Below are 144,179 nucleotides of genomic sequence, written 5' to 3' on the forward strand. Positions count from 1 at the left end.
AATAATTAAATCCATTCCATATTTCTATATTTATCTTTCTCTGTTTCATATTTATCACCAGATGACTGCAGGAATATGTATTTAATCATAGATCCTCACATGCTGCAGTTTCTGCTTCTGGAAGATGCTTCAAAGTTTGGAGTAACATCCATAACCTAATGAAAACTGTTTGGAGTAGCCTAAAACACCTGCTTATTTAGATATTTTTTTTAAAATAGCTAGAAAACTCTCATTACATATAGAAACAATATGTAATGAATGAAAACCCAGAAGGACATTTCCCAGAACACCCATTTCATTCTACCAGAATATTCTTTTGCTTTAGGTTTAAGTATCCACAACTATGAATAAGTGACTTCCCCAACCTCCATGTTCTGTTCACGACAGAGTTCTAAAGTCAGGGATGAAGTCAACGTTGGCTCCCAAAGCAGGTAAACAGACTCATTGTGTGTGCAGACAGAGCTGTGAGTCACTGACCAATGGCCTCACTGTGTAAGTTTCCTTCACCCATCAGTGGAAAAGCACCACACGAGTGGCAGAGAGGAGTTACGGGAATGTAAAGGTGGAGTTCTGACGGGCTGTAAAAGAAGTCTCTGTCCAGACTTTGGCCTGCAGCCAGATAGTAGCAGCAGAGACATGCCAGTCCAGATACGAGGAGGAAGCAAGCTTCATAAGACTCTTTTAATTCTTCGACATTCTGCAGATGACTGAGTTGTAAATCACTAAAACTGTGGACTTTAAGCGTTAAGATAGAAGTTGGACTTTGATTCAAGACTCATCATATAAAGTCGAGGAGAGGGGAAAGAGTTCACCCCAGAGAGGGAGACAGAAGTGAGGAGGCCATGGCCATGTGGAGGACAGCCGTAGCGCTACTGCTGATAATACATGCTGGTATGAGTTGATTTAACATTGCCAACATAAAGTACTATAATTTGATATAAAATGTCACATTTTTCATTCATTTTGTTGATTTTTTAATGTGTTTTTAATGAAAATTTTTTTTAATGATGACCATGCTTTCATTATTATTTGGTGAAGTAGTTTTAAGATGAGTTCTCCTCCCTGTCAGTGATCGGCCAGAGAAGCATCAGGTGGTGCACCATCTCAGATGCTGAGCAGAGAAAATGTACCGACATGGCCGACGCTTTTGCCAAAGTCTCAATCCGCCCATCTCTCGGCTGCGTCAAAGCTGCCTCGGTTGAGGGTTGCGTTCAAAAACTACAGGTAAGACGGTAACAACATGAACTTTTATAAAGCATATTTACTTTATAGAGCAAACCAGGGTGAATGATGTCTCAGTACTTTAGTTTGACAGACGAATCTTAGTGGTCTAATCAGTGTTGAGTCACTTTGGAAACAAAACAAGTTATTAATTGTCATTAAAGGAGAGTTACAGAACATCCAATCAGGCATCAGATAAGGAGACAGAAGGAAAGTTGCAGTAAATGTTTTTACTGGTGATATTATGGTTATCATACCAGGAAGCTGTAAATGTTTGCCTTTCATAATCAGACAGTAAAATGTCCAGGTTAGCTGAAGATGAAAATGGGTCATACATTGTGAATTATGTGCTTTTCAATAAGGAAGTACCAGATATTCTTAAAAATGAATGCTCTTCATGTTCATTAATCTGCCCATATGATTGTTTCAAACATGCCATATGGGTTCTTATTTCTGGTATTTTAACAAGTTTTCTTTCTTTTTTGCTGTGTCTGCAGAAGAAAGAAGCAGACGCCTTGTCCATGTCCAGCTCTGACATCTACCGACAGGGGAAGACCGCTGCCTTCAAGATGGCAGCCGGCGAAACAAAACCTGATGGTAAGAATCGTAAATCCATAAATTGAAGGGGTTTTTTTTTCAGATTTTTTTCTTTACACACATTGACATGTAGAAGGAAAGAGATAAAGGCACAACAATAAAGATAGACATAAAGCAAAACGTTATTACATGAAGGTTGTTCTGCACTCAGTTCAGATGCCACTGTCATATTTTGAAAAATTATTATTATTATTATTATTATTATTATTATTATTATTATTATTATTATTATTATTATTATTATTTCAGATGGTCTTATTTAGCTTACCTAGGAATTAGACGAGAAAATGGAAAAATTGAACATTTCTTTGGCTATTAGCATGAGCACTGAACAAAAGTAAAGAAAAAAGCCCAAATATGTTGCTTAATCCAATTAATTCACACTCTTTCTTCGTACATGATTAAAAAGTTTTGGGGAAGTTTAATGCCAGAACCAGAGGGTGGCTGCTTTTCCCAGTGTCCAGTCTCTGTGCTAGGCCACGTTAACCTATAATTATCCATCAATGTTCGAGAGCAGCTTCATCTCGGCATAGAAATGAAGAAACATTTTTGCCAGCAGAAAAAATGCACATTATTTGGATAAGAACAAGCAATCAGTAGCTCAAGTGATGCAACATATAAAGAATTTACCATCAATCAGCTTGTAATGACTCTCCAGACAGATTAGAGTGGGACGAACCGGATAAATTCATACACTGTCACACCTGTGTATAAATTCTGTACTGCATGAGGGATAATTCTAAACAGGATTGTTAAACTGGTCGTTCATTTAAAAGATTTTATTATGGTGTTAGACTTCTTCGGGTTCATATCAAGTGTGTTAATATTAAGGCTGTTCTTGCTTCAGGTACTGGATCTTCCTACTATGCAGTTGTTGTGGTGAAGAAAGCAAAGAGTGGCATCAACATTAACAATTTGGAGGGAAAGAAGAGCTGCCACACCGGGAAAGGTAGAACAGCTGGTTGGAACATGCCAGTGGGATACCTAACAGACCAGGGCTACATGTCTGTGATGGACTGCGACTTTTCACAGGGTACGGAACATACTACTGTATATACAGTCTGTACCTACTCACATGCAATCATAAAGGCATATGGAGAGCTGGACATGTGTGTTTGCTTGTGTGGTCAGGTGTGGCAAATTTCTTCAGTGCGAGTTGTGTCCCTGGAGCAACTGCTCCCGAAGACCCGCCGTCTTTGTGTCAGCTGTGCGTAGGAAACGGGAACGGATCTCACAAATGTGAATTTAGCAGCAACGAGAATTACTTCAGCTATGCAGGAGCCTTCAGGTAATGTACATAAATATGCCATACTTGAGCTATGACATAATATGATATGATGTTGGGATATTATTTCTGCACCAAAAGTACAGGATATGGAAAAGCAATATTTCTATCCATAGAGAAGTTTTGCTCAATCCCAGCTCATTGGAAATCATGCACTTAATCTACGCCTACAATTTTCTGTAGGTGTCTGGCTGAAGATGCGGGAGACGTCGCCTTCATCAAACACACAACCGTCGAGGAGAACACCGATGGTAACATTTTATGTTCGCTTGGCGGACAGCCTGTAAATACTAGCACTGGTGGATTGACACACTTCAACCAGTTGTTGTTCTCACCAGGTAAAGGCCCAGTCTGGGCACAAAGTCTGAAGTCGTCTGATTATGAGCTCTTGTGTCGCGATGGCACCAGGGCTGCTATCTCTCAGTGGAAAACCTGCCATCTGGTTCGAATCCCCTTCCGTGGTGTCGTAGTGGGCAATGACATCAATCCCTCCGTGGTCTTTAACATGCTGAAGGATGGAAATGTACGTCCAGAGAGTTCACTGTGGTAACATTCACACTCATGACCGCATCAACATCCTCTCTGGGATTAAAATATGCCTTTGCACATTGCACTTTGGCACGCTGTCCTGACATCATCTCATTTTTCCCCTGTCACCTGAGTTGACAGGGTGAGAAGAACGTCACAGGGCCAATTATTTTTAATAGATAGTGCTATTAAGATAATTATCTGAAGGGACATAAGAAAAGACAAGGACTCGCTCAGAGATCACGTCTCCAGCAGCACCATTATAACCAGGCCACTGTTGCATCGTCATACTCTGGGTGTGACACAGACACACACACACACACACACACAGACACACACACACACACACACACACACACACACACACACACACACACACACACACACACACACACACACACTAAGTGATCTGCTTGCCTCTTGCTAAATTAAATAACAATAACTATTTCTGCAGAAAAAATAAAATAAATTGTTCTCATTTTAAATCTTTATCCAAACTTTGAGTTACTTGAGTGTAACTGGCTTTCTGCAGGACAAGGCAGCCTTCGACATGTTTTCATCTGCGGCTTATGGAGGAGGAACTGTCCTCTTCTCTGAGATGACGACCATGTTTCTGTGGGCGGAGTCAGAGGACCCCCAGAAGTGGATGGGCCCCTACTATTACAATACTATGAAAGCCATGGACTGCAAAGCTGAAGGTAACTTCTGTCAGTCAGTCTATCCATCCATCCATCCATCCATCCATCCATCCTTCCATTTAAATATTTATTTCTTTGTTTTCCAGCTTCCTTGCGGTGGTGTGTGTTGTCCAGTAATGAGCAGCGGAAGTGCGTTGACATGGCCACAGCTTTCCAAAGCAGAGGTCTGACTCCAGCCATCCAGTGTGTCCACGGGGAATCTGAGACTGACTGTATGAACAAAATAAAGGTACCCCAGCCGTTCATTGCAAATGAAAACCTGACAGTCCTGAGTTACATGCTAGCTACTCTGTGAGGCCACACTTAGGTGCACTGGTGCTGGATTCCAGCATCATCATATGAAGACGCTCACCATAACAGCTGACATGCTGTCATTAAGCAGTTACCAAGGTCATCATCTACTTAGATTGTTGCCATTCCAACATTTACTAATACTAATATATTTAAAAAACCAAACAGTTGAGGTTGACGACAGTATTATTCATTTTGCAAATACTAGATTGCAAATGGAAGTATTTACTCATTTGTTATTTGTTAGATGTTATGACGACACTAAAGGTCAGGAGATCGCCACGATTCCTACAAGGGGATCATGAATGTCTATGAGGAAATGTTGTTGCAGTCTGTAGTCAATGGTGAAATCCACTCAAAATCCACAAATATGAACATGGTGGTGGAAGAAAGTTCAAGACGTGATGATTTAAGTCAGTTTGTTTTCTTATCACACCTGTATAGAACAAAGAGGCGGATGCAATCACTCTGGATGGGGGTTACATCTACACTGCAGGAAAAGACTACGGCTTGGTCCCTGCCACCGGCGAGAGCTACACAGGTAAAAAAAAACAAAAAAAACGATTAAAGACACATACAATCATACAGTGTTGTTTCAGAGTCTAGATGCAGTTACCTTTTGTCTCCAGTGGACCGTGATGGCGCCATCTACTATGCGGTAGCTGTGGTGAGCAGGAACAGCCAAGACATCAGGAATCTTCATGACCTGCGTGGACGTCGCTCCTGTCACACCGGATTAGGTCGCACAGCCGGTTGGAATATTCCAGTATCGACGCTGATGGAGAAAGGCCTGATCACACCTGAGCAGTGTGAGATACCCCAAGGTGAGTGTGTGAGCTCAAGTAGTCAGGACCATGAGTGTGGTAATCGATCACAAAAATCAGATCTAAAGGGGACGTTTTCAGTTTAAGGTGCATTGCTACATATGATCCATGAATCAGAAAAATAATAATTCAGTATTAGATATACTGTAACTGCAAAATTTTGAATTAAACATTTTCTAAAAGCTACATTTTTTTCTTTCTTGAAGCCCAAACTGATGCCTCATTTCAGCTAAAGTTTTGCTGTAATTTTGCTTCAATTTAATGGATATTGTCAATATGTTTAATTAGTATTTTTAAGTTTGAACCCAATAAACTTTGTAATCTTTCTTGAAATTTATTTTAAGTTTAAATTTTCCTTACACACCTTCATTTTTTCCCCCCTGTTTCCCATGATGCTTAGCGGTTGGAAAGTTCTTCAAGCAGAGCTGTGTACCAGGTGCCAACCAACGTGGATTCCCAAGCAACCTCTGTGATCTGTGTATAGGAGACACTTCAGGAAAAAACAAGTGTGAGAAGGGAAAAGACCTGTATGACGGATACAACGGTGCCTTCAGGTACAGGAAACCACGACACCCCAAAACCCTGCTTTAATGTGACGTCTTTTATTTTATCCATCAGTTTGACATTACAGACTCCCTAAATGCTACCTGTTGCCATGGCGAAGTAGCAACTTAGAAGCATGAATTGAAAATGTAGAAGATTCAGATTAAATTAGGAACTTCCAAACGTGCTGATGAAAAGCTAGGTCACACGTCTTGGTCCATGAAATATAATGGAGGACAACTTCATACGGTTTTTACGGTGTAATCAATATTTATGAAATCCCAGGAATTCCATAATAATTAGAAGATGCTATTCACCGCATTTTGGAAGCGAACTTATCAAGTATCAAGTAACTTTAACAACGAAAAAAAGGCAATGGAAAACAACAAAAAACAATGAAAAATGATGTGGAAAAAATGCTGGCAAATAAAAAAAAGAAGAAAAAAAAGAACAATTATGGAAAAACAATAAAAAATGAAAAAATTATGGAAAACTATAGAAACATGGCAACAGGGTTGAAATAACTATTGTCTCCAAGTGAATGGTTTTCTTTGTCTTAACCCACAAGCTACTTCTCTTTTCAGGTGTTTGGCCGAAGGAAAGGGAGACGTAGCTTTCATCAAGCATACAACAGTCTTCCAAAACACTGATGGTAAGACACAAGGCACAGAACATCCACTCTGTGGCTTTGGTCATTTCAGGTGACCAGATTAACCCAACTACTTTTTGCCTCTGCTCAGGTAACTCGACCGAACAGTGGGCGATCAACCTCAAGTCTACAGATTTCCAGCTGCTGTGCTCTCAGGACACTAGAGCTGATGTCATTCAGTTCAGACACTGTAACCTAGCCAGAGTTCCCTCCCACGCTGTGATGGTACGGCCCGACACCAACATCCATGCTGTTTATGGACTCCTGGACAATGGACAGGTAAGATCATTCAGTTAACAGATTTTGTGAAATATCTATTTTGTATCTGTGATTTTGGCAACAATGAATCGCAAAGGTAATTAAAATCATGTCCCAGGTAAAGACCAAGCTGCAAAAGCACTTTCTTCTTCCTTGTTCCATAATCATTTGCTCTTTACCTGACCTACATCGCCTCCAACTGTTTCTGGTGGTATTGCTCCATTTCATCCTCCTCGTCTGGATGTTTGAGCTCCATGACAATGTGGCTAATTATTTTCAAATTTGGTCCGAATAAAATCCAAACTGAAACAGACAATAAAAAAAAGCAGAAGTACAAATTTTGCAATATTTCTTTTAAAAAATTTACAATAAAAATAATATGGGACACAAAATTCTTATGATCATAATGGACATATTCTTATTTCAACCTCATGTTGACTTTTTACAGTGAAATAAATGCCTAATTTCAAAGTTGCTTCATGTGTATTGAGTTTCTTTCCATCTGGGTTTCCTTGTAGGTTTATTTTGGCAGTGATACAGGAACTGGTTTCAAGATGTTTGACTCGCAGGCATACGCAGGCGCAGATCTCATCTTCAAGGACTCCACCGTTCGCCTCGTGGGTGTTGGTGACAAGAAGACCTTCGATACGTGGCTGGGACAGGGCTACATGGACTCACTGGTGAACTTGGACTGTAACTCCTCAAGTGCAGGTAAAAAAGAGAAAGACCAAAAATAATTCACCCACTAACCTATAATTAGGGAACTAAAGGATAGAAGGTGGGGCCACAGGGACACTGGCCACAGGGACACCATTTAAAATCTGACTGGCTCCTGAAGTGCCATCTCCTGATTTTATAACTTCCCATTAAAATTATTTTTTGGTAAATATACATTTTACTATATTAGGAAATATGGAAACTTGTTGTGCATACTATGTACTTGCACCCTAACTAGTTGATGCAGTCTGTTACTATGGCAACAATGGCTGATTTTTTACCTTGTGCTGAATAAACCTGTTCAGTTCAACCAGTCCAACCGCTGTGGACTGGTATAAATGTTGAACCATGCCCCATACTGCAGGCCAGATTGAGGCACTCCTTGCCAGCTGTGTTCTGTCCAATGTCCAGATTGAACAAATGAGATACGTGTTAATTATTTATCTTCAGAGGCTATTAGCTCCACTCAGATATGTTGGACAGTCAGGTTTGCTTCTCATTGGTCTTACTTATTTTTTTTTTCACTCAAAGGAGGATCTAAATATTCTTTCACATCTAGACAATGTGGAGGAACAGATGCTAGCTTCTATTGCAATATAAGTCACCAAAACTTCTCATCAAAAGATCTGCCTGAGATATGTTCTCATGTAAAACCTCTATAATATCCTTATTTCTCTTCCCCTAACAGTGCAGTCTTCTGTGTGGCTGCTGCTGACGACTCTGTTCGGCTTCGTGATGACCAGCCTCTGGATGTAAAGACCTCCTCCAACCTTCTCTTCACAGCGTCCAGCTCTACTGTCTTTACACCAATGTTAACGTAGGAAAATTCAAATTAGCCCCACTTTCCTGGAGACCCACTATTTCTATGTTTGAAGGTGTGTTTTTTTCCTCAAAATCTCACAATTTCTACCTGATTGCATGATATTTTGAGAATGGCATGTGTGGCCTGCGTTTTGATTGAAATGGCGCTCATATTGATGCAAATAAAGCGCAATGTTAATGTGTATAAAATCATACATATTCAAGATTGCAGTTGCTATGTGCTCCCACTTGCTTTCACACAGTTTAAGCTTTTTCTATTTTTATTTCTATTTCTCTATTCTATTCTTTTTCTATTACTTTTATTGTTAGATTACCTAGATTGCTTACTCTGTTTCTATTTTGCCCCATCTTCTGATCCAAGTCACCCCAGAAATGATTCCTGCCATATCTGCTGTGCTCCCTTCTACTTAATGCTCTTCAAAAGTTGTTTATTTTCTTACAGATTTATTTTTATATGACGTTGAGGTGCCATATCAGTGTATATGTACTTACGTGCTTTCAGAAACATCCTCTTCCTCTTGATAGAGATTTATTTCTGTGTGAAATGATGTAACGTGTGACTAATATTTAGTTGCCAGACCAGTGCGTCTGCATAAGTATTACTATATAATTGTCAGATTTCAATAAAACAAAGCCACGTGACAAAAGCAGTTGTTGAAAACCTATTTCTGGAGACTTTAGTGTACATTTCACTTTGTGCTTCAAACTATTTAATTAAGAAGTCATATTGGAACAATTTACACGCGCTAAAAACCTTTTGCTTGCATCATAAATTTAATTTCCTCAGTTTGATGCTTTTATTTTGAGCACAAACCCATATCGGTGATACTGCCCTCCTGTGGTCAATGGCCGTATTACATATATGAGCTTTACTCAGTTTTGGTGTCCGAACCAAGATGAACAATCATTTACTTTACCTTTAGGAAAATCTGACCAGAAGGAGAGACGGGGGCTACTGCTAGTTAGAATTTCAAGCAGTTTTATGTTTGTGTACATTTCAAATGGTAAGACATGTTAAAGTCCATTGCTGATAAAATATTCAGAAGACTCTCGATGGTAAATGCGTTTGAGGAACTACAAATGCTTCATTTTCATTTGATCACAGCATGACGGCAACACGTCTCGATGAAATATTCTAAATAAAATTTCAGATAATCAGTTTAATGTTGCTCTACATATCCTAACAACTCAAGTATTACTGTGTTTTTTTTTTTACTTGATAGAAGGTAAACTTTTGTTAAGATGAACGAAACGAATTAAAATATTTCCTTGAAAGTTGGGAGTGCATGAGACGCTTTTGGTTCGATGTAAATGGAGAATCATCATTTCAACGTGCAACATTCTTGATTGTTGGATAGGTTAAACCAACAAACTCACACTTACAAACCAAAAACAAAAAAAAATCACAAAGACAAAAAGACACAAAAAAAAGTTTTAAAAGAAAGAAAATACAAGCAAAATGAGACATGCATGCTGAATTCATATTTGAGCCCTGACCTCGGGTAAATGTACGCACACCACTTCCTGCTCAGTAAATACATTTCCTACCCTCTTGTGGCCATACTGAGTAACTACAACAGCAACAATACAGTAAAGTGTGGCGGGATAGTGCTACACTCCCCACCGTGAGGGGGTAGTGTGGCAGACAAATAGCGAGTGGTTCCATATAAGTAGACCTGGTCGGACCCTTCTCCATCCCTTTTCCGCTTCCTCTTCCTCCTTTACGGAGCCGACAGCTGGGCGTGGCAGCGTCTTGCGATGAGCAGTTTAAGTTGCAAAATAAGGTATAGGCATGCTCGCTCTCCTCGATTTATTCAGTGTATGGGCCCCGTGTTTACTCCGGTTTTGCCCCGTCCGGCTGTGTGGTGTTACTGGGACCTGGGCTGTCTCCCTTGGGCCGGTGTGCGTGCGGTGCGCTCCTCCTGCCGCATGCGACACCTCAATCCTGCTCTCCGGTAGGAGGTTTATTTGTAACTTTTGTTATTTTGTAATGTCTTATATTCATATTTTAATTAGGTTAATTGCTTTTTTTTTTTGCAGTGCGCGGCCGTCATTGCCGCTGAGAGCCTCATTGCTGTTTTGGTTCTTGGTTCCTCGTTCTTCCTACTTTTTCTTCCTGCATCTGTGTGTCTGCTCCGGGGTTTGGCTCATCTGGAGGCCCCCACCACCATAACCCGGCGCTGATTCGGCCCATATCGGGGCCAGACCCCATTATCGGTGGTCAAGGCCGTATAATACGGCGTCCTCCAAAGTCCTCAACGTGAGCCAAGAGAGGCCGTCCCGACCCTCTCATCGACGCTGAGCCACTACCCCCTGGAGGGTGGTTTTAATTGGAGGGGCAGACTCTCCCCATTTTTTCAGTTTATTCATTTGTTATTTCTTCCGTTGAATTATTATTGATCAGTTTGGTGGGTTATATTGGATTTATTTAGTCATCCCCCCCCCCCCTCTTTTTGGATAATTTTTTTGTTGGACAGTTGATTTTGGGTTTACTGCTATTTGGTTATAGTGTGTGAGGGTTGCCTTGCTTTATTCTAATTGTGTTCTTTTTTTCGTTGACAGGTGCTGAGGGCCCAGAGCGGCCGCGGTTCCCCTGGTGGTGGTTCCTTATTCACGTTTTTAGTTTGCTGTGTCACAGGTGTAGTGTAGTTTTTTTGGGATATCTCCCCTTTTTGTTACCGCTGTCGTGGTAAATCCCAGCCGTGTTTTAGGTAATCCCTCATAACACTCATTATAATCATACTCGTAGTATTCATTTAGTCTGTCCTCATTTTAAAATGTTTAATAAAGGTTTTTTTTATAATTGGAAATCACACTCTTGTCCTGTGGAATGTTCTCAAACCGTGTGCCTTGGATCGATTTGAAGCCTGTGAAGTACTGATATACTTGAAGTGCAACTTCACCAAAAGCCTTGAACCAACATAATAGTAACGTTGAATAGCTTTATATCTGTCAAAATATTCCGTGGAAAACCACACGACAAAGTTATTTCGGAAGACGTGTCAATAATGTTATTCCACGTTCTTGAAGAATCTGTAAACGTAATGCCCTCTTGTGGACATGGTGGGTAACTACAAAAACATTGAAATAAAGTTAGACGTTGTTAGATAGTCAATAACTTCCTGTTGTGACTATCAAAATAATTGTAATCGACGAACTGGCGTTCTCGTGGATTTTTATTTAGAAACTGTAGTTTTTCCACTTTCAAAGCTTTGAGCCGATTCTTTTTCTTAGATACGGTTTCCCCAGCTTTGAAGAACACCCCCTCAGGGCACAGAGGACGCTGGTGTTGCCAGGTACTGATTTGCGAGGTGGAAAAAGTTCGGATAGGAGCTTCTGTCATCTTCCCATGAACTCAAAGGATCCGAGGAGATTCCACATAAAGGTGCGGACAGATACCGCTGCACCTCCACGATGGCACTTCTGGAGGCTCTCGTCTCTTCAGCATTCCTGTCAAACAACCTCCACATGTCAGTGGCGGAAAATAAAACATAGAAAATATTCTTCTCCTTCGGCTTTTCCCTTCAGGGGTCGCCACAGCGAATCAGTGTCCTCCGTCTAACCCTGTCTTCTGCATCCTCTTCTCTCACACCAACTACCTTCATGTCCTCTTTCACTACATCCTTAAACCTATTCAGCCAAAGGATATTATTTTCCTACCTTGAGAAGATGCAGCTGGTTCTGGCTGAGCTTCAGTTGAAGCCGGCGGCTTCGCTTCTTGGGGTCGATTGCGCAAAAACGCCGCACATTCGGATTTCAAGCGACGCACAGCTGACTCGGCATTTGCAGGGCTCTGGATCAAGGAGTGAGGCCAACGAAAAGACGCTTGGGGTCTCTGTCCCACAGAGCCTCTCTGTATCGCATAGGTGTTCTGAATATAACTGAATTACAATTTAGTGTTTATCCTTTCTTGCTCTATTTTTAATATACATAATAAGAAATTGATTTATAACTATTGATTCTTGCAGGGTTCAATATAGCAATCAGAGTATACTATACACTATACCCATGCCTGACTAGGCCTGTTTATTATTTTATTTCTATGCCAATTAGGATTTTTCTATTTATATATTCTTGATGGGTTATTTATTAATATTTCTATTTGGTGTTGTACTACTTTCAATGTGCTGGTGCTTTCTGTGTGCCTTTTCTGTGTTTTGTATACTCACTGTGCTGTGTGCGAAGGAGAAATTAATTTCCCTGATGGAACCTCCTTAAGGGATAAATAAAGTTATACTCTACTCTCTACTTTATCATAAAGATGTAGATTACGACATGTTCATGCATGTATATGTAATATAAATATGAATTGATGAATGAATGAATGAACATATTTTTTGTGCATGATTTACACGAGAGAATTACGGCCACCGGAAAAAAAAACAAAAAGTCAAAATTCTGACTATCTCAGAACTGACTTGTTTTCCATTATTATTTGTATATTTATATTCTTATACAATTCACATGTTAATGAAATCAGAATTGACCTGATAGGGAACGAAAACCGGAAACTTGGTATTTTGGCAGGAACGAAAACGAAAACTTTATATTTTTTAATGTTCCGGAACTTTTAAATAAAGAAAAAAAATACATCGACATTATTTTTTAAATATGTTTTTATTTCTTTATTTTTTTGATAAATCTGTGCTCAATCCTTCGAAGTCCTCATCTTCGGTGTACATTGAATATCTCGGCAATTTCACTATTGCTGACCGTCACGTTTCCGGGTGTCTGAATTTCAAGACATTTGTTCTCAGAACATAACAGCGTATTCTTCACAGGCACATCCAAGTTTGTACAGGGTGATAGGCAGGGTACACCCGGTACTGATCACCATTCATTCACTCGCATGAATTAAGGGTGATTTACAGTCACAATTTATTCCACACTGCAAATTTTTTTGGACATATCTGCGGAAAACATGATGATGAGGGTGAATTGACATGCAAACACTGAAAGAACCCATGTCTAGATTCGAACATTAAACTCTCCTGCTGAGGAAACAGCGCTTCAATCAAACTATCGTTATTTTTATATGATTTAACCGGTGAGGAACTCTATTCACAACCACTGACTAATCAGTCAGTAGCTACGGTTGCAGGTTCTTATTCCCATTGTATAATTCTTAACAGGTGAATTATAAACCCTTGAGGACATATTCCCAGTATCCTACGGTCAGTCTGTTGTATTCATTTCTTGATCTTTCTAGAGCCGTCCCTCCATCCTTCCTTGACTTCATTCACAAACGTGTCTCTGACTTTTCCCAGCCGGCTGCCGACCTCTCCCAGGCTACCAGGGAATCTACCGGTTTCGTCCACCATCTGCTTCAGGGTATCGGACCGCAAGACGCGCTTCGACGTGTCCCGACCGGCGATCTGAGCCCTGGTTATGATGTAAGCTGTGATCTGGGCCGCCCTGCGGATCGGACGGGACTCTGCCAGCTTCTGGACGACGTGAGGATGATTGAGGAGACTGGATAACATACGAAACAGCATCTTGTTTCTTGTGGAGTGTTGCAGGAACTACACCGACACTTAGCTTAGCCGGCTAACGGTGAGGTCCCGTCGAACACCTGTGTATTCCTGTCCTGTAAGGAAACAAACGTTCACCGTCAGTCAGTTATAGATACTATTATTTATAATGTATTTGTTCAGTATGTTAAATATTAAGAGTAAAGCATAGAAAGGTAACTTACTTCCGATGACTCTTGGTGACCGCTGTGTCGAAGCGGATGACATAACAACCCGGAGTCAGTCGGAAGTTAGTTTCAGAGTCGACGTTCCCCGGAAGTGCGTTTCTTCTTCTACGTCTTCTGCAAAACAAAATCGGTGTGACGTCACCACCTGGTCGCATCTTGCAGTCTAGTTCTAGTTTTTTTTTAATCTAGTTTTTTCAACAGGAAAGTAAGTTACATTTGTCGTAATAATATGGACTTTAATATATAAAACAATTAAAGGAAAAGTAGTAATCGACCTTTGCCTTTTTGACATCAACAGGTTTCTGTTTTAGACCTGGTACCAACATATTGCCTCGAGTGAATTGTATACTTTAATTTCTTCCAACCTCAAAATCCTACAACAAATGAGTAGAAAACGTTTTGGAAATGAGCCTTAGCCGTCGAATCTCAAACCGACTTCAATTAGTCAGTCATGTCTTTCCGGACTTTTTTTCTGGTAACGCCACCAAACCAACTACTTCCGGGGTTGTCTCAAGCGCGTCTGCTGACGGTGCCTAGTTTCCTGACGGATTTCCTTTCTAGCTCCGCCGGATTCGCTCCGTAGACCTCTAGCTCAGATTTCCCCGTTTTCCGACAGAAGCCCGAACGCCGCGCGTACACTGCAGCCATGCGGGTGCTTCTTTTGTTCGCAGTAACGGTGCTGTCTCTGAGCCCGATGGCTGTGAGTGGAGCGGAGAAGAAGAAACTGCAGATCGGGGTCAAAAAGCGGGTGGACAACTGCCTGGTCAAGTCCCGCAAAGGAGACGTGTTGAACATGCATTACACGGGCAAGCTGGAGGACGGCTCCCAGTTTGACAGCAGCCTCACCCACAACAGACCTTTCACCTTCACTCTGGGAACCGGTCAGGTGATCAAGGGTTGGGACCAAGGCCTGCTGGGGATGTGCGAGGGGGAGAAGAGGAAGCTGGTCATCCCGTCCGAGCTGGGCTACGGAGACCGCGGAGCGCCTCCAAACATCCCTGGAGGAGCGACGCTCATATTCGAAGTGGAACTGCTCAGCATCGAGAGGAGAGCCGAACTTTGATGAAGACAAGATGACAAGGAAGGCAACTTTTAGAAACGTAACTATAACAGATCTTTCAGGCCACCGCCCATTAATAATTTAAAATGAAGAAAACACAGACATAGATTTGACAAAGATTGACATTTAATTTCGGCATTGCTCAGTTATACCTAACAACAATTGAGGTCTTACAGTATTAAAATTTATAGAAGCAAATGTGTAAAAAAGAAAAAAGAAAAAGTAATCACCGAGCTTTGCTGTTTAGTCTTTCCTAATGTGACCATGCAAATCACAACACATGATCAGGTTGAGTTATTTCGGGTACATTTGGCATTCCATTAATGCACTGATGTAAAACAGATTGGTTTTGAAGCAAAGAAAGTGATACGTGTGATGAGAAAATAAGACTCTTAAAACTATATTTGCCTTCAAAATAGTAGAGTTCTGTAAGAAAATTGTGTAGAATGTGTAAGAATCCTGTTATCTTGCTTTTTATTGATCTGACCTCCTGTTTTTAAAGATTTACTGTAAACAACAATTGAAAGATAATGAACCCCATTCTGTTACGTGTGAATTGATACATTTGCTGTATTTTGATGATGTAAATATTTATATCTGTCATTTTCTTCCAGGTTCCAGAACCTGCTGCATCACTAAGTGAGCGATCTGACATCTGATGAAGATTACATGACAAGTGTGCAAGTGGAGTTCACGACAGAGCCTTTCACTGGTTTATAAAGTGACTGAGTTTAATTGATTGTGTCACGTAATAGTAGAGCAACCTGGATGTCTTTGTTTAAAACAATAGTAGAACTGACGATGAAAAGCCAAGACCTGGTTTGGATTCTAGGCTGATAATAACGTTGCAATGTTTCAGCTCACATTTGGATTTCGTTTTTTGTGATTCTTAGAACTGTAAAAATATGAACACAGCTGTTTTTCCTCTCACCAATGTGTTTTGTAGTCAGTGTCAGGTGGTTGATGGATTAGGAAAAATGTTTATATTTGAGTTATGATAATAAAATGTTGACCTTACTGGAACTACTGCAGTCTGAATTTGTTTTTGCCAGACAAGTAAACAAGTTTATTCAGAGTTCCTTCGTATAAATTTGTACACTTCATACCTTTGTGTATCTCATGCATGTATAGTTCATACCCTGAAATATTATGGGTATAAAAATACATTAGTAGCAGGCAATGATTGTTGTTCGAAATGATTGTTGAAATGGTTCATTGTGGATTCATTGAAATGTCCAATATTTCATTGAGCACGAAAAAAATCACGCTCTAACTTACCCGGAAGCGGAAGTCTTTAGGGGACGTACACAAACCGGAAGTACATTACTTTCAGTAACACCACAGTGGATAGTCGTTGCTCGTCTCTATTTTCTTCATAATGGCTGCTAAATTAAACGCGTTAAGTAGTGATTCATATATTGATATGAGTCGTTACAGAGACCAGCATTTTGTGGTAAGTGGGAATGTATTCTAAGCGAAGTAAGTTGAAATGTAACAACAACTAACAAGTTAGTTGTTAGCTAACAAGTTTGTTGTTGTTAGCTAGCAACAACCATCTGTGAACAACAGAGGCCTGTTCTAACGAGAATTAATTGATAACGAGAGTTATTCGAGTCGCACTCAGTGCGTTTTGGTATTTTCGATGGGACGCAGGGTCTTTATAAAGACAGCAGCAATCTTTAAGCCGCCGAACCGAGACAAATGGTAGAAACATGGACATTGTAAACATTACAGCAAACACAAAGAGAGCCAGAGAAGACAACTGCCAAAATAACTGATTGATGAAGTCGCAGTCAGCAATGAAGTTGTGTTTACTGAGTTGAACTTCCTTTAGAATGTAACTGGAATACCCTAGATTTGATAAACAGAGGGTTTAGGTCACACGATGTATGATTGATCGTTTACCACGTGATTAAGTCCTCTCAGATGCTTTTTTGACTTGGCAAAGACATGCAATGTCCACGTTTTTCTTACAGGGTGAGCTCAGTGCTCAAGAGAAACTTCTGCAACAGAGCCACACTTTGTATGTTGGGAATCTCTCCTTCTACACCACTGAGGAACAGGTGGGATGCACATGTTTAATCCACTCATCGTGAATATAAAAATACTTCCATCAGTTTCCTTCAAAATGTAATGCATCACATTTAGTCTGATCTTCATATTGGAACTATGAAAGGTGTTCATGGGTTGCAAACATTTACAGGTCTTGACTGTGATCTCATTTTAGTTGTGTTTGTATGTGTTTTTTTCGTAAATAGGTACATGAGCTATTTTCTAAAAGTGGAGATATTAAGCGCATCATCATTGGTCTGGATAAAATCAAGAAGACTGCCTGTGGATTTTGTTTTGTGGAGTATCCTTTTACATGTGACAAATTTTAAGAATTGTTTCATTAGCAAGGAATTCTTTTATCAGTCACCAATGTGGTGGACACACCTGATAAGCTCAAGTTTTACCATCATAAAATGAGGGGCAGACCTTAACCCATGTTGTACCAGATACTACACGCGTACAGATGCAGAAAATGCCATGCGCTTCATTAATGGCACACGGCTGGACGACCGAATGATCAGAACAGATTGGGACGCTGGTTTCATCGAGGGACGGCAGTATGGCCGTGGCTTCTTTGGAGGACAGGTGAGGATTCTGATCATTTCTTTGTATTGGCTGAAAGTTACTTTTGTTTACCAGCAATTTTTTTCCTGATTGGAAAATAACACAGGCATCTCTCAGAAGCTAAGACGATGTACAAAAAAAAAATTTTTTACATCTGAGCAAAAAGTAGCATGTCCAGAATCTGTGTGGTCAGTGCTAATCATATTCCAACAACCATTTTTAACACCCGTTTGGCTCCTCAAAAGAACTCCCGAAAGAACTACTCAGCAGATTGAACAAGGTGAAGTAGCTCTGCTAATGACTGCCATTAGTATACAAAGGCTCAGTGAAACTCACATTTCAATGACCCCCTCTGATACCCCCTGGCATCCCTATCAACCATTGCTGAGGAGCCAGATGGGTCCCGACAATGGTCGTTGGAATATGAATAGCACTGACCACAGGGTTAATTAAGAAGTAAAAGACCACAACCAGAACTGAAGAAGCCTCTTTGATGAGAGGTGATACCTCTTCAAGAAAGTTTCCTAAAGTCCAGTGGTTTGATTTAAACAGCTTTGGACTTCATTGGTATTGCTACTCTTTCATCTTCAGCAATGAGTACCAACTCTTTCAGGTTGGAGGGTCTCCTTATAACTTGGACTCTAGCTGGGCCATTGCAAAACCTTTTTATCTGCTAACTATTTCTTCTCCACTTGCTGTGTTTTGAGATGGAAAGGTTTCTGCATTTTATTAACATCTTTGCAAATGGTTGTGTTTTTATTCCATCTGTAGGTAAGAGATGAGTACAGACGGGACTACGACCCAGCCAGAGGCGGCTACGGTAAATTGGCTCAGCAGACCCGAACTCAAGAAGGACAAAATACTTTTTAGAATCGACCCTGCTTCACAACAGACTATGAACTACACCGCACCCCTGCCTTCAGGCCTGGACCAGATTCATTCTCCAGCAGTGCCTCAACACCTGACGTGAAAGAACACGACAGCAGCTCTGCTGGATCATCAGAAATGAGGCTGATTTTGATTTTTATTGTACGTGTTTTGCTCTCTGTCTTACATGGACATGTAGTGAACTTAACTACAGGCTTTGATATCATGTAATAACACATGAGTTTCCATGTGAAGTAAATTATGGTTCCCATTCCCCTTCAGATGTCCTCGAATGAATCTTGGTCAAGTTCTGTATTCATTTTTTTAAAAATTTGTTTGACATTTTACTAAAGATTTTATTCAAAATCACAATGTCTGGTTTTGTAATCGCAGGTGTTTTCTGTTATTAGTAGAACTGTGACTTTCAAAGGTGGTAAAATTTTGCACATTTTCTTCCTGAGTATTTTTTGTAGAACAAATAAAGAAACAGCATAAATATGACCCTGATTGACAGATTTTAAGCTTACGATCCTTACCTTCAAGGTATGATCTGCTCTTTCCAGGAAAGTAGGAAAGTATCAGAGGAAAGTATCTGGCTGTGTGCCTACTTTTGCATGCTGGGCGAGAAGCGTGTAGCAGGTTTCCAGAGCTAATTACTAAAAATGGCTGCCTGCTGCTATGAAAAATAATGCTGATTAGAGTGAGCCAAGGTATTATGGTTCATGGCTCCAGTTGTGAGGAGATTCACATTACACACATTAGAGGTTATCAGATGGAGGTTGTAATTGATCCTTGGAGGAGAGATGCTTGTCTTTAAAATAGAGCTGCTCAGCATTAAATGAAGACCTTTTTTTTAGAACTGATGTTTTTTTAAACTGGCCTCTGAATACACTCTGGGTACATTTTAGAATTTTTTTCTTTCCTGGAGATCACATGGGAAGGTTCATGTGTATACACACTCACATTTCAACTAAAATGTGTCAGTTTCTCAAATTTGTGTCCTCAAGACTTCAATTGACAAAGTATAAAAACATCTCTTTAAGTATCAGAATATTTAATGTAAAGTTTGAGTATCAATATTCCTGTAGCATAAAGCGACAAATCTGTTTCTTCCCCATACTACCATTGTCATGGGGAAGGCCGATGACTTGGCCATTTTGTAGATGTCCAGGGATTCCTTTCACAAGGAGGGTATGCCACAGCAGATCACTGCCTAAAAGGGCAATACCAAAAGTAATTAAAACGTACGGACTGCTGCTTATTTTTCCACTGCCAATTACGTGCTATGGCTAGTAAACGTGAGGTATTGTCATGGCACAATGCGAATATAAATAATATTCATTAAAATGTTTCTCTCATGTGGCTTAAGAGAATAAAATTGCAGTTCGGATCATCATGACAATTAAAAAGTCCTTAATTGCCATAAAGGTATAGTATATGGTTGTTTCATGGTGATGGATGTAATAACGTTTTATTTGAGGCAATTTTTTTTTCATGTTTTAAGGAAACTATTGTTTCAACATTTCAATTATCATGAAACAAAATCACGAGAACACATGTACAGGGACCGTTACTCGATAGTCGTTTGAAAACAAGAGTTTATGATAGACCCGGAGCTCTTTAAGGGACGGACAAATGAACCGGAACAATAATATCAGAAATGGAACAGTCGTCCGTCCGTCAGTGTTTTCATCACAATAACTGCTAAACAAGACGCTTTGAACAGTGAATCAGATGTTAATGTTGGTCATTATAGACAACAACATTTATTGTACGTTGGAAAATATTCCTAAGGGGCTGACAAGTTTTTTTTTTGGCAATGAATTGAAACACAGCTAAGAGTTAGCTAAGAGTAGTTTGTTTGGCCGCGGTGCACTGGCGTCGTGCCCGGAGTGTCCCCCGCCTCACGCCCTATGCCGCCGAGATAGGCTCCGGCTCCCCGCTGCGGCGGATATAGCGGTGGTAATCTGAAGATGACTGACTGATAGTTTGTTTGGCCTGCTCTACTGAAGATGAAGACTCAAGTCCAACAGCTGATTCGAATTAATTGAACAAATCAGGCGTGGGATAATCCTGGTCATAAAGTTAAATTTTATGTCCTTCAAGATATTTTCAAGATGTAGTCAGCTAGTTGTGATGTTTTCGCACGATTGATTAAGCATCCTGAAAGAGCAAACATAGATGTAATCGAACCATTGTTCAGCAATTAAATCAAAATACTGTATAATGGATCGTGTGGCGTTAGAGACGGCGCCACGATGCATTCACATGTTGAAACTACGTTGACCAGCAGTGTAGTTGGCGTCTTTAGTTTGGTTTCCTCATTTTCACGATGAAATACGAAGACGTGTTGCAAAAAACACCATGTCTATGCTTATGTCCCGTAGCCTCAGTTTTATTATTCTATTTTAGGTGCATGGTTCTGAAACATTTTTAAGCATTTCATTTACGCATCACGAAAAATCGATATCATGATGTTCTGCCAGACCCGGAGGTCTTTGAAGGACGGACACGTACCGGAAATACAATTACGTTTACGAACGCCAATGACAGATTAGTTGCTCGGCTGGCCGTGTTTTCTTCACAATGGCTGCTAAATTAAATGCATTGAATAGTGATTCTTATATTGATATTAGTCGTTACAGAGACCAACGTTTTGTGGTAAGTGGGAAAATATTCAAACGGAAATTAATTGAAATACAACTAACAGCTTGTTGTTAGCTGTTAGCCAAACAACAAACTGATGTTAGCTAACAACAATAAGAACAACGAGGTTCGTCCTAATGAGAATGAAACGACCCAAGTTAGACACCTGCCTGGAATTAAACTGACAAATTAGGCTCTTACGGTTTAATTCTAAGTCCGGTAAATTCAAGAGGTACTCGACGAGATTGATATTTTTGAGGGTACACAGTGTCTGAAAGACACTAGCGATCTTAACGCCACTGAACCAAGTGTACAGAAGGAAACGCACATTTTTAAACACACAATTACAACAACCACAAAGAGATCCAGAGGAGGAGATATGCAAAAAAATTCTGATTTAACACACAGTTAGCAATTTAAATATAATAAACCATTTGGTGGCAGAGATGTTACTATTTTATTTATTTAATAAGGATATATTTAACAGCTTTAAGATGCTTTTTTTTGACTTGGTAAAGTGACAAGGAGATGGAATATCCATGTTTTTCTTACAGGGTCAGCTCAGTGCTCAAGAGAAGCTTCTGCAACAGAGCCACACTTTGTATGTTGGAAATCTCTCCTTTTACACCACTGAGGAACAGGTGGGATGCACATGTTTAATCCATTCGTCTTTCTTATAATATCTGTTAAATCCTTTTATCAGCTATTTCCAAAATGTAATGCATCACTTTTGGTTTGATCTTCATATTGAAACTAGAAAAAGTGTTCTGGGCTGCAAGCATTTACAGGTCCTGACTGCAGTCTCAGTCTCATTTTTCTGATTTTTTTTTTTTTTTTTTGTAAATAGGTGCATGAGCTGTTTTCTAAAAGTGGAGACATTAAGCGCATAATCATCGGTCTGGATAAAATCAAGAAGACTGCCTGCGGATTCTGTTTCGTGGAGTATCCTTTTACATGTGACCAAAATTTATTTAAAAAAATATTGTTTTAAATAGTGAGCACTTCTTTATCAATCACCAATCTGGTGATGAAAACACATTTGATGATAAGCTCAACTTTTACCATCCATAACAAGAGGGGGAGACCTTAACCACTGCTGTACCAGATACTACACACGAGCAGGTGCAGAAAATGCCATGCGCTTCATTAACGGCACACGGCTGGACGACCGAATGATCAGAACAGATTGGGATGCTGGTTTTGTGGAGGGACGGCAGTATGGCCGTGGCTTTTCTGGAGGACAGGTCAGGATACTTCTTTTCTGTGCAGTAATTGTCCCACTCTGGGTGCAAGCTGTTATTTATATTTACAAGTTTATATATATATATATATATAAAAAATTAAATATACTATTAGATATATAATAGATCTGTAGATCCCAGATGGCGCTGTAGCTTTAAGATACATAAATGCACGGTACACAATTATTAGCTTCTTAACCACTTCTTGCCTCAAACGTCCTCTGGCTGGTGGGTTGTGCTGCTCAGATTTCCTCCTGGTTTTGTTTGTCCCTCACACCGAAAAAGTTTAGACTGTTCTGCAGGCAAATCTTTAAAGCACAGTGTGCTATGTATGGCATTTGAAAAATGGCTTTCAGAAAAAATCAATACCGTATATCATGACATTTTAATACATCAACATGATATTTAGAAAGTGATATAGCTCCCAAAAATAAATTATGCATGATTAACCGTGGCCTTTGTGGAGACAGCACTGCTATAGCATGGCATTTGAGAAATGAAAGTGCATATTGTATCGTTAACAAACACAACATACATAATCATGTCCAAATGTGTTGTTGTGGCTCAGAGTGAGCCATCCAGAAATGTATAAATATTGAAACAAATACTGGATGAAGATCTTTTTATTGTGGGATGGAAAAGTTTTTGTTTTTAAATATCTGTGCCATATGGTTGTTTGTGTTCCGTGTGTAGATGAGAGATGAGTACAGGCGGGACTACGACCCAGCCAGAGGCGGCTATGGTAAATTGGCTCTGCAGACCCGAACCCAAGAAGGACAAAACACTTTTTAGAGTGGACCCTGCTTCACAACAGACTATGAACTACACCAACTACACTGCACCCTCATCCTCAGGCCTAGACCAGATTCATTCTCCAGCAGCGCTTCAACGCATGATGTGAAAGAACTTGACAGCAGTTCTGCTGGATCACCAGATATGAGGCTGATTTTTTTAAAAATTGTAGGCGTTTTGCTCTCTGTCCTACATGGATATGCAGTAAATGTCTCTACAGGCTTTGAATTCATGTAATAATTGGATTGACGTCAATACATTTTTGGTGAGTTTCCATGTGGGGTAAAATATTTGTTTTCATTCCTGTCCAGATGTCATGAAACTGAGTTTTTGTTTTTTTAAATAAAGTTGACATTTTATGTTAAAAAAAAAATGACAAAGTCAGATTGGGTAAATCCAGGTTTTGTCTTTTATTAGTAAAACACTGATTTTTAAGGGTAAAATATTTTCTTCCTAGGTTTTTTGTGTGTTGAGCAAATAAAGCAACAAAGAGCATAAATTTGCACTGACAGATTTTAAGTTTACTATCCTTACCTTTAAGGTCTGATCTTCTCTTTCCAAGTCTCAGCATGAAATTTCTGGCTGTGTTTGCCTACTTTTGCATGCTGGGCGAGAAGTGTGTCGCAGGTTTCCAGAGCTAATTACTGAAACCAGCTGCCTGCTGCTACAAAAAATAATGCTGATTAGAGTGAGCCAAAAACCTAAGGTCGAAAGCTCTTGAGATAGGAACTACAGCTTAGGGTGATGGGAGTTTATCATTACACAAGTCTCCTTTTATATTGCAGGCAGTCTTTTCATGTAATGTTAATGTAATATTGATTAAAGGGGCTTTAAAGGTAAAGTTGAACACTAAATCAATTGCAATCTTGAGTATTATTGATCCTGACATGTCTCCCCTGGTTGTACTTAGAGATATCTGTTAGGATTCTGGTTTGATGAGTTGAGAAAGCTCCAAATCTTTTTCTCCTCCCTTATTAAAGGATAATTTTCCAGCAGGACTTTTCCCACTAACTGACTTCTATAAAAATTAAATTACTGCAGACCTAGTAGCAGGAATTCACATCCAAACCAGCAGCTAATGTTTCTCCCAGAAGAATAACGGATAAACACATCAGAGGTTATCAGCTTCACGTTGTTCAAATATATTCATTCGGCATTATGTCAACGAAAGCTTCACCGGGATTTGAGGACCTCTAGCGGCCGAAACTTGAATGGCAGCCCGGCCCGCAATACTTAAAACGGACTCGCTGCATTACAGACATCACAGAAAATAAGGACAATTTGTTTTAGGTTACTTCTTCCAAATTTTCAGGCTTCTATGACTAAATTTTGACATTGGATCTATGTCACAAAGCTTGTTTATACTTTGATTTCCTATTTGCAGGTGATTTGACATTATGCAGATCAAAATACTGCTTCTGTAAAAGCTTTAGGTGTCCGGATGACCTGTGCCTTTTCTCTGCAGCCAAGCGATTACCCTGTTCTCAGAATAAAATTGGTAATTATTTTCCTTGGCAGCACTCCTCATTCCACTCGTATTAGAGAACGTGCCATCTGGTTCCATCTTATACTGACCTGGAGTACTGCACCACAAAGCAGTTCAAGTTGGCTTGGCTTCAACCTGCTGGGTTTTTGCTTCATATCTTCACCACTAATTCATCCAATCAGCTGCTGCATCTTCCGTTTCATGACGTCCCGTTAAGAAGATTCTAAAAATGAACACAAGATGGCAGAAGAGAAAGTTCCTTGCTATCATAATTAATGAGATGTGGTGATGCAACCAAGGTCTTTGACTTTCCAAGTGTTCTCCAAGTTCACACCATGAGGAAGAAAAGCCTCAAGTTCAAGTCTGGGCTCATCAGAACCATTAACGCTGAAGGAGGTCACCCTGGATATTAACTGCAGACACAGATGATTGAAAGGGATTACATTCCTTCAAAAGAAAATCCCACACATTCTGCTTTAACGTCCTTAACAATTTGGAACTTTGTCCTCCATATTTCAAAATGATTTCATCCTGCCCTCTAGACCGTAAGGAGTTCACCCCACGATCCATAAAGCTTTTAACATCCACCTGAACTGTTTTTGTCAGTTTGTCTGAACCTAGAGATTTATCTGTTTCCACACGTCAGCGGCAGAACAAGTGAAGCAACACTGGCTGTTTTCAATCGGGGTTCAGAAAGACGAGGTCAAGGGGGGTCGAGTGGAAATTAAACAGAAGCGAGACCAGATTAAGACGCTATGCTAAGAGTGAAAAGACAAAATCCAACATCTCTCATTTTGTCTTGTTCAGGGACTCCTCACTAAGGCAGCCAATTACTGCCTGGATCCTGATGGTTATGTAATAATTCAGTAATATAACACTCTAAATTTGTGCAGTCACAATCTTATTATTCATTCTAAAGGTTAAATAAAGGTCATATCTTCTGCATTTGGATTAAAAAAAACACGACCGGCCTGCGGGAAGCCTTGACTCCTCCGTTTTAAAGTGTTCTTTAACTCAGAGAGGAAACGATCATGTGATTGATGAGTCACTCTTAAACCAAGTCAGCTATTAAATGAATTAAAGTTTGAATACAGTAGCCCTTGGAGAACATAAAGCAGGTGAGACGCGCTGAAGAGAGATGGCATCCCATCGTCCCTCATCCGGAACTGTGGAAATGACTTCCATCGGAGGAAAGCAGATAAAGATCTGAACGCTTGTGTTGAATCAGAACCATGCAGTAAATAAAGATGATCAGGCAATTAGGAAACATCAGATAATCACAATATGAGAGGCTAATTAAAATGATAAGATATTTACTGAGCGCCACATGATCTTTATTTACTAGCTCACTAAACCTCAGTTTGGATTTTCTATCACATCATTTTAACTTTCTAAAGATTTTTTTCCATGTGGTTAACCTTGAACTATATTGATGCCAGATTTACCAATGACGCAGCAGGAAACAGAAATACAATTACCTGCATTACCCACAATGCAACGTGGCCCCTTTCAGATTAGTAGATGATTCGTGCTGCGTTCACCATACTGTTAAACTTCGTAAATGGCAGCAATTCGGAGTTAAATGAGCTTTACTTGTACAATCTGCCCCGATCAATTTGTTAACCATCAGAGGTAATTTCTAGTCTGTATGAGCAATCATGTGAAGGCAATTGTGTCTCCAAATAAAATGTGTAAAGTCTGAGATCATTAACTGGTAATTTGACAAAATAATCTTGACTCGACATCTACTTATGAGGTTTTTGTTTTTTTCTCTCCAGAGCCTGGAAGTGCATCTGAAACTTCAAATGTAAAGCATTTAAAACTTTTAGAAGTTTGGAGCAAGTGGTGAGAATGACAGGGTAATTTAACATCTTACGGCGGTTACACCAGCTCTCCTGGCATCCATGAGAAAAACATCTACAGGCAGAGCGTTACCTCTGCTAGAGAGTTGACTACTCTTCATTAACACTTGCCAGAGAGTGTAAATCACAAATGCAGAATAATTATACATAAGCAATTAAAAAAAAACAGGTTGTCATGTGGACATCAGCTCCAACTTTCCACCGTCTGTTGTTTGGTTCTGGCTGAGAAGCCCTGTCTCTCACAGCCGCTGGGCCGGTGATGCTGGCGGGTCGTTACGGCTCATGGACCTCTTGGCGGGAAGCGCCGGCCTAATATCACGCTCCACAAAGTTCTCAACACCCTGCAGCCTCTCGTGTGTCGCCTCCTCCTCGGCGCTCAAACCGCTCAGAGATACGCGTGTTCCTCATGTTCACACACTAAAGATCGGTGTCGCCGGCATGAAACTTTCATCAGACTGATATTTGAATTCTCGTACACCTCACCAGTTAAAAGTCTAGATTTTGCCGTCGGGTTTAAAGCCTCAAAATGTCTGCGCAGGTGTTTTTCCTTTTGTTTTTCTTGTCTCATCACTTTCTAGTTTTCTCCTTCTCTTATATTTTTCTGCCGGCCCATCATCCCTCTGGGACCCCCCCCCCTCTTTCTCCTGGCTGTCAGAGCCTCACGCCTCATCCTCATATTTGGATCTGGATCAGCATCCCCCAGGAGACTGAGGCTCTCCTCTTCTCCATCTCATCATACCTGTCCCTCCCTGTGTGTGTTTCATCTCTTCCTGCGCCACCTCCACGCTTCACAGGGAGTACTATCGTTCATGTCGAACCTGTGTGTTGGAACCCGAAGCTGCATCGGCATCTTTCTGGATCCAGTCTCTTCACATGTCCTGCATTCACACATGGATGTAGATTGGCAGGTGATGCTGGCTTGAAACTCTCGACAGCCCAGGTAAGACAAAAGAGTCCAGCAAAGATGGCAGAATAAAATACACAATACGTTACAGCTGTGATGTCATAAAGTCACGATGAAGAGCCGGAGGGAAAGTTTTCCTTTTACCAGTCAATCCATGTCCTGGTCCTCTAAAGGTAACCAAAAGAATAAAATTGTGGTTGAAAGTGGCCATTTATGTTTGCATCCTGCTTTCTTTTCATATATATTTGAACATTTTTCAGAGACCTCATGGATATGGATGAGATGGATGAGATGGTTGAAACAGTTCAATACCACTGTGATGTTTGGGGAGGGAGCTCAGCTGCAATTTAAGAACTGCACAAGAAATTGCACAACGAAGAAGAAAAAAAGCAAAAGAAAGTCTCCATCCTGAAGTTTTGATGCACCTATCGGTCTCACAGATCACCGCTGAATGCAGGTGGTTGAAAATGCTTGACTCTTTAATGCCCTCTTGTGCATCCGGGCTGACATAAATAATGCATGAAAGGATGTGGAGGTTGAGGAACACTCGTTTGAAACAAATCTAATTTCCTCCATTTAGCCTTTAGAAGCTGGATGGAACTCAGAGTTCAACCTCTGATCTTATGTGTCAAAAGGAGCCATAAGTACCTGGGACTGCAGCTAGACAGCAGACTGGACTGGTCACTCAACTCGAACTGTGTGTACAAGAAGGGGCAGAGCAGGATGTACTTCCTGAGGAGGCTGGACTCCTTCAACATCTGTCCTAAGCTCCTTCTCATGTTCTATCAGTCCGTAGTCTCCAGTGTGCTGTCATACGCCATTGTGTGTTGGGGTGGGGGGGCCAGGAAGAGAGATATGGACCGTCTGAACAGACTCATCCGCAGAGCGGGCTCAGTGGTCGGGCTGAGCCTGGACTCTGTGGATACGCTTCTGGAGAGCAGGACCATGTCTAAAGTTAAGGCTATCATGAACAACACCAGGCACCCCCTACACACCGCCTTCTCCCAGCAGAGAATCACCTTCAGCGGCAGACTGCTGTCACACAGCGCCTCCACAGAGAGGCTGAGGTCCTCCTTCGTGCCCCGTGCCATCAGGGGGTACAATGACTCTCTCAGGAGGAGCGGGGGGGAGGTGGCGAGGTCAGCACCCGGTTGAATGGACTTAATTTAATTTTATACTGTTTGTATTTTAATTTTATACTGTTTATATTTTAATTTAATACTGTCAGTCAGTCATCTTCAGATTACCACTGCTATATCCGCCGCAGCGGGTCACGGGGAGCCGGAGCCTTTCTCGGCGGCATAGGGCGTGAGGTGGGGGACACTCCAGGGTAATTTAATACTGTTATATTTTAAATGTTATACTGTTTATATTTTAATTTTACACTGTTTATATTTTAGTTATAGTTTAGTATATGTATAAGTCCTGTTAGTGCTGCATGTGTCTGTTAGTGTATGTCTTGTGGTATGTCCTGTGATGTCAGTGTTTCTTTTTCTCCTGGTGTTTAATCCAGTATTTATCCGTGATGTAATGGCTGAGCAGTGGATATATACAATTTCCTCCGGGATAAATAAAGTATCGATCTATCCATCTATCTGAGTGGGACCCCTGGATGCACCCCTTTGGGAATCTTTCTGACACATCCTACTGGGAGGACAGGCCAGGGTAGAGTCACAAGTCACTGGAAGTCACCTCAGGGGCCTCCCAGAAGCTGCTGGACAGAGGAATATTTGGAATACCCTTCTTGGCTAGGATGGAAATGGATGCACAGACACTACTGATACAGAGAACTGAATAAAACATGTTCATTGATGTTCCCACTGCAGACACACCTGGTCTAGGGGTCTTTGGATGGGCTACCTCGGGTGCAATCTATGTACCCAACCTGTCACGCCTGGGCTGCTATTGCTCGAGCTGCAAAGTGCTCGGCCTCCTCAGCACCCATGTTATCGCTAATTGAACACAGTTATAATTACAGGAGATTTATTTTTCGCTCTGTTTCAATTTAGTACAATCCATTAGCAGGCCTCCGTTCGATCCGCTTCCTTCCTCCCAGTGGTGCTCACGACGTTCTGTGGAAACCAAACACTCAGAGTAGCACGCCAATCCACAGATAAACACTGCTTTATGACCCTCTCTCTTACCCTCACAGATGAGTAAAGGCAAACCATCCATCACTTAAGAATAGAGAGATCGCCACAGTAGAGAGGAAGAAGAGAAACCCTTTAGTGGAATGAGAGGATAAAACTAAGAGGTTCAGAAAGGGAGGCAGAGCGGTCCTGGAGAGAGATTTCAGCCTTTTTTCAACATGCCGGGGTCCTTATTGTCCCCCCACCTCTCCAGGTTATTCAGCAATGTTCAGGCCTGGGCTGCATGCGTCCTGCAGAACCCATAGGTTCATGTCAAAACTCCTTCTCAGGATGTGAGAACTAAATCTATCCTCTCTCGAACCCTTCATGGCTTTTCTGTCAGCCTGTGCCTCTGTCTTTTATTAAATGCATTTATTAAACTTTATATCTGCAAAACACTTGACATCACTCACATCTTTAGCAAAAATACGAAAATATGGAGGCCAGAAGCAGGGGAAACAGCTACTTGGCAAATCATAATGGTAACTTTTTACTCTAAAAAAATTAAAAATCCTTCTTTCTGAACATCAACATGCTGATATTTTCACTTTAAGCAGTTTTGACATTAGCATTTAGCACACAAGGTGATTCAAACTTAATCTTCTATGTTGTTTCTTCTACCTTTTTGCACCCAGGCTTACATCAGAACCAGCATTCGACTTTTCTTTTGTGAATCCATGTCCTTTCTCACATTACCCTTTAGAATAATCAACCTTCGGACTATCTATTTCCTTTAGCTTATGGTAGCTCCTGTTTTCCCTCCATTTGTAGTCACTGTCAATATATTAATTTACTGTCCAACAATCCTTTCACTGCCTGAAAACGGTTCCACTGGAGAAAAAAACGACTGTGAAGGTGTTTAGACGCCTGCATACCTTCTAAATGCTAAATGAAGTAGAGTATGGCTGATGTGAAACACTAATGGCAGCATTTAAATCATATACGTATGTGTTCAATGTAGAATGTCTGTAGTGCTATTAATCATGTTTCAAGAAGAACCGTCTCCTGAGCGTAAAAATGAGTCTCTGATTCATTTATTTCATGCAATGTTTTAATTAATTTGGCAAAATTATATGGAATTTCTTGATGAGCAATATTAATGCATAAAAAAAGATGCTTAAAAGCAGGATTAAACATTCCCTGGGAGTGAAACTCAAAAGCCCATGATCAATAAGACACCAGAGAGGGTTTACTATCGCTGTGTTTAAACGGATGTTATCCCTCTCTAGAGTTATCACTGTGTCATGAATCAAACACTTAAATACGTCATTAATACCATCCTAATGAAAGCAATACTTCTATCTGTAGGAATCCCTATACAGCCAAATCCCTAATACCAGCTCCATTAACCAGCTCTGGAGGGGAGAAAGGGAAGGATTCGGGCTTAAGTGCCAGGCTTATGCACACAACTCACTTCACATCGAGCCAAGAGCTGCATAGTCATTACTTTCTATTTGATGTTTTATGCAAGTAGCAGTTTTAATTTCTTTTCTGTATCAGACAATTAGTGTTTGTGATGTGGGGATTTGGGCTCCAAGGACAGCAGCTGAAGAGGAGAAAGCCTTAGAAGCAGTTCCTAACCACACAAAAATACACATGAAGGGGATTCAGTCAAGTTCGTCCATAATAGAGAGGAAGCATGCAGCTCCACGCTGAAATAGTTTATGTTCCAAACTGTTCTAAATAAGCACTTAGTTTCTGAAAGCATTCTGCAGTATTATAAGAAAGGATCAGACGGCTTCACCTGTCAAAAAAGGGCATCATCACTCTCTGATTGGCTATGTCAGGCTGCTAAAAGTCTCCGCCCCTTCACAGCAGATGATCTGACAAGCCAATCAGCAAAGAGATGCTTTATAATTCAGCATAAAATAAAGTGAAATTGGAATAATATTACCAGAGATGATGACACAGGCAGATGAATAATTTGTGTGGCTTTTGTTTCATGAAATATTGAACTTTAATCGAGAATATATGGCAAATAAATTAGATGTGGATAAAACAAAAATTAAGGCTCAAAACAGACCAGATGTGTCCTGTGTTGCGAGCAAATCAAATTAAGTTCAGCTTTTTCTGTTGGTGAACTTTACGATATTAGATGTTTCAAAGCCAGGGGAAGTATGAATAAGGATATCACTTTTACAGACTGTTGTTTTCTCCTTTCTTGCCTGACCTTGCTTTATAAATCTAGTCTCATAAGTAACACCTGGGGGCTGTGTTTGTTTTCATTACAAGGTTGGCTGGACAAAGATGTGAACCAGCTCTCAGCTTACTGACAAAAACCCTCACAGTCCAGAATATTTTACAGCTGCCCAGTGCCAACCCGCACTTGGATTATTGGACATCAATAATAGAATAATAAATAACTTTATGCCCATAGGAGGGTTGCTCCTTCATATGGAGCAGCTTATCTATGTCTCACGGCCGGGGCATGCTGGTATAGAAGTCCAAGCCCCATGTGACCCCAAAGAGTAGTAAAACTATTTGGAAACTAAATAAATAAAAGAAATAAAAGATGAGGTAAAGTTCTACCACGATGATGGAGACACCAACTTTTTTCCCCAGCTAATCGACCTGTCAAAAAGCCAAAAGAATTGAGCAGCAGATGTTTGCAAATAAAAAGTTATGAGAAGTGCGCATTGATCACTGGGCTAACTCTATTTGGTTTGAAAAATAAAGAGCATGCGGGATAAAGGGGACAGCAGGGCGACTCGGAATCGGCTGCAAAGCAAAATGATTCATTTCATTTGGAGGCAAATTAAAGCATTTCATCAGCAGGAGGAGCTGACAAGGCCTCACTGCCCAGTAAAACGCAAATTATTCTTTTATTGCCCGACCCTGCCAAATAATTCACGACAGATTTTTTTAATATAATAAAATGATTATTTGATGTTATCTGTTAATGTTTTTATATAGGGAGGCTTTGCTGAGCACGCATGCTGTTTTCAGCAGAAATTACAATTACACTTGGGAGGGCTTCAGCAGGGACACACACACATTCACACACTTTCACTATTTGCCTCTGAAAAGTCCTATTATGATGATAGGTGTCATTATAAGCTCCAATATGAAATTTCATCATCTTATAGTAGCTAACCTCGACATAAAGGACACTGGCTTGAAATAATCTCCACTTTCAGCATCAGTATTCAGGCAGCGTGGAGACTGGCACATACGTAACTGCTGAAATCCCACAGTTAAAGGTGCTGCTCACATGCATGGCCATGAATATTCAGCTCTCAGTAATTCCAGAACAAAATATTTTGAGAGGGTAAAACCTGTGTGAAATGCAAATGAGCCGACTAACACTTCGCCCACTCACACTGGGGGTAAGAACAATAATTGTAATTCATTCAAACTGTTGAGTCTCAGCAATGTTTCCGGGTCGATCTGGATACTTAGATCCAGATCTGACAACCATCACAAACCCAACAATCCGACTCTGCTCATTGCTTCATAGTTTAAACTGTTATGTCATTGTTGTGTGTATTTATTTATTGTATCTCTTGTGAGCTAATTTCCTGAATTTCCCTTGGGATCATTAAAGTATGTATGTATCTATCTATCTATCTATCTAAACGGCAGCTCCTGACCTCTATGGTCTGATACCACTTTTGGCTTTGTTACGGGAACTCCTCCTACCAGTTGCCACACAGTTTTCACACTTCTATTTATAACGGATATTGTAATGACTGTACTTCTTCCATTGGAGTTAAGAGATTTAAGTTTTTTTTTACTGATGTTTGCTATATTAGCCTGCAAATCATTTAAATCCACTTTGGATGTGTTGCAATTATTTATTCATCACTGTTTGCGCTTCAGTAATTTCACATTAGGTATTGTGAGCTATTTCAACCATATAGGTATTTTAGACATGTAGATATGTAGAGGAATTACAGGAGCTGGTCATGTAGAAAAGTTTTCTCTTTACCATATATTTACCAACCACTCATCCATTATGTTACTTCTAACAACTTAGCAATTTTCCTATGCAGCCTGTGGTAATTTTAGAAGCACACCAAGCAGCCTACAAGTAGCCCTGATTAGGAAGCATGTAAAAAAGAAGCAGAGATTCACTGCAGGGACATAATAGCCACCTTTTGTCACATGATCAATAAAAAACCTGTTCTCCTCGGCTCATCCACTACAAAGATGTTAATATGTGACGGGGAAAAGCGACGCTGAGAAGAAAAGTCAACAGGAAAGAGGAATTCAACGCCCAGGAGAGCCGTCACGGCCTCTCTGACCTGAAATCTTTGACTAGATTGATGCATGGCAAGAAAAAGAGGAAGAGGAGAAATTTGGTGTCTACGGGCGCTCGGGGAGCTTAATGAGCGTGCATCTATTTACATTCAGTTCAAAAAGATTTAAATATCAAAGCGAAGCTGTTGTCAGGGTAAATGAGGCAATTATTCCACGGACTCTTGAGACTCATTTGCAGTATATATGCTAACTATGGTTTACAGTAGAAGAAGAATGACTAGATAAGTAGCGGTAGAAGGCATCTAGCTCAGAAACCATTCCCTGGACACATCTGGGGAAGATGACTTCAAATGTATGAAAAATGCAGAAACCTTAATCTATAAAGTGTCTAGCAATTTGAAAGGGACGTAAACAAGATAGAAAATAAATATATGAGAATCATTTACATATCAAAACAACATTGATCGGTACATTTATACAACGCATAATGAAAGGGGTCCTCAAATTGTTTCTACCACAAATGGTATTCATTCACATTTAAAACGTTACAGAGAACTTTTAATGCATTTCAGATCATTCTTGGCAACAGAATGTACTTTGCTGTGGTTGACCCAAGGGACTCTCCCTGATACATTGCTGCAACAATAGTTTGACATAGATGGAATTCAGAGACAAGGAATCAGTTCAGTGATTTAAAGACAAACAACTCAAAATAGAAAACAGAGAAATAGTGTCCAGATTTCACAGTTTCCTCCAGGATTAATAAAGTATCTTTTTTTAAAGACAAGTTGAAGAATTGGCGAGGGAAGTGTATTAAAAAGAGCAGGCAAATGTAACAAAAAAAACATTCAAAAGGAGAAACCATCCAAACAATCAAATTGACTTACAAAGACACACGACACGATGACCCGTCAACATTCAGGAGGGCTCACACGGTAAATCACAGAGAGGGACGAGTGGATGACAAACTGGTGACACAGGGAGAAGCTGACAATCAGAGCAAGGTGGAAACAATCAGACACTCAGTGGAGGCAAAAATCAGGAAGGAAAACTTCAGGGGAAACCAAAAGGACTGCAAGAGGGACAAGAAAGGAAAGCACAACACCTCTACTACAAAGTTAAACAGGAAGTAATCAAACAGACAACACACACTAATACTAATGCTAAGAAGCAATGTTATTTAATTGAGAAAATTCAGTCAGGGAAGAGAGAACCAGTTCCTCGAAGAGATGGTGGAAATGTTCTAATAAATTAAACTGATTGTGCTCCGTTGAAGTGTAAATTGATATCTGTCTTTCTTTCTGCACTCATCACAGGATCAGAAGTTTTTATGATGAAAGGTAATAAATTTCAAGAAATGTCTTCACTGAGATAAATCCCTTTATGTTATTCACTGGAAGCAGATGACATCCTCCTGTTAAATGCAGAAATAAATTCAACCTGTACCCAGATGTTGAGATGAATGATAGGTTTCATAACATTTGCTGCTACCGCTCTTCTTTCTTGGATTTTGTACTGGGGCTTATTATGATCTCAGGAAGCTTAATTTATTTGCTTTTTCTCTTTGGATGCTGACTCTCTCTGGAGCGGCTCTGCCTCTCAGAGTGTTAGCATGACTAAAACTCCAATCCTCATTACTGAGACCTGTTCAGATGGGTTCAGACTGACATATGTGATGTGAAGCCAGCAATCTGTATCCTCCTTCCTTCTGTCATCAGTGCAAGGTTTTCCATTCCCGCCAGGAAAGGCAACTGCTCAAGCATAGAAAAAGTGGTTGAATTTAAAACTGGAATAAACTTGGAAGCGTACAGCTTTTCATTTCTTTAAACACATGTCTTTTTTTTCAGTTTCCATCTGAGTTTCCCTTTGAATAAAAGGTACAAGAGATTCACGCAGAGCATATCCAATAGGTAATTCTTAGAAGTAAGAACGAGGCTCACAATAATCGAACAGGTTGGTATTCAAACAGAATGGGGGATGCTTTCACGCTAACAGTGATGTCTTAGGCGCGAAGGAGACAGCCGGCCGGGTTGAAGACGAAGCTTTCGCACAATGCTGGAGAAATTACTTTTCTCACACCTCAGTTTCCGAACGGTTTCATGTCCCGCACGATTGTGAGGCAATTTCGACAGATCTTTCAGATGTGGCGACAAACAATCAAGAGCACAAATAGCATCAATCTAATTTTCCATTGTGGAAAACAAGCCTGGTGAAATTAAGGCCCTGTAGAAAGCACAATGTCACACTGGGAGAAAAAAGTTGCGCTTTGAATTTCAGAAGCGTTTTCCCTACTTCACGTTTATTATGCGATGAGAGAAAAAGAGCAAAATCCTCAGAAAACCAATGATAAGAGAGACAGAAAAAGAAAATGAGGGGAAAATAACATTAATGCCCTCCTCACTCTTAATCTGTTTTGTTTGCTCAAATTTATTAGGCATTAAGTGGATTCCTCAGAATGACAATCCAGGTTTTTAAACATCGGAATTTTCTTCTTTAATGCGAATTGAGATGAAACATATTTCAGCAAGATTTTAAATGGGAAGCTCTCATATAAGCTAAATATCTGAAGAAGGACCTGCTGAAAAATTCAATCCTGTAGCAGTCCTGAAACAAAAATACATACTTTACTGAGAAAGTAGAGCTGTTCTTTTTAAGGCTATAATAGGTTCAATGTGGAGATAAATGTGTGGAAACTCAAGTCAGATATTAAGGCTTAAAGGAACCTGATATATAGATAATTAATATCAAGCAAAGAATTCAGGCGAGCGGGAAGGGTTACATAAATTAATGCCTCCTTTCAGGCTGGTAAATTGCTTTGTTTATGAGTTGGCTTATTGATTTCACTGCGGGTTATGGTTTTCATTTATTTTTCAGTTTAATTTTCTTTTTCTTAAAATACATTCAAATACGTTTTCCAATTATCAACCAAGTAGTCAATCAATCTGGAGTATTATTTGCTTTAAAATACTTTTTGGTATGTCTTGTCGGTTGCTGCTGCCTGAATTAGTACTGCATCTACTTCTAGTACTAGTTTTAGTTCTAATACTAGCTCTGGTTCTTGATTTAGTTCTAGTTCTAGTTCATTACATTTGACGCACACCTCCAGACGTGGATGTTTGTTTTCAGTATTTTCAAGTGATTCTTTGCATCAGTCTTTTTACCTGGGGCCTAATTGTTCTTCATTCTTGTTCTTCCTCAATGATCCACTCACTTCTCTTTCAGGAACAGCCTTGGTCCCTTCTAGTCAGGTGCACTGTGCTCACCGTGTACATTGTGTGTCGGAGGGAAAGGCAGGCGTTAATGCAGCAACAAGCACCAACAGCCACTGAATCATTTCTGCTGCAGCTCCCCGCTAACAGCGTGAGTACTTCAGCAGCAGCAGCAGAATCCAGGAAGGAGCCCTCATTAGTCTTAGTGATTTCACATCCCTCTGTTTTCTGGTGGTGATTCATGCGTGTTAACAGGATGTGTTTCTTTCACGTGTTTGCACAGATGCAATTCTGCGCTAAACACAACCTCACAATTGCTTCTTGGACATCCGATTGTCTTTCCATGAAACAGTTACACTCTGTTAGGCCATTAACGAAAGCCAGTTGGAAAACAATCTCAGCGGAAAACAATTGAAACGCAGTGTGTTGTTCCTGTCATATCACTGCACCCAGCAATCGGATAAAGAAAGAAACGGATAAACTTTGTGTCTGTGTCAACTAAATATGCAGATTTGCAGCACTTCCTTTACTGCATGAACCTTCTTTTGTGTCTGGTGCCAGCTTTATTCCTCATGCTTGGTTGAATGTGATCGTGCAGGAGCTTCATCACAGTTGGCAGTTCACTTCATCAATGGGGATATGAACCAGGTGCCTTGCTGCGCATTCTGGCTCGCCTCTGAGGTCTTGTTAGTGTTCATTGGTGGGCTACACAGAAACAGAATAAAGGAGCCAAGCAGAGTGGAATTCAGCCAAAATAAGCCTTCATACCTATATGATCATGCCGGCGAGGTTAGGCTGTGTTGGATTCCTAAGCGCTTCCAATATGTGACCTTCCCTCTATTTCTGCAACAATCCGTTTTAAATGTAGTGTTTGATCATTCGGAATGGTTCCTATCACTCACTGTAAGTGCGGCCCCTCTTGTGTTTAATACGCCGTACCGCGGCAGGACTGTCCCCACCAGAAAATTGAGTCAGTAGATCATATGTTCAAAGTTGCGTAACCTCCGTTTAGGCTTTCTTTACAAGCAAACTCTTGTCGTAGTGCGTTTAATGAGTGACGGAAAGGTTGGCATGTCTGACTTAGGTTTTTCAATTTCAACAGGTACAGGAAATGCTTTAGAGGCTTGGTACAAGACGTGCACATTGCTCTTCTGGGTTGTTTGTTTGTTAGCAGAATCACACAAAAACTACTGGATGGATTTCATTAGAACTCAGAATAAGGATTGGGTATGGATAAACAGGCTGATCCACGATTTTCCCCGTCTTTGGATTGTGTGACTGGACACAATTTTCTCCAATTATCTAAAAAAATGACTGAGAAGTTTCACACAAGACTTCACAGATGGGTGAGGAGAGCAAACAGACACATGGAGGACTGTTCAACCTCAACTGACGTTTGTGAGAGGTTTTTCTTCTTATTCTTTGAAGGGTTCCAATGACCATGTACTGCTCGATTGAAACTCAAAGTTTGGACCTTAAGGTCGAATTTATTGGGTTTTTAAATTATTATGATTACTTCTCTGTCATGAAGGCCCTCAACAAAGAAAAGACGGGCTGGCATTCTGTAACACTTGACCTTCATAACAAATAGGTTGCAGTTGAGAGTACGGATCAAAGGTTGTGTTGGTGAACAGTGGCAAGGGTCCATTTCTGCTGCCACTTCTGATGACCTTCACCAGGAACAAAAGAAACCCATTGCTATTTTTCCCAGGTGTGAAGGTCAGTGGTATATGTGGCGATTGTTTCCGGGGGTATTTGTGGTTGACTGACATTTTTGGGTATTTTCAGTGTCTTTGTGTTGGCCTGCGCGTGACCCTGGGAGATAAGTGTGGAGATTGAAAAACTAGTGGCACTTTTGACAAAACGCTGTAGCCAATTTTTGTGACACACCTGCTTTCAGAATGGAGTTTGCTTTAAATGCCCGTCTGCTTGAAGGACTGCGAGGAGCAGAGGGTATTTTAAAGTTAATATTTCACACAGACTGAGCAGACTCGGCTCCTAATAATGATCCTTGTAAACAGCGGAATTCAATGTAGGAAATGGTGCTGCAGCTTTTTTATACTTTTATTTGATCGTTGCAACAGGTCTGGAGAGAGCACAACGAGTTAGCATAATGGGTAGAGACTCCACTTCTTCACAGCAAGTCAGAACTACTGAAACATCAAAATAAGATTCCTTAATAATGACGAATAAGTCACAAATGTCAGAAAATACAGGATCAGACGTCTTCCTGTGCTTTCTAGTCCTCTCCTTGGAAGCCGACTCATGGAGCATTCATTAAACCTGCGTTTGTTAATTGGTTCTGTTTTGTCAGATTGTCTCTGTTCATCACAGATCATCATATTTCCTTGTGTTAGTGTCTTATGGAATTGACTGGACACCACTTTTGGCTTCTCCCTGCCTGGATTGGTTACCTGTGTTCAGACTAATGTGAGGGATTTGACACTAGATGGCTGTTTTCACGTAAATATTTACATTCAAACATATATAATACGCAAGTTACACAAGTTTGATGCGTCACTGAAGATATATATCTCAGAGAATTAAAGAAAACTCTTTGACAAATTCTGGATTTAAAATCCTGATCGGTTGTGTCTAAGACTTTTGGAAGCAGATGTCTTAAATATTTCTGGAGGAAATTTTTTTGAGAGGTGGACAGAGAGTAAATTGACTCATCCTCGGCCAACCCTGCGTACCTTGAAGTAGTTTCATTTGATAGCTCAGAAAACTGAACAACAACAATCTAACATTATGAAATATACCTGTACTATATAATATATGCTGCTTTATACAAAGGAAGCCTAGAAGGTCAGCTAGAAAATGTATATCAAAAAGAAAGGCAATAACAACAGTGAAATAAACTCACTAAAAAAGACATAAAACAACTACAAAGACACACAAAGAGATGCAAAATGGTTCTAGAAAGGAACTGAAAAACAAACACAAAGAGATGCATCACTGAAAAAAAAAAGAATTGCAAAACCACAGAGACATACGACCAAAAAGGGACATAAATATGACGAAGAGACGTTAAAAGGGACGCAAAAAAAACTTCAAACAGATGCAAAAACTTGACAAAAAAATACAAAACAATACTAAATAACCATAAAGGGACAGGAAACGACCACAAATAATAGGGAAGAGACCGATTACAGGATTGAAATTAAAGGATTAAAGGTATAACAACCACAAAGAATTGTAAGAAGACGACTGCTTTATTTCTGGTTTCCTGCAGCAGAGATCCTCTCAAGTAAAAGTACAGATTTAAAAATATACGCCACCGTAAATAAAAATCTTACATTAATATGTTATGTGATGAACAGAACTGTAAATGTGAATACAACAACTCATTGTTAGAAAATGGACCCTCATCACAGTGTTGGAGGACAACTTCCAGTGTTTTTGTGCGAAACCTGAATTTTAGGGTCGTTATTGGTTGAAATGGAGCAAATGTTTCACACAAGTCTGCAATCATTGTTTTTTTTTCCCCCACTCAGTTATTGAGCGAGAAATGTTGTCATTATTATCCAGACCCCAAAGTAACGACTTAAAATTCCGTTTTGGAGGAAACATGGTCCAAAATTCCAACGATTTAAAAAAAAATGATTGGAAATATTTTAAATGTAGAAAAGTTAATCACTGAGCTGAAAGTATTAAATAGTATGAAATTCATTCATTCCAGCTGTGTTTACTTGTGTGTGAATCCACAATACATGAGACCATGTAATGAGATCTAAACATCTAAACATTCGTCTCCGTGCGCTGCTGAAACGCTCCTCGGACTCCTTCCAGGAACTCCGAGCCTCTCCGGGGTCTCAGTGAGAGAGGTGGGACTCTACTCGAACCCGCAACAGTCTCGTAAAAACCCTCCCTCCTCTCTCGTTTCCATCATTTCACGGAAGGCAGGCGGTGTGGAAGCATCCACCCCACCTGGTACCGGTAGCCCCTCGACTCAGAGTCAGCGGGGCTACTGCAGCGCAGCGCACCGGAGAGGAGCGCGCCGGAGCGGAGCGCGCCGGAGCGGAGCGCACCGGAGCGGAGCTGGAGCTGGAGCCGGAGGAGAGCAGAGACACGCAGCGAACAGGAGAGGACAAGACAGGAGAAGGACGGACTGTCTCCCATCCATCCGACTGACGGGATTATATTCTGGACACCATCCCGTCGGTTCAACATGTCTTTGAGGAGTATAAAACTCACTGGGATTACTGCGCTGGTCGCCGCGCTGCTGCTCGGCTCCCGTGGGACAGGTGGAGAAGGTGAGAGGGGGGGTTACTGTAGCACCGGCTGTAAGGGGATGCGTTTGCAATAGAAGGAGAAGACACGTGACGCACAAAGGTGGTGGTGACATTTAATTTTTTGCGTGGATTTATAGTTAAAAAGAGAGGAAATAATAAAAGACTTCTATCAATCCATCTATCTATCTATCTATCTATCTATCTATCTATCTATCTATCTATCTATCTATCTATCTATCTATCTATCTATCTATCTATCTATCTATCTATCTAATGATGCACAATATTGCATTAATTAATTCAATCTGCAATAAGGGGGTTGTTTTCATATTTTCATGATTGATTAATATGCCAGTTACTTTCTCATTAATTCATTCTTCAGTCGCCACAAAAACTTCACTAAACCAATGAAATCAAGGTGAAAATTACTTTTAAAAATTCTGAAAGTAGTCCAACTGATTAACTGAGCGATGAATTCTGTCCAGTTATTAAAGGATAAGAAGTCATGAAATCTGCCTCTTCCTTTGCTGTCGTTAGTTTGCCTGAGAGCTCTCAGGATGAAGCATGAAAGGTTTTCCAGGTTCTGATCCGGGATGCGACCCATTCCTGCAGATTGAGAAGAAATCGTGCAGCCCATGCAGTTTGTCCTGTGAATACAGGAAGATGAACAGCTGGATGTGTCTGATCAGACCTCCACATGGGGTTGTTGGGGGGGGGGTCGTTGTTGTAAGGAAAGCACTGCACCCTCCAGGGATTTATGGCTGTCAAGTTTCAAGACACAACAACATCACAATTTGTATGTTTCTTTTAGCGCTTCCAGCTTTGGATGTTTTCTCATGAGAGGGTGGGAGCTGGCGGTTTGTTGGTGGAGATGTTGGGGAGTTGCACAGGAGGGTGCTGATGCGTCAGCTCCAGTTTAATCCTAAAAAGTGTGCTCTTGGGTGCAGGGAAGATTTCAGGAGGGGCTTGATCAGAAAAAGTTGCTTCTCTAATAGCTGTGAGTAAAAAATTATTTCAAGGAATGAGAGAATTCACCTCACACCTCACACACAAGTGAAGGAGATTGTTCTCGTTTTCCTGCTGCAGTCGGGACCCTGAGAGGAGCTGTGATTTTCCTCTCAGGAGGTTTTTAATTAATAATTCCAGCGGATGCACTGTTGAAGTAGTGGCTCCGTAAAAATCCGATGAGCCTTCCTCTCCACTGTAATTACTGTGTTCTCCCACAGACCCATACTGTAAATCAGAGCAGCCATCATCACAATCCTGGGAGGCACTTGAACATTAAAAAAAAAAAAAATCACTAACCTGATGGATTCAGAGCATTTTTACACATTGTTATTCAGCTGGTTGCATGGAACAATTGATAGATATGGAGGATGAAGGATACGGATGGCTGCATTTAAATGTTTTTTTTTTTTCTAAAATAAATTGATTGTTTGGGAAGACAGCTGTAAAATAAAGGGAGATAGCGTGAAATAAAATCGACCCACGTCCAGATAAAATGGGTGCATCGTCTCTCTCTCTCTGCTCAGACACAACAATCTCCTCGGTGCACGGAGCCCAAAACCCAAAAATCACGACATGAATTTTTATTGCATCGCTCTTCTATGCTTCATGTGTCTTGCTCTGCAGCGTGCTCACATAAAGCAGAGCATTTGTCAACCACTTAATGATCTGTCCTCTGTCTACATTATGCTTCCAAAGCAATGAGAAGGTTTCAATTTGTAAATCTTAACATTCAATGTCTTATCCATGAGTGATGGGAGGTTTCTGTCACTGTCATTGTCACATCCATCATCCCCAGCACTGCTCTGTTTCTTTGTTACCAGCCACTATCTCTGTTTCCCCGTTACTAGACTGTATCTCTCCATTCGCCATCAGGAACAGACTTCAGTGTTTGGCCTGTTTGGTTTCAGTCCCACTTAGCACCACCCAACCCTTGTCCTAATATGAATATATCAGCTCAACACATTACGTACTAATGTCGAAGATTGAATTTGAAACACACACACACACACACACACACACACACACACACACACACACACACACACACACACACACACACACACGCACGCACGCAGGCACACACACACACACACACACACACACACACACACACACACGCACACACACATACACATCCTAAACCTGGAGGTTCATCTATGTTCAGCATGAAAGACGGATGCAGATGAAGACGGAACATTTTTGCCACATTGCATTTGACCCATTCCTCAGAAGCAGTAGGAAGTCATTAAATGACTCCAGGAGATGGGGTTCGAACCAACAACCTAGTATAGAGTAAATTACCGTGAAATGACCTTTGCCATTCTTTTGTTGTTTTTCAAGTCTCCGACTTTTCACTGCCACCTAGTGGATGCATCCGTGCCAGCGTGAGGGACAACAGTTGGGGTATTGAAGACCATTTCATCGTAGAGGGAGCGTAAATGAGCCTTGGCCCAATTTGTGTGTGCCCAGAAGGCTGGATCAGAATGACGCTGGAGTGTTTATGTCTGTTTTGATCATGTGAGAAGCAGTGGAGAAGTGTGCTTGTATACAAAATGTCATGTAAGGAACAATTAAAGAAAGAATCTGAAATATACGGATGGTTTTTTTTTAAACCACACGGCATTATCACAAAATCTAATCCAAGGCTCCCTCAATAACATATAATTTAACACAAAAAACCCCATCTGGCTGTACAAGCGCAAGCTTTATTCATCATATTGAAAAATTTGCTTTACAAAGAGCACCCCAAAAGGTGAACAGTAAAACAACAATGTTTCATACCTTAATGACAAAAACATGTTTTTTGGCTGTTCTTTGTATTCCTCTGTGATTAATGTTTGCTTAGGTTGAATCCACTAAAAGTCAAAACCTTTCCTTTTGTTGCAGTACAACAGCATCACAATAACACACAGCTTTGGTGAGTAAGAGAACCGAATAATCATAATAATTAGTCACACAAACAGGTCATCGATCAGTAAAACAATAGTTACTGAAGTGTTGGAATAAAGGACCAATGGTGGTGAAGATTCAACATCCTTCATTATCATCCATCTGTGGCCTTTATTATCATCGCCACCAGAAATAATCAGCGCCTCCTTCGTAGCCAATGTCGACTTTATTGAGCCCAGGGGAAGATTCGCGTCTCGTGTCAACATGTTCTCATCCTTTTATTTGTTTTGTACTGCTTTTTTCATCTTTAACATCTTAGTAAAAGCAGCAAACAGGTAGACACGTCTTCTAAAATGTCACATTTGCTCTCATTTCAATTACTTTAAGGAAACTTTTATGGAAAACTCTCAGATGGCCGAGACTGTGGATTGGTTGTATTTATCTATCTATCTAAAGTATTGCAGTGCTGTTATTTTCTCCGTATTAAGGAATCCATCCCCGGTTCACAACCAGACCGAAACAAAGTTGGTTACAAATCAGGAGTAGAGAGGAGTTGATTTAAATTTGTCCTAGCTTCCTGTTTCATATGTAAACGGCCCTGCCTCATCAGAGTTTAGTGCTTTTCAGTGGATAGCACCGAGAGAGCATAGTCCTCTGAATAAATTCAATTTCTTGTGAATGTGTGAGGCCTTTTTCCCCCCACAATCCCTGCTGTCCTTTATGCTTCACAAGACAGTAGAGTCTTAACAAACCACTCCAAGGAAAGAGTGAATTAGCGGAGGATAAATTGCCCCTACTTCTCTTCTTTGCTGTCATTTATGAAAATGTGTTTTGCAGATGGGAAGTCATGAAGAGGTTCTGATTAAGTCAAGGTTACAGCGGCAGCATTGGAGTCTGGAGCTGCCAGTCATGAATTCTGATTCATTAATCCAGGGACAAGTAGTTTAGCGATTAAAGTGACCGAGATCTAAAGTCCATCCATCTGCCTTTGTGACCTGCGGGGACTTTGTGTTTGCTCAAGGCCAGGTCCCTGGTGAAAGTCTGCCTCCCTAAAACAGACCCATTCATCACACGGCTCTGTCGTTTTATCAGATGACTTGTTATCATCCCAATATTCAGCCATATTTTCACTATCGCTCTCCAGTGCAGGGAGAAAGTAGTAAATGAATGTATCAGCTGTTGGCAAATTTACTCGCCTGTTTGTGGAGATTTATGTGACACACAAAATACTGATAGTTCCTACCGTTTCCCCCATTTTCATTTGATAAATAATTAAGTAGCAAGACAACAATTAAACTGTAGTACATTATACAGTGATCTGCCAGTATTATACTACCATTACTTTATAATGGTGGAGTAATTATCTGTAATGCATTAAACGTAAGGGGCATTTTGCAGTTGCACTTAGAAACTTAATTTTAGAAACTGCATTCAAATGACAGTGATGTGGAAATTATCCTTGTGGACGTTGATCTGCAAAAATGTTCCTGCAGCATGCATGCCAGACCAGTAGGTGGCGATGTAGATGACGAGCTTTTTAAAGTCAACACCACAGAATGTGCTCAGTTAGCTTAAGTATTTAAAAATACTGCACTCTAGCTTTTAAAAGTTAGTTTATTCAAGCCCCAAAATTATTGGCAACCTGCACCAGAAGTTGTTGTTGTGTAAACAATTTTGTCCTGATCAGCAGGTGGAGTTGGCCCCATTGTCAGTAGAACTGCACCACATTTAATTATTTAATCTTTGAATTTAAAGAAAATCTCTTATTTTGACAAAAATTTTCCAAACAAAAGTACCAAACGTATTTTCCAGCTATTTTCTTTATCAGTTATGATCTCAAATGGTAAACATTACGGTAGTACGGATGAATTTCCACATCAATATTCCAGCAGCCCAAAAAGCCCCGGAGAGTCAAGCTCATGAAAAGACAGATAAAGAAAGAGAACAGTCAAAAGCACATTTTTCATTAAGAAAAAGATGCAACAATGCAGAACGCTGCTCGACAAAAGTCAGCCCAAATCTAACATACGCCTGTATGAAGTTAAACAGAGAATAACAATTTAAAGAACACATTGATCCTCATTGTGTGATGTGGAGAGAAAAAGTAAAGCCTGACCAGGGATTGGTAGAAGAAATGAGAAATTCACAAAGAAATGCAGAGGAGTGGAGGAGTTTGGTTGAGTGCACTGTGGACGTTCATTGTTGCACTACGTGTTTAAACCATGCAGTGACACTCCCAAATCCCTCTCTCATTTCACCCATCAGTGGGTTTTCTTTTTTCTTTGTGTGTGTTTGTGTGTGTGATGTCAGATTCATCCGCCTGACTCCCCTCATCTCACCTTCAAACAGTTGCAGTACTGTGGTGTACAGCAGCACAAGTTCTAGCAATAAAACCCTGCTCCTCTGCAGCAGAACAACGTATTTCTTCCTCTCACATAAAGGCATTTAATTCATCTCCAAATTCACATAATTACACAAAACTACTCCTACGAAAGATTAAAATTACCTTTAAGTACAACTGAAGTGTCATCACTTTTTGCAATCAAGAACAGTCATCTTAATTACAGTGTGGAGGAAGGATTAAAATAATTCCCTTAGCCTTGAGGCAAGTCAAAAAAACAAAAAAACAAACAAAAAACAGTTGTGTCTGGGGGCTTTGCGGTCCACATCAGTGTGAGGGGCTAAAAAGCCATATATATATAGCAAGTAGAGAGGTCATGAAGGGCCTTTAAGTAGTCAATAAAATCTTAAAATCCGTCCTGAAACATAGTGGAGCTGGTGCAGCGAGTCTAAACCAGGAGTAACATGACCACGTCTCTCAGTTCTGGTTAGAAATCTGGCAGCTGGGTTCTGGATTTGGTCTTTTTTTTTTTTCTTTGTTCAGGCATCCCAAAGCGACAGGTTGTTCCCAAGATGTTGCCAGAGAGATTTCTGTATTTTCTGCAATGGTGTGGTGACACTGAAAAAGTCAGATCCCCTATATGATGATAAAACATGCCTGCGCCGTAAAGATGTTATGCATCGAGTGCAGCGACCCTGAGCAGCTGCTGGTCACCCACACGGGCAGTCATATTGCTGCCGTGTTCCGTACCAACGCGTCCCACCTTTCAGACTCGGTGGTGTCTGTGCTGACCAAGGGGGAGGGATTTCGCTACTGACCAGATCCTCAAGAGGTTTGGCCTCAAAGATGGTTCGTCTGCAACAGTCATTCTCTGGCCGTCTCCGTCTCTCCACTCGAGATGATGCAGACAAACCTCACAGAACAACCCCACCCTTCAGCCTCCGCCCGACAGCTGAGCTGGATTGTCATTCAGAACCTCTGACCCCAGAACCAGCACCAGGCTACACACAGTAGTTTTCTATATTTATGTCCCTCTAGCTGCTGCTCTGCACAGCACATCAGATGAACTACTACTCATGTATATTTAAAATCAGAAGAAGAAGAAAAAAAACAGGTTGGAGGAGAAGATGGAACAGTCGCTCTAGTCTGACATGAAATATTTTTTTATTATTCTAAAATTACTGACACACCTTATAAAAATTATACCACTGCTGTTGCCCAGGTAGAGCGGATTCTCTAGCAGTTCTCTTCCTAGATGAAACGTCGAGTGAAAGTGTCTTAGAAAATTCTGGCATCTTTCACAGCAGCCTCTTCCATCCCATGTGTGTGAAAGAGTGAACTCCAGAGGACTAAAACGATGTAATAGAAATTCAATTCCACTTACCACAAATTAAAAACCAATGGCATTTCTCTATATTGCACAGAAGGCCGTTTCTTTAAATGCAAGATTTCCATTGTTTTCTCTTTAACTACAAAAGTGACGCAACTGTTTTTAGCCTAGAGTAGCTCCTTCAGGGAGAACGGTGGTGGTGTGTCCATGTGTGGGCAGTGTGTCGCTGAACTCGCATCAGGGGAGGAGAAGGAGGGGAGCAGGAGGGAAAGAGTGAGCAACAAGTCGTTATTTCAGCAGTAAACTTGCAGTGCAGGTTATAGTTTGCTGTTAAACAAAGACGGCAGCTTCTTAAGACCGAACTGAAGTTCTAATGTGGTTTTTTTTTCTTCTTTTTTTCCCGCAACTGCTGTAAAGGTGAAAGGGGTCGCGAAGAATTGACTTTGGCCCAGGAGGAAAATCAAACATCCCTGCTCCCTGGCTGCAGTCTGGAAACTCAGCAGGAAAGGCTATCAGCCGAAATAGATTTTTTGGTATTGTGGTTATATAAATGCAATAAACAGGGCTGTTTTATTGCTACTGGACTGTTCCGTTAACCCAGGTGCCTGATGCCTTTGTGCGCAGTAAGTGGAAGCAGGGGATGTTTTAGGACTCCCTTAAAATTGTTATTTTTTTAAAGGCAAAATGCCAACGATGATGTGGAACGCACATTTCATGAAAGTTTAAAAAAAAAAAAAAAGTCACGTTGTGAGGAAAGATTATGCATGCAGTGACACTCATTTTGTAATGAGTTTTGTCTTGGCAACTCGCTGAGGTTATTGAAAATATTTCCACGCCAACATCACTTGAATCAATTTTTTTTTAAATAGTACCAGTGCAACACTGAAAATGTTGGTGTAACATAAACTTCATCTGCAACTACACAACAATATCTGGTTTAAACAAGATATTTGGAATATATATGCCAAATAAATCACAAAAATACAGCATTAAAATGTTGACTGGCTGAGTCGGCTGGATGACGACCGTATTGCTCTCGGTGTTCGTTTGATTACAGTCTGCATATCGCAAGCAGACATTGCTATTAGTGGTTTTGAAGAGTTGGAACCACATCATTGTGCAAACCACTGCAGGAATATTTGGAGCCGGCCGTACACACTCTTTAATGTGCTGCAGCAACAGCAGATAATTAGCCATTTAGCCTGGAAATGGACTTCGGCTTTATGCATTTTCTCTTAGAGTTAAATGCAGGTGGAAATGATCTTTTGACTGTGATAGACGGTTAGGGCAGATTTAACCATGAGAGGTTGCTGGTGAGAGCTATATATGGAGCTATAGTTTACAAAGCATCTTAAAAATGAGTTCTGGAATGGTCTGCTTAGCTTCCAGTTCATTGGTCTCACTGTACACAGTTGCTAAATTGATTCCAAATTGAATGATTTGAGAAGGGAGCACTATTTTCAAATCCCTCATACAGTCTGAAACACTTTTATTTTAAAATTTTTAAATGCATTAATTCAACCATATTCTCACTGTTTGAGAAAACAAGAGGAGGTGAAGTCCTCTGCTGCATAATCAGCATTGCTGTTCAAGTTATTTTCTTAATCACAGTGTGTGTTTGGGTTATTTAATTCTGCGTCGTGTGTCGGTGAGCACGGTTTCATTTTGTTACTGCTGGGGCCGTCAGCCCAGCTAACCGCTGTTTAGGGGTGATAATGTAGAAAGTTCTAAATACACTCATTCATCTCTGAAATGTAACACCAACTAATGCAGACGGAGGAAAGAAATACACTTTATAAAATGTTTAAAAATTCAGAATGTTTTTTTTTTTTAAATGGTTTGGGAGGAAAGCAATTTTTGCAAAGACAAACAAAACTGGCAAAATTAGACCTGTAGAATTGGATTTTTAAGTTGTTGTCATGCATGTATGGATTGTACCTGAAGCCTTGTGCTACTCAAAGGGATTATTGATTCACCTATGTTTGCTTTCACACTCACATCTAGTCCCATCTTAATTAAACATCAAATGACCTTCGGATTAATCATGAATGCAGTTAATCACCGAACTTGATGCGTTGACTTTCATACGTTTTGATCTGATGATAGCTTTTATATTAGTTGGCCTGAGAATTAACACGCATTGAGAGAAAGACTTTTGAAATAGTGATTATCAGTGCTCTTGTTAATGTCAGTTTTTAACAAGTTTATTTTAAGTTGAGTTAATTTTGATTTATTAAATCCAACCTGAATCATTCTCAAAGCTAGAAAAATAAGTTCAAGGTTGCAAATTACATCCTTTTTTCAACAACCATTCGCCGGTGAAGGCTATTTGGGATTTGAGAGTTGCTCAAGAGGCCTTGGGGAGCTGAGTTCTTCCTCAGTTCTGTCCTTGCCCACAAATTATAAATAAATATATATGTATATATTTATATATATAAAGACAGTACAAAAAAGAATCCATCAATATTCAAAGTGGGAGCCAGTCAGACATTGAGGGAATAATGCTCATTCCCATAGAAAAGACAAGTGATAAAACCTGGTAAGTTTTCATGTTTTATCTTTATACAGTATTGAATGAAAGTAATTACTCTGACACTGATAAATAGAAAAATGCTAAATAAATGTTTGTGTAGCCATCCATTCAGTAATGGAACAAAATGAACACGGGTGCAGCAATTTGATACAAAGGTCTTCTAATCAGTAAAGTGGAGCTCAGCTCTGTGGAATGGTTTTATTTGATTGGAGATGCAAATGCATTTGCAAAATGGAGAATTAGTCAACAAAACTAAAGAAACTTATGAAGTTATTTTCACTAAACCTGTTGAGTGAATGGGACACGAGGAAGGAAACACAAACAGATGATCATTCAGCCTTGGTGGAGCATGTTTTAGTTACTAGTTTTAGTGATGTTCTTTCAGTAAAAATGTCATCAGCGTTTAATTAAATTCTATTTATCTCAAGAGGTAAACATCCTGGTAATGATAGAGCAATGACAATGCCCTGATTTTTGATAATACTTCACAGCTAGATCTAACAAATTCAGAAGCTTATTTTTTTCATAAAGGTTTTTATGGAACTGACACTCACAGCTGATTGTACAAAGTGAACATGAATGTGTCTGTTTGTCCAGAGGAAACTAGAAACATGATACGCGTTTAAAGCCACGCTCACTTCTCTGGTGTTAGTTTGAAGACAAACAGATTGCTTACGGCAGATGACAGTCTCCCATCAAGCTAAATTGTTCCTCGAGTCTCTGGCTTCTCTTCAGACTTTCCAGACATAAGGCAAAAATTGTCTATCTTTTGATTGCTGCACATATCAGAAATATTTCCCGTAGAGCAACATTTGTTTTATGATGTTATAATACCGACCCTGTCTGCCTATCTGTCTATTTGTCTGTCTGTCTGTCTGTCTCCCACTTTGGGTCTGGTGCAAACAAATTTGAAGTGCAGTGAAATTTTGGACAGACATGAGGATTAATTATCTGAATTCAAGCCCTTTTTATTTTTGGGCATTTAGGTTTGTTTGCGGGTTTTGGCTAAATCCTTCAATTGGAATTTCATTATTATTTAATCCAATAAAGTTATGTTTTCTTTTCTGTACGTTTGTTCTAGTTGAGGAATTTTCACTCTATTTGTGTGAAGGTTAAAGAAAAGAACAAGAAAAAACTTGTTTCCTTTTGGTATCTGGATGCAGGTCTTTATTTATTATTTTTTAGTTTCTTCAGCATTGTGAGAAAGGTTGCAACATTTTCCATAATTACACCAACACTGCTGCGCTGATTTCCACAGAACATTATGGAGGGGTGGTGCAGGGGCCAGGCAAGCGAAATAGACTTGTATAGGATTTTTTTAGCCTTGGGGGAGGTATGTGCCATTCGAGTTAGAAATTATTAATGTCACTGCTATATCGAAGTTGGAAAGTTGAGCGAAGTCTTGTGCTCTCACTCACCTTGCTGGTTTCTGCAGGCCAATGTTCACGCAGGGTATAAAGTAGGTAAACTTTCACCTTCAGTTAAAGGTGAGAATTTTTCTGCAAACAGAGAAACCTCTTGACTGCATCAGGACCAACTGTTAAACCCTGCAAATGTGTGCGTGAGAGAAAGGGACGCATGCTGCTCTGAACTCTTTCACCTTTACTTTGTTGAAGTGATGGATGGTCCTCATCAGTATTCAGCATCTCAGGATCTGTTATCATTCCTCTGGGCACTCAGTTATTTCACTGAAATGGTAAACTGGATGATTCAGTTTACTGCAGAAGGATGGAGTTGGTGTGTGCGCCTGAAACCGAAACACCGGGCGCATCACAAAATCTTGTTATCACTGTCATACAAACAGATGAGGCAGTCAAGGTGCCGTGGTTGGGATGCTACGGGGAGCGGCAGAAGTGGTGCCGTTCACCGTGCAAAAAGCACCACAGCATTGTCGGATGAGACATGTGCGGTCAGGCTTAAAACTATATCTCTGAAGCTCGAATAGACACGCCCACACTTGTGTGCAAACCAATGGAAAGGCGCCACATTGGTGGAACACATTCACCTGCAGGTTTCCATACATCCAAGACATATGACAGGTATAAAGAGGCCGACAGAGGAAGTCTTGTTACCCTGTCGCTGCATTTTTAGCCTATTGTCACATTCTGACATCACACCCTGTGCACTGTTATTGGCTAGAAGCCCACTACCTAAAAAAAGCAACACTGTGTGAGCTTTATCATCTGTCAAGATGTCAACGTTGTCGTAATGTGGTCCTTAAAGTCATTTGTCAAACCGGACATCTGACTGGGGCTTGAAGTATGAGTTGCTTTTGCTTTGCTTGAATATGCATTTTTTTAAAAACACATTCTACATGCAAATACCTTCTAGTATAAACTATCAGGGGTGAGCAGAGGGGAAAAGAGCGTTTGACAGTTTCCTAAAGATTAATTTCTGTGTGCAGATGCAGCAAATGACCTGAGCTTAAATGGAAATAGACTCTGAAGTGTCTGCAGAGAGGAGAGGAGTTAGACCGGGTAGACCTAGGTGGATATGACAGCCTGTTCACAACTGTCAACAGTGGGTGGTTTGTAGCCTCAGGTAATGAAAACCCCTCTGCGGCTTGAAATGAAGTACAATAATGTTAACAAAGTAATTTCGGTTGAAGCCTCATTGTCAGAGTGGGGAGACAGGACTGAGCGTTTCCAAATGTAGCATGAATAATTTGAACTGACTCTCTCCTCAGCAGCGAGAAACAACACCCATTAAAAAAAAAAAAAAGATTAAACACAGCAATCGCAGGAAAACGTCAACATTTGATACTTTGTTAATAATTAGATATTCTGCTGAAATTGCTTCCCCTGTGAATAAATTATAAAATTAGTCACAGCTCCTTCAGAACTTTAATTATATTTGTGATATCCTCCGACTTCGTCTTTTTGCAGTTTTTGAACTATTGAAATGTACTCCTGCAAAAACATGCTACTTTTGCGAGCACTTACTGTTTATAGGACACTAAATCAGAATCATTATGTTCATCCTGGAAGCCCTTTCCTTGACATCTGTATGAATAGTTATGAAATTCAACCTTTTATTAGAAGAAAACATGTAAGATACCGCTGAAAAATATAAATCCGTTTAGGTTGAGACAGTTTATGATTTTAAGCTTTTTTTCCTGCTTTTTGATTGTGTAACAGAGGTGTGTGACATCCCACTGGTGACCAGTCTACCATCGACATCATTCCGAAGCTCCTCCCAGTTAACCAGTAGCCACGGGCCGGTCTACGCCAAGGTCAACAGGAGAGAAGGTGAGAATTGATTTACTTGTATTTAAATAGTTTACTGTTTGAACTGAAATGGAAAAACCAGAGCACTTCTTATTTCTAAAGTTTAAGTGGCTTTATTTCCCAGAATTCATTACCATAGTCATAAAAAGCTTTAGCATAAATATCTTATTAGTTAAAGAGGTTGGGATGGTGATTGACTGTTGATGTATCCAGGATTCCCTGCAGAAAGCTCAGTTGAAGAGACTATTTTCTCTTTGGCTTTACATTTAGTGGGTGGATTTAATTTAACTGCACACACAAAACACCCGGCAGATATTTAATTTGGTAAACGTGATATATTTGTGCTTGTTTATTCACAGGGATGAATTTTTAAGGCATGTTATTGGATTTTAATTGATATTATCCAAGTGTAGTGAAGTACTTTTAGGCATTGGCTGGTTTAAACAAAGTGGACACTATTTTAGTATGAAATTCCATCTACATGTGTGTTCTATGATGATACTACTTTATTGCACCCTCTCCTCTGATGGTGGCTTCATTTGGTTGTTGCTAATAGGTTTTGTTCTGGTGTAGATCGCTTCATTAACTTGATGATGTTGTTGATTTGGTTCTCTTAGAGTGTGGATTAACAATTAGGACTTCCTAAAAGTTTGCAAGGGACAAAAGACTTTTGGTTTGAGCTAGGGTCTTAATGTATTTCCAGTGTGGGAGTTTCACAGCAAAGCAGTATATTTTTTTTCTTAAAGCTGAAGCCCCATAGCAAATTGTACCCAAAAGTACTTGACACACACGCATGGATTAAAAAATGTGAGCAGAGCTTGATGAAACAGGTTCTGTACACAAAATCTGGGCAAACTGTCATTCAAATGTGTTCAGCTCTGTGGGCTCTGCTGGGAGATTTCCCCCTAAGTCGAGGAAAGTCTTTGCCATTCAGTGACACACATAGCACAAAATATAAAAAGGTAAACCTCAGCTGACAGAGATGGATCGAAATGGATTGGAATTATATTAGTCTAGTACATCAAAAGTCTACACAGAGCTACCTCCACTCAGTAGGGGTATAAATCTGAGTCGTGATTCACCCACCACAATAAAGAGTCAAGCGGGAGCTCCATTCTGCCTACTGATGTTGAGCTACATTAAGGACTAGCTAGCATGGCTCATTTTTTATGCAGATTTCTTAATTTACAGTTGCTGACAGTAAGGCCGGAGGAGACAACCATCTCTCAGTCTGGGATTGCAATCCATTTAAATATCTGGTTGTGTAAGAATAATTCACCCAATGTGGAGATGCACTGAAGAAAAACCAGCAGAATGTTATTCTGAGCAAATCTCATTGTGGTGTCAGACCCATTTTTTTAAAACATATTTGAATGCTTGAATGAAATGAATGTAAGAGGAACACTGTTGTCCTAATCTCTCGGGTCTTAAGACACTGCAGAGACATAAAGCCAATTACACAGCTGGACCAGTTCCAGAAGCTCGCTGGAGCAATTCCCAAAGTGGGTCACTGTGAGGGTAAGGCAAGAATGCCACGGGAGTTATACCGCCATTTTCAAATTAAAATTGATGGCATTTGGATTAGCTCTGTTTTTTTGTCATAGTTTTAAGCAGACAAAACCTTCACTGGTTTTCGGAACTCATCAGTCAGAAAGATTGTGACCATCATAACAAGTGATGGGAATACTGAACATATTGATGCCATAAGAGTTGCAGTATAATTTTATATTGTATTATAATAATAATTTGGGCTGTCAGTATTAACATGCTTATGCTGAAAAGCTAACCTTAGATAAAAACCAATTCTGTGAACACATTTTGCACTGAAGAGATGTTCCATTGAAGAACAACAACATGTCTGGAACATCCTCTTGGGGCCAAACACGTCTTTGCTGATGTTAGCAAATGTGCTAGCAGAGCTATACAACCAAGTCACGAGGGGTGCAGCCGGTGCAATGCTGTGAGCAGAGCAACACCAACTAAGCGATCCAATCTAATCACTAAATAGGTTACCATTGCCTGCAGGCTCATTGACAAGGGGTTTTATCCAGATCACCTCAAGCAACCAATCATAACAATCTTCATTTAGGGGGGCCATTGTCTCAAAAATTCAGGAATTGTGAGGCAGTGAAAATGCAAAGAAAGCTAAGCTGTTGGCACAAGCTTTTGGGTGAGATTTAAATTTGCAAGCAATTTAGAGGCAAGCTGTTTTCACTTTGTGGCAGACATTACTTTGAAACTGTTCTTTATGTGGTTGTCTGCTAATTAAGTCTGCAATTAACTACGGGTGTTGCAGGCAAAGTGAAAAATAAAAATCATCAAAAACTGAGCTGAGTTGTAAATAAAAAATAAAATAAAATAAAAAAAAGACTCCTTCCTAACCAGCTTTTACAAGAATTTTAAATTCGGGATTCAGAATCAATTTGCACATTTAATAATGGTATAATAATCAGTTCAGTGGTTGAAACTCAAGGCAAACAGTTGAGCTCTGAGAAATATCATATATCTTCAAACTCAAGTCTGCATGTCTGCATTAAGTGTCACGTAAGTGTCCACATCCTTTGCTTGGAGTGTAAGTTTCCAAGCTTATGAATTTATCAGGATATTGCTCCAGTGATTCTTCTTCACCTAATAATCTTTAGGAGGAGCCATCACTCACTCCCCCTTCTCTGCTGAACAGGATCAAGGAATTAATGCAAAGCCAACAAGCACGGCTAGATGAAGCGCCCTGTCCATCACAAAGTAATTATAACAGACTCAAATTGAGGCCAAGCAGCCAACTGGGATCTGGTAGTTACAAAACTCCCATATGTCTTCTTGGATCTGGCTGTTGCCGTTCAGCCCCCCGTCTTTGCTGGTCAGCCCACATGGGGGGCGGGATTGACAGCAGTGTTCACACATGGCGGTGGTTTAATCCCATCACAATGCTGCCTCCGCTCACAGTGCAAGAGACAGGAGGAAGCGATGGCACGGCACTGGTGTGGTTTATTATTCTCAGTTGGGCAATAATGTGCAAAATGCACAATTAATACACGATATCATCAAGTTGGTGAGAGGCCATAGTTGGGGGCCTGGACACAGTCCTCAGTGCAGCACAGAAAACGGGTCAAAAATGTCCTGTGGATCAAATCACAAAACGCACCCATGTTTTTAAAAAAATGTTAATTATAGTCATATTAAAATATGTAACATCTGTTGGAGGCAGTTGAATATAATACATGACCCATGGAGTTGTCCCGCTCTAATTTAAGAGCTTCCTCTACCTTCATCTACCTGCAGAACCACGACCCGACTGAATCAGAAAACACACGTTTGACAAAAGAAAATATTATGCATGACACTTTTAATGAGTGTCACTCAATAGATATTAAGCAGTGTTTCTCAATTTATGCTTCAACGAAAGGTTTAAGTGATCCCCATGGTAACCAGAAACCCCTCTCTTGCATTTTGCTGTGAGCGTATTGATGTCACCTTTAGTGAGGAATAATCTGAACAGACAGCTGTCTGAGTCACACATGTTCCCTCGGTGTGTGAATTTAACATATGAACTGCATTTACATTGACTGATCTGCTTCTGGTCTGTCTGTGAGCAGCTTGTTCAGCTCACTTGTTCTGGTTGGCTTGGAAATAAAATCAGTTTTGGTTCAGGGAGCTAAATGTCTTTGACCAGCCAGCCTGGGGAAGGACGTTTGTTTGGACACTGCTCACTAAATTCCTTAGGAGATGAAATTTTGGACAGAGAAGGTTGAGAGTTATATCTATGGTGATGTTAATACATCACATAGCGAGAGCAATCAGTGATCGAACACACGATTGGCTGCATGCTTATGTGCAGCATTCAGTTTGCAGGAATAGAGAGACAAAGTGGAATGTCTGTTAACGATATGAGATAGAGTTTTGTGTTTCGTAAAATCAACCAGTCCCTTTTACGAGTTCTTTTGTAGGTGGAAACGTTTCATCGAATATCAACCAAAAAGCTTAGAGACAGGAGTCCATTACCCTCAAGCTCCATTCATATCAATCTGACTCGTGATGGTTGCTTTTGTCTAGTGTTTTCATCTATACGTGTAAGCTTAAATCCGCCTTATGTGGGCAGCCAAGAAAACATGGAGACAACTTCACTCCATCTTATGGCCAAATGTTAATGACAATAGTTAACATTTACAGGCAAATGTTAATAGCAGTATTTAACACCGACACCATCTCTGTTTTCAGTGGGCCATACTGATAATTGCACATTAGAACCATTGTAATTATGCTGCGATTGGCTGGGAACACTTCATCACATCCCAGATATCATTTTCTGGAAGTGGTCATTTAGATTGGGAAATGGGATTTAAACATTAGCAGGAGGTTATAGGTTGAAATTATTTTCCTGGAGAGAGCTGCACAATGAAGAATTGGTCTTTAGGTCATGTTTTTTTCTCTCTTCTCTCTTTCCAGGTCCTTTTTAATGCTGCACTTAAGCAATAATAATGGTTAAATTCTACTGCTCCTCCACTAAAATCCTCTGACTCTGAGGCAGTCTCTCTAATTATAAAGAAAATATCGGCTAATTATATTGACAAAGAAAAGACTATGAATTCCTTTCTATTTTTTTGTCTTCACGATGTAGAATTTCTAAGAACTTTAACCACTGGTGACAGACCAGAAAATACTTTATAGAATGTTCACAAGTAGCTCTGAGGTATCACAGAGAAGGGCTTTTGTTAATGAAGTTCTCCGTGACTGAACTCTGTTTCCATTGCTACAAATACCCGTCTCCCTGCACATCACTCAGCATCTCCCCCAGATGCAGAAGATACCGTATGTCCTATCCATGTAGTTTTTGTATATTTAACCAACACATAGTTTCTTATTAACTACATGTTAGAATGTCTGTGCACATTGCCTGTAGAAGCAAAGCTAGAAAGTATTCATATTAAGGCTTCTTCTCCAAATTACAATGTTTCATACCCTACTTTTAAGTTTTACCTCGTAGCTATTGCTAAACTTGCTCTCCTTCATCAGCTTTAATGAAAAACACTCCAACCCCAAACGCCTTCATACATTCCTTCAGTCCTTCCTGCCACATTTTGCTTTAAATTCCCTGAGCCCCTATCTCTGGGAGCTGCTCCTAATTTTACACTCATGCTTTTGACCCCTGAAGCTGCTTTCATTGCTGTGCCCATTTTCAAGGACTTTATATTAGACATGGATGTTCCAGTGGCCTGCTATGTTCAAAACAATTACAACTTCTTTTTTTCCACTTTTATGTCTTGCTTCCCTTCTCTGAAAATGCTAAAATGGTCGTATTAGCTCTGCTGCCAAACACTTCCATAAATATAGCCACATGTCATCTCCCAGGTTGTCAGGAAAGCAACTTAAGCTCCACCTAAATTCCACTGCAACTATATGACTCTCCAACTCAAATCAGCCTTAAATCCTGTCAAATTCCCCCAAGCCCACACAGACACATTTAGAAATGTTGACCTGGTAATACTCCGTCGCTCTGCTTGGCTGTTTGTGTCTGACTGTCTCTCTTTGAGACCCACTGACGTGAAAGATTATTTCTCCTTTAATGGATTGCAGGCTTTTTCTCCATCTCTATTCTTATTTTTGTCTTCCTTTCAGCTTTGGTGTCTTGTTCGCTTTACACATTGCTGTGTGAATCTAATTTTTAAAACTGCTTTTACTTTTCATACACATCTGCTTTCTCCACTCAGTCAGCCCATTGCCCTGAAAACTGTTGTCAGCCTCTATTTCTCTATTTATACTTAAAATAAAATTCAAAGAGAACAGATGGACATAATATGCTGAATATTGTCTCTTTTTAGGAAGTGAATTCATATAAGCCGCCTGATACCTTGAAGGGTTTTAATGTGGTGTAGTTTCCATTACAGATTGGTTGCAAACTCCATGAGGTCTCCTTCAGCTATTCACAAATCCATTATTAACATTTTGAGTTCCGTGTAAGGATGGTTGTGTGGCAAATGTAGCTCCTGTTAAACCAGCAGTTAAAGTCTTGTTGTTGTTGTTTCCCTCTGGATTAATGCATCAAATTTAACAACGCAGCTAATAACAAAGAAAACACATTTGAACAGGTTAATATTTAAGAAAACAGCTTCTTACTGGTCCATGTCCCATTTAAACGTTGGCCTTCAGCAGTGGCATCCGTGTGGCCCTAATATGAACTCATGCAAGAAGCTCCAACTCCTGCTTCTAAAAACACTGGCTCCCACCCCAAGAATGAAATATTGGTAAAATAACCAGCCTGTAGCAGCAATTTATTCGTCATACAATAGAAAGATATTCTAAGTGAGCAATGGAGAAACACAACAAAAAAATATTAACAGGGTGATTATGATTTCACATGGTGTAAAATCAGCATTCTCCCCCTCATCCATAACACACTTGGTACATTCCACTAGGACCTTGACCATAAAAATGATGCAATGGCTTTGGCCGTTCCTGGATCCAAATGAGAGGACCGCCAAGGCCCCACTGACATGGCAACATTTTTGATGAAAATTTAGATCTTTTTTCTTTTCCTTTTGAAAACATTCTGCGTTCCCACTGCAATGTTTCTGAAATGAGCCCCATAAATATGGAACCACTAAAATGGATAAAAAACCTGCACACCAGAGGAGTTGTAGGTCTAACTTTAAAAATCAACGGAAAATTACAGCATTTACATGCAACAAATTTACACAGGAGAACTGTGAATAACCCCAAGACAAGCAAACAAACACAAGCAGAACCAGACATCCTGACATATTTTTAAAAAAATTTATTTTACTGTTCATAGTTATTTCCAGTTACACAGCAAAGGTAGTGTGGCATTTTTAAAAACATGACACCTGGGAGACCTTTTCAAGATGCTTTCTTTTTCAGGCCCTCGAATACAGATGTGGCAAAAACAAACAGCCAAATGCAAAGATGCAAAAGAGATTCATAATTAGATCTAACTGAAAACATATTGCCAATCTGTCACTTATTGCACACTTGCAGTGCATTAAAGTAAACAGCATTAAGTTCTGCTGTGAATAGTTGCTGCTCTGTGAGCTCCTGATCTGGTTCATCATGCAGAAAATAGAAGCTTTCACAGCTTGTGGCAGAAAAGGTTGAATAGAGTCAGCTGAGCTGAGCTGATGAAAGCTAATGCACAATGTTTGGTGTTTCTATAGGTAGAGAAAGAAAAAAAAAACCTGCAAATGACTCAACATCTTAAACCTGAGGCTGGTCTCCTTTTCTATGATTATGACATAATCAGTTCTCGTTTCGGAAAGGTTAAGCCAACCATAAATGTCGTCACTTGGCATTTGGGCCATTTTTCCGATACATAGAGAAGTCGAAAGGATTAACGAAGAAGTATTCCAAGGTCCTCAACTTAAGTGTCCACATTTAAACTAATCCCAGTGTTTTATGGATGCTTCCCAGCTGGGTCCAGGACTGCAGATTCTTATTTTGATTTGACATGATTTTAGATGATGCATTCACCCAGAGGAGCTCAAGGACGCTTGTACAACACTTGTGGTTTTTGATGTGCTCCAACCGGCAGCGGTGGGAACTGAGCTTGTTATCTCTGAGTGTCTGTACCATCTCTCATCCCTGCCACCATAAAAAAAGTCATAACCCAGCTCTTATACTGCACATCGTTGGCCTGTATTCGAACACTGGGCCAGGAGGAATCATCCAAAAGAGAGGGGGAAAAAAAGGTTCCTTTTGATGCATTAATGTTAGCCCACATAAATCTGTGCTGGTTTTATAGGAATAACAAATTTTTTCCTATCTTGAGGACTTCACTAATTGCGTGTGTGAATGGGGGTAGAAGTATTACTTTAGAACGTTTATGTGCTAATGTCGGCCATGGAAAACTTAGATCAGAGCTTAATCAAGGATTGAGATAATAGAGCCTTGGCGCAGAAATGGTTGAAAGGAATCATCTGAGACGTATGAGCTCTTTACCTCTTGAAGAACAAACACTGAATAATGATCATCACCACATTAGCACATTAGAAGATTAGCACAGGACTGACCTTTGCTTCCATTGATTGTGTAGGAATACATTTTAATAATAAATACAACATTCTGCACTCAGTACAACATCCATCCATGGCGCTGTACAAAACAGGAAACAAAGTTTCTCTAAACAGCTTCAAAATACACTTTAGTCATTTCCTGAAGGTATTCAAGTGAGAAATAGTGCACGAGTGTAGTGCGTGAGGTGTGGGATCACCATGGAGGATTTAGTGCAGAGTGTTTACCCCTCTCACTCTTTTAACATCCTTTCATTCCCTCTCACAATGACACTGCCATGCTGCACATGTCACTTTCTCTTTCTCTCCATCACTCTCTCGCTCCATTTCCTCTGCCTGTATTCTCCGTTCCTCTGTGGCTCTAATGAGTAAAGGTCAGTGTGCCAGCTCTCTCCTGTTGTGCTGTCAGTGTTACTGAGGTATTTATTAGCTCTGCCCTTTAGCTGCTGCTCTAATGAACAAGGCAGCACAGGCCTGACACCGCTGGCGGAGGGTGAAACACCGGAATGAAGCGGATGACCTCAGACGCGGCTAATTCTAGGTTCCCACAGCTATTTCCCATTTTAATCATTATTGAAACAAAATATCAGATTGTATGAAAGCGTTGATATGTATAGGTTTTGTTGCAGAGGAATAAATCACAAGTTTTTAAGCATAAAAGTTGGAAAAATGAGATGACAGAATGATGTAATATGTTGAAAACTATTCTTTTTCCTTCCCAACGATGTTTTAGAATGTCATCTTCTGGGGTACACTCGTTCAATCTATTTAATTAATATTTCAAAAATCTTTTTGAAATGCAAACTTCACTCTAAATGCAAGTTAATTTGTAAATGTGTAATGCACATAAATATTAAAATCTGAGGAGTTTAATAAATAAGATTCTTAAATCTCTTCATGAAAGACAAGGTTTTTGACAAGGCCTGTAAAAAATTCAAACTCATGTTTGATGGCAAAATTTAAAAATTAAAAATTGTGGGCTGTATCTGACACAATTTAAGTTCTGTTCAGGGTTTGGAGATGGTTCACTTCTCCATCTAAGGTCATTTTTAAACTCAACTGACATTCATCAAGTTCATATTTGCAGTTGAGTCAAAGTGAGAATCTGCACGGAGGTGTGCATAATTAGATAAAGAGTAAAGTTTAGTACCAAGGAAGAATGTGTAAGAATGAAGATACTGAAATGTCAGGCGAGTTTGACTGCAGATTAAAAAATTTTCACCTTGTTTGCAGCACAAGGTAATGGAGAGCATTAATATTGCATGTGGTAATTTGGGCTGCAACTGTTATTAAAATGATGGATTCATCTGTCATTTATTTCCTCATTTAATTAATTAGAAAAATGTTCAATTAAAAGATATGTGAAAATATTCCATTTACAATTTGTCAGAACTTAAAACGTTGCTCAATTTTCTTGATTTGTCTGATAAGCAGCTCAAAAAACACAAAGAAATTCAATTAACAGTCACATGCATGAAAGGGGAGGCTGATTCTTTTTCACTCTTCTCTTTCACACAATATTTTTCGTTTTAATTTTAGAAATTGAACGCTCCTACGGGGTTAGGGTTACTTGTTCATTCAGATTTTTTGGACACAAGAAGACAGAAAACTAGAGGATGCTCGCAGCTTCCTGTGTTGGTGTTGGGTAAATTCATGGGACGTGAATTTGGTCTCTGTTCTCCACTGTTCTCTCTGTTGCCCTTTTGTTCCTCTGTTTCTGTTATTCTTACACGGTACAATCCACACAGCTCTTTTCTTCCTCGTCCTGACCCTGTCGCTCCCGCAGCAGATTCAACATCTCTGAATAAAAATGCATCCAATGAATGCATCTGGTATCCAGCAGTGTGGAGTTGATTTTCAGAGGTCACCGTGTTTGTTTCCAGTAAGGTTAAATCAGAAAGGAGAACTTTCTCTTTTCATATAACACATATCTTACTTCAGTTGTTTTTTTCCAACTCTAAAAGGCAGCTGTAATAACCTGAGATTAACATTCTCAGGTTAAAAGAAATGCAATACTTATTTGGAAATTATTGTAAATTAAAAACAGAAATCCATGAATTTATGAGTTCATTTTCAATATTTAAAAAGAATGATTGACCGTGGATTATGTTGCCTTCTTTTTCTTCTGCCACCATCCTCTGCTTCCTGTCAAGGCCAAAAACATGAAATTTTTTTTTAAAAAGAACAGACGGACTACACAGTTTGTCTCATACGAGCCTCAGTTTGTAACCCCACAAAAACTACAGCCTCTACATTCAATGTCAGGACACGTTTTTGACACAGAATAAAGTCATTTAAATCTCATCCTAATGTTTTATAATCTCTCCAAAGTGAGCGATCCTATTTTTTGTTCATATGGACGATTTGTTTTTTTGTGTTCCTTGTTCCAAAGAGTTTTATATTCACAGGCTTTGCAATCAATGAGCATATGAGGAAAGTGTATTGATTGTTTATATAGTGTCTGCTTTGTGAGTACTGTGTGAGGTCCTGAGGTGGAAGTGGGAGGGTTATGTTTTTAATGTTCAAATAATTCTGATTCTTGTTAATATTAAAAAAAACGCACACAGAGGCACAAATGAAAGGCAGCGACTGACATATTCCACACTTCAGCAGTTAACTCTTTGGCATTGCTGTGAACTCTATGCCATTAGTCTATGGACATTACTCACACGCTTAAACAAGCAGTTTGTATTCACATCCCAACTGGCGGCCTTATTATTGGCCAGCTTTATAATCACAGCACGGAGTGTTGACTCTAAGCTATAAATTCATAAATTTAAAGCTTTATTTCAATTAGATGAATATAAAATGAATCATATTTTAATCTGTACGTTCTTCTGTCACCTCTGTGTCATCCCTTGTCGCCATCACACACTCAAACACACAATCCACTCAGGCTATAACATGAAGTGGGAGCCAATGTCATTAAAACCCTTTTTTTTTTCAATGTGCAGGAGCAGGAGGTTGGTCTCCATTCATCTCGGATCGATACCAGTGGCTGCAGGTGGATCTGGGGAGGCGCACCCAAATCACGGGTGTTGCCACGCAGGGACGCTACGGCAGCTCCGATTGGCTGACGGCTTACCTGTTGATGTTTAGCGACACAGGCCACAACTGGAGACAACATCGGCAGGAAGACAGCCTAGGGGTAAAAAAAAGAAAAAGTGTTGATAATTTCAAACAGTGAATGCGCTTACAAAGAAATGTTAATGCGGTCTACTGGCTGGATTATTTTTGTTATCTGTGGTATAATCAGTTATTTTGGTGTAATCCTGCCAATAAACAAACTAAATTAAGCAGAACAGGTGAAAACAACTTTAGAGGATTCCAGCTCTGGATCATCTGGCGAGATGCTTCAAATTCTCATTCATTTCAAATCCTTGAATGAGAATAAGAGCCAACAAACTGAAAATATACAGTGCGCCCCTCGTTCTTTGCGGTTAATGCGTTCCAGGAACCACACGCGATTAAGGAATCCGCGATCAAGATCGCAATCTATTTATCTTATTTACGGTAATTCATGAACCCTCCCCATACTGACATTAAACCACCTTCTATCTGTATTACCTGTTCCTACACTCTTATCGACTGTTTAAAGCACGTTTGTGTCTCACGAAAGTTTGATACTCACAGAACATAGCACACTTCCGGATGCAATCAGCCAATAGAATGTGCGTATGGAATCACGTGACTGCCGACCAAAAATCCACGATGAGGTGGAGTTGTGAGGGCCCACTGTACTTTTAAAAATATCAGATGCAAGTCAAAGCCTCTCTGAATACCTGTTTCAGCGCCAACGCCGATGAAAACTTTTGATAGATGCACAAAAGTAAAAGAAAAAAAAGGTTTTGCCAATATTCAAGTGTGGAAAAAACATTTCATCCGTCTTTTTATCTAAATCCACACAAACATTTAATGTTCTTTTTATTTTTCCTTGCCTGTCCCATGCCAATACATTTCACAGAAATGAATTCAGTAGTTTTGAAGTAATCACGCCTAAAAGCAAGCAGAGAAACCCGACTTGTGAAACAATAACTTCCCTTGTAGAGATAATAAAGCCCAGCTTGTCAGTCATCTGCAACAATGCAGTTAGTTAAAGCTTATAATGAAGGTTATTGAAGATAAAAAGCATCTAAAAGGAAAAATAATCCGTTAGCTTCTGGCAGAAGATAATGAAGTAGTCACATGCAACCAAAATGCCTGCCAGATCATCTGACAGCGTTTGTCAACAGGTTTTCACTCCGTCTTTCAGAAGCACCAGAAATGCCTTTGTGCTGCAACTCGACGAGCATTTCCTTCAGAAACATTAGATAATTTATGTTATTGTGGTGATGAGATTCGTCCCAGAGGTTTTTAATGACATGTTGCCGTCTTTTCTGGGGTTTTTTTATGTTGGTCGTTGTGCCAAAGACACACTTAACATAAAAGACACCAGCTTAAGACTGCATCCATAAAAATAAAAAAAAGTGAGGCTCCCTTCTGATGCTGGAGCAGTTTTTAAGCACCTTTTTCCCAGGCCTGGTGCACCTCATCGAGCAACCAAGATGTGGAACACCTGGGCCCGTATGGAGAGGACAAGGAGGCAGGGAGGGCTCAGAGCTTCTCCATACAGCTGCGTTGATAAGAAACAAATTAACTAAAATAAAATCTCACTAATGCATGTTCACGTATTAATTTCTCAAATACGTTTGCGGTTGTAGTGTAGCGCCTCTCTAGAGTGGTTTCTCTATTAGCGAGAGGTGGCTAACCTGTGTTATTTAATATGGGTTTCTATAGTATATTTGTTAGGCTTCGCTTAATTTTAACCCTTAATCTTAACTTTAATGTAATTATTTGATTTAAACTTAAATTGATACCTCGATCAAGAAGCACAACTGTTTTATAGAAATAAGAATATTTACTTAAGGTAGAAAATCATATACTTCAATATCAAACAACAAAAAGCACAGCTCAATAGGCAATATATAATCACATTAACAAAATAAGGGCCCAATATAACAAAACAGCATTAAAGGCAGTTCAAGTTCAATCAAATAATGCAACCGTTGCAGGCCCGAACGTCGCTTGTGTGCGGTGTAGCCTCAAACAAATGGCTGCTTCACCCTTCAGGTAAAAGAAAATGAAAAAGAGAAAGAGGTACCTTCCTTTAGAGTTGGGTTTCTCAGAGGCACAGGGTCCCAGACAGAAACAGAGGGAACAATGGTGGCCGATGTAAGGGAAGTGATGGTGGCAGGTGTAGAGAAGGCGATGGTGACAGGTATGGTCCTTCTACACAGACTTTGCTCCTCAAGGTGGCTAGTTGCTAGCTTGCTCACAAAGTCTGTGTCTGCATCTGTTGCTGAGCTAGCAACTAAGTTCACGGGTTTCAGTTTCGGCGTAAAGTAATCCACTCACGCTTATAAAACTTGTCCACGTTTGTCTTCTTTCAAGGGTTGGGGTTGAACTCATGCATTAAATAACTTTTACAAACAAAACCTCCTCACTCCCACTAGTCACTCACCACACACCAACTAACCACTAACGACACCCCAAGCACATACCAATCACACACTGATCACACACACCTGGTCGCGCGTTTCTCCCCTCATTAAATTGGCACTCCCTCACTCGCTCGCCCCTGTGTCCTTTGACCCAGGACGTAATGCGGTCGTTCCCCAAAACTCAAATATAACAAATACATATTTAAAACATCAACACATATTTCACATAAGAAGAGTAGTTAACAAATGAACATAACATTTCTCTTCACATAAAGAATGTTTTTAACTTTTAATATTATATTTATATTTATTAATATTTTAACCTTTTTACCCTTAAATATTATTATATTTATAGTTATTAACTGATATGGATTATCTAATTTATTTAATTCAGGAATTCATTGAAATAGATAAATTTTAACAGGGTTACAGTAGCAACATGGATTACACATTTACCAATATCATGTATTTTACCATCTATGAAGACAGTCTGGGAAGAGATGCAGAAGAAATAAAAATGCATGTAGTCTCACTGTCATAGACATAGTTTACATTTCTTTTGGGACTGGTATCGCCTGCAGCGTAAGGCCTGCTTGCCCACAGCCTTTCTCTATTCATTAATAATAGATGGAACAATGAAAGAAACCTGAGCAGGGCTGTGTCGACTGTCAAATAGTTAAACCTCTGCTGACTCAGGCTGGTGCTGCTGTTAAAAAGACAAAGAGTCAGAGCTTTGATTCCTGCAGCGTTGGAGTGTCCATCACGGTCTCAGAGTAAGTCACACATGGAACGCTTGCTGGGTCGCCGTTACACGAGCCGGTCCCGGTGAGAGTGTTGGCTCAGTGCCCGAAATGTCAAAGTGGACTTACCTCTAGACTAGTGAGTTAACTATCAGCTGAGTGCTTCACAGATGACTTCCCCTTCTTCCTTTTAAAACTTTCATTCATTCATGTTTGCTTTCAAAGTTAGTCTTTCCTAGCATGTTTTAGCTCATTTGAAGGTAGCTCCCATTCCCATGTACCAATAAAGAAAGCATTCTGGACTGACAGGAAACCAGGCAGATTCAGAAGCAGTCAAGCATCTTGTCTCTCCTTCATGGAAGACACGTCTTGTTGCAAATCAGCTTTTGATTCCGATCTGACAGGGGGGACAATTTTCACACTGTGAGCGATACAAATTCTCTCAAGCCTTGGAGACATTTCTAAAAAGAAAGAATTCAATAAAAAATTCTTACAGCTTAAAGTAGTTGAATTTACACCTGACATGTAAAGTGATAAACCAAGGTCAGACATCTAGGTGTTTTTTAAAGCTGCATTTATTAGTCAGGCCAGCTTAGTCTGTTGGATAAGAAGGGGATCTGATGCAAAAACAGTCGTTTTAGTTACAGCTTCTCAGCTCAGACGATCAGTCCTTCTCCAATTACTCTCCACTAATGAGTACATTTACTTTATTACCACAATTTGCTTACACCTGTGGTTTGCAGTTCCACCTAGTACCATTTGTAATCCACTCTATTTCCAATGGAAATAGTCTGCTTCCATCCATCCATCCATCTTCTGTAGCCACTCGCTCACATTGGTAGATAGGTGAGGTTATTTTCCTACTGTCATTGCCTGGGATTGATTGAGGACTCAATCCAATATCTTTCTTTGCCTTTTTAATTAAGGCTGCTGTTATGCACTGGGTTCATCTATTTATTACTACCTAGTCTCAGCGGAGTCATCAGCCACCAGCACCACCAGTATCTGGACTCCACAAGGGAATTTATTTTGCTGCTGCTGGGAGCATGTGGTATTGAATCCTAGTAAAGAAGTCAAAAGTCTTGGTGCTGACAACATTCTGAAAAACTCAATTACTGCCATGTGTAGCTTCTGAGGTTTAACACAAAATAATAAGTACCTTACTACCACATCAATTCATCAAATATCTGTTATTGATCATTCCTGCTTCACTTGAATATCTTTTCAAGGTTAAGAGCTCTGTATTCTAAATATGGACTCAAATAGTAGAACACTTTGCAAAAACCTTCTGCTGACATGACACATCAGCAGGTACATTATGGTTTCCATTATAAGTGTTCCGAACTAATTTACATCTTAAGTGAACACAGCATAATTTTACCCTTGAAACAAACTTATACTCCAACTAGTGTAAGTATGTTTCTAAAACTGATTGGACCTGAACACAGCTGCTCTGTAGTTATATATGTGTGATATTGTTAAATAATCCACAGATACTTTTTTATCGGAACTTCTACTCAAGAACTTTTTTGTTGACTCGCATTGCTCTGCCTCCATCGGTCCCCTTGACTGAGGTCTTGTGAAGAGATTCTCATATTTCAAAACACGCTCAGTGAAGAAAATAAGATGCCACTCTCCTCGGCCTCTCCCAGCAGGAAACAGAGTCGTTTGCCGCGCTTAACGCTTCGCTTCCTACCCGGCTCAGCCCTTCAAAGTGCTGAAGATGGCACTGAGATCACAATTATGCATTGGTGGGGAAGACAATTCCACTCCTATCACAGTCACACTAGTGGATAACACATACCTAAAGTAGGCAGGATAGTCACAAACGAGGCACATGCACTCAGATATACAGTATACCACCAAAAACCCACGTAAATGTGAATGCATGTGTTGCTCCATACGTGCCGTTTGTTGGTCAGACAGAGAATCCCACTGAATGTTCACAGGCAGCTTATTGGTGAAATTGAGGCCATTAGTCTTATAAGAGGGGGGTTGGTGTGGAGACAGAATAGGTCCAAGAGTTATTGATCACTGGACAGAGCGATGGGGGAGACATTATCTGCTGTTGGGATCAATGACCTCTCTGAGCATAAAATTTGAAAGACTGCCTCAGGATGGGTGAGGTTAGCGAGAGTTTTTCTCCGCACTCAAAATGTAAATTGTCAGTGAGATCTAGAATAGAATATCTGAAAATAGCGGCGTCTAGTTTTAAGCATCTAGGATGGCCACAGAGCTTCAAAAGCCAATTCTCCCTTCACAAGCAGCTTGATTTTGACTATTGAAGAACAAAAACATGTCTGCCGTTTCAGTCAAGCATGCAATTTACTGCAAATAGATAGCCATCAGATCTTCACTACAGCAGAAACTGGTAGAACAAATATGGTCTGATGTAAAATGGAAGATAAAACAAATATCTGTTCTGGGTTTGTTTTTTTTAGGCTTTTCCAGGGAACACCAATGCTGACACTGTGGTCCAGTACAAACTGAATCAGCCGGTGATAGCCCGATACCTCCGCCTGATCCCTCTGGACTGGAACCCAATGGGGAGGATTGGGCTCAGACTGGAGATATATGGATGTCGATATAGTAAGTCCACACGGCTGCTGTTTTTACATTGTACGAATTTAGAACATCACCTTAACTGGAGCTGAGAGGTTTGGGGCGAAAAGGTTTATTTTGATCTCACTGATTTAAGGGAATTCTGCTTTCACATGGGTAGTCTTTAATTACTCTCACTGGTCTTTCTTTCTGCACTGTGCAGTCATTAGTAGAATCAGGAGAAGACGGCTTTGCCTTTGTGATTGAAGATTTTATACTTGGAGGCATCAGCTCACTGGAAACAGTCACTTTACAATGAGAGTTAAACAGTCTAAACCCCCGCACAATAAAATTACTGTGACTTTTGTTTGTGGGGTTTAGTTTCAGCTGATTGTCACTGTATGAGTCTGGATATATGGATGCTGCATGGATGCCAATTGCATCCTGATTGTTGTGTGTTTTGTAATTTGGAAGAGCTGGATTTGAAATATTCACCTTCATGTTCTGGAAATGAAGGTGGGATGCGCGTCTGGGAGACACAGATAGGTGGAGAGCCTGTCAGCGGGGATGGGGGTCTTTGTTTTGAATGTTTGACTTGACTTCAATTGGAACAAGCTAACAGAATAAATGTGATTTTCTCACACACTGTGGAATAAAACCTTTCCTGTCTTAAAGTTTCTTAATGGTTAAAAGTATGTTAAAACCAGGTGTTGAGAGGTTAAGGCTACATTCAGTGAGCTGCGCTCTAGACACTTGTTTTCTACAACGTTTGTTTTGGGAAAGAATCAAAAATACTAAATAAGAAATGGTAATTGCAAGAAAACTGTGTTCCTTGTATAATAAAGCCCATCCTCCTACTTTTCCCTTTCCTGTAGCTTCTGATGTGGTTAACTTTGATGGCAGCAGCAGCCTGATTTACAGGCTGGGTGTGTGGCCAAACTGGACAGGGATGGAGGTCATCACTCTGAAGTTTAAAACCCTGAGGAATTCTGGGATGCTGCTGCATGCAGAGGGACGGAGGGATCACAGCTTTACTCTTGTGCTGGAGGAAGGACGGCTGCTCCTCTTCTACCGAGAAGGTACAACACCATCCTGACAGTATTTAGATTAGATGAGCTTCATGATCCCTGGGGATATAATATCAGCGCAAACGCAGGAAAACAGATGGAGATATGTGGGAATAGAGGAAAGAGGTCATGTTAAGTACTTTTATGTAATGTTATCAATAGGTGGTCCATGTATTTATCTAAAAGTGTGCTGACCAATCATTATTAATATAATGATTATTAAATATGAAAATGCAATTATATCAGACTTCATCTACAGCTCACACTACAGCAAACCAACGAACCACAACAGCTCATATAATGTTTCAACCTCAGATAGGGAATCACAGCGACAAATTGCAAAGAAAAAAAAAGAGAGAGAAACCATGGCAACAAATGAGAAGCCAAACATAAAATGCAAATATCAGCTTCTTTTGGAAAAGGTATGTTAAGTCCGTAGACAAGTGAAAATCTTTTCCCCCAAAACTTTGCTGTTTTTCTTTGCCGGACAAAACTTACTGTAATTATGACTCTGAATACATTTTCAGTGACTTTTTCTCCACAGCGAGGATAAATACTTGATATTTTTAACACCATCATCCTTTTTCTTTTCCAGACAAAGGAAACCAACTGCGTATAGAAGATTTCTTTGAGTTAAAGATACAGACAGTGCATTTAAAGTTGCGCTTTTTACTTTGTTTCTACTTCTTTCCTTTTTTCATTAATTTGAGCTGCCCGGAGTTGCCCTTCAGGGCCTCCGTACATTCCTGCTGTTCTTGTCAGGGAGTGCACCATGTCTAACCTGAGCCTGAACACCACATGAATGCTGCACTTTTTTCATATAGGACAAAAACCAGCAGCAGTCGACCCCCCGAGGACCAAAACCTTTTGATGTTGATGGTTGAAACTTTGAAAATTTAAATTGAATTATTTTCAGTTTCTTTGGACTTTTCTGTTGCTGTGTAGTTGTTCATCCAAGTGTTAGCTGACCATCCTGATATGTCAAAACGATGCACTCCGCAGTCTCCAGAGCCTCCACCATCCTGTGATCGTATAAGCAATGTAATATCTAGCGCAGTGCTGTCCTGATGATGGGTTTCCAGTCACTCCACAGTCAGTCCACACCATTGTTTGTCTGTGAATGTCAGGTGAAATTTATTTCACTGATTCAGTTAGAGGAAATTCAGGGAGATCATCCCTCTTCATTCCTGTTATGCAGATGATCTCAATACATGTTTATTTGATTAATCTCAGACAAAACTCATTTTTCAGACACTCGGGGAACTGGTATAGTTTCAGGTGTGCAGTCTTTACAGATCGGTACATATAAATTCAATATGTTGCTAACTGAAAGTGGAACATCTTTTGTTGGAGATATGTTGACTTTCATCAATCCTATTTATTTTTGAATGTTTTTTTGGCACAAATTCTTCTTGATCAGCTGCTTCTCTCTCTCTTTCTCGCTCTGTTTCCCTCTCAGCTTGACATCCGCTCTCATATTCTGTCTCTTGTAATCTATGATGGATGCAAGCGACATGTGTTCGTGGTGAACTCGGTGAAGCACAGTGGGCCAGCACAGCATAACATGATTCATGACTTCTACCAGTGGAGAATGGAGCACAGTGGAGTGTGTGTGTATGTTTGTGAATGTGTGTGTGTGTGTGTGTGTGTGTGTATAAATGAGGTTAAACCTGAAGTGTTGTATGACTGCCAGGCCGTCATATTATCGGCATATGGCAGACCTCTCATCAACCGAACCATCTGGCTGTCAGGGTCCTCCATGGCGCTGCTTACCAACCGTTCCTCTCCTTCCCTCATTTCTGCTTGAAGGTTTTCCTCCAATTTGAAAATGATTAAATCCTGTGAATATATAACAAGAAAAATGTGGAGTTTGTTGCCCTACAATAAATTCGATTGAAATGACAGAACGTACATAGAGTCTTTGACGGACGTTTCAGGATGTATGTTGACACAAAATTTAATGAAAAGTAAATACATTTTTTTAAAATTCATGCTACTTTTTACACATTTCACGTATAAATGTGGAGAAATTGCAGTGCGATGACAAAGAAGGAAATTCTGTCACATGCAGACATATTTGCAGGTTGTTTTAGTTTCAGTTACTTTTTAAAACTACATAAATTAAACTCTGCTTTACCGACAATCTGGAATGTATTTCACGACCCCATATTTTATTTTTCTATCACCACGTTGGGGTGCATTTGTGACATCTTAAGCTAGCTGACATTGGGGATGACAGGAAATGAGATAGAAATGGGGAATAACATGAAACATGGTTCCCCTGCTGGATATGAACTGGGAATGTGACGGTGGTCAGAGTTCCCATAGGCCATCAGGGCATCCCTAAGCTGCCATTTGTGAAAAGTCGTTTGAAGAAATTGCTTCTGTGAAAAAAATGACATTACATCATTCCACGGTTAGAATTGAGTATATAGATGTAGCTACAGCAGTCTGAAGAAGACATCCGTCATTCAGTGCGTACAGGAGCTTTCACCACAAGACCACAAACACTGGTTTCTACAGGAGTTTCCACTGGGAAATGAAGTGGATTTTGGCAAACATCCAGTTTTTCTGTATTTGCCTGTAGATTATACCTATCTTACCACTTCTCCCCATTCCTCCACACTTGTCTTAACCTTCCTCTGGTACTGGCTTTCTGCATTCTGACAAAAAAAACAGAATGCTGTCTAATATCTATTGTTGGGAATGGGTGGAAGGGCATTAATTCTCTGGTGGTATTGTCTGTCAGCAAGAGAGAGAGAGAGGCGTTATCAGCAGAAGTCATCAGTCTGACATCAGCTCCCCGAGTGATGCCTGTCACATCACCCTGCTAGCCCCGAGTCGATATTCACCAAACTGCTCAAGGAGTCGGGGAATGAAAATAAACACTGCTCAGTTTTGTTACTGAGCAGAGATAAGAATGAGCTATGATAATCGAGTGATAGAGGAACATCCTCCCCTTCCATGACAGCGCTGTCACTGCATGCATCTATCTCTGGTTCTCTTTGTTTTCCTGCCTGCCAGGCTGCCCCCACTCTCGTTTTTCTGTTTTTCTGTTTTCCTTTCCTTCCAATGTTATTTATCTCAACTTTTCTCATATGTCGCCTCAATTCTGCCCCTGTTCCATTTTTTTTTCCCAGAGGTGGTTATTTGCCTTTTTTCAATTGCATGCTCTTAGTCTTTCTCCCTCCTCCCTCCTCATGCTCTCCCAGGAGTTTGCAGTCAGCAGACATTGTAATTTAGATCAATAGCTTGGAGCGTCCGCGCTCCGAGCCTCAGCAAGCTCTTCCCCGGTCAGCTGTTTGCTGGAAAAGAGGAGACGAGAAGAGAAGAGAAGAGAAGAGAAGAGAAGAGAAGAGAAGAGAAGAGAAGAGAAGAGAAGAGAAGAGAAGAGAAGAGAAGAGAAGAGAAGAGAAGAGAAGAGAAGAGAAGATTTAGATGCATTAGCCAGTCTCTGGGGCTTTTCATACTTATCTCTCCTATTTGGCAACCTGATTCCATCTGTCCCATGTCTCTCTTTAACGAGTGACACAAGTCGCACCGTGAGGAAAACAAGATGGATGAGACACAAGATATTCAAATAGCTAATGATGACCAACATTTCTATTTGGGATACGTGTAGATTACACGCAGAAAAGTAAGAGCTCAGAACAAATGTGTTCCTGACAGACAAATTATTGACAAATGTACAGAAAGAGCAGCAAACAAACATAAATACAACAGCGGGATACCCTCTCTATCACTCTGTGGTCTGTGGTCGTTCAAGCACAGGAAGAAATTGACTGGCTCATTAAGATTTATGCCCGTTATCCAAAACCACCTCATTTTCTCTCTGCTTTACATTCATCAAAGTGTCAGTTTGCTATAATGTAGCATGCTGCTTCGTAATTCAGTTCAGCTCTCCACTGTCACCGGGAAGCTGTAATACACAGCAGTAAATACAGTGAGGGCTAGTGAGTCCTGCTCTGGTGCATTTTGGATGAATGGCATTAAGTACTGCTGACTAAATTAGGGAGGATCAGAGAGGCTGCAGGACAAACTGCAATCCAAGTGAAAACCTTTTCTCTGTATTCTTGATAATAAGGAGGGACTGCGGTTGAATTCTGGCTGTCGGTTGTGTTCTTCTGTCGTAATAGGAGTTTGAATAGTTCAGATTTTACTTTCTCAAATCTTCGGCGGGATCACAAATGTTTTGATTGATAACAAACGACAAAATCCAGATACGTCTGCAAAGCGCCGTTCAGCAGAGACCAGCCAGCATCACACCAGATATGACGCAGTGTCAGACCTCCAGCTCCAGATTTCCACTGATAAATTTTATTTATCATCACGGATTGAATTATTTGGGTTATAAATATATATGCATAAATATATGTGTAGATATTTCATGACTTGAAAATTCACTTAAACATTTGAATGACTATCAGATGTTGGTGATTTACATTCCGCCTCAGGTAATCTGATTATTTCAGTCCATGTTTTGCTCATATATGTGATATTCATTAATGTGAATATGCATGACTTAGCAACATGTTTTTTCATCTGAACCTTACGCTGGTGAAACTGAAGAGAAAGGAACTGAAGATACAGAGACAGATGTGACACGTGTGACATTCTTTTCCACAAGTATTTCTCTGCTTTTCCTTTTTTTTTTTTAACACCAGTTTGTTTAATGGTGACAAACTCAATTTCCAGCTGTGACTAATACTGCAAATTGGTGTAGAAAAAGTACATTATTTTCAGAGCCAAGCATATAGTTCCTGCATGTGACAATGAAATACAGAAACAATTATAACAGTCTGTCTCCTGTCATTGTCATCCTTCATAAACACATTTAGAGCCTGAGCAAAGAGCTATAATGGAACAGCAGACAGAATATGATAAGGTGATAATTGCCCCAGGGAGCTGTCTGGAACAGTAGACTCTTCGAAAGTGGAAACTGGCACAGACTTCTCAGATTGAAGACAAGAACATTCAATATTAGTCTACTCAGTATGGATAAATCAAGCTGTTATTGCTTTGCAATGTTCTCACAGGCATGCTGGGGAAAAAAAGAGGTGAAATGAAGGGAATTAAAACTGACAGACTGTAAGGCAGCAAGAAGGGAAACACGGAGTTTCATGAATGAAAGTTAAGCATTTGTTTTCCCTGTGATTTGTTGAATTTATGTATCACTCGGTCTTTTTCCACTTCGAGCTTTACCCAAATATGTTGCCTCAATTTGGAAAATGCTGTTAGAAGCTTCTCTGAGCTGGAGCCAGGAGGTGATTGCTTTAGTTTAGCATATAGATTAGACATAAGGGGAAAAAGGGAGCAAGACTATCCACCGCCATCTAAAAGTAAGCAAATATTTGCAAAACATTTTAAGATGGTTCAGATTCAAATACAAGTTTCCCTGATCCCTTGAATACGTGAGTTAACCGAACCAAACTTCAAACTATTCATTCATTGAAAACGTATGTGTTCAACAATTATATTTTATTATTTTTAATAATAATCACAATACAAAAGGAACACATTTTATTCAAATTATTCCGTCTATACCATCTATCATCATCCATCCCTTCTAAAGGAATTGCCCTAATAATTAATAACTCGATGTAGCTCCTTCTGTCAGCAGAAACTCTTTTCTCTTCCGACACGTCAGGGGACGCAGAGATGCATCCACCAGTTTGAACCCGCTGATGCTCGGTCTGCCATTAATTATGTCCTGCTGTCGTTTTGCAGCATCATCATTTATTGCAGTGGGGCCTCCTCCCTGCAGGCACACAGACATGTCTACTCTAAAGAGAGACGATGACCTCAGTGACCTGTTTGAAACAAACATCAAAATATTCCACCGAAGCTGCGACATTTGCATGGCTTTTTGTGTTGATTATTAAACATGAACCTCCCTTTAGGTTCGGCTGCTCTGAGAGACTTTTATAAAGTTATGTGCAGTCATGCTTGTCCTTGCAGAAGATGCATCATGCATTATTACATAGCTATGAAATGCATTCCTGACCTTCTTTTCAGGTGTGAGCGCTTCCTCTGGGAGAGAACTTCTTGTTTCAGTGGGAAGTCTGCTAGATGACCAGCACTGGCACCATGTAAAGCTTGAGCGACTCAGCACTCACCTCAACCTAACCGTGGATGAAAACACTCACCAGGCTGACATACCAGCTGGGCTCAGCCACTGGGACATTCGCCAGGTGAGAGAAACTTTTAAAAAAAACAACCTGATTTCATCCCATTCTCACTCTAAAAAATGCCAGAAAACTCAGCGGACCTGTGCTTCTCAGCAGTGGCATTAAGGTTTGCTCTCTAGTTTATTTGTGGATGCAAACTTTTCTCTTTTTAACTTTATTTTTTAAATATTTTATAGTACATTGATACAATTATGATGCACATTTTATTTTATTTCATTAAATTTTCTGCATTTTTTTTTTGTATTAGCGTTTTGCTGTATTTCCCACATTCACCACTATTATTTTATTGTGCAGCTAACTCTAGGTGCTGTCCAAAGTCATGGCCTACAGGAACTCATCCTGTCCAGCAAGAACTTTCATGGTTGCCTGGAAAACCTTTTCTACAATGAACTCAACCTGGTAGACCTGGCTAAAAAGAACAACCACCAGGTCTTGGTCGAGGTAAGCTATAGCGTGTTAGACATCATTCTGCTTTCAGGAGGTTGTGTTAGATGCTAAATTGAGATGTGAAGCATGTAGCCTGAGCTGAAGAAGTAAAAATCCTGGATTTTTTTTTATGCATATGTGTGTCCTAACATTTTCACCATGTGTTCATTTGTTTCAACCATAAATATGACCTAGAATTCGTGTTACTTTATTTAATCATGGATGCAAACATGCAGTGACTGTATGCATACAGCATAAAAAGAAGCCTTGAGTTACAGTACAAAAAAAAGTCCTTCTGCTAGTAAGGCACTGATTATGAATTGTGAATGTGACTTTCATAAGCACTGCTATGATTATTATTTTCATTGTCTGCATCATCATCACCACCTTCTTTGTTTTTTGCACCTATCATCATCATCATCATCACCATCATCATCTTCAGCATCAGCATCATCATTTTCTGCTTCAGTACCATCATCAGTAGCACATTTTATTGTAAGTAGGTCCAACTGCAAAAGAAAGCTAAAGGAAGACATTTAAAAGAAGGAGAATGAATGAATGAAACAAAATTTAATAAAGATGAGTGAAAAATAATAAGGTGGGTCTTTCAGAGGTGTCACATAAATATTTATTTGTTAAATTTATTTTTGCCTAACCTTGTCCTCACTGAACTCCTTTCGTTCACAATAAAAAAAAAATTACCCATATCATGTATCACATATTTCTCCCCTACAGTAAAAATTTAAATCATATCAATCCCTCTTGACCTCCAGTCTACAATTGTCAGTTTTCCCATTATAATTTTCCATTTTCCCAGTGCCATGCTGGGAGAGAAGCGCTGTGTGACCCTGAAACCTCAGGTTTTCAATCTGCTCTGATATCACTATGATAAAACAGGTGTCTTTTTCCAGAGAGCTGGTGACGAGACCTCTGTGACACGGAGTCAAATCGAGCCAGCCTCTGCATCTAATGAATATTCATGTTTATTATCTCTCTCATAATCATTCCTCTCTCTCCTTTCCCTTCCCTCCTCTCTTTCTCAGGGCAATGTGACCTTTTCTTGTACCGAGCCGGTTTCCGTCGCTGTAACGTTCAGCAGCTCTCAGAGTTTCCTCCAGTTGCCTGGACTGACATCATGGTTGTCGGGGATTGTCTCTGTGGCACTGCAGTTCCGGACGTGGAATGAAGCGGGCCTTCTCATCACCTTTGACCTTCCGCAGCAGGAGAGCAAGGTCTGGCTGTACCTGAGAGAAGCCAAACTTTGTCTGGAGATCGATAAAGCTGGCAGGACCCAGCTGGAGCTCAACGCAGGTCAGTCCTCTCATGATTTTTACAGGGAGGTGTGAATCTGTTTTCAAAGTCCCTACAGGTCTTTGAAATTCTCAATAATATTTCAGTTTTAAATGCAAAAAAAAAAAACAACTCAGGGCATTGAGTCATAAATATACATGGGTCATTGACAGTGCTCAATTTTATGTGTTTTGTGCAAACCTTGATTAACCTTGATTTATGGCTTCAAACTCTTAACTGCTAAGTCATTGAATTCAAGGGAATTGGATCTGAAAAGCCCTTGAAATTATTAGCTTTTATATCCAGTATGGTGTGGGAACCTTGGTTGTTATTTACTTGTATAACAGACACATCATAAGATGTTCTCATTGCCTAAAGTTATGACATAGACTCTGAAAACTAAAAAAAACTTTAACCATAAAATGGGTTTATGGGAACCTTGGCTTTTCACACTGGAAATGCAATTTTGAGCCCAACCATCATCTCCGTTGAGAAAGAAGATGTGCTGATTTTTCTTTTCTTATATAGTCCATAGCAATCTAGTGAGCCATTACTCATTTGAAATATTTGTCATAAAAGCTATTTTTTCACCTTGGAATCATTTGTCTCCAGGCTCACATACCAGCTCTTTGAACCATGGCCATCCCCATACATAGTTTGCTCTTGTTTGGTTTCATTTGTGCTTCTATGTGTGATAAAGGCTCAGGTTTGAATGATGGTCAGTGGCACTCCGTGGAGCTAAACTCCGGAGAAAATCATCTGAGCATCACTGTGGACAAAGACAAAGACATCGCCGCTTACACGAGCACCCGACTTCATCTAAGTGCGGAGAGGCCGCTCTTCTTCGGTGGTAAGAAGCCGTGTGTGTTTGTTGTGTTCTGTAAATATGCAGATGATGTACAACTGTTCCTTTGAGTTAAAGTTTGTGAAACCAGTGAAGTTACTGCACTACCTTCTATGATTTTTGTTTAAAATATTGCAAAAGAAGACCTTTTTTAATAGTATCTTTCATTAACATTGAAATTGCTGGAGAGATTACTGAGAAACATTAATATTTTTGAATGTAAGAATAAAGAATGATTTACACAATTTGACTAAAAGCACTTGTACTTTTTTATCAGGACATTATAATGTCATTAATGATATATAATTTCAAAATTACCTGTGTGAATTTATCATTTTTATTTCATCAAATGATGTCATGTTATTTTACTTTCTCATCCTTTTCCCTTAGGTTTCATCTTTTCTTCATGACACATTTTAATTGATGTTGTTTCAGTGACTAAATGGCATGCATTAGTCTCTCATTACTTTTAACTTCCTGTTTCATAAATCCCCTGTAAATCATCTTGAAAGCATGCAAATTGATTGAATTTAAGTAGTTATTTGGATGGATGGATGGATGGATGGATGGATGGATGGATGGATGGATGGAGGGAAGCAGAATGTAAAAGTGAATCACTGTGGTTCTTCTACTTTCTCTTTCTTTGGGGTGGATTACAGTTTACAACCTTTTTTTTCTCAAACATTTTAATTGTAGCTCAAGTATTTTACCATAAATATGGGAAAATTGCTGACATGGACTTTTACAACTGGTTAAAATTCATGGGGCTACTCAGGTAATAATTATTACACTCAGAAATCCATTGGAGGTTTAGTAGCACCCAGAGAGTGAGGCAGCCATAAAGTTGCTTGGTTCATCCCTGTCTGCCCCCCCCCACCTCCCACTCACTCCTGTGTTCTCCCTCTCAGCAGTCTACATGTACTGTACTCTTATAACAAAGCCAACGCGTACATGTTGCATATTTTTTTACCTTTAAAATTATAAAACACAAACAGAACATTACAGAGACTGTATTTAATACTATTCTGAGTTTCTAAAATTTCAATTAACAACAAAGAGTGACTCATCTTACTCTTTGTTTCTCTGTTGTGAGATGTCAAGCTGTGAGCCTAATAGGCTGACTGTAATTAGAGTGAGAGAGAGGTTGGAGAAGGAACGCCGTATTTGGTCACAAAATGCAACCGTCTAGCATCAACCTCAAGAAATGAATCACTGATTGATGAGATTAAACTTTCCTTTGTTGCCTGGTCGTAGATACAGTATGTACTGTACTGCATCACATTGAGAGGCATGTATAACACGGCATGAATGAAATAAACCACAGAGAGAATCATATTTAAATGACGCGATCAAGATGATAGGATAACAACGAAAGGGTTTTGCTGCACTCTTGGATACCATTTGATATCTCAAATGGGAGCTCGAAAAACAATGACGGCATGAGAATGAAGATGGGATACTATGAGAAATAAAGTACAAAGACATAGTCTTCTTGACTGAACTACCATTAAAACAGATAAAAACCCAACTGTTGATGAAGTATCATCTTTTTCCCTCGTCAGGTTGTCCTGTTCAGGAGCCCCATCTGCAGTGTAGGAATCCCTTCAAAGTGTTTCAGGGCTGTATGCGTCTTTTGACTGTGGATAACCAACCTGTCGACCTGATCAAAGTGCAGCAAAGGCTCCTGGGAAACTACAGCCACCTGCAGATTGATATGTGCGGCATCATTGACAGGTTTGTCACCAAATGAATAACGTATGTTATTTTTTTATGATTTGAAAGCATTTTGCTCCTGGTTTGGACCACATGTCTGGAAATCAAATTGTAATAAATGTATTACCCAGACTCATTTTCTTCCTTTCTCAATATACATACACATATCCAGTACATGGGAAGTTTTATTCTGCACTTGTCCTACTTGAAGTCAGCTGTGAAATGAAGTAGTGATAGAAGCAGGGGGTCTGTATCTTGTGAACCTGCATACAACAAAGCTAATTAACTAGACTCCATAATGTCACTTTATTCCCAAGAAAACAGTAAACATCTAGACAAGGGAAATAATGATTTAAAGTCCCATGAGAAATATAAACAAACTCAACCATTTATTGATCTACTAACAAGTACTGTCTGCATATCCACAGCATGCTTAATCCTCAAATCCTCCTGTTTCTCCTGCCAAACGCCATTTCAAGCATAACAATGAGCCACCCTTTTGCATTTTACATCTTCTACAACTTGGCAAAGAGGTAATTTTCATTCAATGGCATTTTACTTTCAACCCTGATTCCAAACAAGTTGGGATGCCCTGTAGAGCAAAGATAAACCAGGATGTGAATTCCCAACAATTTTTTTTGACGTTCCCCTTCAAATGAATTCAGTACAAAGACAATACACAGTATGTGAAGTTTCCCTGCATCAACTTCATTGGTTTTGTAAATACATGTTTGTGTTTTATGCGGACAAGTCACACACAAGTAGGAACAGATATAAATAAATAAATACAAAAACACCAACAAAGGTTCAGTCTTCTCACTGGCTGACAGTGAAAAACTGATAAGGCAAATATTCCAACAGTTTTTAAGTGTTTGCCAATGTGCTATACATTGCAAATAATTTTAAGGTTTTATCAACAACAGTCTCTAATATATATATATAAAAGATATAGAGAAGATGATTAAATCCCTGCATCAAGGGGCAAAGACATAAACCAGTCTTGTTGACGTTTTATCCCTCCTGTGGATTGTGCATTAAAACAGACACAATTCTATGAAGCATATTATTACATGGGCTCGGAAACACTTTTAAAAACCATTTTCAATAAAAAAGAGTTTGTTGATGCATCTAAAAATGTGAAGTACAGGTCATTTAATACCAACATCCACAAACACCATTGACTTCTGACACAGAATGGAAAATTGTCCTGTGGTCTGACGAATCCACATTTCAGATGATTTCGAGAAGTCATGGATGTTGTGTCCCTCGGGGGAAAGTGGAAAACGACCATCCAGATTGTTACCAGCGTAGACTTTAAAAGTTAGCATCTGTGATGGTTTTGCAGGTTTTTCTCGCCTATGGCAGGGGGAATTTACAACATCTGTCAAGGCACCATTAAGGCTAAAAAGAACATACAGGTATTGGAAAAAGCATGTGCTGCCGTCCGGACGATGTCTGTTTCAGAGATGTCACTGTTTATTCCAGCATGACAATGAAACTATGATCTGATGTCCTACAACAGCCTGAGAGGGGTCCAGGTATGAGACTGGCCTGCCTGCACTCTAAACCTATCCCTCTTTGGGAAACGTGTTTTGCATTACAAAAAACTAAATATGACAATGGATCTTTTTTTATCCAGTGCAAGTTATGTAGGATTTCCAAATCATTGCATACTGCTTTGACATTTTATAGAATGTCACAGCCTTTTTGGAATTTAGCTTGTACTAACATCCACATATACAGGGCTTTTTATCTTTTGCATGAATAAACATATGTAATAGGATTGGGATGTCACAGTCGGTATGCAAGACACAAAAGAATAGGCAATGGAGGAATAATAAGGTGTATTTTAAAACATTTACTTTAACGAGAGCCAACTCATTGAATAAAAAAGAGTCTATTATATTTCATCTGATTTCTGAAACTTTAGAAGGAGAATTCTCCATATAGAATCTTCTTGTTACACTGTTATGTAAATTTCCAAATCCAAACCATCTCTCTGGAGCAGCTAGATCATTTTTATAACACAGACTGAAAAAGAACATTTTGAATAATCCTTCCCTGAGAGAAATCGTATCGAAAAATGGAACCAGTAGCCATTTATTAATCTAAATCTCACATTCTTCACTTAACATAATGACAACACCAACCCACACACCTAAGGATACACTGGGAGATATTTTGTATCAGCAGCTAAGTGGATTAATTATCACTGAGAGGAAGAGTTATTTAAACCTAAGATGATTATCAGGGCCAAAAATGTGAAGAAGGTTTGTTTTTTTTAAGTTGTCATTGAGAGAATGGACTCAATATCACAACAGTGCACAGAAACAACATTTGGAATTGGTGCTGAGAGTCTGGTCCAAAAATATCACTTATAAATGAATGCTTTGGCCTTTAAATGTTAGGTGCAACACATCGGAGAGGACTCAAAAACAGATGAAGAATGAAAATTCAGGACCTCGAAAGCATTTTTGATAAATACCTGTATTTGGTTTTGTACTGAGAGTTCGATGAGAAGACTCATTCTGTAGTCTGGACTAGCCTAGCTTAGTGTAAAGACAGGAAACAAGGTGAAACAGTTAGCAGGGTACTCTAAGCATATATTCTTAACTATGATATTTTCTTCAACCAACGGGCTAGGTGTGACATGCAAGCATTGATTGTAGGATTAAAGGGGATGGATTACCTATAAATATTTTCAGTTTTCATAATGCTGTCTCTTGTATTCATGGGGTTATGATCACATAACAAAGTGATAACCCAAAAAGATAAAGACAGGTTACTGAACAAATTTTCAGCTCTTAGAATATTACTATTAAAGATTTTAATTCATTCTAAAGTTTGCTGGACAAGAAATTGGACAGATGAATCAAATACTTGAATCATGCTGACACCTTAGGACACAAATCTTGCAACCCAAGACTATGAACTCACTAGACTTCGTAGCCAACCTCTTTCCTCCCTGTACAATGGTATATTTTGATGCAAGATAGATTAAGCTGTCACAACACAGTTTTTTTGTCTGTCCATTTCTGGCAACTTAATAATGAAGCTTGTCAAAATATCCACCAGGAGAAAGACACCAGTGGTCCACTCTTCTTTCTTTGTGTGTTTTTATCTGTCAGCCAGTTCAGTGTCACTGTGACCACAGACTCTTATATTTTATGTGATGCTACTGTGTCATCCCAAACACTCTGTTGTGTGTGTTGTAGCAGCTGACTCAGGACCAGCTGCAGAGCAATTCAAAAACGACAAAATTACATACCTTTCTTGTCTTTTCTCTCCTGCTCATCACAAGACAGTAGTTATTTGAAGTTTTTGTATGACACCCAAGTGAACCGGTCCAGTAATGGCTTTTAGATCGAGGTAAGTTCTGCACACTATTAGTTTAGCCAGAGGCAGTAATAGAAGTCACAGAAACAGACTGTAACCCCTGTCATCCAAGCTACGTTAAAGGACATTGTCACACCACTAGAAGGTTTTAGATTACAGTCTCTCCTAACTGACTTAATTCCCCACTCCAGTGATCTGAGCTGTGGTGCAGTATGTTGTCACCTTGCATTGCAATTTTTTCCTCCAACCCGGAGCCCTGAAGAGATTCTTAAAAGACAAAAGTCTTTGCCAAACTTTAACCCCCTAAATGATTTCATGGTAATTGAAAGCTGGTATAGTTTGACCCAAGATTGGGTCAGAATCTCTCACATATTTCTCCCTGTGCTTGTTTTCTAAAAAATAAAAATATGGCAGATAATCCTTGGCATGAAAACTTCAATTTTTCCGATTTTAGCAGCGCAATGAAAGCAGGTACAAAGTGGGTACAATCACAGGCATTTGGCTGCTTACTCATCTTGTGTTGGCTTTTAAACTGAAGAAAGTTTATTTTCTCTAGGCATTTGTTCTAAAGTTTGCATAAAAGCAGAAGTACTCTGATGGTAAATAATAATGTTTTCATACACAAAAGGTCCAATTAACTTTCAAAGGAACTGTAGTTTTTAAAGTTTCACAATTTAAATTTCAATGTTGATTACTACTCATCTTGAGGTGAACTGTGTATTGCAGAGATTTGAATGATTTGAATTTCTTTTTTGTTACTTTTTTCCCAGTAAAGATGAAATATTATAATATTAAAAATTATGCTTTATCTTTCCAAAAGCAAGATGAGAAGAGATACACTTACATCTGTATACAGTCATTTCCCAGAGTCAGTGTTCAAGAAAACAGTTTACAGTGAGCTGTAGCTTCACATATATTTATTTTATATTTTTCATGGTGTGATCGCACTTGTCAATGAAAACCACTTTAGCAGTGAGAGGACTTTTCATCCATGGTTGATGGTGATTTCATCATTGTGTCTCTTTTGTTAGTGATGTTGTGAACACAGCCTTGTTTAAAGTCTCTAAAGTCTGCCCACAGTTCCCTGACCTCATTCTCTCAGGTTCACTGTCCAAATGAATTTGATATTCAGTCATAGCCTCCACCTTTCTTCATCTCTCCTTCCCTCCATCACCCTAGCTCACCTCTTTTTTTTTACCACCTTCACTCTCTTACTTCCAACCTGAACCATATGATTCCTAAATCCTCTAAAGGTGCTTCCTTTCCTTTGAAAACACGAGTTTACATTCTAGCTTGTATTTGCATCTTTTTGAGGACAGTTGAATGTTTTTGACCTTGAAAGCAAGGATACTTTAGTTAAAGGGTACCTTCAGTATTTTAACTCATTTTTAATCACCTTTATTAATCATAATCATTCCAAATTTTTGGTGCTTCTATGTATATAGGAATCACTATAGGCTCCAGCAACACCCGTGACCCAGAAAGTGGAAATGTGGCTGTAGATGAAATTACTACGGTTGTATTGTCTACAAGGGGATGGATGGATGGATGGATGGATGGATGGATGGATGGATGGATGAATGGATGAATGGATGGATCAAACTATGTCCTTATAAAAGGCTTCGTTGAGTTTTTGTAAAATATTTGAAATGCTATCATTGGTGGTTTTTTTATGTTTATAGTTGTCATTTACTTTATTTTACTACATTACTATATATTATATAACCACTATATTCAACACCAAGCACAAATATGTCAAGGTAAATTGTTTATCTGTAAAAACTGTTTACGAATAAATGTAATATGGCTTATGTTGTACAAACCATTTTCTTATTTAGTATTTGTGTGACTGAACCAATACTATTACTTCATTAATTCTTCATTACCAAACTTTACTGTTGTTGTACATCAATACACTGTTTTATAGCACATAATCTTTGAATATAAATTAGCTTATTATTATTCAACTAACTGCTCTGAGTTCCATCTAAGTAAACAGTGGATTAAAGTGTCTAGCAACTGACTTCCTAATGTTAGAGGCTCCCAGAAGTAAATGATCTACTCACTACTAATAGCACCATTTAAAGCACCGCAAATAAGTTCTCATCAGGTGGGAAATTCTGTGAGATTCATCTATCTCAGCCTGAATGGATGGGCAACATTGCTGTCGTGGTTTCATGTTCTGTTGGGATTGAATGGCGTTCTTTTAAAGTGGTCTATTCACTATTCAAAGGAGCAGCTGGCTAGACGACATGATAGGTGATTAAAGAGGGAAAAAAGTTGCGTAAATTTATAGGATACATTGGGAAAATGCACAGCGTTTGCAAGGTTCATGTCAAAGCTAAATTAAAAAATTATTTCACTGATTGATTTAAAAAAGAAACAGGATCTCATGGGTTCCTCCTTAAACTTTGTCTGTGTAAAAGGGAGAAGAGCTTCATTAGAAGCTGAACATGAATGTGTCCCGTGTGTACATGTGACAGGAGCAGATCAGCAGATGTGACATTTAAGGAAAAAATTATGATTCCGTATCTTGAAAAATGACAAGTTTCTGTTTGTGCTCAAAATGCGAAAAAAAAATTATGACTTTTATTTTTCAAACACAATTTCGGTGAGAGTTTTATTTTTTATTTTTTATTTTTTTGCATGGGGGTTGAAGGTTTGTTAGTCAACAGGATTGACAAAGACATTTTTTCAAACCAGCTACCTTTCACAACGCACACCTGTGCTCCACTTGACATGAAAAGAAAGACTTGTGTTATTGTCTTTGAAAAGATTGAAGGCTTTTTGTCTAAGGACTTTATTTCAGGTTCTATCTGGTCCCTCCTACACACCTGCTCACCAGAACAGTCGAGCGCACTGAAGGCCCGTTGTTTCTTTTCTTACGAACATCCTTGGTAAACTTTTTAAAGACAACTTTTGACAGACGTGAAGATTCTCTCTCTTTGTCTGTGTCTGTCTCCTTTTCTCAGGTGCTCTCCCAGCCACTGTGAACATGGAGGTAGATGCAGTCAGTCATGGAGCACTTTCCACTGCAACTGCTCCAACAGCGGCTATAGGGGAGCCACCTGCCACAGCTGTAAGCAACCAGCAACAGGGCATCTGCAGGTCTTTAAAATGCTTGATGCCTCAAATATAATAATGAAAATACTCAAACATGCTCAGATATTACAAAGTGAAGACATATGTTCATATAGGAAAACACAGCAGGATATTCACTTGAAAATTCATCCATTGAATGAATAATAAAATGTTTGAATATGTTAACAAACAGCAGCTTATTTATGTCTTCGGCAGGGTAAAAGCTTCAGAGACATCTACGTTTTGTATTTGTGGTTACATACATATAAAATATTTACCTGACAGTTTTACCTCTTTTTTGTCAGCGCCGACTCCAAATGCAAAAATCTTTTTTACTTGATATATGCCCTGTTACCTTTGCCCGGTTGTCAGCTATTACTCTTGCTCTTATTGCTATTTACTCTTTATTACTCTGTCTAAGAAAGTAAAAGTGAACCAAACGTATACAATGAGCTTCAGGATCTTCAAACATACTGTATATACAAAGGGCAACTGCAGAGTGAAGTGACAGTTATCTGTGGAGGTTGGTACTCTTGCTGTAAAGATGTGCTGCTCCGGGTTTCAGGGTCTTTTCAGGGTCATGAAATAGGTAAGGAAGATGAATGACATTTCAGTGCAATGAGTTGATTCTCAAGCATTCAACATATATAGCCGCATTGTAGCATCTGAGATATTTTGTAACATATGAACATCATTGATGAGGTACTAGATAGAATATAAGCAATTGTACACATAGGCTCTAAATCTCCAAACCTCTCCTTTCTTTCTTCTTTAATGTATTTTATAATTTACATTAAAATGAAAAAGTGGAAAAACAAATAATTTGAAAAACAATAAAGCAATATTACACTTCTAATGAGAGGGTAAAATCATGGTTACACTGGAAAACTATCATTTCACTGACTAAATTGCCATCCATTAAAAGCTCATAGTAATAAAATATTACTTTTATGAGCTTTTGATTATGTTTTTCTTATGAGACAAAAGTTCAGAACATTTCATTTCATTCTGCTGTTTGAAATAATTAGACTGTGATTTCTATTTTAGCGACGATAGGAATCTTTTGGTTTAATTTGTTGTGTCTTGAATATCAGAACACAATAATGCACATAACCTAACTTTTGTCCATTCTGTCTCCTGGTGAAACATTTGATGCTTGACTAGATAAGCATCTAACGAACTGCAAATTAAGCTTTTGATTAATAGAGAGTGGGATTAATGCAGCATTCCACACATGTTCCCATTGCATCTGATTTAATAACATTCAGACCCTATGCCCCCTGACACCTTTTTCCCCACCATTGTATTAGAACTTTAATTAGCCATGTTCAATCGGGAATAGACTAAACAGATTGTTGGTACTTCATTATGCTGAATAAATTAGACTTTCGTTTAATTTAAAGTCTTTAAAGTGGTTTATTTTTGGTCTGCTGACACCCGCAGTCAGCCCATTCCCTGGTCTTCTTATTTTCTTATATGATTCGAAACCTGTGGGCATATTTATGTCACATACTGTATGTGTCTGACCTTTTCTAGTTTGTAAAAGTAGTTCTGATGGACAGCACTTGTGAAGTTATTAACCACATGAAAAATATGAGCTGGATTAGCTTTTGAAAATAAAGCAATAGTGATTGCCCTATGACTTTTTTTTTTCAAAATTGTAACTTTATAAAACTTTTTTTTTTATATTCATTGAACAATGATTACAGACACTCTGAATACTCAAGTTACACATTTTTTTCAACCTTAGTCAATTAGGTACTTAAAGTTACACACTTTTCCTTCTAATTGCATCAGGTGTTTTAAGTGCAAATTAAGTTAAATATGCTTTTAATTCAAAAAATATCCATGCCTCATTAGCTTATGTCCTGTGGAGTCACACAGATTGTATGGATTTTAATGTGCTGCTACTCGAAATAGCCTTGTTGGTAATACAGAATGCAAAATATGCCACTTATCCATTGGGAGATTGCTGAAGATAGAACAAAGGGATGGCATCCTTCTGTAGATGAAAGCTTCTTTTTACCCACATTTTAAAATTTCTAGTCTAGTTTTTAAGCGGCGTCAGGCTATTTCACCTCATTTCAACAGTTCAAGCCTTATATGAAGCATCGAAAATAAATGATAAACTGCACCGCATCACAATTTCTTTGTTTGCTAGCTAACTAAAGTGAACTTTTACATTTGTTTTTGTTTCTAATTCATAAAGTAATTGACTGAACGAAATGACTTGAAAGAATCAACTGCATTGCTTTGTAGGGATGGAAAGTCCCGCTACCTTCGGTTAATCAATGGTTGCTCAACTTTTAACATTGAGAGATTTATCAATTATGCCTAAACGTCTTGGATGGATGAATTTTCATTAAATGCTTTAGGTTATTAACTGGAATTTGGATTAGGGTTATAATTCATTATAAAGGGACTGCTGAGACTTAGCTGAATTTTCCACTGTACTGAGTGCCCTTTTAGCTTTTTTTCTTCTTAAAGTCAGAATTTTCTGCAGACATTTTCTCATGACACTTTTAATGCAGAAGGTTATCTTAGTGGTGAGAAAGCCATCAGAAGTTATTCAATGAACTTCTTTTCATTAAAGAAAGAACTTTGCTCCCACACAAAGCTTCTAATCTTTATCTTTGTGATTTCCAACAAACTATATGCAATAGTTGTTGTAACTGGTTGAACAATGATACACACAGCAACATTTAAAACTAGAATCAAACACTGTACTCACTTTAGAATGAAAAACAACTCACTCCCCAGATCTTTTATCTGGAAATAAATAAAATAAAGACATAGAAATAAGACAAGGAGAGGTAACAACATAAAAGCCCTAACAGAAACAAGGATTGGAAGGAGTAACATAGTGAGAACTATAAATGGAATGTGAGGATAGGTGCAAAAGAAAGGCATGAAGTAAAGTTAAGTGAAGTAAAGGCACGGAGCAAATCAGGAGGCCTGAGGCAGACTGATCTTTTTAGAGTGATTTTAACTTATATCCACCTTCAGTATTTCACCTGGATCAAATCAATTAAAATAAATTTTGATCTTTTTTTCATCTATATATATATATATTTCTTTTTCTTACCCCGCAGAGAATCGGTTGAATTTTTCCACACCCCTGCAGTCTGATCAGCTTTGGCTCAGAGCCACACAGAAAGCTCACGTCTGTGTTTGATAATCATATCTGGGTCAAAAAGTTCCTGAAGTTCTATGAAGGAAAAAGTCTTTGATGGGAGGAAAAAAAATACATTGTTCAATGTGGGAAATGATCTTCTGTTGTTCATAGATCGACTGTTACCCTAAAATGTGTTTTATATATTATGTCTTCAACAATTTAGTTGCAAATTTACAGGTTTTATTGAAAAGATTTTTAATTGTAACCACTGAGTGAAAATTTTATTCACTCTCATTCTTCTTTTTGAGTTTATATAGAATGCAGCTCCAATGGATTTACTCTAGCAAATCTGAAATGCAATCAAATATATTTCAGTATAGCTTGGCCACAGAGCAAGTCCTTTAATTATGGAAGGTGATTCAATAGCTTTTAATGATTAAAGAAAATGTCAAACACCAACTTCAATATGTTAGAAATAATTTTATAAAGTCGTGGTGCCACACTACAAAAAATTATTCATCTTTATGCACAATCTTGTTCATAAACCAAACATTCAATAAGAAATTGTCAGGAGTAAAAACAAAAACCTGTGTGAAATCCATCAATATTGGATAATGTGAATTTTTTCAGAGATTCTTTTTTGATCTTGTTGGTGGGTGACGTAATCCTCCCAGTTTTGCAAATCTCTTTGTGTGTTTTTTATTTATACAGTGTTGTAGTGAAATGTTAGAGGGCTTGCTTTGTCAGATAACTAGAATGTTGTTTAAATTCAGCCTTTTCTGCCAAATGATGGAAAAATCATTGACAATAAACAAAAAAATCATAAATATCATCACACATAGCAGTGATTAACTTTCCTCAAAAGGATTGCCAGGGGATAAATTTCTTCACAAAATGCTTGTCTTTATTTATATATTTATTTCAACTGCTCAACTGGTCCTTGACATCAGTACTCAGAAAATGCTCGTTTCGATGCAGTGCATTGTGTGATGTGATGTTATTATTGTTGACATCCCTTTATTACATTGTCTTTCATAGCAATATACGAACAATCGTGTGAGGCGTACAAACACAAAGGCAACGCATCAGGGCATTATTTCATAGATGTGGACGGGAGTGGACCAATCAGACCACAGCTGATCTACTGTAACATGACAGGTGACACATGCACATCTATATACAAGGCCATACAACCTTCAGTATATTACACAGATTGACTTGAATTGTGAAATCATGATAGCATCAACATTTCTTTACAAATAATAATTCACTTTCTTGGTTTTCTGTTGTCTCTGTTCGCAGAGGAAAAGGCATGGATGGTTATCCAACACAATAACACAGAACTGAGCACAGTTTATTGGTCCCCGGATACAAACCCACATTTAGTCTACTTTGACTATGCTTCTGGAGCAGAGCAGCTGGCAGCCATCATCAGCCAATCAGAGCACTGTGAGCAGGAGTTGTCCTATTACTGTAGGAAGTCCCGCCTCCTCAACACCCCAGGCAAGGCTTGAGTTCAGGGATTGTGTGTTTTGTCTCTAAGTAGTTGCTGTGTTTTATTGTTCTTGTTGTGTGTGTTTGACATGAAGGTAGATGGTCTATTGGAGTGATGTTGGTAAATAGCTGCAGAAAAGCAATTTGCAAAGCAAACTTTTCTACATCTTAAAGATCTATACCTGGAACAAAAGAGGAATGGTGTGTACTGCACATTTAGTCAATTTACTATCTAATTAAATCATCAATTACTTTGGATTTTCTCCTCCTCGCCCTATTGTTGAAGTTGAAGTTAATTCAAACCAAATCTGGTTTCTTTCCTTTTGACTTAAATGCACACTTGGACTTTTTTTTTACTACAAAGATTTTGTCTTCTTGCATTCACTCAAGGAGAAAAGTGAGAAATTCAGTTTCATTTTGCACTGCAGAAAGAGTGGGCATCTCATGTTTGCCTTTGAAGCGTCTTTCTGTACACTCCAAAGCCTACTTATGAGAATGCTTGTGAGAGAAAGGGGGTGTTTTGATTCCATGGCTGGCCATTATCAATCCAATTTTAGAAGGGAAAGCAGCAGTGATGCACATTCAAGGCTGGGCAACAAGGAGTGGTGACAGAACAGTGTTGGTCTGTGTTCAAATCCTGAAGGGATGGAAATCATTTTACAACCAAACAAGACAAAGACCAGATTACATGATTGATGTCGAAGTGGAGTTCTGATTTGAACAGATACATCGACAAAATGTCGACAAAATGAGAACAGCGCTGTTAGAAACATTCCCACTCACTGTGGGATTATGTCTCATGTCTTTGTTGATTCATGTGAGATTCATTTCTTTTTTGCAGAATCTTTTCATCATAGCAATGCAGACTTACTGGTAAATGGTGTGATTTTTTTTTGTGTGTTTGTGTATGCTTCAGAAGGGGCCCCCTACAGCTGGTGGGTGGGGGGTTTGGGTCCAGGTCAGGCCCAGACGTACTGGGGCGGTGCCCAACCAGCCAGTGGGCAGTGTGCCTGTGGTCTGCAGGACAACTGTCTGGATCCAAAGTACTACTGCAACTGTGATGCCGACTACGACCAATGGTAGTTTACCTCCTGACAGTCCTTTCAAATCCATTAAATCACAACTGTTACGAATTAGATCTCCACAATTCATTAAAACCACATCTATGCCATGAATTCTGTTGCATGTTTACTTGACCATGCTTGCCTTTGGTGACGCTTTTTACCACCATCAGATGTCTTTTCTGCACGCTGTGTTGGATTTAGAGTGATAAGATAACAAATTAAGATGAGATGCAACATTACCACATCATCATGAAACTATAACATATTTTGATGTCCAATGACCGGACATTAAAACTCTCTAGTGTGCAAGAATGTGTTCCGTTAAGATGCTTATTACTGAGTGGATTCAGTGAAATGATTCAATGAAATCATTTTAGGAGCTCAAATTAATCCATTAATACATTTCCGTGTTTACAATAACATTCTGCCATAGTGAACAGAAATAAGCCATTAGACATGCAGGATGAACCTTGAGATATTTTAGCATCTCTCTCCACTTTCTATCCAATCCCGTATTAAATATCTTTTATCCAAGCTGTAAGCAATTTTGTATTTGGGTCACCTCTTGCAGACAGTTTTGGGGAGACCCACTTTATTGTAACCGGCTTCTATCTGCATAGCCAAAGGTCCTTCTTTCTATTATCTCCCTGCCTAAATCTGGGCAACTTCAACTTTGTGTCTCTAGACTTTTTCCTGCCATCATAATCAGACTGGATTCAACGGTGCACACCTTCAGGCATGGGTTTATTTTTTAATAAAATGTCACAGCAGCAGAGTTGATTTTTTTTTTAAAAATCCAAAACATGGTGAATGTGCTGATGAATGACACAGCCTATGTTCATTGGAAAAACATTTCCACAAAACATGGTGTGTGTCGTGTTGCATCAGATGGAGTTCCTGTCATGCGTGAATCTACCTGTACACCTCAGAACGCCCCCCCCCCCAAAAAAAAAACAATGGAGATCAAATGTCATCTGAAAACATCGTTTCCCACTTTTTCTTTTTCTAACACCTTTTGAGCTCAGGTTGGCTTCAGTTTTACGCTGCTGCCATTGGCATAAACCTGACTTCCACCTCCATTTGCTGTTGTTCTTGTGTTCATTTTCTCTTACGTTTTCTCTTCACTTTTGCCTCTCCTACCATTTTTCTTCTTTGTCCTTCCCTTCATTTATTCCTCAACCTCCTTCTTCTTGTCATAATTCCCCTCTGCCGTTTCATCCAGTCTCTTCTCCCTCTTTTCCTTATCTTTCATTCTCCTTCTCCCTTTTTACTCCTTATAATCCTCCTCATTTGTCTTGTTTCTCCTCTATTTTCTCCCTCCTTCTTGTCCCCCTTTTCCCTCTCTTTCCACTCCTTTTCTAAATCCCTTTTCTTCACTTCCCTGCTCTTCCTCCTACTCCTTCCTCCTCCTCCTCCCCCTGCAGGGCTAATGACTCAGGTCTGCTCACCCATAAGGAAACTCTCCCAGTCAGGTCTCTGGTGCTGGGCGACATCCAGCGGCCTGGGTCAGAGGCTGCCTACAGGGTGGGACCCCTGCGTTGCCATGGAGACAGTAAGTCCGTTATGCCAGTGTTCATGTTAACACTTTCATCGACTTGAACTGGAGGACTCTGTGTATCCATCGTCTAACCGCCAGTAGCCATGTAACCATGTAAAAAATGGGCTACAGCTAATTACATGTACCTAATTAGCAGACCAGCAGCAAAAATATGACTCCCTTTGTGCTCTTTAGCAACAACTTCTAATGATAGGATACGTAATAAACCAACACTAGTGATATATTTTACCTTGTTGTAATTGCCTCTTAATTTCAGCCTTCAGTTTAATGAAAAAATAAAGGCCTTGAGAGAGATAAATCACCATAAATGAGAGTTATGCCTTTGTACCCAGCTAATTAGCCAAACAGTTGCTTCATTTGTTCACAACAACATTTTCATTACAAAGGCAACATAATGAGATTTCTTTTAATAAGCTCTGCTCTGGCATATCATAAAAAAAACCCAAAACTTCGTGTCGGAGGTGCTGAAGGATATGGAAGATTTGAGAAAGAATTGAGAGACGTTTTGTTTGTATTCTAGACAACTTATGGAACGCTGCGTATTTCGACAAAGAGACGTCTTACCTTCACTTCCCCACCTTCCATGGAGAGCTGAATGCAGACATCTCCTTTCTATTCAAAACGCCGTCCTCTTCTGGGGTCTTTCTGGAAAATCTGGGCATCAAGGACTTCATCCGCATCGAACTAAGATGTAAGTGAGACCTCAACGTTATTATCATCCGAGTGTTTTGTAGTTTCCTTCTAAATGCTGGGTGGGCGATGACCTTTCAATGTGAGTTGCCTGCAATCAATGCAGAAGCCAGATTTCATCATGTGCAAGGACAGATAAAACATACGTTAGTTGGATGATAAATCTACTAATATTCATTAGTGGAGCGTCACATTTACACTCGTCAGTTTAAGCGAGTGGATTTAACGCCATCTGAAAATAAACTGTAATGCTTCACTGAGCTGAAGCTTTTCCAGCTGAACTCTTAGTTGTCTCACCAGTGCTGTACATGACTGGTAAGAAAGAACACAAATCGATAGAGGTTAACTCTGAGGTCAGCCTGGCATAAACAGCTAAACTTAACTAAGGCTACATTTCACAGACCTGCATTTGTTGTCCAGAAGCATACCATTGTGCATTTCCAAAGGAGGCATCCCCAGTGATTTTATCCCTTTAAGAAGTGTTGTAATCCAGCCTTGAGCTGCACCTGTCTTTCAGGGTGCTTGTAAAATAAATTCATGATGACTCAACAACAATTCAACACTGTGTCGGATGGCTATCGTCAGCCATCAACCAGCAGACCAGTCACAGGCTTTCTTCCTGACTCGACAGCCTGTCGGACGACTTCCCCCGACTGCAATTTACTACCATCCAATGTCAAAAAAATAAAAAAAAATAAAAATCAGAAGCCAAAGTGTAATAGTTTGAGTTATGAAAAAGTACACTCCAGATGAATGTCATATGCAATAAAACTTTAACAGGTCAACTGCGTAAAAAGGGAAAAACCCTGGACTCACTTCGGATGGACACAGATCAAGTCGAGCATGTCCCTGAAATGCCTTTTATTGATTAGGATATACCCAAGCAAAATATTTCACTCGGCATGTCATAGTTTTTCAACCCACCATGGGTATTCTTCGGGGCATAACTGGAAAGGGGAGTAAAAATTTGCTCCTCTTTCCTTGCCTGAAGTAAGACCAGAAGCTTTACTTTGTCCAAAGGTAGAAATAGCGTTGAGTTGATTCATGAGTTTAAATCAAGTCTGGGCCTCTCAGGGTGTCACAGGATTCCATTTGATTTAGAAGGCTATTACATCACAGAAAGCCAATCATTAATGTGTTAAAGTAAGATTTTTGACAAAAAAAAAAATCAAGACGTTGTCTCATGATGTATAGAGAGAAAGCACATTTTAAACTTTAGTACACCATCCGACTGGATCGACTATCAGAAACCTAAAATACAAAGCAGTCGTGTGTGTTCTACCTTCCTTAAGTTTGATCTACAGACAGTATAAAAATGGATAGACCCTCTAGGTATGAAGATTGAAGTGTCTGAAAGCTGAGGTGTCACTAAAGGCTGTTAAGATGGTGACTCAGTGACCACTTTGGAAAAGCCAGTCTGAATAGTCTTCCCATAAAATAACTGCTTCTCTCTAGGTTAGTCTTTTGAACAGTTTCCCAAATAGTTCATGGACTCAACCGCTTATTAACTCATGGCTTTATTTAGGGTAAAATAAACTAGAAAGCAGAGGAATGCATGGAGTTTATGGTGTGGCTAATTTGTTGATGAAGATCACATTAAAATTTATGTCTTCAGAAAAAAAATCTCATGCTTTTAAATTTATCACATTCACCTTTTCTGTTGTGACTGGTTTTAAAAAGGAGCTGAAAATTAACAATCATGCTCACAATGGAAGAAAGAAACATACTTTTTATTATCCCCTTGGGGAAATGTTTATTACACACACGTATGTATATTGTACAGGCCCTGAATCACACACACACACACACACACGCTGTACGGCATGCAAGGAAATAGTGTGAGAGGTAGAGTGGTGGGCAGTCTCTGGTGCGCCCTATGGGTAGCTTGTGGGGGGTGGTGCCTTGCTCAGGGGCACCTTGGCAGTGTTCAGGAGGTGAACTGACGCCTCTCCACCGCCAGTTCACACTCCAGGCTTTTGGTCTATGTGGGATTCGAACCAGCGATTCTCCGCTCCACAGGCCAAGACTTAGTGGACTGAGCTACGGCCGCCCCCTGACAATGCTTATATGCTTATAATCCATATTCATCCAATTTCAGGATGACATATTGATATTAATGATAAAATTTTGCCCCTGTGGATGAATATAAAAACCTTACAGACTTCCAAAGTTATCTAAATATAAGTCATCCTGAAGAGGATATAGATTTTTTTTTTATCCCCTTGATGCAAATGAGATCATTTCCATGAATGTCTGTATTACATCACAATCAAGCTAACATGTTATCAGATGTGAATCTGATGATAAAGCCTCTCTTTCTAGCTTCAGGCTAGTCTCAACTCAGACCTGCATCCATCTGTCATTCGTCCTGCTAGTGAATAAACTGGTAGTAGGACGTCATACCACGCCTTTACCGGTATATGATGGAAGAACACTTCAGACGAATGGAGTCAATGAAAGATGCCATAGTCCTGAGTTGAAGTGAGAAAAACATTTTCCAATGAATAATTGGAGAGAAGAACATCCGCATTTTCATCCACGTGTGTCTGTTTTAAGTCTAAAAATTTTATACAAGAAAACAAAAAAAAGACCTCTTTTTTTTCACACAATTGTTTTCTCAATGTCTCTTTTAATTTTGGAACAGTACAGAAAGTGTGATGTCTCACATCATCCATTTAGTTAGCAGTCAGGGTCTTCTTCTGCTGCAGACCGGTCCTCATTAGTTAGATGGATTTCACATGGTAACTCAGAGCGGCAGAAAATTGAGGCAACTGACGGATCTTAACGTGACATTTTATTTCTTATCTTCAAGGAGCAAACTCATTCCTGTCATTCATGAATAAATTAAAGGTAACACATCACAGGTTTAAGAGTGTCAACATTATTCCAGATTGTGGCGTGAGGAGTTGTTCAAAGTGCTTCTCTCCGTGGAAAGATGTGGCACTCTTGAAGTGACTCAAGGGATTTGTAATGTCTCACTCATCAGAGGACACAATTATCTCCAAGTGTCAGTGAGGGTTTGTCATTCAGCTTGTAAGAGCCGCGCAGGAAGTCAAAAGTCTCTTTTTTACATGTTTTTGCACTCATACGTCATCCGATTTATTTTGGCCTTCCTCTCCAGCCTCCTCAGAGGTCATCTTCTCTTTTGATGTGGGGAACGGACCGCTAGAGGTGCGAGTAAAGACGAGCGCCCCGCTGAACGACGACAGGTGGCACAGCGTTCGAGCCGAGCGGAACGTGAAGGAGGCGTCGCTGCGCGTTGATGACTTCCCGGCCACCACTCAGGAGGCCCCCGTTGATGGACACATCCATCTCCAGCTCAACAGCCAGTTATTCATCGGTGAGGAGGAGTGAGGTGTGGATATGCATGTGGGTGTGAGTTCGCCAGAATACCTTTAAATGTTAAAATATGAGGGGAAAATTCAGAATCAGGGAATTTAAAACGCTAAGAAGTACTAGGATTTTGGTTTTATGTTAAGATGAGTCAGGGTTATTTTAAGGTCATATTAGGGATTACGATTAGACACGCGGTAGAGAGAGTTATGGTGTCTGAACACCTCATTAGCAGCTGAGTGCTGGTGATAATTGCAAACACATCTTATCCTTTTTTATCTCAGACTGCAACACACACACATAGAGCAGACACAGTCTTGTGAACAAGAATTACTTAATCTCCACAAGCACCCACAATGTCTTACTGAGAAAAATATATATTTTTAGGAGATTGACGTCTCTTTATCTCTATTCATCTTGAAGTAGGCTGCCGGTCAGAAATCTTGGTGGGCTTTTATTCTCATTTCTGCCGGCTTTGTTTTTCAGGAAAGTTTTGCAATGCAGTGGTAAAAGTTTTGTTATGCGCCACAGAAGTCCCAAAAGAGGAACCGCTGGAGCTCAAGAAACCAGGCAGCTGCATGCGTCCCATAACAATAAATCTCATCCTTGGGTCCCCAATATAAACCAAGTGGCCAGAGGTGCTTAGAAAACGGTGAACGGGGTTAACAAGTGCTGCTGGTATTGAGAAAAAAAATACCATGGGGCTGCAGTGGAAGTGAGAGATGCTGAGTCCGAGCTTTCTGAATGCTAGACAATAAATAACAAAAAATCTCTACTGACAGAATGGATGTTTTTTTTTTAAAGGCAATACATTTTATAGTCTATAAATCTGCTTCTGTTGTGTGGTTTGGAAAAATTGATTATGACTACTAGTCTTAAAGAGACACAAACTTACGAGGAAATCATCAAAGCAAAACTGCATTGATGACTCTTTATATATTGAAATAACAGGTAAAAGTGAGTGAGGATGTAGATCCTCATCATATTTTGATTTCACCATCTTGTCTCTAGCATTCTCAAAATCAGTGCCTCCTTTTTTAAAATAAATAAATATAGTAAATCCGGACCATTTCTACCTGCGGATCATTATAACTGCACTTTAATTAATATTTATGAGAACAGCATGGGATGCGTGGCGTTGACAGAAATTTAGAAAGGAACATATGCCACACGGTGAAGCAGCGTGGCTCAGCACTCTGTTGTTGGACAGCCATGGAGCTCTTGGCACAAAGTAATGACACATCAGGCTGCAGCTACTTGGATCAATGCATTGTTTTTCACTGGTTTGCTGACAATTATAAATATTAATATGCCTCAAACTGAAACCTAAATTACCCTGGTTTAAGAATTATATAAATATGTTGTGTTGTGATAGTTGTAGCCGTTCAAATGCACCATAAACCATTCATTGAAGCTGATTATTTGATAATAAGAGAATAGATTGAGCTCTTTGAACATCTGAGGTCTCTTGCAGACCATTTTATCAACCCTGCTGTTCTTTTCTGCACTTCTTCAGTTTGAACTCCATATCTTCACTTCCTCTCTTCTACAAACTTCCCTAATTCTGTGCGGCCCCTCGTTCTTATCTGTGGAACAGTGTTAGAGGGGATGAAAACCCATCTTGTGTTTTGATGAGATATCTTCCTGCAAATATTACCGACATTTGTTTTCCACTTGTAAACAAACATGTTGAGGAGAAAAATCCACCAGCAGATAATAATGAGATTGGAGAGATGCATAGAGATGGAGGTCCACGCTGATTGGCTAACAGTGTTAAACTGATAATACTCCCTCAACAGAAAGAGGTGGCCGCGAGTCGTTCTACTCTTTTGGGCAGCGCTGTCCCGGCTGGTGTTTACCAGCAGTGCAGAGAGATTCGTGTATTTGAATGGAAATGTGATGGGATTATGAGATCGACTGCTGTGGTAGAGGTGTTTGTCTTCAAGTCGATTTACAGCAAAGCAATATTCATTTGTGTGTCTCTGCGCTCTTGTTTTGGAAGGTGACGGCACACGTGCTTCAGTAACTGTTATTATTAACCCATAACTTTGCCAGCCTCCCGTCTATGAAATCATAATTCAGAGCGCTGCAGAGACATCTTTATCTCTGTGAATAGTGTCCCGTTTGGAATATATACATTTACCTTCTATGACTTAAGACAGGATATTCTGTAGTTTGAATTAATAAGCCTAATATTGCTTTGGGTGAATATACAGTATATACGAGACAGAGTTATTATGGTTCAACATTTATTGCCTAGGAAGGAATTGATTTTTTATATACACTGCACCATGCATCTTTGCACAAACATAGTTAAAGTAATAAGCTTTTTATATGAACGTTATTAAAGTGTCTGTGTTGGCTGATGTAGACAGATGTGTTTTTTTATCACCTGCTTTATTTCATTGTGTAGAAAATATATGGCTGAATGCAGAATCCAAAGTAGGGAGTAATAAATTCCATCTATTCTTGCTGTTGTCAGCTTGTAAGTCTTACATCACGTCTGCGTCACATGTATTCATTATAGTTGGTAAACTCTCAGCAGTGGTTAAACGTCAGAGATTTTACTGATCTAATGTGATTTCTATTTCAGTTACTGTATTTTTAACCTTACATTTGCATTTCAAGTTGTATTCATTGGTGGGATTAAAAACATCATAAGATAAGTCCTGATTATCTGTGTGAGAACACAGATAATCAGGAGAACCTGCCATTGTGTGAACAAAACTACCAGCTGAACAGCTATTTGGCAATGACCCCACATGATATGATGCAATTTAATTGAGAATGAAAATTGCAGTATTTGGTATGTTAAAGGTCCTATTCTATACTCTTATTAACAAATGCATGTAAAAACCTGAAGTCACCAAATAATGTCTTTGAAGTGTTTTAGCCTTAAACACCATTTATATCATGTCTGGATGCCTAAAATATCCTCTGTTTCAGCCAACTGGTTAAACACCATCTGTACCTGTGGGTTAAAATGCAAATTAGCTGAGGGTAGGAACGCCCCTTTCTCAGGTTGGCAGATTTTTTTTATATATTGTTTTTTCTTTTTTTGGTGCCAGCATGAGTGTTGGACAACACAAACTGAGCACCTCTGGCATCTTGTGCAAAGTCTACAATTATTATGACAGGCTGTCCCCCAGGAATGTGCTTTATTTTAAAAAGAAAGAAAATACGCATTTAAGCGTTTTGCTCAATAAACTATCATTCAATAAAAATCAAAAACTTTTGTTAGTTTACTGTAGTCTCCAAGTTTTGGTGCTTTAAAATGTTTACTTTGGGTTTTCAAAGTTGGGCAGCAGAAGGAGGAGAGCTCTTTGTGATACGGTGATATAAAAACTGCTCTGTTGAACATTTGAAGCTTTTCCAAACCCAAACTGTGAGAGTAACGCAATTCCCATCTGTGACAACAACAACAATAAAATTGTCAGCTTGGAACGCCAGGAGAATCAGAATTTTGCAAAGTCTAAAGTCAGGAAACAGCGTGAGTTTGCATTAGTAAATTATACTTATAATTGCCAGGTGAAAACATGATGTAATTCTTCCTCTTGCCTGTTAGTGGATGGGAGAAATTTTCCGACACCAGGTTGCTCATCAGAGCTGCAATTAGCCAATCAGCATCCACTGCAGTGACATAAACAGTGTTGGAGCCTCAGTCCCCTGCAGAGCAGACGTGGCTTGTTGTGTTGCTGTCACACCGTGTGGTTGTGGATTTTAACAATGCGCGGTCGTATAGAAGCAGAATGAAATAATGAATTCAACCACTTTTGCTAGTTTCCCATCTATTCTGGATACTTTTGACCAAGCTGTGAGACTTTTCAACTAATGAAAAGCTACACTACACCCCACTGAGTTCAACCTTTTTCTTTTCAACTAATTACAACTTATAGAGCATCCAGTTCAATGGGTTTGACACACAATGACTGATTTAACGCTGTTACTGCTTGGCTGAATGTTTTTTCCTTTCCCAAGTATTATTCAGCCAGCCTTGTGCTAAGAGCCTTCAAATTTAAGCAATTTCCCCCTAGGGGATCAATAAAGTATTCTGATTCTGAAATGGACACTTTTAATAGTGAATGTTTTTACTGGCATTCCAAACCAAGCTCGGGGCCTTTCTTTGTGGAGTTTGTGCATATTTTGTCTATGTTTCTTTGGGTTCCCTGTGGCATTTTCCACAGATACAATTCTGCTAAATAGGTGAATGGGGGCGGCTTTGAATGGACCATAGCTGTGAATGAGAGCGTGGCTGATTTGTCATTCTATACGTTGGTCATGTGATAAATAGGTGACTTTTCTGGGATATATTAGTGACCCTACGAAGGAGACACTTAATGAAAATGGATAAATAACTTAACTTAATAAACAGTTTAGATGAAAGCATTTAATAATTATTACATAATTATAATTATTTATTTTACTTCAGTTGTAAAAGAAATCAAAAGGGACGTGACCAAACAAATGATCGAACCCAGCTCAGCTCAAGGAGAATGCCAACACTAGTACATTGTGTGGAATGTTTGCTCTTGTTGACAGGAGGCACTGCATCCCGACAGAAAGGGTTTCTGGGATGCATCCGTGCTCTGCAGATGAACAGCGTCACTCTGGACCTGGAGGAGAGGGCGAAGATCACCCCGGGGGTCAAACCTGGATGCCCCGGCCACTGCAGCAGCTACGGGTCGCTGTGCCAGAATCAGGGCCGCTGTGTGGAGAGAGCCAGAGGTTTCTCCTGCGACTGTTTCCCATCAGCCTACGCAGGATCCTTTTGTCATGAGGGTATTTATACTCAAATACACACAGATCAAGAGACTAGAGCACTGATGTTAGTGGCGCATTGTACCTTAGAAATAAACACATTTCATAGATTTCTTCCTATTTTCAGATTCAAAAAAGCTTTTAAAGTTACCAATGAAATGAAATGTTACCCTTAATTAAGAATTTCACATATTTTTGTGAGATGAGACCCTGCATTCTCCTCAGAAAGCCAATTATATATGACTGACAAATTTATACAATGGATAAAAAACCCCAAGAAAAACATGATCTGACATGAAGAACTCTGTCCTTCAAATTTCCATTGGCTCATTTAGTTCCTCATCATTACACCTGCAATAGCAGCATGTCAATATTATTTAGTGCAACGTCCTTAATACCAGTTATTTATTTTCACGTTTTATCTTTTTGGCCTGATGTGTCTAGTTATAGTGAGGGGAAAAATAGAGCTATTCACAGACACATTTAAAATACTAAATATTCCTAACTTTATGCTGGATCTCAACTCATTAATGGAATAAACATATTGAGCATGTAATGCTTTAAAATTATGCAGATTCTGATTTGTTTGTGAACAGATAAAAAATTCAAAACTGAAGCCGTAAAAAGCCATGAATTAATAACATATTGAAGCATAAAGCTAATTTCAAATATTTTTCTGAAGGGGATCCTTCAGTCTGCAGACACGGAGTCCGTCCCTGACCGTCTGTCTTGTTTGTTCTTCACAGCTTAGCCTCTCCAAATTCTCCTGATTGAGTCCTAATGAGTCAGACTGTCCAGTATTGGGATTGTCTTTGAGAACTCTCCACCCCATCACGCCGTCGTGTCCGTCACGAATCAAGGGCTCGCTTGACATTGTTAAAAGAGCGCAGAATGTCAGACTGTGTCAGTAATGTGTATTTGTTATGTCGTCAAAGCAATAGTGAGATCGATAACCCCGTCAGTCTAGCTGCCGGTTGCCTTTGCTTTCCAAAAAGAGGAGAAGCGGCTTTGACTGAAGGTGATGAGATCCACTTATGATCTACAGCTACTTAATTTTATAACTTTATCTCGCAGACACTTAATCGTTTTGCATTTCAGGTGGACATTTTTTGGCTGAATGATTAAAGAGAGGATCGAGGCAACCATTTGTTTGATAAGTAACTGATAGAGGAGCTGTTATGAAAACCATACTTCTCAAATTGTTAGAAACTGTCAGGTTTGCTGAATCTTGCAGACTCACACTTAGTCCTCACCGCCTCTTACCAAAAATTTTTTCTCAACACGACTTAACACCTGACAGGTTGATTTTATTTGTGCTCACCACCTCCAGGGCTGAGTTTTATATTCAACAGATATGAGAGTGTTGCTGATCCCAAGAAAGAAAAAGTGTGATTAAAATAATAGTATTTTTAATTAACAACTTATTTGAAAAGCAATCATTTTCTTTTCATGCAAAAGAAAAACAAACCTTGAAAACAAGTGATGTTTAGCTGAGTTCCACATGGTTAATTGGCTCATATTGAGCCTGTGTTGATTGGCTGATATTATTTCAACTGTATTTACATTTTATTTCTCTACTGCATCTTTGAGAAAGTCATATGTATTTAAAAATCCAATTCCACCCTTGTCTCCACCTAACGCTGTCCCTTTCCAACTTTCAGAGGTTTCAGCCAGCTTTACGTCGACTACGTCCATCACTTACATCCTCAAAAACCCCAATGAGTCGAGCAGAAACTTCAGCGCCTCGCCTTCGTCCATCTACATTGATCCAACCCTGAAAGGAGAAAACATCTCCCTGAGCTTCCGGACCAGGCAGAGTCCTGCTCTTCTGCTCTACATCAACTCGCTCAGCAGGGAATACCTGGCCCTGCTCATCAACAAACACAGTGAGAACGCCGGAAAACATTTTGTTTTTTTGGCTACTGCAGGTCGGCCAAATTGAATCCTGCAACTCCTTGTCTCACCCTGGCATTTACTTAAGTTAAGCCACTTTCCTCTCCTTCTTCCTCTCCCCCTCTGAGCTCAGTTTGCCATCCCCTGCTGTTTCCTTCTCCATGCAGTAAGGCTAATTGTAATGCACAGTCAAAGAAAACACTTGCAGCAGTTACTGTTTAATGAGAATTCTGTTGTCAGTGGGATTCTGCCTTCCTTTTGTTCTTTCCATTGTGCTTATTTATTGTGTTCATATTTCCATCACTGACTTCAGTGACGAGCTTCACACAGCTCCAGTTGGCATGGATGAGTTCCAGCATTCCCATTTAGCATAGTAGAATTTGCTGTAACTATAGCTGAATTACACATATATTGTTAAATCGTCATGAAATACAGTTCAGGCATTGAAAATTTCTTCTTCTTTTTTTTAAAGTCATCCAGATAGCAAAACAATAACAAGCTGGATCATTTAACCCACTGAAACATCATTTTATGTCATTCTTTTAAAGTCTTCTGTTAGTGGGGGCTGTTTGTAGATTTCTGAACCACAGAGAAAGCTGGGATTAAATAGCTGATAAGGTCACCATCAGGTTTCCACAGTCTTGTCGAAGCGTCTTATTAAATACTAATGAGAGGTTGTTTCTTATGCATTTAAAAACCTTGATTCTCTCTTTTTTGCTGCTGCAGTAACAGGAGCCTCAGCCACTGCACAGTCGCTCACTACGAGCCTCAAACGCCCCATGCCCTCAGCAAGAGTGTTCCTATTATCGAGATTTGCTGTAATGATAGGGGAGTTGCTCCCTATTACCCTGTGTTTGATAAAAGAAGTAACACAGTGCGTCATAATTAGGAAAAAAAATTGAAAGGGCATTAACTACGTGTTTGGATTAAACAAAAAGATTCTCATCAGTAAAGCGTGTAAAAACCTCACAGAGAATTCAAACAGGCTTAGTGTCATGGAATTCATTGAAGTGTAACACTAAAACAAAAGGGAAATTAATTCAGAAACAGATTTTTATGAAGACAAATACTAATCCTGGCAATATTAAATGGTTTGTGGCTTCTTAATTTGGCAGCTGGTATTTTAGATCATCAGATATCCAGTTGAAATGTTCTTCCTTTGAAGGAGAGTTAAAGGAGACTTAAAATGGTTTAAATAAAATTCTTAAAATATTAATTAAATGACAAAGATTGGTGGAAGTTTGTAATTTGAAGTGACATGTGTTATTCTCAAATTAGATTGTTTTGCTTTGAAGGTACACATTCATCTGTGCATGTGAACTCCATCATTACCATGTTTATAACAAGCATTTACACCAACAGAGGATGTCCTCTGTACATCTGTCCTCTGCATCCCAGTTGTTGTTTATGCCATCGTCCACGTTTGGCCTTGTCCGCCATGAAACATTGATGTGCTCTCAGTGCGACAAAAGCCGCTTGAATACTGATGGGATTGTTCACTCTGCTGGCAAAAGTCATATACAGTATGTATTTCTTTTTAGAAAATTAAAATGTCTTTTGCCGGCAGTATGAAGAAAGTCTTTGTTCTGATCTGTAGCACAGCAACAGCTTTCGTTTTAAGTTTATTGTGTGGTTTTAATAATGGTGGTCATTTGACAGAAATAGTATTTTGAGCATAAGTTGACTGGACTAGATCCTTCAGTTCTATCTGGTCTTGCGTGAAGAAGATTGAGAGGATTGTTGTGTATTATTCACAGACGAGCTGGAATTGCGGTACAAGTTGCACAGCAGCAGAGATGCGGAGGTGCTGTGGAGCAGAGCCACTAACCTGGCCGATGGGCTTCTGCACTCGGTGAACATCAGGAGACGAGCTGACGCCGTCTCCGTTCAGGTTAGTGCATGAAAACTTATTCACAAGTTGTATTTCACAAGCAGAGATGTCGAGAGCAGCTGTAGCGCTGATGGCCTTTGTGTTATTATTAATTGAAGCTGCTGGCAGGCACTTCTTTTCTGACCTTGCTGTTTGTTCTCCTCCTGCAAATAACTCATGTATACAGGAATATGAATACTATCTAACATGTGCACCAACTTCTGATATCATAATTTAATCCAAACTAAACTGGAGTCACCTGCAGCAAAGACAAAATGATTACCAACATCCTGCACCCTGAAATGAAAGTCTTTTTCCTGAGCTGCTCCAGAGGAAGAAGATCGAGATCAGTCCAGACATTCTGTTTCAAAGATAAGAGATATTCCTTCAGTGCGCTGTAAAACGCTCTCAGCAGCGTATGAGCGACAACACAGCAGCTGTCAGTTTCTCTTAATAGGACAGCGAGCTTCAGAGGACAGTCTTGTTGCAATGATATTACAATAGATGGTATTCATCAGCAGCCCAGATCACAGTCTTAATTTGATTACCTCTCATCAGCATCATCAGCAGGATGTCTTTATGACAAATATTTCACTACAGCCCAAATCTGTGCTTCCTAACTATACATCACACAGCCACTCCGTTTTATTATAACAAGTATTTGACTTGAATGTGTTCACCTGGTCAGAACATGCTCATGCTACTGTGAACAACTGCAGCTCACTGCTCTGTTGGTTTCCAGTTTAGTGGCTGATTCCCATTTGAACATTCAGGTCAGCCCAGAGGATGAATCCTCTGTTAGCTTTTTGTCTGTATTTGCTTGCTTCCCTGCAGATATTTGTCAAACGTTTCCACCCTGAGTGCTCTGTGTTTAAACATAGCCTGCCTTTGGTTTTATTGGGGGGTTTTTTCTTTACATGTGACCTGCATTATGTTATAGGTTGACCAGGGACCCACAGAAGAGTTCAACCTGACGTCTGATGTGGAATTCAACAGCATCAAAACGCTCATTCTGGGCAGAGCGCAGGGTACGTGGGGCTCTCATCATGCGGGCTGCATTTGAATAACAGCAGTGAGATTTTAGTCTCATGCAAGAAAATACATTTCCATTGCTTCCTGAGTGGACCAGGGGGACATTTGCAGTCTGAGCAATAGCTGTTTAATTTAAATAAAATGAATAAAAGGTATGAAGTTAACAGCATTCATGGAACTTTTCTGCAAAGATGCAAAATAAGAACAACCTTAGAAATAACTAAAGATCTATTCACCCATTGGAGTCATTGTTATGCACCATTAGGAGCCTTTTAGATCCATATAGGAAGGTAAAATACAGTATGCATTGCAGAATTTTCATATTTTGATCTGTGTTTTCAAAGCTGCAAGTAATGCCATTTTTATGTCTGTCTTCACTGAGGCTTCAGGCAGCTGTAATGGTAGAAACTCCAGAAAAGGTCCTTCACTTTGTATGCTAATGAGGACAGATTGAAAGGAACAAATGATTTAGGAGATTGGAGTCAGCACCCTCCAGTAAGCCTCAGCCGCTGCGGATGGGGTCGAACTAAAACTGGAAGTAAGAAACGTACGGTTCACGCTCTTTCTCCACCTGACAGAACATTTTATTTTCACTTCACTCCTGCTGAAAGGGGAAATATTTACTATGGTAAAGCCTCATTTCCAATGAATTGGAAAAACATGTTCTCAATAGAAACAACTGGAATTGCCTGAAAACAAGGTGTTTGGATCCTAATTTAAAAATAAAAGTTCCATTATCAATGCCTGAAGTTGCATTTGAAATCAACAGCACCTCGGATTAAAAGCTTCATGTCAGATTTCACTGACATGTCAGGTTCACCACCACAGTACAACATATATTTTGTGTTTTCTGTAGCAAGAACCAGCTACTGTACACACGTCACCTATTGTGAGAATTGCCTTGTTTTTTATTGAAAAGATACAAATTGCTGAAAGTTGTCATACTTTCTTACATTCTTGACTGTCTTTATTTTTAACGTGTGTAAAGCATCACAGTTCTTGTGTTTTCCGCCACATTCCCCAATCTGTGGTGACATTTCTAAGGACGTCCACGTCCGTAACAGTGCCGGTACAGCTGTCAGCCCTTAAATATTTAAAGACCTGGTATATTGATGTTGGCATTTTTTGCCTTTATGGGAGAGTGGTATGGAACAGGCAGACAGGAAATGGGTGAGTGGGAGGAGAATGATATAAAATCAAGGTTGTCGACTTGTAAAAGAAAATCCTACAACAGCAAGGAAGAGACCAACTGGCAAAATCTAGGAAACACACAAAATTTCATAAAATCCAAGAACACTGAAGAGTAGGAAGGGTTGAAGACAATCTGGCAGTGAGCTGAGTTGTGAGCTGAGCTTAAGTAGATGGAGCCTGATTACAGAATGGAAAGCAGGTGGCTGCAGCGACACAGGTGACCAGAATGAGTGGATCGAGTGGGAGCGTACCCAGGATAGAGAGGACAGGAGGGAAAACCGGAACGGGAGCCATGACAAAAGAATTGCACTTCTAATCACACTACACAAGAAGATAATTAAATATGCATGGGACAAACGCATAAAATATTAAAACATGACCTAAAAAAGAAAAAGCCAAAATATGTGATCAAGTTCAAATGCCCCCTTAAAACAGCACAAATGCCTCACAATCTGTCTTGCACCCCAGGAAGTTGCCTTTCGATAAAATAGTCCAACAACAATCAGATAGTGGTTCACAGTAAAATCCTTTCAATTGTCGGCTGATGATGATGAAGGATGAAAAGAAGAAAAAACAGTTTGCATTATGTAGCAACTGTCGATGGAGACACTGAAAAATCATAAAATATTTTGTCATTTAGCAATCCATCCATCCATTCTTGCATTAATCCATTTTCTAACCCAATTACCTTGTCTAGCCAGCGGGAGTTGGGCGAGGGTGCAAACTGGACAGCTTCCCAATTGCAGCGGTGACTGGCTGTTAGGTTGACTATAAAAAAATCTATAGAAAGAATTGAATAGTTCAGCCGTTACATGAGAGGCTCCACTTTATAAATTGATGCCGGTGCTGTTTTTAGGTTCATTCTTCTTTCTTTGACCCAATCTGTGTTAGTGGCGACCCAGCCTTCCCTCTGCAGAGCCAGAACATTCCGTCAGTCATACCAGTGTCAGAGAGGCAAGTTGATAGACTGTCACTCCCTGCTAGCGCTGACGTCCATCATTGTGACTAATGGACCGGGAAAGAATAGAAAGACTGAGGGGCTCTCACAGAGAAAATGATGATGAAGAGAGGAGGAAGGTGAAATAGTGATCCAGAAGGAGGTGGAGGTAAAGAGCAGCAGCTGCTGGACAGTGATCTTCAGGTCATGGATACGACGCTGTCAGTGTTGGGGTTTGATGACTAGCACAAGCCTATAAATTCAGAGTGAAGACGCCGATAAGGTCAGAGCATCACTCTAAGGAATATTATATCAACCTACATGGGAGTTCCAGACTTTAAGCACTTAATTTAATTTCTTGGGCTATTGCTTTGATGATATAATTGGATATTGCTCTCTGAAAAAAGATGGCCTGCTTGATAAAATAAGATGAAATCATTTTATTATGGTTCAGTTGAATAAAGGTCAATTAGTGCCATAAATATCTGAACAGGTTGAAACACTTTGGTGATTTTCTTCACATTATGCGGACGGAAAATGTGTAATATCTAATATCTAAAATCTTCAGTCACCTACAAACATTACAAACTTACAAATTTGATGTTCTTTAACATCTCAGTTTGAAGCACAAGCTCACACACACATCTATAGACAATTTGGAGTGGTCAGTTTGCCTAAATTGCATATTTTTGGAGATGAACAGAGAACCTGAAGATAACATATAGGCTCCACACAGAAAGGGATTGAACCTGGTAACCCAATGCTGCCTATAGAGTACATCCATTACATTATTATTTCAGCTCAATTCAAGTATTGACATGATGTATTGTGAAACACGGTGGGAGGTGAAGAGAAAGTCTTCAAAACAAATAAATTTAATCGTTCACTATTTCAGTCGACAGTTAAAGCAAATGTCCGGAAAAGATTTCTTCTATCTCCACTACTTGCCCTCATGTTGCAGCCTAATCAGTGTATAAACATGTTAGATGTGATATAATTCACATAAAAGTATTCCCTGCTGCTCAGATTCTCACATTCGATTTCAAACGGTAATCAAAGTCTAATGAAATACGCAGCCAATAAATAGCCGTGCCCAGCAAGACCACTGTGCAATGATTTATGTGGTGGAAACTTAAGACTGCTTGATTAACCGAGTTGCACCGCAGAACATGTTTTGTTATCACCTCCTGCAACAACTATTAATGTTATGAGTACATTAGTCACAAGTGAGACAAGGGCTTTGTTCTGGTACATCAGGAGCCATCAGTGATTAATTGTGTTTTACCTAAACTATATCTGTCCTCCTCATTCTGTCAGCCTCATTTGAAGGTGTCTGTGGAGCACTGCATGAGCTAATGCTACGTAGATTAGGAACTTTGCTGCTTAGGTGAATCAGTCACATCAAATTGTCTGTAAGTGTGAGTGTGAGTGGTTGCGTGTCTTTCATGTGGCACAACGTTGAGCTGGCGTCTTATACGGTGTGAACCCCGCCTTTCAGCTGGGTTCGGGTTCAGGTTGTGATTGTGATTGTCTCGTCTATAAAAATAAAAATGGATGGATGGAAAGTAAATAAACAAGTTTCTGCTGACAGGAAGTTGCCCACAGATTATGTCCAAGTTGCCTTAAATAGGCTGTCCCTGCTACACTCCACCTGAAACAGGCCCCACCACCACTGTTACACAAGCCACTTAAAGAAACTGACTTAAACCCAGCCCCGCAAGACATTTCAATGCCAATAATATCATAACTATTAAACATTTTCCTTTTCTCATTATCTGGGTAATTAAAGTAGAAACACACCTACTGATGGTCCCATTCTGCCAAACAAACCTGATCCTGAGGGACTGTGTTCATAATGTGATGCAAAAATTTGTCATAATTGAGTCAAAATTCCTTTGGCCAACATTTTCTGTGAAGTTTTGTGAAACCTAATAGTCAACATTTTTTGCAGATACTCACTCCTAATGTTGCAATGGCCCCTTGGACCTTGTCCCACACATGCACTGAAGAAATACTGAACACAGCAGATACTGAACAGTAACCAAGGGATTTTCATTTTCAGGCTCCAAAGGGAATAAAATTGTTTTGACTTTAATGAACTGGGTGCCTCCTCCGTAGAAATCTACTGCCTGTATGGTTCTAAAAATAGAAAAACACCCATTATGTATGGTTTATTTTACTCAGCATGTCTGTATTGAAAAGGATGATTAATGTTTTAGTCTCCACGGGTGAGAAATTAAACTTTTGATTCAAACTACTACATATGGCTCTGCAATCAATGCCTTTTCTTCATTGTATTTTCACAATCCAGTAGAAATCCTTTCTTATACATTTGAATGAATCCGGCTCATTGCTGCAGTCAGTCACCCAGCAAATAAATTGAACCCTAATTTAAGTATCTGAATTGTGCATTGCTGTCTCACCAGCGCTGGAAACAACAAGCCCACACCAATGGAGCCCCTGGCATTTTTTTAACCCAGTTTCTGGTCTGAACGCCCACTGAGAAGGAGGTGCTGATCTCTTAAGTCAAACCTTCACAGCAACAGAAGGAGTAAAACCCTGGAGGAAGATCAGCCGACCTCCTAAACAATAATGATGGATCTGCATGATTTATGACCAGTGGAGATAACAAGTGCCGATGCACAAAGAATCTCAACCTTTTATGCTTCGTGGTGTAAAGTCTCAGTAAAAATCTGATGAAATGACTTAAAAAAATAAAAAAATATATGAACTGATAAAAGAATAGTGAGCAGTGACACTGGGGCCTGACAAATGGTAGAGATCACAGAGATCACACTCCGATGCTGGTCCCTGTGATTCATGCTTAGATTTCATTTTCATATGCAATATCTTTAACTTTGATCTCTGATTACTTGTTTTTTTTAACTTTCCTGACCTTTTATTTCCAAGCTGAAGTGAGCATGTATGATTACTGTTTGAATAATTGTCTCCAAACATGACCTTCAGCATCAGAAATCAGTGCATAAAGTGTGTTTTTTTTAAATAGTCTATCAGCATTTTATTTGACAGCAGGGTTTAGATTTCCAATTGGTTTATCCTCATATCTTTAATATCCATTCTGAAATTGCAGATAATTATTTATCTCTCCAGCTTTTCAAGTGCGTCCTTTGAACTCGCTGATAACAAGCGTGCCTTCTTACCCCTTTCCATCTCTCTCTGTTTCTATCTCTGCCTCCAGAGCTTGATGAGGTGGATGCGGAGCTGGTTGGGTTGGCCTCCCTCGGGTTCACCGGCTGCCTGTCAGGCATTCGCTTCAACTCCGTCAGCCCTCTGAAAGCCGCTCTGCTGCACCCTGACAGCCCTGTTATTATCACCGGCCCGTTGGCCCAGTCAAGCTGCGGTTTGTCCTCTACAGCCAATCCCTACGCAGCAGAGACCACACACTCCTTATCAGGTACGACTAGAAGACCCGGCTCTTATATCCCATGGCAAAATACATATATATCTATAAACAATCCCGACAGTCTCCCCATGTCTGTCTGGGGTGCCTTTATTATTCTTAGGGCTGCTCATTAGACTTTTTTACGGGCTCATTAACCATCCTCCTCTGTAAACAGACAGAGTAATGACAACAGGACAGATGAGATTAGTCTGACAACGCCGGTGAAGTCCTTTGAGGCTGAGCCGAGGCTCTCAACCAGCATTGATGGTTCTCACACCGAGTTTACCTTCTCATCTCCTCCTATATGTCAATTTTCCTCCTTTTTGCATATTTCTTTGCTCACCTCTCCTCATATTTGCAGAGTATTTTTACATCTGTGTTATATATCTCTTTCTGTTTTTTTATTCCATGCATTGTCTTTTCATATACAGTATTTTGTCTGCCTCTCTCTCTACAGACCAGCCCGGTTCAGTGGATCCAGGTCAGCCTCTAGTCAACGCCATCAGGAGCGACTCAGCTCTTATTGGAGGTGATGCCTTTCATCTAGCCTTAAAAAAAACAAACTCAGAGTCAGCGTGCTTTTGTTCATCAAACAAATGTGAAATTTATGTCACCCCCCCCACAAAAAAAACCAAACAAACATGAAAACACATGATATTCTAGCTGAACAGTTGTGTCGAGCAATCTGGTGAAATCTCGTGTAACGGTTACAACAGTCAACCCTAACAAAGACACCACTTCTGTTCTCACTGCTGTGTTGTTGTTGTTCTTTTCTTCCTTTTTTTTCCATGTATTTTATAGATTTTTGATTCTTTTAGAGTTGGGGTTTATGTACGGTGGCCCATAGGGGCCAATGCAACGCCAAAGCACAAACGTGTTTTAGCTCATTTTCCAACTGTTCTGGCTGCGGTTTAGAACTTATGATACTAGAGTAGAATTTGTCAGTAGTTCTGGAAAATGATCTAAGAAATTCTTTTATTTGGTGGCTGACCAAAACGCTTCTCCCTGACAGAACCTCATAATTTAGTTATTCTTAGATTATCTGGTTTTGTATTATTTTTATTGTTTTCAATATACTGAATGTGCTTTTAAGTTTCCTCTGGAGACACTTCTATTGTCTTGTGACAAAGGAAGTGTATTATCTTTTTGTTGTGCTGCACTTTTTGCAAAATTTCTGTGCATTGTGAAGTCAAATTGATTGAGATGTTTTCCTACTTTGTTGTGTTTTGTCTATTTGTATCTGGGTTTTGAATTTGTAGTATTTTTGGTGAAAAAAAAATCCCAAAATTACTTCCCCAGATTTATTCATGTGTTTATTAACCAAAAACATTATTTCTGTGTTTTTAGGGGTCATCGCCGTGGCGATCTTCATCACTGTGTCTGCGGTGGCTATAATGGCCAGATTCCTCTGCGGCAGGAAAGAGACGTATCGAAACCGGGAAGTCAAAGCAGCTCAGCCTGAAGACGAACGCCACGAGTTCCCGTTCAGCAGCCAGGCAGACTCTCAGAGCGCTCCCAGTGAAAACCAAAAAGAGTATTTCATTTAGCAGGAGCCCCGACAGGACAGACTGGGGAGATCGATCAAAAGCTCGGAGCTTTAAGACAAACCCAGAGCCTCTCGGTCACCGGCACCGGTGACTCAACATGATGTGAAGTCAAAAACAGAACAATTTGTGAACTTTCTTATTTCCTTTCTGTAGTTCTTTTAAGGGTGTAAATATTTTTAAATGTACATGGTAATTTATGTGCTTGAAACAATGTTTCTTTGCCATATTGACATGTTTAAATATATTTAATACAATATTTAATTTATATTTAAAACAAAAAGAGTAGATGTGGTGATCAATACGCAACTTTGTTCCAGTTTGGAATTGCTGTCAGTTTATAAAAAAGCACTTTCTATGAGAATGATGAACCTTCTGAAAAATGTGAGATGTCACATCCATGCATTTTTGTCAGAAAGTGGAGAGACAGATTTAACTGGTTTGAGGACTGACATGCTTGTTTTACATCCGATATTCCAGAATCAAAGTCCATATGGTACATATGAGCATCATTTCAACACCTGCTGTACATATGAATACAAATTTAAAGTCCCTCAGAAGACTTCCACAGAAGTCACGAAGCTTTTATGTCCCTCACTGTGCTTTTTCTTTATATCATGAGAAAAAATAAAAGATTTACATTAAAACTGGGATTTTCCTTTACTTCTTGCCTGCACCTCCTGCAGCGAGCGACACGCATCAAAACTCATACGGTGAAGTTAAGCCGAGGTGACTGTGACATCCACGGCCCTGCAGACATTTAATGTGTTTCTGCTAAAGCGTTAATTTTTTATTTTTCCCTGACAGGTAGATAAAAAGAGATACTCGTGAAGTATTCCGTCTGTCTCAGCGAAAGTTTAGATTGTGGGATTCAAGACGAGACGTGTCGCTTTTTCTTTTTAATTAGAGAGGGCAAATGCCAGTCTATCGGCTTTGTGACTGCAAGTTTTAAAAGCAAAGTGCATCATCTTTAGATGCAAGGATGCATGAGACAAACAAATGGATTGAAGTTAGATGTGAACTTTGGTTTGAAATCAATGAATCCAAAGAAATACCAAAGCCCATGTCATTGCAAATCCTTAAAAAGGTTTTAATGGCGTAAAAGTCAACGACAGCTCACAGAGCTATTAGGGCTTGTGTCAGCTGGATAGCAATCAGAGCAGCACTAATTGTCACAGGTGCATCGGGAAAATGTGACTCACCAGAAATAGCAAATGCATGCTGAACAGAACCGTGTGTTTGTTTCTTCATATGTGACAAAGGTGTGTTTGTTCATGCCCGTGTGAGCAGCACAAATGACATGCATGAGCCTGTCTCTTCTCATTTGTGTCACCTTCATGTGTTTTCACAAATCGTACACATATATAATTCCTGCTGATGCGGTGATGTGTGAAGTCAGATGTAATTAGACTTTTCTGACTGAGTATTCATATCACTGGTCTATTAACGTTCATCTATAGTCAGCGCTGGTGGACAAATCAAAAACAGAGGATCACAGCAATCGTGACTGGAAGACAGGTTTTAATTTAAGAGATAAATGGGGCGATGCTTCACTCATAGCCCCCTCCTATTTTTGTATTCCTACCCTCCCCTCACCTAAAATAACTGATGAACCATCATCGGATTACTGCCACTACAATGAAATGAATAAGAAATGGATATCTGCATCATTGTCTTACCAATTTTAAGGATGGGCTGCCATAAATTGACATTTTCTGTTGGTTCAGGCCGTGGTATGGTCTTTACAAAGCAATCTACGTATAATCTATTTTATTTAAGTCACTAAAATATAGGTTCTAAAAATTAATTCATGACTTGAAGGGATCAACGGCTCCAGAGAAACAGATTGGAACACGGTTGTGCTGGCACAAAATAACCCCACAAAATAATGACAGTTTTTACTGAACACCTGCTGTCTGCTACCTAATAGTTCCTGTGGTGCAATTGAAGCTATTCTTTTCATATTTCCTGGGCGGTTAAAGTCACCATTACAACCGTGTATGAGTAATGAACAAAGTGCCACGGAGCCAAACTAAGAAAACACGAAGAGATTATTTAGAACCGCAGAGCAGATTTCCCTTCAGCGCCGAACACGTCCACGTACTTCAGCGCTGTCAGTGACTAAAAAACACGCTGTTCCATCATTGGTCCGATGAATGTGAAGACAGACCTGCATTGACCTGCGGCATCACACTCATCTGCAATGTTTTATTAGTGTCCTGTAGACACACAGGAAATGAATCGTAGTGTAAATATGTAAGAGGTCACCCTACTGTGCCCCCTGTAGCTGCTGTGTATGCTTGGCATATCCTTAAATCACGTCTATCGCTGATTAAAAATGCCAATCAGCAATTATTATCACAATACTTACATGTAATATATTTCTAATGGCTTTATAGTTATGGCAAAATGCAGCTGTGCATGAGGAGTCTTGGATTTACATCACATCACATCTTTACATCACAATACATTTTGTCCTATTTTATGGTTGAACAGCTGTGTGTCTCCAACATACTAGATGTACAGTATATTATGCATAGAGAATTTATTTTTTTTAACAGTTTCTTGCTGGTTTGGGTCCAGTTAAAGAAGTTAAATAGCTTATTGAATGTACATTTTGACATGTCATCATGTTGGATTTACCCATTATTGTCGTTGATGGCCTAAAAGGAAAGTTCCTTCGACTGAATGTGAATTCAAACTACTGTGGCTGAGAAAAAAAAGATCTTCAGGGCAGCGGTGAAAAAAGTGTTGAGAGGAAGCTGAGGTCTTTTTCTTCCATGTTAAATGAAGCTGAAACACAGCAGCATTTTCTCTCTTGAGAGGAAATTAAATTAACATAAATTTACATTACAGATTCTTGTTACTAGAAACCTTTGGAATAGGAGGAGGTCTCTTTATGCTATACGTTACATTATTAACGGATATTAATATTGTCCTGTCTGCTGAGGTGAGGTGTAGACAGATGAATTAATAAAACTGAAGCATTCAGGAGATGAAATTGTCAAAATGACAACAAAGTGGAGGTTGTGGACAGATTCACGAAGCATCACTGAAGTTAGAACTAAAGCCAGATTTCATCTTAGTTTCAAAAAAGCAGTGGAAAAAATGTCTCATTTCATTCTTGGCAAGAGAAAGAAAATTCCAAATAAAAGTTTGGTACAAGCATTTATTAACTGGACAGAGGTAAAACTGCTGCAACACAAGACTCACTTTTAATGAGGTCGAAAAATAAACATGAAAGAGAGAAACAAAATCCAATAATATAGTCAGAATACATTGTCAGAAACAACCTTAAAATATAACACCTTCACCCAAACAACTGCTAACAGCACCTTTGGAAGCAGCAGAGGGAGGATCTGGCAAATGTGTGAACACTGAAGAGCAGAATGATTCCCACAATCCCCTTCTCACAAGAGGAAGCAGAGATGTTCCACTTATGTATAGAATATTGTGTAGAGTTTGCTTGAACGGTAAAAAACATAAAAAAAATATTTACACGGTTTGAAATATTTCATGTATATACGTAGCTGTGACGTCACGCAGCACAAACCCTGTCAATGGAATATCACCCCTCAATCTACATTTGGCTGTCAAACATGAGGCCATCCTGATTGACCTTCTGCCAGCCTTTTGAGGCATTTAGCATTCTTTATTGAGTAGAAAAGTCATTTATCTATAGCTTCATTTATTCCCATTCATTGAACACTCCTTCACACAATTTGGTGCTGATTCCACACAATTAAGAAGCACTGAAGCGGCTGTAAAACACACACACAAGTTAGCAGCTATGCTCATACTAAAGTCAGCGTGCCACTATCTTTTTCCTGAAGCCTACACCTCACACTATCCTTGTTACTCAAGCGTAACTCCCAAAGAGATGAGAAAAAAACAGGATTTCTCTCACTTATCTTTTTTGATCATCAGCTATGGGAAATTTAAAAAAAAATTAAATTCCAAAAGAGAAGGTCACACTAGGTAAGTGGACTGCTAGCTAGCCCAAGTACCTCTTTGACTTCTTGTTTTCACAACCAATGTGTACATGAACATAAAACTTTTATAACAGGCCATCATTACAAATTTTTCAAGGTCAGAATGTTTTATTTGTAACAGTGATTTTAATTTCTTTATGATAATTAATGTCCTTTACAGCTCCTGAGGGACCATGGAAGGGAAACATGTTCCAAGGGCATGTTATACTGAGGTGAGAGCTCAAAATTCTGCTCTACCTGCATCATATACAGGTCATTCACAGCTTTTTATTCTCCTTTGTGCACATGGTAAGTGCACAAAACCCACTTTTTGTTCATCAGTGTTGAGTAATGTGAACTATTGGATGGAACAGTGGTAACACGGGGAATTCACAGCAATAATTTCAGCTGTAAACGCATCAGCTTGTATCGGTCCCTCTTGTATTGCCTGCTCTGACTTTTCTCAGGGCCGTTCCCACTCTGAAGTCCCACTTTGTTGGCGGAATGTGTCCAGACCGGGCAGAGAAGACAGGATGGATGTCTGCAAGATGGCTGCCTCCGGGCTGCACCTCCACTCCAACAGGACGTGGAAAAACAAAAGACGCCTTCCAGTGGCAGCAGGGCTGAGAGACAAGCCTCCACCAGGGAAAAGGTACATATTGAACTTGTGAACTAACAATACTTTATATAGTGAAAACAATATATGTTTTGCAGTTTGGTACTAGCTCTACTTTATTGCTTAATATCCAGTGTTGTCCTGGCAGTATATCTAGTCTAGAGTGTTTCATGTTTTCTTTTCTGTTTTTGTTTCACCTTCCTACAGATAACTTCACGATGTGTGATAAGAGCATTTTATCACTCTTCGCACCACAACACATATTGTCTCACATGCTTATTTAGGGGAGAAACAACTATTTCCACTTTTGCCTCTGTGGCTGATACGCAGAGTCTTCTCTTTTGCATCTCTTCATAAAGCTCTCCAAACACGTTCTTGACATTAAATAGCACTTTGATGAAGTTTGTGTTACCCACCACTCAATGTCAACTCGATTTCTCTTCAGACTTTGTCAAACGGAGCGTAACAAATGGCCAGTTCGACTCCATTTTGGTCAAAAAATAAATAAATGCAAACCTGCAGAATCTCAAGCGAAACCTGAATCTGTTCACTTTAATAAAGCAGAGAAACTTATAATGTGCTCATTATCTACATGGAGTTAATTTAACCTCCCATTTAAGAAAAAACACACCGACCAAAAGAGAAAATGTTGTATAGTGTGAGATGACATCTAATTATCCTGCAATGGAACTGTGGGGAGCACAGATTTGATAGATGGGCCATTGAAGCTGAAATTAGGGAGATGATTATTGTGAAAATTTTCAATATATCCCTCAGGTACTTAAGATGCTATTCAGTGGGTCATTGGAACCTTCTGTAACATTACGGTAAATGGCAAATACATATTGTACATTCCTGAATCTTTAACCTTCACCTTTTTTCTTTGTTGCATAAGATTTTCTTGCAGCCATTGCTAATGGATGGTGTGTATATATAGCATGTCAGTGCTGGAGACAGAGCGTGGGAGAATGATATTAATAAAGTTCTTCAAATTGATTTACCCTTAAATCTTGGTCTTATATAAGATGGAGCGTGAAATGACAGGACGCGCTACATGAACTGAGCTTAACCAGAGTTGCACTCTGCGTGAATCTCAAATAAGTGGTACCACCACTTAAACAGAAGTATGAAACTGCTCCATAATGAAAAATATATTGGGAGATTTGGCAGAGAGATTAAATCCATATGACTTTTCAAAGAATATTTTGGTGATCCATGTTTGCATAATTTGCGAAATACATGCATGCAGGGTTCAATGTGTTTCAATCAGCCATGCTCTCAACAATGTCCTACACAGTTAGATTTTTTATTAACAGATCAAAAACACGTCTGCAGCTCATTTTGCTAAAAGAAATATACTTTGGAGTCATCATGAATTATTGATGACAATCAAATATGATTTGAATTATTTCATTCCATTTTCTTCTGCTAATCAGATCCAGGTCACGAGGGCAGCAGAGAAGCCCAAACCTCCCTCTCCCCAGACGCCCCCTCCAGCTCTTTTGAGGTTAAACCAAGGAGATGAAGTTCTTTTGAATGCAATCATCACATCATTTCCTTTCCTTTCATAATTTATTGCTCTTGTTTTCAATGAAGAAGACACTTCAGGTCTGTTGTCTTTAAAACTAAACAAAATGGAAAGTTTTCTAATAGATACGAGATGTACTTTAAAGTCAACACTCAAACAAATTCCGAAACAATTAAATAGGTGTAGAAGCTTCCTCAACTAATCAACCCTTCTTCGGCCCGAGGCCAATCCATCCTCGCAATTTTAGCAGAATCTATTTTGGGTTGGGTTTTTGGGAGGGTTTTTTTGAGAAATGGCATGCAGAAAACAGACAAACAGACAAACAAACACGAGTGATTGGACATAATAATGGTGTTGGGAATGGTTTGAATGTTAATAATGGACTGAATTTGAGCCTCCTGCTGAGGGACTCTGTCGTCTCATCTAATAATCCATCTGCAAATCAAATCCTGTCTACTTGAGACAGAGAGAGGCTTTTGGATTTAAGTTAGAAAAGTTATCCTCTGTTTTTCTCATTGCTCCTCCAGTTACAGCGATTTTAAGTTTCAAAAGTTCTTCCAAACGATCCTCCAAACATCCTGAGGGTGAATACAACATTTCGATTCCCATGGCCATCACACAACCCTCAGAGTTTACCTCAAATCTACTGTCAATGTAAATCATTTTATATCAATACGTTTTAGCACAACTCAAATTCACCTAAACGCCACAGGGATTTATATTTGTCTGTCATGTGACGTGTGCTTAAATTCCACAGCTCACTGAGATGATAATTGAATCTAACTGCTCTCGCATGGCGGGTGTCAAGTGTTAAAAATAAATGAGCTCTCACCTGAATGGAGAGAATTGATTAATGCTTCTCCAGACAGATGAAACAGCAGCAATCAGTAGGAAGAGAGTAGGCGGGGGAGAGCGAAGACTCTCAGCTGCCGTTTCCTCCTGTTTTGTGGAGGTGGGCTGGATAATTAACAACAGCCCTCTCTCTGATTAGTGATCTGATGAGATCACAGTGCTACCAGCACAGACAGCATTGCCACCCACCTGATTACAGATGACATCGCAGACTTTTGTTGTCAGATTATATCCATCATAATCATCCCAATGACAGCGCATTAACGATGGCAAAACACTGTCATGTCTGGAAAGACATCTGAGCAGGAGACAAGACTTTATCATTTAGCAGTGGGGATTAGTTTGCCTTTTTTTCATTCTCATCATTCACTGTGATTTTTCTCCCCCACCTTTTTTTTCCCCAGTAAGAATTAACTTAAATATTCTTTATATATAATAGTCTGTTATATAGGAATAAAAATAATAATTGAAACAATAATTTGAATCTTCTGTTCTATTTCTGACAGTAATTTTCTATAAAGCTGCACGCTCCACCTCTAAAGAAGGAAACTAAATATTTGTTTGTCTATCCCTGATACCTAAATAATAAAAGAGTGCGTTAGTTTTCCTGTAACATCTTCCAATCTCACACTTGGCTTATGGGGCTGTGATCAGAAGAATAGTTTAGCTTTTAGCAACGGAACAAAGTGGACTATTAATCGGGAATCTTTCTGTCATGTCCCTGACCAGCAAGTGTTCACCCCTTCACTGATCTCAGCACAGACATTAATCACCAGGCTTTCCCTGCACACTGATTAGATCTTCAGCAACATTATGCAAAAGCAGCTCCATGGATTACAGTGATCTGGACACCAAGTCTCACATAACTTCATGTTTTATTAATATTTTGCATGCAAACAAGAATCCTTCAAACTTCTAGACCCTCAGAGTTTCTGCTCAGGTTGTCAGTACGTGAGTTAAATCAGTTGCATCCCATTTAGTGTTTTTTGAATACTGTAATAGTTTGAATTTTTCTTCTGATGCTTCTGAAATGATCTTGACCTCTAGCTTTTATCTCTGCCTGTGTGTCACTGAAACTTTATCTTTTCACAAGGACAATGAACAGTTTGTGCAAGCTTTGGATGCATGTATTAACATGGAGGTTATTTGTGATTCATAAGAGTAATTCAGCTTGGTCACTTTTTAGCCATGAGATTCAACAAAGTAAGATAATAAAATAGTATTTTTCTACCGTATATTTGCCTTTATGAAGTATTATTCCCTTAGGGTAAAGGAATTTTTGGTGTAAATTCTACAGAAATGGAATAAAAATAAAGCATTTGCCAAGGTTAAGGTTCTTCCAAAAGGGTCACGTCTCTGTAGAATTTACATTTTTTATTTCCTGTACCTGTAACACAGTAATTTTGAAGACATGCGGATAAATCTTGGATATCTCTGGAGAACACAGCTGTTCTAGAAGCGTCAACGGTTCCTGTCCCATAAAGCCGATCCTTGACTAAATTTAATCCTCTAATGTCAGTCTCTGATTAATGTTTCATGCCAGTCTGTCTTAACTTTCAGTACTAAAAAGCTGCCTTTGCTCTTTGACCCATTTTCATGGTACTCACTCGGGTAATTTATGCTTCATAGACGGTAAAAGAAATCTTTTTATTTGTTGGATTCATTGATAATTACAAGAAAAAACAGTTCTCGTTTTTAGTGTGCGTGCATGTGTGTATGTCTGTGTGTGTGTGTGTGTGTGTGTGTGTGTGTGTGTGTGTGTGTGTGTGTGTGTGTGTGTGTGTGTGTGTGCGTGTGCGTGTGTGTGTATGAGAGCGTGTGTGTTTACTGTACTGTAATTCTATTACTGGGAATCATGTGAGGTTGTGTTTAGTGGTATAGGCCTCGCCTTCTGACAGTCTGTCTGTGTTTTTTTACAGGTTCTGTACAGATACTATATATAAAAGAGAGAGAAAAATAAATCTTGGACCATCCAGTTTGGATCTGTTCCAGACTCATTATCTCCACCCACACATTGACTTTACCCTCACCCCCACACACACACACACATACACACATATCGGTAGGCGGATTTGGATTCTAATGAAATACAGTATTTATTCCGACCCATGCTGGCCGTATCCAGCCTGTGCTGTGAATCAGATTTCCTCATCTCCACCATGTAATTATTCAGTCTCTGCTCCTACCATACATCAGTGATGCTGTTTATGGCCCCAAGGTCAGAACAGAAGGTCCAAGGAGTCAAGTCTCTGATGGATTAGGAGTTTCTTGGGTTTTAAAATCTCAGACACAGGGACACATTTTAGCAAATCAAGACAGGACCCATTTTTTACGATCCTCTTCTCGGACATTTGGGGAGTAAAAATGGCCTTGGTGCTTCTGTGGGCGTTATAGTCTGATGTAATCTAGTAAACAAGTCTGCATACGGTCAGATGTTTGGCTCTTACTTCTTCAGGAATCTAATCTCAGACATACGATCACCTTGAAAAAATTAGGATCAACACAGAAGAGCATTTGTAAACCTAGTAATTGTAAGTATTCAAATTTTATTATTGTTCTTATTCAGGGTTTAGAGTACTGATACAATTCCCCCAAGAGCAAATCCACCTTGGACCTAATTATTGAGCCTTGTTGTATTTCATAATCCAGATTAACTCTTACTCGTGCGCTCTTCACACAACTGAATAACTATCCATACTTGATTCTGCAAGAAAAAGACGCTCCGAATGTTGTGGTCGATCCTTAAGTGTCAACCTTGAACTTGAAAGTAGTCTGTGGTTTTGGCATGTTGTTCACCATGGTTCTGTTGAAAGTGCTTTCTAAATAAGGGAATAGACGCGTCTGTGTCTGGACAGGTCTGACATGAAGGAAGAGAAATTTCTCTGGCCGCTCTCTTCTTTTAAGGAGAAAAGTTGTGTTGTTCTGCCTCAAAGCACTCCCTTAAAGTTCATTTTCTATCCATTATGAAGATTCCAATTCCTCTTCCTTCAGCTCCTCACTGAGATTTGTGTCAATTCACCAAAGCTTGAGAAAAAAACAGAACATATTCCCAAGGACCATTTATCATCCACACGCACACATTTAATTTGTTTCCATAAATACTTCACAGCTGCATCCTTATTTTTTCTTTGTGACGATTCAAATTTCAGTCAGACCCCCTGGCATCACCCCCCCCCCCTTCTCTTTTAAATCTCTGTATCAGTCAGAGATGGAGTGCGATCCACTGGTCTGTTCAGCTGAGAAACTCTTGGCAGACTTGTCATTTCCAGTTGAGGTTTCCTTCAGGGAGCATGAAATGAACGCTGACATCTTGTCTTGTTTGACAGCCCTGCACATCATTCTACCATTAAGGCTATAATGCACAACTCACATGAAAGATCTTATATTATTTGCCACAATATAGAAATCAATATGTAACAGGTACATCAATAAAATAATTTATATGCTTTACGTAATTAGGACATGCAGTAGTTTTATAGTGTTAACTACTGTTCTGGGTGTTTTTATGTTGTGTTGATTGTTACAAGATCTTGCTTTGACATATAAATTTAAATTTTAAATCTATTTCGTTTGTGTTCTGTCACATTTGACATATTTCTAAATGTCAGCCTTTGGGCATGCAATAGTGATGTGTGGAAGGAAAGTTCACTCCCACGTAAACAAAGGGATCTACCACCTTTTTACCTCATCTTAAAAATGAGGAACCGTGTTTCCTATATTAGACTGAAGAGACACAAACTCAGAAGTGTTTTATTATGCTGATATTAAGTAAATGTTCTCGTGAGGAAAGCGTAGTTTAAAATTTTGTTTTTTTCTTCTCTTTTCAATTTGTGTTAATAGGAGTTGATTTTCTTCCATGCATCCACACAGATCCATCCCTCGCTCTCTCCTGAGTCTCCTTCAGGGCCCACCTTGCTATGAAACTCAAAATCCCAAATGTTTAACTGGCAAAGTGGTCAACTTCAAATGTGAATTTAATATCCGTCTTGACAGGCCTTATTTCCCCAGGGAATCTCTGGACTTGTGAAATTCCTGTTTAGTATGTGGAACTAACGACACATCTTACATGAGTGGAGGTTTTAAATCCATCGTCATCAACCCACTTTCTCCGTTTTCTGACTTGAGGAAACTGCAAAGTTGATTTAATTCTCTCACTAATCACAGATGTGGATGTCAATTTCCAGAAACCATTTAGCAGATGGTGTAGCTTTTTTCATGTTTTGTTTGATGAAACAGAAATGTGGTGTTTTCAAATGAACGTAATTTACACTTTAAGGCTCAGAGATCAGAGCGCTAAGTGTCTCTGCTGTTAGTGTAATGATATGTGCAATATTGTTCAATCTATTTATCTCTGTCTTACTTCATACTTCATGGACTTTCTGTCTCGGGTTCTCCCTTCTTGCTGTTCTGTGATCATGGAGTCATAAATTGCTGTGAAATATGGGCTATAACGTTTGCCCCCATGCAGCTTTACAAGTGTGTTTATACAAAATTGTGTTTTCCTGATTTGAAATTTTTCCTGCACAGTTGGGGGAAGGGGGCGTGTCATTTCACACCTCCTGGCCTGATTGAATTGTTCATCGATAAAATGGCTTCAAGTTCACTGAAATTTTAAAACATCCTTCGTCTTTGGCTTTGCCTTCACCTGATTTCCAGAGAGAACTTTAGCTGATCACTCAATGTGATCAACAATATACAATATTAGAAAACCAATCATCATTTTTTATTAATTAAAAGCTCGATTTCTGATCAAATTTAATAGATGCCGGAACATCAGTTGATTGACAGGTGTTTGTAATCAATTATTTTTCTTTTCAGAAATTTTAATTTCTTCTGAAAACAGGGAAGACCTAAACTTTTTTTACCATCAAAATTTTCCATCTGGTGGCTTCATTTGTCTCAAAAGACTGACGACAAAACTGATCCCGGATAATCAGCTGATGCTTTGCAGAGAACGCTGCAGCTCCTGGAGGAGAAGGAGCGGCGGATTTGCATAGAGATCAATGAGTCCGATAGATTCTTAAAAATAAAAATACTACGATAGAGAGGGAAGATGTGTAATAATACGTATCCAGAGCTCAAATCTCTCTTCCAAATATGGAGACCTCTGACCCACCATACTGACCTAATCAAGTCCTTAAAATGCCAAAGTCACGGCAGCCCCATCCACCATTTTTGATGCTAGTCTGTGGTTTCATATGAACTTTGAAGACCTTTCCTGTGTGCACATAAAGTTGCAGGAGGTTTTGACAGATACCTGCCATACTGGTAGATTTATCTACAGTCTCCTATTTCAGTATAGACACCATGGGACTGCCAGTGTGTTTGCAGGAATGGTCGTTAAATCGGCGAAGCATGAAAAGTGGTGCATGCAGCTTGTAGTACTTACTGTAACACAAACCTAACCGATCAGAAGTTGACGGAATTCAGTTAGAATCTGAACATTTTCGACTTTGCAAAAATATCATTGGGCTCAGATGCTGCACCTTGTGAATTATGCAGGAGCAGTATTGTGTTTTGTTTTGGGAATTTTTAAAGACAAGGCATGACAAATCAGGGTGCTTGTCAAGACTTCTGTGAATTATTCAAAGTGACAGATGAAATCGATAAAACCGAAAGGATTTACAGCAGACTGTGCTGCTGACACTGAGCTGCGCATGAATGATGTACTTCGAGAGGCAGCAAACCTGCATGATTGATTGCAAACACGCTAACAGAAATATACAGATATGCTGTCGCTGGTCCAGTACATGTGTATTGTGTCTTTAGACTATCGCTCAATTTGTGGTGTCAGATTTTTAACATTTAGATTGAATGCTTGTAGTAATTTTATTTATTTATCAATTTATTTTAAAGGTGATGTTACTGAATGGTTTCATGGTTCTTGCAGTGGCGTTCTATGTGTGCCGTGGACTGAGGACCGCTGTGAGGGATTTAGCATCTGCCATCAGAATCTGTTTCTACTGTTAATGTTTTGTTTTTAGAACTGATACAATAATTAAAGGGTGGTATCGGGTTATTTAAAATTAATTTATAATTTTACTTATCATTTTGATTCATTATATTATCATTTAATCTATAACTGTATCATATTTTGTCTTGATATTCTTGCTTTTAGCTTCTTCAGGTATGATATGATTTCACTCAGATTTATGTGATCCATCTTATGCATCATCATGTGCAATTTCCTCCAGGGTTATTAAAGTATCTATCTATCTATCTATCTATCTATCTATCTATCTATCTATCTATCTATCTATCTATCTATCTATCTATCTATCTATCTATCTATCTATCTATCTATCTATCTATCTATCTATCTATCTATCTATCTATCTATCTATCTATCTATCTATCTATCTATCTATCTATCTAATATGGATTATATTCAAAAAACATATGAGAGGTATCAGTTCACTCAATGGTTATTCCACTGCCAGCCTGTAACAGTAACGACTGGGCTGGAACCGTTTTCTGGTAATCTACCCGTACACCTGCTCATCTCCTTGCCTTCATGCAACATCCGTCATCCCTGCTGGAGATTTCAGGGTGATTTCCTCTATAGAGTGTTAATAAATCTCTGCTAACAGAAGAGAGACGCATTTGTTTCTTGTCTTTGTGAATGCATTTGTTGGACTTTTTTTTCTTTCTTTTTTTTAAATAAAAAAGCATTGTCAATTAACCAACAGGTACACAGGTCAACAGGTAACAGTCACCAGCGCTTCATTATACATCATTGCCGTCTTTTACACATCAAATGTTGAAGTATGCGACAAACAGCACTATTGCTCTATTGGTTACTGTGGAATGAGCACTGATGATCCATCATCCACTGATGATCCAGAAACAATTGATTTTCTGCACAGAGGTGATTAGAATGAAAATAATTTAATTCATGCTGTTTGTAATTTGACTGATGTATCTTAATTAATGATGTGGAAATATGATTCTAATTCCTGCATGCATGTAAGCGGTGTATAAAATCATTAATTGTGAAAACTATGGAAACTGGACAAGTCAGTTTCATCCAGGGGAAAGTTTGTGTCAAGCTTGGTCTCCAGTGGAGGGTGAAACTCCTCAGCCAATCAGAGGCTGGAATAATCCTTAAATCAGCCAATCATACATGCTGTTGAGTAAATACTCAAAGAAGGACCACCAGCTCCCCCTTCAGAATGATAGGATATTAAAACACAAATTGTCTTTTTGGAAATAGAATTACTGGCTGATATTTTTCTTTTCACTAAAATAACGAATTTCACACTATATTCTTCCAAATACATCTCCACGATTCCATCCAAATTTAAATATGTATGTTTGAGTTTGTTTTTATAATCTGCCTCAGCTGGTCAGCCGGTGTTCTTACTGTAATTTAAAGCCCGTGAAAGCTCAGCACTGGACCAGGATTGACTTCAAAATCCATTTTGATGTCCCAAATCATGCTTTAAAATATTTTTTCCAGGGGCACAGAGAAACATTCCGTTGTCAGTATATGAATGTCAACACATCCTTCTAGTGGCGAAATGCACATTCATCATTCTAGACAGCTGAGCTCAAACATTGAACTGTATGAACAAGGAGAAAAAGATACATCTGAACGTAGGAGGACATTAAAGCTTTAGAGAGACCTTTCTGCAGTGCACAACATTATAATGGTGACTTTTGCAAGATTGATAAGCATGCAGAAGAGGGAGAAATAAGGGAACTATGAGTGGAAAGTAAATTTGCAGTGGGAGAAATTTTGAGTTACCTTAACTTGCAATGGTATGTTCCGCCCTTTGGCTTGAAAGTGTCAATTAAATCAATTTAAAGAATACCTTTCAATCCTAAAAGCTTAGAGAACACAACCCTCCAATGAGGGCATAATGATGGAAATGTGCTTTTTTTAATGATGATTGTATCTCAACCAATTGTCACAATGTCAGAGAACCCTGTACAACAGATTACATATTCCAGGTGTAGAGTTGAATCATTACCAAATGTTATTGTCTCCAGAATAGGCTAGGGTGCATCTTTGGGAACATTTCATGCATATTTTCATATTTTTAAAAATAATTTTACTGGTATTCTGGTGATAACAAGAATTTAATAGAAGTCATTTTCCATAATTACATGTTTACGTGTTTTTCTGACTATAACATAGAGAGATCTTCTGGGGTAGAGATGCAGGAGAACGAAACATTCACATTTCTGGTAGAAGGAGTAACACAACTACTTTTAAGTGTCATCAAACACTTTTTTAATGGTTGTTTATAGCCATGCTTCAAACTTGCCATTTTCAAAAGTCAAAGTCTTGGCAACAACTTCTTCTTAAGCCTTCATGCTTTCTTTTTTCTAACCCTACTTGCTTTCTACTGAAAGAAAAAGTTCAATGAGCATCCACAGATCTCACAAAACTTTTAAAACTCCTACAATTGTCATGTTTTACAGTGTAACTCTGTAGCTCCCAGGCATTCGACATGTCACACTGTAAATTAAGTTTCTTTTCAATGGCTCATTTAACGACAGTGAGAAACTCGATCTAGGTCAGGAATAAAACACTGGGATGGGCTGCAGCAGGTATCTGTCATAACGCTGCAGCAGCACTCCCTGTTGAGACATAAGAAGAGTTCAATCCACAGGTGAGGCAGGATGAAAAGACTATTCCTGGTGTGAATCACAGCACAGGATTGCTTTGTGCATTCTTTGAAATCATATTGCAATATGAAAAAAAAGGGAATTTGCCACGAATATAAAACAAAACTCTATATTATCATTATTACAACAGAACAAAATACAGTATGTGTATCTGAGCAATGAAAAGGAACAAATTGTTTGCACTGAATATTTTCTAATCCGTGAGCTGAGTGGTTTTTGGCCTTGATGTGAATAAAGGGGAATTATATTTATAAAGGAAAACTGTGAGAGACCACAGTCCTTTTTTTCTGTCTTTTTAAATACTGATCTCAGGGCTACATACAGTACACTGTTAAAAATTACAACTTATTTGAAATTAGTAACACGGTTATGTGTCACTTTTTGAGTTCAAATAAACTTTCAAGTTTTTTTAAGTAGAATGAACACCATAACATTACTTATCACAAACTCAACAAAATCAAGTTGAGTTAACTAATACTAGGGATGTTCTATAGTTAGATAAACTTGATATTTTCGGTAAAGGTAACGCAATTGCACATGATTTTGCACTTGTACTGAACTTAATTAAAATAACTGCAGGCTACTTGTGGCAACTAATAACAAGTTTGATTCACTTATTTTTTTTTGTAAAATAAATATATATAATAATGCATTGTATTAGCCCCTTTAAATCAAATCCATGGCTGATAATGTCAAATTTCATTATTGTGTGACCAACTGATGATGCTATTTAAGAATCATGATGAATACTTTTGTTATCATTAAGACAGTAGCATGATGAAATATTAGCATGGAAATGTTAACTCCCAGCTTCCCATCCTCCTGCAATAACAGCTATAGAACACAGTGAAGCTTTTGTGGTAACTAATACAAGGCTGGCATGAAATAAACTGAATGTAACAAGGCTAACAGTCAGGACTATGAGGCCTCGTGCTGGGTGAATCCTCTGAGGGATTTGTGCCTGTCAGGTAGCTCTGCTGCTGAGACGACAGGTGGTGGTGGTCTTTCCGGATGAGTCTCTCAGGGGATCGTTTTCCGAACAGGCAGATTCCTTTACTTTAAACAGTCGGGGCAGCCCTCTTCAGTGACCGCCCCCCGACAGCTCATGACCCGCTCAGCTGTGCCGACAACACTCCGTGTCAGGGCCAGAGGTGGCCCGCTGATTGATAAGTCTGGAGGGCATCTAAGCATCTAAACTAATTATGATTTATACCTCTGATCATGAACCGCAGAGCCATGAAATTAACTTTAATTACTCAGTTTGTACAGTTGACTTGTTTTTGTTTTGTCTCGCTCTGATGGAGCACCGACTTAGCTACTGTGAGGATGAGCTAAGTAAGTATCTCAGGGTGTGCATTTAAATCTACTCCATGTGTCAGATATATCCATGGTTTATTATTAGAAGCAGCAGCAGTAACCATGTGTGTTTTAAAAATACTAGTATATTCTACATATTCCAATGTTTGACATTGAGACGTTTCCATGAGCAGGTTTTTGCATTTTTGGAGCCAATTATGGCTCAATATGTAATTAAATTTTAATATGAAAATCTCCATGTGGCTGGGAAAAAATTGAATAAAATGAAATAAAAGAGATTTTTTTTAATTACCTTCTGGGTTATTCAGAGAGAACAAAGTAGGCCTTGATGTAATTTCACAGAATTCTAAGGCTTCACTTGAATTTTTTTACGACAACAGATATCAGACACAAATTTTTATTCCAAGCAGAATATTTTAAAAATGTCTTGAATAATGTGTGGAGGAGACATAATTTGATTTAAGAGGCACCTTCTTTTCAAAGTGCTGGAAAAGCAGACATCTATTGTCCTCCGTTTCCACTTGTGTTCTCATCTTTCTGTTTGATGCAGATGTTTAATGTCAGCTTACAAAGCCTCATCACCATTCCTAACTTGGATAAACAAATCCTTATTGTGCTGCTAAAAACGTTATACCCTTAACTGGCTCATTTTGGTGTTGAAAATTTGTGGTTGTCTACCTACTAAACGGCCCTATCACAGGCTCCCTGATGTGAACATGATAAATATGCTTTTAAAGCAGCATTAAACTGCATCATTTCATGCTGGCTGGCTCAAAGTTGCATATATCACACTTAATGGAGTCATAGAAAGCATGAAATATTCATGAGCTTCTCTCTGTTCAGCCAGCTTTATCAAAATATGGTGAGCAGCCCTTCAAATTTTCAAATACCTGCTTTCCCTTACTTTCCCACTGTCTGTGGCGCTGCCAGTTTTCTTTTCGGTGATCAGCAGTTTGACTCTTAAGTATTGATTTAAGGTCAGAGGCTGATAAATCTTCTTGAGAATGTCCTGAAATTACCTCCACAGCAAAGCTTCACAAGACCAAGAGGTGAGTTTCTTCTCATCAGGACCTTCAGGGTCAGATTCACCACGGTTTTTGGAGGGCGCTTCTCCTGTCTTCTCCTCTCTCTATCTTTGTTTTTCTCTTCAGAAAATTATGCTAAAAACTACTATACTGATTTCTGCCAAACTTGGCGGACGGTTGGTTGCTTAGGCATAAAACGCTCAGGTTCTGCAATGAGTTCTCATCCGTCGTCATTTGTGAGCAGGGGAGAAATCAGAAAAAAATTAATGTTTTGTACATATTAGCAAATATGTTTTTTTTTTAAAAGTAACATTTTTTAAAATATGTAAAAAAAAATAAAAAATATGTAAAAAGATTCACTTCCATTCTTTCAGATGACCCAGGCCATGTTGACCCGGCCACATTGGCATTTGATATGATTCTTGACCAATCTCCTTGACAACAGCACTTTCAACATCCTCACATCTGCTTCTGCACAACATCAACATCTTTAGTCAATATATGTTTACTTCTTCAATTGATTTGTGATTTTTCTCCTAATTTTTAATGGTTATTTCTGTTACTTAATTCATTATCTTCATTCATAACAGAAACATCTTCATGATTACACGTTCAGATCCCTTTAGATTAGGCCTCATAACTGAGGGTTTCAACTCGCTTGACATCATCATATAAATACACAAAAACAACACACATGCAGTTATAGATGTAGCTCCAGCACCAATACTTGATTTATACATACTCATAGTGATGTATTGGTTGGTGTCGTTCGTAAAAGGAAAGAAAAAAACGTCTCCAGAATGTTACATTTATTTTGGAGTAGCGGTCTAATGAAAAAATAGCCTTGAAAATATTTGTCATTATAAATATGTTGTTGAACAGCCCACGCTCATGTTTTCTGTCGGCTGCACAGAGAACAAAAACCTTTTCATGCCACTCTTTCTGCATTCACACCTGAACAGAATTTGGATGAAATGATTGAGCCATAGTACGCCCATGATTCGTACTAAAGGAAGGAATAAAACATTCCTTCTTCCAATCCAGTAGAATGGATTTAAAGCTGACCACGATCACCCTCTATTATTTCCCGCGGTGTTTTGGCTAGCTGTGCGTACGCCTGACTTTGCACACTGTGATGCAGTAAAGGCGAGAATCCACGTTCTCTGCTGCTTAACAATGATGCTATGCTTTAGGGAAAGAAAGGTGCATTGTGGGAAGATTGCTTTCTAGTGATGGTCTGCTTGAGTCTCATAAAAATGAGTAGCAATTGCAAAATTAATTTGTTTTGTGATTAATTGAGTGATTAACGTTTGGTAGGTTAATGTTTTGGAATAAATGTTTCAAGGTAAAGTTGTGGATGATTTGTGTTTTGCTGTGTGTTTTTCCCATTGTCTGCCCTTTAACCATGCAAGATGATTCATTTTCAAATCAAAAGCTGATTGATTTTTACTCAAAAGTCAATCATCAAACAGACTCTTCTGTTACTGTGAAGTTTAAGGTATTATTTCCATCATCTTTTTGCATTTTATTCCATGTGGATTACTTCTTTGTGTTTTTTGAGGCATGTTCTACATTGACTTAATAGGAATCTTTTCATCCAAATCAGAGGAAAAATGTGGTTTCAAAGGACAGACAAACATTTTACAGCATATATTTACAATATATCTTCATATCCTCATTGCAAAGCACCAATGTCACAAACAACTAGATGGAATAATCCATAATTATTATTACGACTTTAAATATTCTAAACCTGGGACATTATAAAGCCTTTTCTCCCCTAACTTCACATCCTTATTTAAATACAGTCAGTGTGCTTGTGAATCACCTGGACATGATTTACTAGAGCATCCTCTTGTCCTCAGCTTCCCCTCTTGAATCACAGCATCATCTTAGTAGGTAGGAAAACAAAATGTGCAAGCAGATTAATCAACACCTTCCCCCCCAGAGGCTCTGATGAGCATAAAAACAGTTAAGTCTGCCAATAGTCATCTGAACACACGGATAATAAACACTTATGCTCAGATGTAGTCATAATTAGACAACAAATTCTCTCACTCCACAATATGCATTTTTTTCAATAATGCGCTGCTTCACGTCTTTTCATAGTTAGAGTAATTATCTATTTGCTTAATGCAGAAATGTGTTTGATCACAGAGGACCTGGTTAAAGCAGTAAGAGCATCAAGATAAAGTGTCTGAGTGTGATTATAATCATGTTCTTTAGGCATTCATGCCAACATTATGCTCTGTGCTTATTGTAAATTGTTCCATTGTGGCTCCTACTTCAAGCTTATAATGCATTTTTTTTAGCATATAGCATCAGATCCCAAGACTGGGAGGAAATTTATGTTTAGTTTAAAGGCTCTTCTGTTATTTATACAGCTCTGTAAACTGGTGCAAACTTATATAGCCTTACCTTAGGTTATAAATGGCTATAACTGTTTAATTAGTCTTTCATTCAAATGAAAATAATGGTGATCTGAGTGTCATTATTTTGATGTCTTGAGAAAAATTCTCTTATGAGCTTCTTACCCTCTGGATTCCTTCCTCACCCACCTCTCTCTCTCTCTCTCTCTCTCTCTCTCTCTCTCTCTCTCTCTCTCTCTCTCTCTCTCTCTCTCTCTCTCTCTCTCTCTCTCTCTCTCTCTCTCTCTCTCTTATGGACGTCTGGTCTTGCAAAAGGTCTGGTGACATCAATTTTGAATGTAGGTCTCACAGGTCATGTGTCCAGGGTTTGTTGATTCCTCCTTAATCAAGGCTTAGAACCAACGGAGAATCTGCTTTTCAGGTGTTTGGTACTTAAGAAGTGAAGAACTCGCTATCGGCGGTTATTTAGCCAATGTAAATTCTTTTCAAACTTTTTCTACGTCTGTCCATTTAAGGGTTAATATTAAATTTCTTATTATATTTATTTTAAGCTTTTGTCCAGGAGTCCACAGCTTCCACTGCCATTGTAGCTCTCTTGGAATGTCAGAAAACCTTCTGATGCTCAGTGAGAAGGAGAACGTAGGACTCCCCACTCCCAGAATTCTCATTTATTCAAACACACACACATACATACACACACAGACATTGGCCAGATTATTTTGTGGTCCCTCTGAAGGATTAATTAGAAGTTGGTCCGGTCCGTTTGGGAGCCCCACCGCACACCCCCACTCTGCAGCAACAGAGAACACAGCACTCATTCGTGCTGAATGAGTCACCAAAACATTTCAGAGGAGCTCTGTGGCATGAGTTCCAAACATGAGCATCAGAAAAGGTCAGCTCACACTCAGAGACAGTACCGTTTCTTCCTTGGTCCTCAAAAAAGGTCAGGTTCCCTCCGGCAGCACAAAGCCCAGGGAGGGAACTATGGGATCATAGCTGGGGGGGGGGGGGTCTCTTACATGGGTTTAGGAGGAGTCTGGAAATGCATTATTATGCTGCACAGTAGGCGGTCCAAATGTCCCACGTAAAACACCTCCCTGGAGAAGCGACAGGTCGACGACCTGTCGGTGGACACCTTGTATCTGTGATCAGGGTGTAAGAGTGGTTAAAGGTAGAATCTGTAGACTCTCTTCTTCTGATCATCTATTAAAATCATGACGTAGGGTGAACAACAGAGAGGAACGATGTTCCTCATCTGCCTCCTCATGACTGATTTTATATTTTATAAACTTTTGATTGATGGTGATGACTCAAAAGAAATCCTACTACAAAATGACTTCTGTTTTATTATTATGAACTGTTCAAATATTCCACTGATTCAGTGAGCCTTTAGGAACCATCAGAGTTCAAAAGAATTTTTTTTTAAAAATCCAAAAAATATCTTTTCATTGTCTTTTTGGGCCCAAATTACCACTTTACTCATCGCTGCAGGACAAATGGGATCCTCACATCACAGAACTTTGACACGGTGCAGTAAAATTAGATTTAAAACACTTTGAAATTAAGCTACAGTCAAGTGCTTTGAAAAGATTGAATTATTTATATTTTACCACACAACTGAGAAATTGCACTCATAAGGTTGAGTTCGGGTTCAGAACACAAGTTCACTTTTTTGGGCTCTGCTGATGTGCCGTTGATCAAGGCGGTGAATCAAGCGGAAGCTCTGACATGACAACGCTATCAATAGCTGCAGGTCTTTGTGTCGTGTGTGTGTGTGTGTGTGTGTGTGTGTGTGTGTGTGTGTGTGTGTGTGTGTGTGTGTGTGTGTGTGTGTGTGTGTGTGTGTGTGTGTGTGTGTGTGTGTGTGTGTGTGTGTGTGTGTGTGTGCAATTAGCACTACAGCAATGTAAGCATGAATTGGAATATTTTTCTGCAGAGAATAAACCCTGCAGTGAAACCAAAAGTAGCATCAGGCTGGTTTTTTTTGTTTTTTTTGTGATGCTTTTCACTAACTTTTAGGTTAAAGCTACGAAAATTAAATATCATCATCCATATAAAGTTGACATCTTCTCGTAGAAAAACAACTTGAACACTCTTTTCAGAGATTCAACGGTCTACAGCCGAGATACAGCTACACAATAATCAATTAACTTTCAATTCTTCAGGTCAGTTCTCTGCTTACTGATGTGGTAGAGAGAGAAATTAAATGTCTGCTCCTTATTTCTGACTTGCTTCTGGAGGTTTTCTGTTTGTTCCCCTTCTCTTTGTGTTCTATGAAGCAGCTGGGACAGAAGAGAGAGGAAATACAAGATTTTCTGTTCCTCTCCGTCGGCTTCTCCAGTCAGAGCTTCCAGATCTCGCCTGGAGCCGTTGCTTTTGAACACAATGCCAGTGTATCTCCTCTGACAGGAGGAGAGTTATATGAAGACCGGTTCCAGTGCGAAAGGATAAAAATAGGTTTTGTTAGAAGAGCATGCAGACAGGAAGCACAAGTGTGAGCTGTGAATCTTATTCTACAAAAACAAGCACATCTGCACAATCACCTGCCATCTAAATATAATGTAAACACTTTCGGATAATTTACATCTTCTAACTCAAACGACTGTATTTATAAAGAACGTAATTTATTTAAGGGATCGTCTGAGTGACATCACAGGATGAAAATTTTACTTTTGCACAGACATATGAATAAAAAAAAAGTTATACCCCCTGCACATCTTCCATGGTGGATGGGTGGACGTTTGGAGACACCAGTCCTATGATCACTTAATGTGTCTGCAGACTCCGCAACACCAGCTGGAGTCCTTTTATGAAGCCGCTGGTGAATTCATGAGCTCGTCGCAGTGAAACCACGTTGAGTGAAAATTTGACCCTCAGATGTTTTCACTGAATGTCAATGAGGAAAGGTCTGCAAAGCGGGAGCTGTGAAACCACTCAAGGCAGGAGAAGGTTGGTGGCGGGACGGCGGACAGCGTCTTCCTGCTGTAGAGAATATCTTCCAACCTCTGGAGCCTCCCCCCAGCGACCGGCCCTGACAGCGGCAGCGTTTGCACGCATCGACACGTCTGACTGTGGTCAACGACACAGTAAATGCCTCTCAGCGTGAGCATGAATAAAACATGGACTTTGGGTGACAGTCAGTTGTGCTCTTTTGTGTTATCTCACGTTCTTCTAATGAGAAAGACAGATTGACAGCTTTTCATTAGGGTGTTGTGTTGTAGGGTTTATAATTAATCCTCTTTAGACCACTGTGGACTCTCCTCTTGACCAGTGAAGGAGGAAAGAAGTGTATGAAAAACACACAATGTGCTGCTGGGGAGCGTGTTAGTCCTCAGAGAGTTGATGTACATATTCAGGGCATGAGGTTTCCTTCTGATTGAGTAAGTGTTGCTTTAGAAATGTGTGTTTTTTAACTAGAAGGTCATCACAGTTGAATCTACGAGGTCGACTCACACCTGTGTGCTGTTGCACTTACACTGACTAACTTTATAAAGATGACAAGGAAGCTCCCAAACAATGAAGCCAGAACATCTCTTTCACCTCGAGGGTTGAGTGCAGTTTAAGTTAGAAACTCCGACCTCGTCCGTGTCAACCAACAGGATCAGAGCTTAACTGTGTATAAAATACATTTTTCCCCACAAGGACAGGATGCGATTTTTCTTTTATTTTCAGTTCTGATTTTTATGTATTTACTTATTTCTGTTATTCAGTGCTAAGAAAGATATGAGATATGAGATACATGTTGACAGCTTGGAGCTGATCCAGAAGGTCCTAACAGGGGAGACCTGTCTAGGGAAATGCCCGCCTCTCACTCATCATCAACTGTAACCGTCTATAGTCACCCCTGGCAACCTTTGCAAACAATAATGGGTTAGGTTCAGACAGAGCCAGATTAAAAACATTATTTAAGGGCAAGGAGAAGCTTGCGTTTTTTGTGGGGGGGTTTGGGATTTATTAAATCCAATTTAGAAGTTTTAAAATGTTTAGATTGTAACACACACTCCCCACAGTTCTAAAAAGATCAGTGTGTAATATATATGTTAAAAGTTATGTTAAGATAAGTGTTGATATAGCCTAACTTTATTCATATATAAATAACTCCACTCAAAGGCAAGAAATGCTCAAATCTCAAGGGAACGTTTTATATTTTTAATTTTCGACTTTAAATTTATTCCGTCGAGTCTCTTTGTTCACTGTATTGTTTTAATTTAATCTAATTTCCCGTTGATTTTCTTGTGGTGATTGTTTTTCTTTCTTTTCTTTTTTTTTAAATGGACATGACTAACATTCAGAAATGTTGTTTACAGGTCTTGTAAAACTCATTTTGCTTTCACTGAAATGTGAAGGAAAAACAAAAGTGGTGCATCAGAAATGAGGAGAGACACCTGACTATGAAGTGTAAAAGGTTACTAAATCCAGGTGCATCATTCACTGCCTGTTATTGAGAGGTTTCAGGTCAGTGGAAGTTATTAAATATCTGGAATTAAGGATTTTAAACAGCGTCTAATTGTAATTTTATGGAGATTTTCTTCTGGTCTGTTTGTCAGCTTCCATATCAACCCTCTGGAATCCTCGATGAAAGATAGGTATTGAAAGAAGTCTCCTTTTCAAAGTTTGCACCTAAAATCTTTTCTTAATGTCTCTCATTTTTTCCAGCAGACACATTTATGGGGCTTAGAAAATGTCCCAGTGAAGATTGGTTTTGAGGTTTAAAATCACTGAATGCAGCCATCCTGAGGAGGTGATCGGCTGCGAGGCGAGGCGCTGAGCAGGTGTGATACCTCCTATTAGACCGCTCAATGCTCAGCTCATGAATGAGATGAGAAATATTAATCCATGCTAAGAAAATGGTCAGTAAGTGGGTTCGGCTGGAACCCAATATGTGAGCGATACAGCATCCCGAGACATCTTGGCTATTTTAGTTTCTGCAAGAATGAAGTTAACCGATTTAAAGTAACAAGTTATCCTGCTCTGCATATATTTAAAAAAAGACATGAATCCTGTTTAAAATCTGCTGGAATTGCATATCAGCATGGCCTTTGTCTCGTCCCCTCCTCCCCCCCCAACACCAAACAGGAAGTAGGATGAAAGTGCTGCTTCGACAGAATAAGTGCTGATACCGTTAAAGTGAAAGGTCAGCAGTAAGAAGGAACAGAGGAAACTCACAGGGAGCATTTCGGTGTCAGCTGCTCGTCAGAATGATTGCCTTTGACACTGGATCTCATTCATTTGGGAAAGCCGAGGTAAGACAGACAGACAGGAGAACACACAGTAAGACGGGATGATGTGGAGAGGAGTCAAAAACAACAAGCATGACATCCATGAAAACAACAGGAGAAACTGACTGCCAGACAGGCTTATTCATCAAAGTATACTCAGAATTAGTCGACAGATTTCTGTGCATTTGTGAATATTACGTAGAACAGGGAGATCAGTTTGAGGAAGGAGACGTCTCAGTAGACTCACCAGTCCAGAGTTTACCGGCCAGGTCTCAAAGGTGATCTGTCCCTGAACGCAACGGAAGCCACAATCTGCTGATGGAGTTGTTTGTGTGCGATCAGAGCTGTGGTGAATCAGCAGTGGTCCAATGTTACGCACTACAACTATTTTCTTCTCATGCTGATATTTTATTCTTTTACTCAGAAAACCTCACTCTGTACATCCGCTATTATTTGACAGCTTCAAAATCAAGATTTTTTTACTCACAGTCTTATTAGTAATAATAATTATCTCCTCATTGCCATGCAAAAAGCATTGCAATTCTCAAATTGGACAACAGATTAAACTTCTTCTTTTTTTTTCTAACTGGTCAAATAATAAGCAAAATAATTAGTTTCGGTCCTCTTCGCGTTAAAAAGGAAGTGTAATAATTACAACCAACCTGCTTTTACGTGAATACATAACTAATAATAATGTGATTATATAATATATGGTAATTTAGAAGTTAGGGAGGATATTTCTTTGTACATTGAACATTTTTAATTTAAATAATTTAACAGATATTTCTGATTATATGTACATATTTTTAAATAAGTAGGAATTCTAATGCTGCGCCCTGAGATTTTCATGTCTCCCACTGATAAGAGTGGATGAATAAAACACATTATTGTCTGTGGACACGCGGACCCAGCCTTTAGTCTATGGCTATTCCAAAATGCAATAAGTGTAATAAGAGACAGTGTAATAAGAGAATAATGCTATAATATCTATCTATCAACTCCAACCGCTCAACTCCAACCTTGAGTGGGATAAAGCTGAAAGAAAGAAGATGTGATGAAGAACATTATGAAGAAAAGACACAGAAAATCACCCACAGAGGGATAAAGGCAAAGCTTTCGAGAATTTAATGCAGTCACATCAAATTTACAAAGAGATGTGATGTAATGGAAGTGAAATCGGAAGTGTGTTCAGATTGGGGAGTTTTTCTCCGGTCGAGGCTAACGTAATGTTTGCAGCTACTTAAAATGAAGTAGCTGGGGGGTGGGGGGGGGGATCAGACGCACTCAGGTGTTGATGGACATGCAATGCATAGGTGAATTCAGTTAAACCGGTCACACATCCCTCCAGCGCCGGTCTGGACTCAATCTGCTGCATCATCAGTGTTCGTTCCAGCGTTTTTAATATTCCAGATCTCCTGCAGCGATTTATTTCTGCTCAGTTTGATCGGACTTGATGCACAGGACAGAAATGAATCACGACTTTTTGACTTTGAGCGGCCTAAGTCATTGAACCTATAATTACTTTCAAGGCTGGTTGTCAGTGACCTGAAACAAAGTGACCATTACGAGAAAACAGTGGTTGAAACAGATGTTGACTTGAGCGAATATAAAGTGGGACTCGCGCCAAACAGAGCAGAGAAATAATGACCTATTAAATGCTTAATTTGTGGGAACTGATAGCGGCTAATGAAGCCTGCGTGCTTGAAATTGACTGGACAATAAACAGTGTGTGTTAGAGAACAATAGACAAAAGACAAACAGGACATCTGAGGGGAGAAGATGTTTCAAGCCTTCAGGGAGTCTTAATCTACTGTTATTGAGTACTGCAGGAAAACTTGAGCCTTAAGAATCCAAGTCTGCAGATTTACGATCGTGTTGTTTCAGAGTTTGACAGCAACAAACATACCCAAGGTCATTCAATAGCAACAACAATCAAGGGTTGTTTTTTGTTTTTTTTTAGTTACCACAAAACTCGACTACAGACAGTAGAAGAGTCAGAGCTTGTGGACGTCCTTGGCCGAGCTCCATTCGAACTCTCTTGTTGAAGACAAGATGACCAGCTGGCATTGAAACAGAAAAAAAAAGCAAGAACAAGCTTTGAAATTCCAGCTGGACATCAAATCCCCCAGATAGTGACTTTGGATTTTCATTCTGTCGTGTTTCACCATAAATCTTGGCCACCAGACAGCTTTAATCAATATAAGTGAACTTTTAAGTTGTAGTCTCTTGGTAATCATCTGGCAGCGACTACTGTAAACTCATCTCCCCCCTGCACGTGTAAATGTTTGTCGCTACAAGCGTTTCTCTTGTCTTTATCTAAAATTAAATCTTTTAA

The 144,179-nt window shown here is 39.4% G+C and overlaps 5 protein-coding genes and 2 long non-coding RNA genes across 7 annotated transcripts; 6 read left to right on the plus strand and 1 right to left on the minus strand.

The window, feature by feature from the left end:
• Positions 1-628: 628 nt before the first annotated feature.
• Positions 629-9,077, plus strand: meltf (melanotransferrin). Its single transcript, XM_068319587.1, has 16 exons — positions 629-891; positions 1,070-1,224; positions 1,719-1,818; positions 2,666-2,851; positions 2,950-3,106; positions 3,287-3,354; positions 3,442-3,626; positions 4,164-4,329; positions 4,416-4,558; positions 5,065-5,161; positions 5,250-5,444; positions 5,845-5,998; positions 6,572-6,639; positions 6,728-6,915; positions 7,413-7,605; positions 8,300-9,077. Exons 1-16 carry the CDS (start codon positions 843-845, stop codon positions 8,365-8,367), a joined length of 2,172 nt encoding a protein of 723 aa, XP_068175688.1. The 5' UTR covers positions 629-842; the 3' UTR covers positions 8,368-9,077.
• Positions 4,871-5,910, minus strand: LOC137598974 (uncharacterized). The gene is made up of 3 exons (XR_011036739.1): positions 5,809-5,910; positions 5,237-5,420; positions 4,871-5,153 (listed from the first exon to the last, which is right to left on the minus strand). It is a non-coding gene; the product is annotated as an uncharacterized lncRNA (long non-coding RNA).
• Positions 9,078-10,070: 993 nt separating the features above from the next.
• On the plus strand, positions 10,071-11,235 carry LOC137599378 (uncharacterized). Its single transcript, XR_011036804.1, has 3 exons — positions 10,071-10,388; positions 10,474-10,841; positions 10,996-11,235. It is a non-coding gene; the product is annotated as an uncharacterized lncRNA (long non-coding RNA).
• A 3,394-nt stretch (positions 11,236-14,629) lies between these two features.
• Positions 14,630-16,214, plus strand: fkbp2 (FKBP prolyl isomerase 2). The gene is made up of 2 exons (XM_068320178.1): positions 14,630-15,231; positions 15,806-16,214. Exon 1 carries the CDS (start codon positions 14,778-14,780, stop codon positions 15,192-15,194), a length of 417 nt encoding a protein of 138 aa, XP_068176279.1. The 5' UTR covers positions 14,630-14,777; the 3' UTR covers positions 15,195-15,231; positions 15,806-16,214.
• Positions 16,215-16,490: 276 nt separating this feature from the next.
• LOC137599323 (nuclear cap-binding protein subunit 2-like) lies at positions 16,491-19,159 on the plus strand. The gene is made up of 5 exons (XM_068320177.1): positions 16,491-16,644; positions 17,168-17,254; positions 17,450-17,544; positions 17,690-17,828; positions 18,579-19,159. The coding sequence occupies exons 1-5, from the start codon at positions 16,570-16,572 to the stop codon at positions 18,675-18,677; spliced, it is 495 nt and encodes a 164-aa protein (XP_068176278.1). The 5' UTR covers positions 16,491-16,569; the 3' UTR covers positions 18,678-19,159.
• A 1,174-nt stretch (positions 19,160-20,333) lies between these two features.
• LOC137598864 (nuclear cap-binding protein subunit 2-like) lies at positions 20,334-24,618 on the plus strand. Its single transcript, XM_068319384.1, has 5 exons — positions 20,334-21,335; positions 21,875-21,961; positions 22,168-22,262; positions 22,426-22,564; positions 23,255-24,618. Exons 1-5 carry the CDS (start codon positions 21,261-21,263, stop codon positions 23,351-23,353), a joined length of 495 nt encoding a protein of 164 aa, XP_068175485.1. The 5' UTR covers positions 20,334-21,260; the 3' UTR covers positions 23,354-24,618.
• A 16,434-nt stretch (positions 24,619-41,052) lies between these two features.
• On the plus strand, positions 41,053-116,937 carry LOC137598645 (contactin-associated protein-like 4). Its single transcript, XM_068319034.1, has 24 exons — positions 41,053-41,399; positions 53,618-53,728; positions 64,680-64,873; positions 70,387-70,534; positions 71,362-71,565; positions 77,569-77,744; positions 78,036-78,182; positions 79,211-79,478; positions 80,158-80,307; positions 81,864-82,035; positions 88,323-88,429; positions 92,585-92,704; positions 92,849-93,049; positions 93,957-94,119; positions 95,529-95,656; positions 96,183-96,353; positions 99,474-99,692; positions 104,225-104,464; positions 106,105-106,329; positions 108,094-108,227; positions 109,147-109,234; positions 114,566-114,781; positions 115,227-115,298; positions 116,117-116,937. The coding sequence occupies exons 1-24, from the start codon at positions 41,315-41,317 to the stop codon at positions 116,314-116,316; spliced, it is 3,939 nt and encodes a 1,312-aa protein (XP_068175135.1). The 5' UTR covers positions 41,053-41,314; the 3' UTR covers positions 116,317-116,937.
• The last annotated feature ends 27,242 nt before the right edge of the window (positions 116,938-144,179 follow it).

The sequence above is a fragment of the Antennarius striatus genome, chromosome 7 (assembly GCF_040054535.1).
Source record: "Antennarius striatus isolate MH-2024 chromosome 7, ASM4005453v1, whole genome shotgun sequence".
In the NCBI taxonomy this organism is placed as follows: Eukaryota; Metazoa; Chordata; class Actinopteri; order Lophiiformes; family Antennariidae; genus Antennarius; species Antennarius striatus.

What these genes read in the sequence shown, in the direction of transcription:
- meltf (XM_068319587.1), top strand. Translation starts at nt 843, where the DNA reads ATGGCCATGTGGAGGACAGCCGTAGCGCTACTGCTGATAATACATGCT. An exon ending in AGTCTTCCAAAACACTGATG is followed by an intron (nt 6,640 to 6,727) that starts GTAAGACACAAG and finishes GCCTCTGCTCAG; the next exon opens with GTAACTCGACCGAACAGTGG. An exon ending in GACTCCTGGACAATGGACAG is followed by an intron (nt 6,916 to 7,412) that starts GTAAGATCATTC and finishes GTTTCCTTGTAG; the next exon opens with GTTTATTTTGGCAGTGATAC.
- fkbp2 (XM_068320178.1), top strand. Translation starts at nt 14,778, where the DNA reads ATGCGGGTGCTTCTTTTGTTCGCAGTAACGGTGCTGTCTCTGAGCCCG.
- LOC137599323 (XM_068320177.1), top strand. Translation starts at nt 16,570, where the DNA reads ATGGCTGCTAAATTAAACGCGTTAAGTAGTGATTCATATATTGATATG. An exon ending in TGTGGATTTTGTTTTGTGGA is followed by an intron (nt 17,545 to 17,689) that starts GTATCCTTTTAC and finishes ATGTTGTACCAG; the next exon opens with ATACTACACGCGTACAGATG. An exon ending in GTGGCTTCTTTGGAGGACAG is followed by an intron (nt 17,829 to 18,578) that starts GTGAGGATTCTG and finishes TTCCATCTGTAG; the next exon opens with GTAAGAGATGAGTACAGACG.
- LOC137598864 (XM_068319384.1), top strand. Translation starts at nt 21,261, where the DNA reads ATGGCTGCTAAATTAAATGCATTGAATAGTGATTCTTATATTGATATT. An exon ending in ACAGAGACCAACGTTTTGTG is followed by an intron (nt 21,336 to 21,874) that starts GTAAGTGGGAAA and finishes TTTTTCTTACAG; the next exon opens with GGTCAGCTCAGTGCTCAAGA. An exon ending in TGCGGATTCTGTTTCGTGGA is followed by an intron (nt 22,263 to 22,425) that starts GTATCCTTTTAC and finishes CTGCTGTACCAG; the next exon opens with ATACTACACACGAGCAGGTG.
- LOC137598645 (XM_068319034.1), top strand. Translation starts at nt 41,315, where the DNA reads ATGTCTTTGAGGAGTATAAAACTCACTGGGATTACTGCGCTGGTCGCC. An exon ending in GAGGCCGCTCTTCTTCGGTG is followed by an intron (nt 80,308 to 81,863) that starts GTAAGAAGCCGT and finishes TTCCCTCGTCAG; the next exon opens with GTTGTCCTGTTCAGGAGCCC. An exon ending in CCTGCGTTGCCATGGAGACA is followed by an intron (nt 95,657 to 96,182) that starts GTAAGTCCGTTA and finishes TTTGTATTCTAG; the next exon opens with ACAACTTATGGAACGCTGCG.